Raw genomic sequence first — 125079 nt, 5'->3', positions numbered from 1 at the left:
TTGGCTCAAACATGCTTATAACAGAAAACAATGGGCAGTTAGTGTGATTTAAAAAAAAAAAACTTCTACAATGCTTTGCAAAAGTTTAGACATCCCAGTCAAATTTTGTTGAATGTCTAAGTGAAAATAAGTGCAGATCCTCTACAGAGAGCACTTCTGCACATGTTAATGGTTATTTGTTAAAATTAACTTATTGAGAAAAAATTAAAACATAAAATGTAGCCTGTGCAAAAGCTAAGGCCTGTTTTATATTTCATGTTTTATTTTTATCCAGTATATTCAAATCAGTATATACTCTGTGCAGAGTAAGTATGTTCCCTGTAGATAATTCACTTAGGAAATCAACCAAACATGTCATTTTACTGGGGGGGGGGATGTTCAACCTATGCAACTGTATTTGCATATTTTTGGACGTTTTCTCTGGAACTTCAAGACAATTTGAGGACTGATGTTAATATCGTTAATTTGCATATTGTTGCTGTCCAAAGAAAAACAAGTATCTACAAAATACTAACTTTTCAGGGGCAAAAACACTCTTACCTTTCAATGTAAATCAGTGTAGAGATTTTTTATTCCAAGTGATTTTAGAGCATTTCTATTAAAGGACAACTGTTGTGTTGACATGATATAGAAGATTGACAGAGACTATGGAACCATGATAGAGCAGACTTTATGAGACTAAATAATAAAGCCATAAAATACTGAATCTAACATAATCTAGCAAGTTTGGGCCTGAGTAGAGCATTCCCTTCCTTACATTCTCAGGCACACAGATTGTAGAGTACAGCTGTAAGAAGGGCAGAGTACACAGGCTCTTCAGTGTCAACAACATCTCACATACTCTGCATAGTCCAGTGCCACCCAGAACCAGACAGCCATTGCTGCCACCACAATAAGCAGCTGTGTCACTCACTAAGACGCGAGCTGGGACAGCATGTCTACAATCCAATTCCCATCACTCTGTCAACACAGTGTCTGCCTACACATGAGAGGATTGTGGGTTGTTGTTTTTTTTTTGTTTTTGTTTTTTTTTGCAAGTGATTCATCTCTTACAAATGTAAATGGATGCGAATGTTAGTTTTAATAAAGATGTATTCCTCTCCTCTGTAAGAAATGAACAACCACTACACAGTGGGGTAGCAGATGCTTCAGATCTACACTATGTAGTCAAGAAACTCAGTGAGTCTTCTTCATTATGGAAGTGTAACCATTCTTTCATTTGGTAGGTTGAATGTGGAACTATCAGAAAATGAGGAACTCTCTTAATCTTTATAGCTCCTAGGACACTTGTTAGCACTGCATCAGAAGTAGTGTGTTTATCATGTTACAGTGCAGTAGTCATAGGACAGTTGTGATGCTGTTTGGACCTATAGGCGTGAAACATTTTCGTTTTTATATCTTTTTTATTGACAGTGCTTTAAAAGCCACTGCTTGAAATGCTGTAGTATGAAAATGGCATGGAGGATTCTTATTGAATTAAGTGGAGTATGGCGCACTCATGTGGCCAGAACACAAGAATGCTGTCCCTCAGTCTTTTGCAGAATGAAAGGAAAGCATTAGTGTTGCTTTCAAAACAAGTTAAATACAAACAGCTTCTCTTTGGTGTTGACACAAGGACAGCTACTATAAATGAGTATTTCAAAGGCATGTTTGCAAATTAAATCTTTATGAATCGGTTTAGTCTCTAGTTTTGTTTGCTTTTGTTCAACTCTGTTTACAAAAAAGTTGTAATATTAAATGTAAATAAAAATAGAATGTATATTGACAAATCATGTAAATCTGTGTTTAAATGAAATTAGTACAAAGACAACATATCAAATGTTGAAACAGTCTGATAAATTCTGGTGTTTGTTGAAAAATATACACTATATATACATTTTGAATTAAACCATTCAGCATTAATGGTACCTTCACAGATGTGGAAGCCCTTCATGCCATGTGCACAGATGCTGACTTTTGAACTGCACGCTGATAACAAGCAGGGTGATCCTTCTCTTCCTTTGCCTGGAGGACACAGTGCCCATGATTTACAAATAGAAATTCAAATTTTGATTTGTCAGACCACAGGACACTTTTCCATTTCAGCTCACTCCAATGTAAATGAGCTCAGGCCAAGATAAGGTGGCAGTGTTTCTGGATCCTATTTGTACATGGTTTCATCTTTGCATGGTAGTGTTTATCTTGTATTTGTGGATGCAACAACAAACTGTGTTCACAGATTGTGGTTTATAAAAGTGTTTCTGAGCCCAAGCAATGATTTCCACCATCTGTTTTTAATGCAGCGCTACTGTACCTGAGGGCCCGAAGATCACAGCCAGCCAACACTGGTTTTTGGCCTTGTCTCCTGCATACAGAGATTTCTCTGAATCTTTTAATGATATTATGTACTGTAGATGATGAAACCCCAAAGTTCTTTGATATTTTATGTTGATAAATGTTATTCTTGAATTGTTGCACTATTTGCCCATGCTGTCTTTCACTTTTTGTGTTGAACCACTTGTCCTCATCTTTACTTCTGAAAGACTCAGCCTCTCTGAGATGCTCTTTTTATACCCAGTCGTGTTACTGACCTGTTGCCAATTAACCACCAGGTGTGTTTTTAGCATTACACAACTTTATCAGTCTTTTTGCCCCTGTCCCAACTGTCAGTTTCAACATTTGATATGTCCTTTTTGTTCCATTAAATATATGATTTAAATAAATTAGCATATCAGTGTACATAGTACATCTTTCTCAGCCAAAAGTTGTATTTCTATTGCTTATGATACTCACTTTTGCTTTTCTGTATCTGATCACTCAATTTCTGTAGTCTATACCAGTGAACCCACATCTGTCCTTATACAACATTAACATCAGTCTCTATTTTAAAAAAATAAATAAATAAATAGTGGGTATGTGGGGCAATTTAAAATTTTAGCTGTAGAAACTCATGTAGCAGTTTCTCCTATTTTCATTCATTCTAAGCATAATTCATTATTACTAATTCCTAGACATCAGCATTACATTGAAACATGTGGCTTGAATTTAAGAGAGGCAAAAAGTCCATGATTAAAAATGCAATTGTATGTAATAAGAAGAATAACATTGACATTAATTAGCAGTTATGCTACATATTTAAGATATAGGCACGGTATGCTAATGCCAAAGAAAAAAAGGTTTATTGGCATAACTGTTTCTTGTGAGGACTAATGAAAAATTATTTACATGCAAAAGAAAAAAAAGCTTGAAAAACAACGTCAGTAATAATTCATTAGTTGGCTACCTTTGTTCCTGTAACCATATAAAAAAGACAATCCTAAGGTTAGACTTTCATATTCTAATTAGTTTAAATTAAAGTTAAATTACAGAAAAGTAGTTACATTTTTTTGCTTTTATATTTACCATAATATAGATTTTTTTTGTTTGCATTCTGTGACTTTTATTTTGAAGATGACGAAAAGCAGTTTCTACCAGCTTCACTACTTTAGTGCGCGCACACGTTAGCATATACAAGCTAACTACGCATTAATGACGTTTTAGTAAAGCAGGTATTTATGAACTATACGGTTTACGGTATTAATGGTCTAATGTCGTACAGTGAGGAATAAGTTATTATTCCTGGTAATGAGCTTTAAAACAGTAAAGAAGCGTTATGGTAGCCTGCTGGCGCTAGCTAACTGATGGCATCATTCAAATAGCTACTGAGAGATTTCATATTAGCTTGTTGATTGTTAGCACTGGTAGATTGTACTCTGTTTTTTAAGCTCGCTGGTTGTAAACTCTAAATTAATTAGATAAACAAACGCTTTCAGGTTGTGAAATTACTGGAGACCTAATGGAGAAGGACGCGCGAGTTAAGAAAACCGCTGCGCCATCAGTGTCTCAAATCAATGCAGAATATGTGACCCAGGTAAGAACTTTAACTACATGAATAACGTTACATGAATTGATATATAATCTAATAAGCAGTTTCTTACTAGAACCAAGTTGCTAGCTAACCGTTAATATCTCTGTAATTGGTAGCTATAACCTTACGAGGCTCAAGTTAACTTCCTATTAGCCAGCTTGTTGTTCGAACTTTCCCGTTCCACCTTAAACGTTGCAGCAACTACACTGTATTTCTAAAGTATTTGCTCGTCTGCCTTCACACGCGTATGAACTTGAGTGACATCCCATTCTTAATCCATAGGGTTTGATTTGATATCGAACCACCTTTTGCAGCTATAACAGCTTCAACTCTTCTGGGAAGGCTTTCCACAAGGGTTAGGAGTGTGTTTATGGGAATTTTTGACCATTCTTCCAGAAGCGCATTTGTGAGGTCAGACACTGATGTTGGACGAGAAGGCCTGGCTCGCAGTCTCCGCTCCAATTCATCCCAGAGGTGTTCTATCGGGTTGAGGTCAGGACTCTGTGTAGGCCAAGTGCTTCCAACAGCAAACTCGCTCATCCATGTCTTTATGGACCTTGCTTTGTGCACTGGTGCTCAGTCATGTTGGAACAGGAAGGGGCCGTCCCCAAACTTTTCCCACAAAGTTGGGAGCATGAAATTGTCCAAAATGTCTAGGTATGCTGACAGTGCACTCAGACAAACAGTGCAAGTACTGTTCTTCTGGCAACCGCCAAACCCAGACTCGTACGTCGGATTGCGAGATGGAGACGCGTGATTCGTCACTCCAGTGAACACGTCTCCACTGCTCTAGAGTCCAGTGGCGGTGCTTTACACCACTGCATTCGATGCTTTGAATTGCGCATGGTGATGTAAGGCTTGGATGCAGCTGCTTGGCCATAGAAACCCATTCCATGAAGCTCTTTGCACACTGTTCTTGAGCTAATCTGAAGGCCACATGAAGTTTGGAGGTCTGTAGCGATTGACTTTGCAGAAAGTTGGTGACCTCTGTACAGTATGCACCTCAGCATCCACTGACCCCACTCTGTCATTTTACGCGGCCTACTGCTTCATGGCTGTGAGTTGCTGTCGTTCCCAGTCGCTTCCACTTTGTTATAATAACACTGACAGTTGACTGTGGAATATTTAGTAGTGAGGAAATTTTACAATTGGACTTGTTGTACAAGTGGCATTGTATCACAGTACCATGCTGGAATTCACTGAGCTCCTCAGAGCAACCCATTCTTTCACACATGTTTGTAGAAGCAGTCTGCATGCCTAGGTGTTTGGTTATATACACCTGTGGCCAAGGAAGTGATTGGAACAGCTGAAGTCAATGATTTGCATGGGTGAGTGAAGACTTTTGGCTCTGGTGCCAGAATGTAACTGCTGCATAGTTTAAGGTGGAGTGGGAAAACTTTGTTAAGGGCATTATCTGTGTGCTCACATCTACGACTTTGCGTAGATTAATAAAGGTAAAAAAGTGTTTACCTCCTGATATTCACAGGCCGAGACCTAATGATAAAGAGGTAGAACTACTAACTGTATTGACTATTTACACGCATGATGTTTTTAACTAAGGTGCCTAATTGGAATGAAAATGTTGCAGTGCGTCGTGCTGTTAAGAAGGTTATGCTGTTTATGACAATGCTGGAACTATGCTGATTGTGTACTCTCCTGTTTTCTGTTCTTTTCTTTAGCTCTCGGTTAAATATTGGGCCCCCCTTGCCAAGAATAAGCTGCCATTTGATTACAAGGTGTGGATGAGATTTGATTATGTATTACTGTGTTGTGTATCTCTATTATGTAGCAGTTTGGAATTATTTTTGGAAATATTGCTTTGTAATTAATGTGCTGCAAATCCCATTGCTGCATTATTGAGATGTACCTACCTTACTGTTTCACTTTAGCTTTAATATTGTGCTGTAGAGATTACTTTTACAGTGCTATGTATGTTATGATAATTATAGTCTCTGGATATCTGCTACCATTTGTATATCCTATAAGGAATGCTGTATATTAGGCTTTCTGCTATTTACAGTTGCCTTCACACATTACACTTATCTTTCCCTCAGGTCATTGAAGATGTATATCAGAATGAAATTCTCAAATCAAAGTAAGTTTACTGGAATGAACTTTGCACTTAAGATAGGTTTTTATTCATTTTAAAAGTGTATTTATTCTTTCTGTCTGTTATAGCTCTTGTTGTTATTCTTTTTTAAATGTTTTATTGACCCTGCACCTCTTTTTCTAGATTTGCGATCAGAAAAATCATGTTGTTGGAATTTAGGTAAGTCATTTTGTTTTAAAAGAGATATTATGTTAAAAGCATTATTGTCTTTGTTTGTGAATTTGTGTTTTTTTTTTGTCTTGTAGCCAGTATCTCGAGAATTACTTGTGGGTTAATTACAGCCCTGAGGTGTCTAGTAACAGCTATCTGATGTCAATTTGCTGTATGGTCAATGAGAAGTTCAGAGAGAATGTGCCTGCTTGGGAGGTGAGTGCCTAAATGAAGGATATGGTGGTTTGTAGTGCAGTCATCTTCTGCATGATGTTTGAACTGCTGTGTATATAATGGGCAATCTGTCTTTATCTCTCATCAGGTTTTTAAGAAAGAGCCCCGTCACTTCCCTTACTTCTTTAAGTGCATCATGGATGCATGTCTGACAGGAGAAGAGCTTGGTCTGACGCTACGGGAACAGACAGTTTTGTTGCTCTTCCTTGATCACTGTTTTAACAGCCTGGTTAGTTTCAGTAGCTTTAGAAGCCTTTATAGTGTCCTGGTGTCTTTTGCATTTCTTAGTGTTCAACAGTGTTGTGTTTCTCAGTCTTGGTCCAAGAGTTCCACTGCCCTTTATCTAGCATTCCTCTGGATCCCAACACACCTTATGCATGAGATCAGCTACTTAACAAGCCCTTCTTGAGCTGAAGTGGGTGTATTAGAGCAGGGAAAATGCAGAAGTGTGCAGGACAGTGGTGCTCCAGGACCAGCATTTAAACAAATGGTGTACATCAGTAGCTACATTGTACAGTGTCTAGGTGTTTTTGATTTATCCACTAGATGGCACCGCTGTGCTACTTTTTAGTGGTCTCAGTCAACCAGGTAGTGTAACATGTCATGTGTAGTACCTGCTTTGACCAAACCAAGAGAGCTTTTATGTGTGTTGCATAGTGTAATGAGCTTTTATGCCATTACTGGTCAGCATATAACTGATTGTGAATGATGAGGGGTTTGTTTCTTATCTGATAGTGTTGGATGTGTTTCTTGTAGGAGGTGGATCTGATTCGAGAGCAAGTCCAGCAACTCATCTCTCTGCCTATGTGGATGTGCCTCCTGCCGGTGCGCACTGCAGCACAACAGTCGCACACACATGCTGTCGTATGCTTTTCTGGCGGATGTTTTGTTTACTTTCTAAATTTTTACAATAAAGACACTGTCAGTTTGTTCTACGTAAAGTATTTGTTATTTTCACTTATAAAATTTGAAAATAAGACTGTTTACTGTCTAGAGCTGTGAACATACAAGATATTTTATGCATATTTATGTCATCATGTTTCCTCTGACAGTCTTCTGACTGGTAGCATGGACAGTGGTCATGGAATCAAGTACTGAATTTCAAAACTGTCCAGTAAACTTACATTCACAAATTAGAATGCACAATGTATTTTGTAAACCTATAAAATTAAGAAATAAACAGTTAGGGTTCAAAGAATTTCATTTTAGTTCAGTTCAGTGTCCCCGGAAGCCTTGTTTTTTGTGATAGTGTTTGCTCTAATTTCAGTGGCTTATATTTTTAGATTTAACTTGAATTTTGAAACTTTGCAGTCAAGACTCCAGCAAGAGCTGAAAAAAGTCCCCAAGCTGCAGAAGTTCTGGAACCTCATAAAAAAGAATTATGAGAAAATGAACCCAAAGGATGCAGAGCAGTAAGGATCCTCTCTTTTCCTCAAGTTCAGTCTGTTTTACTTGAAGCAGTCCAATGGTTGTGTGATGTGTAAACTTATCAAAAACCTTAACTTTGGCAGAGCCAGAAGGGAACGAACTTTCCTCTGTTCACTCATAAAGAAATTCCTTGCTGTACTGATGTCCATCCCACCATCAGGTAAGCTTTTTGACTCATGCTTGCTTTTGACAGAATGCTTTATTTTGGTCATGATGGCAGCAGATGCTTTGCTCCATTTTTTTTTTTTTTTTTTTTTTTTTTTTTCCCCTCATGACCCAGTTTGCCCAACCATTCTTGGAAGTGACAGCAAACGTTTTTATTTAGTTTATTTAGGGAAAACGCTAGTTGTTTGTATTCCCTGTTGTGTAACGTGAACAGATTAGCATGAGTTATCAAATTTAAGTTTCCATCCAATTTAAGTGAGTTATGAATTTTGGTAAAGTGGTTTAAGTGGCCTGCCTTATATGTTGGCATGTTAAAATTTTGAAACAGTTTCATAATAAAGTGATTATAATTTGTTATCATGATATTTGGATTTACAGTATCAAAATTGCAGAAGATATCAACAAGCAAGTATGTGTTTAAACAGAAAGAAGTATGTGTCTAATTGTGTGTTGATTAGATATCAGTTGTACCAGTATTTTTGCCCTTTTTTGTTTTTACAGGAGTTTATATGGGTCATTCTGTCAAACTGGTTTAAAGTCAGGGTTCAAAACACATTTTGGACTTTATCTGACTTGGGCATTAGACTAAAAGTCTTGTTTTTAATGACTATATATTAACAGTCTTTTAGTAATACATATGTTTTCATTTTGCCATTACAAACAAACGTAATGCAAACTTAAACAGACTTTACCAAATGATTTGGTAGTGACTGTCGTAGCTAATTTTGCATATAGTTTAAAAACGCTAGCCAGTATATGACTAGTAAACACTGCTTTGTATAGTTGTATACACAAAAATCGCAACATATTTCAATAAAACACAAAAATGTTAACTTGAATGCAGACACGCAAATCGGAGGAGCGTTGTGTTCCGGTGGGCTAGCTTTGGTTAGCATTAGCCTTAGCTTTTTGGCTATGTTGCCGAAATGTCACCCATTGTGACCCCACTGTGAGGGCTCTGATGCCAGTGTCGAGGGGGTGCTGACTCTCCCTAAGGCACCCGGAGCTGCTAGCAGTGAATTATGCTGTTTGTCCCTTAATAAACCCTGTATGCACGCCTCTAGCTGGTTCACCTTATCCACCAGAGATCTAACTAGCTGGCACTTAGCACAAACACAGCCACTATCATTATCGCTAGAGGTGGAAAAGGGGATTAAACTAAACAGGCCACATTCTGAACAGGCAAAACAACCAGCAGTAGCCATAATATTGCAGGTACGCTTTTGATTGATTTAGGAACTTACACCAGAAACATTGCTGCAGTGACATCAGCTTCAGATTTCGAGGTCTGTGCTTTTGCACTCTCCTCTTCATCCCCATGTTTTGGGGTTTGGGGATCAGGTCAGGTGACTGAGGTGACCATGATGAAACCTTGATTCTGTTCCTGTAACATCTAGCAAACCATCATCTGTGCTGCAAAGACTCTGTCCCATTTAGTCTAGATTTAGGCTTAATTATGTCTTGAAAAAGGACTAAATATATACCAATAAAGGAGCAACATGGTATTTAGTCCATACCATGCAGCTCTACTGTGATTGTTTTCTGTTGCAGTAAATCCTGTAAAACTTCTGTTGACTTCACCACAGTTTCACCTCAGACTTCATTGCAGAGGGGAGTTCCTTTTTAAATCACTCTCCATTTGTCTTTTGTGTGCTTTTTCCTTCCTCTGATCTGACCCACCTTTTGAAAGAGCGGCTCATGCAGCTGGCCCTCGCCCACGGCACCCGTCCTATTCCGCTAATTCAGGCCGACGCGGCCTGCCCCCCTCTGCCCACCTGCGCCGGGATGAGCAGTGTGACATGCGAGGGGCCGTCTGACTGTGGGCTCCAGCTGCTAATCTTTCCTGTCACTCGCTGTCTCCATGCACTGCATGGGAGTGGCTAGCTCTGGGCAGCACATTGTTTTTGTTACTTACTCTTCAGACTTCTGTGGTCCCTACAGCGTGCTTTGGCCACCCAGCCATTCCCTGTGTTATTTAGTGTGTGTGATGTCTGCTGATGTTTTCTTTTTTCTGTTCCAGGCCCTGTTGATATGGATAAGGTGCACTACTGTGAGAGATTTGTTGAGCTCATGATTGACCTGGAGGTGAGATGACTGTTATATGGACAGGCTGGTGGAACTGTTGTAGTAGTTCCATTAATGTTATAACTGGTTCATGGCGTCCAGGTGTGATTCAGTTGATGATAAGAAGTAGTGTTTGTCAGTGGTTCAGTGGTGTCACTAGGGTTGTCGCGACCCCAGAAATTTCTTGATAATAAAATCATTCTATGGCAAAAAATAAAGGCCCTGTGTTTGAGTGTGCACAGAAAAAAAAAATATTATTTTTGTATCTGGTTAAAAAAAATTGTATCTGGTGTCTTTTTTTTTTTTTTTAGTCAAGACACACAGGATTTTGTCAAATAAGTAATAAATAATTTGAACATGACCTTTCAGTTTGTTCTGAAGGGAGGATTAAGGGTGTCTTGACACTTGACAGGTTTGCTTAGATTAAAATGGACCCTGGTGTGGTTGCTGTTAGACAGAACATGAAATGAGACTGAGGTGTGGTTAGTTTGAAATACGTAAAACAAACCGTAGACAACCAGACATGTTAAACACAAACAATCTTTTTTTTTTTTTTTTTTTTTCTTTCTTTGGGTCTTGCAGCAGGTGAATTTCTGATGCTGTTTTGACATGTTGGTTAGCATCATTTCTTTATGAGCTCTGAGTCAGTAATTATAGAAGGAATTGTTTGTTTTAATCATGGCTGATGTTTGAAACATTATAAGCTACAGAGCCATCACCACACATGTTAAAAATATATATGAAATATATTGTGTTCTCACAATTGGACATTTAAGTGTATGTTTTCTGTAACAGTCCTTGTGTCAGAAATGGATGATTTTTGAATAGTCAGATTGTGACCTTTGTTGATGAACCATTGTTCTTGGTTGTTTACTGTGTTCAGCTTCAAGCCTGGAGTTTGAAAAGTCTGCTCTAAAGAAGAGAGGAGTTGTCATATTGATTCTTCAGTGCTGTGCTAACTTGATTTGAGTTACATAAACACTGCAAATCAGGTTATAGTGTGTTTTGCCATGAGTGAGAATAGGTGTACTCCCATCATAACTAGTTTTGCAATGAGTATTTTTAGCATCTTAATTGTGTTAGTCTTTATATGGGGTTGCAAAGAATGATTTAAAATAATGAGGCCTCTCTAAGTGCCTGTTTTTTTTTTTTTTGTTTGTTTTTTTTTTTTTTTTGGCAGGCTCTTCTCCCAACCCGCCGCTGGTTCAACACTGTGCTGGATAACTCTCACCTGGTGGTCAACTGCCACCTGTCCAGTCTCACACAGAGAGATAAAGAGGGTCACCTCTTCTGTCAGGTTGAAACCCATGGAAAATTTCCTGTTTCTGCATAGTTTTGGGCTACTCATTTCAGTCTTGTTTGCTGCTAAACAAGAATGACCCAATAATGACGTAGTTGTTCATGCTATGTTTTTGGGAGATTCTGCTCAGATGTGCTTTATCAGTGTTTGTTTTCATGTAGCTGCTGGATATGTTGAAGTTCTATACTGGCTTTGAGATCAATGACCAAACTGGAAATGCCCTCACAGAGAAGGAGATGACTAATATCCATTATGACAGGATTACTTCCCTACAGGTAAATTTTCTGTTGTGGGCTGTTTGTTAAAAATCTGTGCACCTGATCTGTTTAAGTTAGCGATTGATGGATTGAATTCTTGGAAAAATGTTTGACTTAAGCTGAAATTGAGGGCACATTGGACCAAAAAACAAAAATGTTTTTAAATAGCTTTTTTTAAATTATTGCTTATTATTTAAATGTGTTGCTACTTATTTATATTTTGAATTTGAATTAAATGTAATTGAGAAATGACAAGGTAATGCAAAGAAGTGCTTTTATTATTGAAAAGTCAGTTCTTTTAGTAGGGCATTGTTCTAAGTTACTGAGTTTTGCTTGTAAGAAGTCATGAAATTATGTCATTTGAATGTTTTCATACGTAACTGGTGCCACTTTTCAACTTGGCTTGCACCCTTACCTGTGATATTGATGAAATTCTGTATCCTCCTGCATTTTGAATTTGATTCATTTGGCCCTCCATCTGTCGTGTAGTCCTTAATCAGGTGTAGAGGGAGCAACATGGAAGCCTTAATAAACCCCAGCACTGCACTGAGAGACATGAGGCCAGATAGGATATGTGGACAGCTGTTGTGTTGATAAATTCAGTTAGCAGAATGGTGGACTGTGATAGTTTATGCTCCCTTCTCCTGCTTCAAAACACATCAAGCAGAGGGATGCTCTCAGGTGCAGAGCTTGTTTAGGGATGATCTTGGGCATCACTGTGCCATGTGGAGTTTATTAGTATAAACCCATGCTTTTCTTGTGCGTGTTTAGAATGTCACATAAATTGGTGATTCTTTTTTCAGAGAGCTGCTTTTGCACACTTCCCTGAGCTCCAGGACTTTGCCCTTTCTAATGTAGCAGCAGTGGACACTCGAGAGTCCCTCACCAAACAATTTGGTCATCTCAGGTAAGAGGATGCAGTCTGATTACTTCAACTAGTCATAAACATTTAGATGATCGCCCTTTTAATTGGAGGGTTCTAGAAGGAAATTAGATTTTTCCTGTGTGTTCATATCACATTTTATATATCACCTAGCAGTTGTCTCACCTAGCAGTGTGCCAGCAGCTTTGATTTCTGTATCACCTAAGGCAGAAATGTGGCATCCATATTATGAATAGTCTCATCTGTAACATGCACTACCATCTTTAGTCAGTCTTTCCAAGATTTTGTTCTTTGTAGATATCAGTGCAAATTAGTTCCTTGCATGTTTTTTGAAAATTTGCTAATATTCCCAGTAACAGTAGTTGTCTAGAATGGCATCACTTAAAAGGGGCAGTTTTAAACTCTTAGTGTATAAAATGTTGTGTTAAGCAGTGGGAAAATGGTCTTATTTACCATATGCTATCATAGCAAATACGTTTCTGTTCCTCTTAAAAAGTAAAAACCATGTTTAGGAATGTAGTATGTGATTAGGATTAAGGTCAGTCTGGAAAGGTTGGATTTTTGAATCAGTATTCCCTCTGACCCTGGGCACTGAAGGAGATTCTGATTTCTGAGTGAATGTGCGTCATGTTATTAAATTTTATTAAAGGGTCAATCAACTGTGCCATAGTCAGACTTGCATCCATTTACTGAACTACTAAGCAAAAGAACTGTCGTCCTTGAACCTGGGCTCATTGGAAGATGTGCCTCGTTAATTTAATCTATGCTCAACAATAAACTCCTTCAACGGCTGTGTTTGTCATGTTAACACGGCCACATTGAGAAACCCGACCATCTTTTAAAGTGTGTGTTAGAGAGGGAGAGAGAGGGGGAGAGAGAGATCCGTGTTGGGCAGTCTTCTCCATTGAGTGCTCTTTGCTTTTGTACACATTGCTGAGGGTGGCACAGAGGACACGCTTCATGGGTGCTGATTCCTCAGTTCTTCTGTTGTGTGTTTAAAAGAGAATAAAGCTCTTTTTGCACAAAACTCTTCTGCTCATACTGAGTGTTCATCCCCTTTGCCTGTCAGTTTTAGGGAGTTAAGAGTTGATCAGAGCATGCTTTATTAAAGTTAACTTTGCTAGTAAGATTAAACAGCATGCACATACTGTCTTTATGGATGAATTTAGTCCCTTCTCTAGCTTTTATGTATTGCTATGTATTTGTATTCCAGTGGATAAATCATTCACACAATTCACTCAGTAGCATCTTCGTCTGTGAAGCTGGAAGGCTTGAACAACTCCACATGTGCTGATCAAATTTAACAAGGCGCTTTTCCTTCACAGTCCTTTAAAGCTGTTTTTTTCCCCTTGGGCCAGTGCAGCCCTGCTAAATGGCTCACAGTACAGCATTATCTCAGACACAAGTCCTGCCTTCTCTCTTTTTGCTCTCCAAATGTTAAGCAAAAACTTGCTGAGAAGTTTACTAAAGCAGAGCTGTGGGCAACTACTCAGACACTCAAATGCTTCTCAGACAAAGCTTCAAATACTGTTGGTCATTACTGGTTAGCTCAGTGTCCTGGAAAGTTACTTAGTGTAGCATCACCCTGTGTTAAAGGGTGGTCTGGCCTCAGAACAGATAAAGACTGGCTCTTGGCTGTTTTAACTGTTTTACACACTTCTGTCCATTTTTTAGACATCTGTGTCAAACAGTATGAGACATGCAATGATTTAGGCATGTAGTTTGCATGATACTAACTGGTAGCTATAAGCTTTCATTTCTTGTTAGCTATATTAATTTTACAGCTCCCATAAAGAACTAAAGAAGCAAGAAGCAAACTTCAGAAACCAAGCATGTCTTGGCTGATTAACTGCATTTTGGTGTAAATGTATTATTTTTGGCCAAACCATCACATTAAGAGATTGGAAATGCGAAAAAGGACAGGTAAGGTTTATATTATGACTAGTAGTATAGTTATCAGTGTACAGTGGATGTTACCTATGTATGTTCTTGAGAAATGTACTAATAATTACACAGGGTGTGGTCATCTGCAATAGCTGACTCAGCATTCCTCATAGGTAATGAGACTAATGACCGTATGTGACAGTTATGATACCTGTGATACCTGAACCACCGTGGCACTGTCTCACTTTTTTTTTTTAAATCCAAGCTTATTTATGTTAGCTTCTGTGCTGATTTTGCTGAAGGGCACTAACAGATTGCCTTATGGAGATGGCTTACATGTACGATGGTGTGAGCACTCTCTTAACACAATATCTGCCTACATTCTGTCTTCCTGCAGTCCCAGTACCCTCCACCGAGTGGCATCGTACCTGTGCCTTTTGCCTGAGCTTCCAGAAGGAAAGGACACATCCTATGACAAAGAGATACTCTTGGAGCTTTTGGTAGGTTTTAAAGCAAAACACATCCCCCGTTTTAGTTACCAAACTAGGCACAGAAAAATGCTGATTTGTCCATTTTTAAAAACATCATCTCAGCAATCAAGCTGAGTTAATACACTGCCATGTTTAGCTTGGCATACTGAAAGCCATTAATTTATGAAGTTGACCTTGAAATGCAGATTAAGCTCTCTTTGTTGGCTCCTCATTTTTGAAATCCAATTAGTTTCTCGTTCTTGGCTGAATTGGACGGTAAGTGCTCTGTGTAGAGATGGCTGGAGGTTCCAAGCAGGCCTTTTCTGATTGCCCCATTAACTTCCTCATGGCAGTCACATAAGATGCCCTCTCATAACGGTCATCAATAGAGCACCTCTGTCTTGCTTTGCCTGTAATTACACTCTCCAGCTCTTCTCCAAAGGTTCAGGAGAGACTCAACCATAATTAACTCACAACATTGTTGGAACCAATGTCAGTCCACTAATTTAAGTGGCCTTGGTTGCCCACAGCAACTGAAATCTCAGTAGATTAGGCCTTCGTTATATTCATGTGCTGCAAGCAACAGTGGAGCCAGAGCAGGTCACACATGAGATAAAGCACTTAATTAAGCTTTGAAAGGATAAGCTTCCCACCACACTCCCTGATTAATTCATTTTATTTTTTAGAAAAGAAGTGTAACAGGGGAACAACTACCTTGCAAGTCTTCAGTGGTGAAGTTATGCAATATTTTTATAGTGGAGAGTGTTTCAGATTGCAATAAACTTTCGTTTTTTTTTTAAATACAAAATATTAACACAATGGATTTGCACTCACAGGCTCCTTTATTAGAAACACATACATCCATCTTGCTGGTGTACTTCAAGACACAGTAGCTGCTTTCCAAAGCCTAGGCTGCAGCTGAGGAAGACTGCTTTTTTCAGTCGCTACATCATAGCAGGCTGTGAAGTGAAGTGAAGTGAAGGACCCTTTGTATATAGCCTAGAATTGCAGCCTACATTCTGAGTAGGGGTGCAGGAGGAAAAAACAATTCTTAGATGCATCGCGATGTGGACGTAAACGATTCTGAATCGATTCATAATGTAATGTTGACGGAACGAAAAGGGCACAACTTAGAAGTGGGTAAATGCAGCGCCAGGACAGTCTGTGGCGGCACATAACAAAAGCATAACTGGATGAGCGAGAAATCCGACAGGCAGCCTCTGCATTAAAAGCTAGTTTAGAAAAAAAAGAAGAAAAAAAAAAAAAAAGCTAGTTTAGGTTAGGAGCCACAACCCAAATTTTGAGAGGAGCCATTATGTCCTTTCAACAAAAATCAGACCACCTTGGGAGCCATAACAATTAATGCCCAATATGTCTCAGTGTGTGATAATGTCCTAGTATAGGCTAAAAAATTATGAACAAAAACACAGACTTACTTTGCTCTGCTTTAAGCTTTAGCTCAGCTATAACGGCTTTTCTCCTGTCTCTGCCAGAAAACGTTTCCTCAGAAGTAGAGCAACTTATTGTAAAATGTCTCTCATCGTTTGGCTGCTACAAGGCTGAAGTTGCTTCTTACTCTCCAGCTTCTTGTTCATATTTTTCTGTTCCACCTTAAATTCTGACTGAAGCGCTGAATGTAAATGCAGCACCAATTAAGGTGGAATGGGAAAATTCGAAAGAGAAGCGACTTCAGCTTCACGACTTTTTAGTGTTTGACAGTCTCTCATTGCAGATTTAACACACTTTTATCACACTAAATAAAGTCATTTCCCTCTGACACGTTAACAAATGACACACACAGGCCTACAAAATCAAAGATTACAGTATAATTTTGGGGAAGAATGGGATGCTTGGAGATCCCTGTATTTGCTCACATATTTCGGCTGTACATGAGAGCTTTCTTGTTATTTGTTGCTGTTGCTGCTGTTTTAGCACTATGTGAGTGATATGATTTGAAGTGGAGGAGCCTGCTACCTGGGTTTCTTTACCCAGCACTCAGCAGGCACAGCTTCACACTTCCTCCTTTCTCACTTTTCTCTCACACACTTTATCTCCCAGACTGCAGGAACACTCCCACCTCACAAAGACACAAAGCGTTGACTTTTCTGACAGAGATAGAACATACTGTTTCTGTTTGCCATAGAAATTAATCTCTTCCAGTCTCTACTTGTAAAAGTGGTGGAATCAAAATTCAAAATTATATTACTGCTGCGATCCTCTGTCTCTTCCAAGGGTCTCTTTTATATGCCATCTGTAGTGGAAACCACTGACAATATCTATGATCAATGATCAATGGTAACATTTTTAGTAGTTGGGATTGTTGGAGCCTTTTTTGTTAAATTTTTTTCAGTGTGTCATATTTTAAAAACAAAAAAATACATATTGAATGTAAAGCTTAGAATTTTGTTTCATGACATTTTAACCCATGAATGTTAAGCAGTGTAATTGTAACTGAACCTCAGAGTTGCACCAAACCTAAAAATATGCATATCTTCACAACCCTAATATTTATTGTTGTAACTTATTAAACTACAAAGCAGTAGGCACAGTGTGTTTGCCCATGAAACTCGCCATTAAGCTGCCTTTTAGGACACAACTTGGTGGTTTCTAGTTGTAGGTCAGACATTAATTTAAAATAGCCATGCTGATATGAGTGAATCTGTTCTTCAGTGAACAGCTGGTATCTCTGGAAAAAGTGAAGTGTAATGCCGTGCACAGGCCTGTAATGGTTTCCAGTGTGTAGCTGATAATGGACATGATGTAATATTGTGCTGTGACCTGATTCTGCACATCTCTAACTGTGACTGTCACAGACCTGTGTTGTGTTGAGAGAGGATCAGCATGGGACAGGTCTTCTGGGAACAGGTCTTTCATTAACCCAATTCCTCTCTCTCTCTCTCTCTCTCTCTCTCTCTCTCTCTCTCTCTCTCTCTCTCTCTCTCTCTCTCTCTCTCTCTCTCTCTCTCTCTCTCTCTCTCTCTCTCTCTCTCTCTCTCTCTCTGCACAGGTGTCTCGCCATGAGCGGAGAATCTCTCAGATCGAGCAACTTAACCAGATGCCTCTTTATCCAACCGAGAAGATTATCTGGGATGAGAACATTGTCCCTACTGAGTACTATTCAGGCGAAGGTCAGCCTTGCTCTTCAGCTCTGTTCTGTTGTCTGTTTCTGTTCACATCATACAATTATACTTATGTAGCAACAACTGGCAACTTATTCCCATAGATGAACATCAGTGCATGCATGAATGAAGTTGTAAAAAGGTACTATTATCTGATGACAGAGAATCCAGACTGGTTATTGTAGAAACATACTTGTTAGAATTTTAGACAGAATAATTTCTTTTGATAAAGAAAATTAAACTTTTAAGCTCATGGAGCTAAACAAAAAAATTTTCAGTAAAAAAAAAAATAGAGGTAACAGTTTGCTCAGTCTGATTCGTGACAATGGCTTCATACATGTATTCTTTTGTATTTTAAACAACATTAGAATGAAGAAAAATAATAGCTATAATTTTTATTGTGCTATATATACACACTAGAGCTAGAAGGCAAGAGGAAAGGGGTGTTGATTGGTACTGATCATTGGCAAACTTTGGGTATCAAACAATACAGTTGCTTTAGACAAAAATGTACAGAATGTCTACTCTCTCTGATTCTTTGATCATAATGTGCATTGTCACAGTTTTGCATTGTGTGATCACAATGTCCTGATGCATTGTTACACCTATAACGTGAAGGAATGTAAATATAATGTGCTTTATGTGCAGGTTGTTTAGCTCTCCCAAAGCTCAATCTGCAGTTCCTGACTCTTCATGATTACTTGTTGAGAAACTTTAACCTTTTCCGTCTGGAGTCTACTTATGAGATCAGACAGGATATAGAAGATATTGTATTACGAATGAAGCCATGGTAAGTCATCAGTAAGCAAAATGTTTTTATTTAACTTCTTAAATATTCTCTTCATTTGGGGCGGCACGGTGGCGTGGTGGGTAGCGCTGTCGCCTCACAGCGAGGAGGGCCTGGGTTCGATTCCCCGGCCGGGCGGCCAGGGTCCTCTCTGTGTGGAGTTTGCATGTTCTCCCCGTGTCTGCGTGGGTTTCCTCCGGGTTCTCCGGTTTCCTCCCACAGTCCAAAGACATGCAGTCAGGCCAATTGGACATGCTAAAATTGCCCCTAGGTGTGAGTGTGTGAGTGGCTGTCTGTGTCTGTCTGTCTGCCCTGCGATGGACTGGCGACCTGTCCAGGGTGTATCCTGCCTTCCGCCCGATGACTGCTGGGATAGGCTACAGCACCCCCCCGCGACCCTTACGGAGAAGCGGCTTAGAAAATGGATGGATGGATGGAATATTCTCTTCATTTGGTTAAATTACAATGTATTTTTACAAAGGAGCCCAGCAACTTTCTTGTATTTTGTTTTTTCACTGAGGTCCACTAATGACAGTTTGTTTATGTACAGAAAACTGTCATAAATTATTGCTACTTGACCATTTTCCGACTTCTCTTTGTCCCTTAGAATTAAACAGGCTTTTTTGGTCACTGTGTTTTGAAGACTCAGATATGTAAATGAGCTCTGATTGACTGCTCTGTATTGTGCCTCATTCAAAAAAGTCATGTGGGTCGAAACAATCATCAACTTCAGCGTGAATAGACGAAGCTAAACTACTATAGGCTAAATTGATGGATAGATGTAAATGTGTTAGTTACGAAAATGGTGAAATGAAAAATTTATGTATGGACCTGAGACTGAAAGGTACATTGGTTATCCACAGTATAGGCCCTTTAAACTTGTTTTTTTTTTTTTTTTTTTTTTTTTTTTGGTCGTCTGATAGGGTTTTGATTTTTTTGTCGTCTGATTGGGGGATTTGGATATTAGAGATTTTTTGCATAAGGCTGGTCCTTGTCTATTGCAGGCAGTCAGAGTATGGTGGCGTGGTATTTGGTGGATGGGCCAGAATGGCACAGACCATTGTGTCCTTTTCCATCGTTGAGGTAGCCAAGCCAAACATTGGCGAAAACTGGCCTGCTCGAGTCCGTGCTGACGTTACTGTGAACCTCAATGTACAAGACCACATAAAATCTGAGTGGGAAGGTGAGTGTGTTTGTTTTCTTTCTGCTTCCATCACTCTTTGACTCACGTACAGCCACACATGTGCACTCATTCGCTTCATCAATCATGAAATGGTTTCCAGCAAGCCGGTAAGTCCATTGTGTCCTGTTAAATCCTTCCAAGCTTCTTTCATTCAGTATACCACATCTTTGACCTTGCTCTGTTTCCTGTTGTTTCTGACATTAATTATTTGTTGTTCACATCATAGTGTTACTCATGCTCTAGTCATCATGTGTCAGAGCTTCTTGTACAGTCTGTAATGTCTGTAGAGTTAATACAGATCCAATTCTAACACAGTTGGGACAGTAGGTAAAATGCAAATATAAACAGAAAGCAGTGATTTTATAAATCTACGTTGATCTATATTTAAATGGAAATCGTGTGAAGACGACATATATTTTTTTATCTTATTGACTTATCAAATTGCTTTTTTGTAAGTATGCAGTCATTCTGAAATTGATACCCGCAAAACATTCCAAAAAGGCTAGGATGGGGCAGTGTAAGTCTAGGAACATTTGTGAAATTAGTAGTGGGCAATATGGCAAATATATATCAAAATAAATTGAGCAGTATTTAGTATTTAGTATGTCAGTAGTTAGTATGTCTCGCTATATAATTTTGACATCTGATAAGTTGGAACAGACAAAAGAATCGGTATTGCCACATTAAAAAAAATTAACTAAAAAAAAAAAACGTATCTCAATTTTTGTAATGTTTTTACTGTTTTGCTTAATTTTGAAAAACCCTTTACATCGTTTTAAAATTTCATGCTGAATGGACCAAATTGTCTTTTAAGAGAGTTTTTTCCTTCTCCTGTAAAGTTACCATTTTGGAGATATGAAGTTTCCGGCCATGACGATAAGTACTTTGGTTCAACATTTCACATACTGCACTGCACTAACTACAGTTAAAGAGGGCTAGTTATGCCCTGTTTGTTGAAAGTTTGTTAGGTACTGATAATAACCACAATGCACTCAGAAAAATATATGGTAGCATATTGTGGCAACATTTAGCACAATAGTGGTAAATATTGTAAATGAAATGTTCAAGAAACATCTTAAACAGGTGATGCAATTATGTTGAGGTATAAAAGCAGCATGAATGGCCTAGTCCTTTATAAGGAAGGATGGGTCAAAGTTCACCCCTTGGAATGAATCAGCAAAAATCTAATAGTTTAAAAAATAATGTTTCTCAACCAGGTATTGCAACGATTGTAGATATTTGACCATCTACAGTGCATACCATCATCAAAACATTCAGGGAATCTGGAGAAATCTCCATGCATAAAGGGCAAGGCTGAAAACCACAATGAATTTTTAATGCAGTGCCCTCAGATGGCACTGCGTCATAAAGCGGAATGTTTTTGTGCTTGGGAACACTGTCAAACTATTGCCAATAAACACCGTCCACCATCTAAAAATCCAAGTTCCTCTGTGCACAGTGGAAATGCTTCTCTGGCCTTGAGCTCATTTGAAATTGACTGATGCACAGTTGGAACGTGTGCTGTGGTCTATCGAGTCAGCCTTTCATGTAATTTATGGAGTAATAGGCATTGTGTTCTCTAGGTCAAAGTAAAAAAACGATCATCCAAATTGTTACCAGCATAAAATTCAGAAGCCAGGGCCTACTCTAGACTAAATCTTTTGTCAGGGACGTCAGTGCTGATTTCAGCATGACAACACCAAGACACATTTTGCATGTGTACAAAAGCATGGCTGCAAAATCAAAGCGCTGATGTCTCCCACTGGAAATGTGTAGCACACTAATAAGCTGAGAAAATGATAATAAAGGCCCCTCATGTTGCATGGCTGACCACATTTATAACACAAGAATTGCAAAAAAAAAAAACCTTAAAAACTGGATCATTTTGTGTCTTCTGTCCCCAGTCATTAAGTGTTGTAAAAGGAACGATGTAGCACACTGGTAAACATGCTCATGTCCCAACTTTTTTGTAACATGTTACAGGCATTAAATTTGGAATAAGCATACAAAAAACACTGACGTTCATATGCATATAGTAAAACATGAAATATCATGTTTTTGTCTATGGTTATTTTAGCCATTCAGCTTACTGGTAAAGCTGTGAGCAGGAAAGGCTCCTTAGTGTTGTAAGGGATGTGTGAAAGCACAGTAGCCAGAACAATAAAAAAAAAAAAAAAATTTTTTTTGTGCATTACTGAGCCAAATGCTCCAAACTATGCATTAGATATTTGTCAGATTTTACCAGTGATTTCAAGTAAGTTTTTGAAACAGTAATTTGGTCTTCAGTTTTGAGTTTTTAAGTCTCTACGCTTTCAAAGAGATAGGAGCCAGAGGACGTATTGCAGAAACTTAAGTCTGAAATGTTATCTGTTTAGTCATCATGACAACTTCAGTTAAGTCTCAGTTTAGGACAGAAGCGATTACAGAACATCAATTCTTAAGTTCATAGTCTTATCCCTTATCTCCATATAGGAAAACAGTATTACAAAAATGTCCTAATTAGACCAAATTTCCATGAATTATGTCCTAACTTTCAGACAACCCCAGAGGTGTATTCATTTCAGTTTTAACTGTCTGTTTCTATTGTTTTATACAGTGACAGGCAACATAGTTCACTATAACTAGCTTAATTATGTTTAATTTATCTACACTGAAAATGGTGCATTGACTTATGAGGTGCTTTTTCTATTAGTGTATCGTATAATGACAGCTAGCTTTCTCACTAACTAACTTGATTATTTTGATTACATGTTTGCGTTTCAGCTGTGCACACAATCAGTTGCTTGGTGACATACATGAAAGTTGATTGTTGATTTTGATCTAGTAAGTTAATATTTCCTTACTTGAGAAGATTAGATCTGTAAGATAAGCTTCCTAAATAAATATAAGATTTGCTTTTGTAATATGAGTTTGTGAAAAATCTTATCTTGCCCTGGCAGATCTTAAGAGCAAAATTTCTGTAATACAGTTCCTGGTCTTAGTTGCCTGGAAATAACTGTCCAGCGTCATTGCCAACATGGCCGCCGAGTGGCCACACCTTCCTATAAGGATTTTGGTATGCATCAGTGTGATAAATGCAGGTTGTGCAGAGAGGGGAATAATGTGAGGGTTGTTGAGTAAAATATACTGAAGTGAATTAGTATGCAAATGGTCTTGTCCTGTGGGACAGCCTACTAAGGGCTGTCTTGCTCTGCATTAATGAATAAATTTGCTTTGAGTATTAATCAGGCTCCCAGCCCTCATTACATTAAACAATATAGCTCTGAGTTTTCTGTCCCGAGGTGTGCTTTGGCAGCACAATGCAACATCTCCTTGCTTTTCCCCTTCTACACTTTTCTTTAAGATTGTGCTCTGTCTTCCTTTTTTGTCTTGGAGGTGAGAATTGTAGCGTGATGGTGAGTGGGAGCCTTCCTCCCTCCCTCTTTCAGGCTGTATAATTAGAGGCTTCATGTTTAAAAGATCAGCATGTGCTGACGGGGCTCTTTCTCCTTTCTGTTACTCTCACTCTCCTCCTATCCTCATCTCCAGGGCTGCGGAAGCACGATGTTTGCTTTCTGATCACGGTACGGCCCACCCTGGCCTATGGCACGCGCTTTGACCGGCGCCAGCCTTTCGTGGAACAGACAGGCCTCGTGTACGTGAGGGGCTGCGAGGTGCAAGGCATGCTGGATGATAAAGGCCGAGTTATTGAGGAAGGTAGGCCTGTGTGTGTGTGTGTGTGTTTGTATGTGTGTGTACACTGTGTGTTTTCACAAGAAAAACATGGTGTGGTTTTAACGTAACTTTATTCTTTCATGAGTTATTTTCAAGTTTCTGACCACTTATAAAATGTGTTCAAAGTGCTGCCCATTGTGTTGGATTGTCAATACAACCCTCTTCTCCCACTCTTCACACAATGATAGCAACACTGCAGAAGAAATGCTAGCACAGGCTTCCAGTATCCGTAGTTTCAGGTGCTGCACATCTTGTATCTTCACAGCATAGACAATTGCCTTCAGATGACCCCAAAGATAAAAGTCTAAGGGGGTCAGATCGGGAGACCTTGGGGGGCATTCAACTGGCCCACGACGACCAATCCACTTTGGAAGCTGGCACGTTCCCTGAGTTTTTCCAGCAAGATGGTGCACCACCACATTATGGGTGTCAGGTCCAAGGATTCCTAGATGAATAGTTTCCTGGAAAGTGGATTGGACTTAGTTATCTTTGGGGTCATCTGAAGGCAATTGTCTATGCTGTGAAGATACGAGATGTGCAGTACATTTGGAATATACCCAGTGATGGAGTGGTCACTGATGAAAATATGACACCTGCTGCTGCACTGATTTCAAGAGTGTATTGTGCACAAGAGCAGTTAGTTTTTGTGCCTGCATCAGTTTGTGAATCGTTTTTTTTTTTTTTTTTGCTTTAGACACGAAGCCAAGTAGCCTATCCAGTACCCATCATCCTCCCAGACCATTTTATTGCTCTGTTGTCAGGCTCACCTGTGCTCATCTTGTTTTAAGTGTTTAGTCCTGTCGTCTGAGCATGTGTCTGTACCCATAACCGCTCTGTCTCCTCTCCCACTCATCTTATTAAAAATGCAAGCTCTGTTGTCTTAAGAAGGGGCTGCTGAAACAACCAGACACTGATTAATGTTTCAGATGCCTACAGGGGTCGGGCATGCTTCAGCAAAACTCCTCCTATTGCATGCAGCAGAAGAAAATAGACACTCCTGCTAATGGTGGCTGATTCAGAGCTGTGTAGTGTCCCTTGAAGAGGCATTTAAAGGAAGAGATTTCTAAGAGATTTGTTACAACCACAGAATTTATAAATGGCTTAACTAGCAGCACATCAGAAAAAAGCACTTTTTCCCTCAGTCACAAAATTCATAGGTTTACATAATTGCCTACCTGTAACCTAGACTAGTTACAGCCATAGCAACACTTGAAAAAGCAAAAATAGGTGTTCAGTTTCCCAGAACAGAAGCACTTTTGCCAACATAATGAGTGGTTGAGAGAACCAAGGAGGCTCAGAAGGATAAACAGTGGAGGGAGAGGCAGAGCAACTTACACACAGGAGGGACGATCTGAATGAAACCAACTGGGCTGTTGAAGCTTGAGCAAAATTTTTCACCTCTGATTCCAACTCCTCACCAAATCTGTCTTGACGTGCCTGGGCAAGCCCACAAATGTTACACGTAACGGGTTTCTCACCACTGTGGGAATCAGACCTAATCCTGTTCCATGGCTGTCAGGCATCAGTAGAATATGTTGCATGCATATAGCTGTGCTGAGGTGGGCAGTAGTAATCCATCCCCAGGATTAAAGTGCTGAGCCGTTTGGGGCTCAGGAGACAGAATACCAAAATGGAAATATCTAATAAGGTTGCCCTCTAGGATCACAGCTTTTATAGCAAGAGTAAAGTAACTTCTCTGATCTCAGTGCCTGTATACCTCCCCACTTTAGTTAGGCCATACTTTTGACCTGTATTAAAATTATAGTAGTTGCATAACGTGCTGTGAGTATTTACACACATAACTTGCTCATAGAGCAAACTCCATTTTTATTCATGTATGCCTCAAGAATGTTGTCTGTGCTTGGCCCAAGGTCCTGATCCAAAGCCTAAGCTAAAAGGTGACGCAAGAACGTTTAGAGTATGGCTGGACCCTAATCAATATCAGCAGGACATGACCACCACCGTCCAGAATGGTGCTGAGGACCCCTACGAGACCTTTAACATTATCATGAGACGGAAGCCCAAGGAAAATAATTTCAAGGTCAGTCAAAACGTCTGACTTGTTGTTTGTTTATGAAGTTTTGTCAGCATGAGGAGCCAATAAATATTTCTGTTGTCACTATATTCATCTCATTTACAAAGACATACACTGAGAATTAAGCCAAAGGCATGTACGTTGATCGATATGGTAAGTAAATAAATTTTCTCTCCTGTTGATGTAGCTCAAACTTTTAGCAGAAAGCCGTTAAAGGATCTGACGTTCATTGAAACGAAATGCATGGCTCATTAGGTTATCACAACAATAGCAGTGCTGTTAGCCTTGCAGTTCTATTGAGTGCAGATGTATCTAAAGTGTGCTAACATTTTTTTACTAACACTTATTGAAATAGTTTTGTGCACTGTCTGTCCCATCCAGGCTGTGCTGGAGACTATTCGTAATTTGATGAACACCGAGTGTGTTGTCCCTGATTGGCTGCATGACATCATTCTGGGATACGGTGATCCGGGGAGTGCCCATTACTCCAAGATGCCCAATCAGATCTCATCTCTGGACTTCAACGATACATTCCTGTCCATTGATCACTTGAAATCCTGTTTCCCGGGTTACACAGTAAAGATCATTGAGGAAGATCCAGCTCGACAAGTCCCTCCATTCAGGTCAGGGCCATGCTTTAGTCTGACTCCTACTTAGGTATTCAAAATTGTTAGCCTGAATCCCTGTTTAAATATTTAAAATAGCTAAACCGTGTTCTGTTAAAATTTAAATTGATTTAATCTGACATTGCTTTAAATGTGTGCATTTTCTCTGTACAGAATTAAATTCCCCGTACAGAATACAAAGGGCAAGAAGCGGAAAGCAGATGAGGAAGAGGAGCAGAAGGAGAAGGATCTCACACTGCTTGTTGAGCCCCATGTGATTCAGAACAGAGGACCTTATCCGTATAACCAGCCTAAACGGTGAGGAGAAATTATGACCCTTTGGTATAAACATAGCATGGAGTCGAGGCCACAACCACCAGTCAGGTTTCATCTCTTACCAGAGTGCCTGTAGCTACCTAGTAAGAAACACACCTGCCTTTTGTTGATCCCCAACGTAAACAGCTGTGTTTTGGCCTCCAACGCTTCTTCTAGTTTGGGATTTTTGCAGCATTTGGAGCAACTCTGAGACTTTAGAAACCAGGTGTTCATTTACAAAATGCCATTTATGGCATTTGGCAGACGGTTTTATCCAGAGTGACTTACAGTTTGATTATTTTACAGAGGTAGGCCAAGGTGGTGTTACGAGTCTTGCCCAATGACTCTTATTGGTATAGTGTAGGGTGCTTACTCTTGTGGGGGATTGAACCCCAGTCTACAGTGTGTTAACCACTACACTATACCAACCTACACTATACCAAGTTTGTTCTAGCTAAAAAAACAAATGTGTATTAGTTAAAGATTTGCCTCATTAGGTGCAAGGCCGTTTCACGAACTTGCCTCAGTCACTTATACTGCTTTGATCAGCACCAGTTACAAACAGAATGTCAAGAGCTTTTTGTTATTGCAGTCGGATCATCAAACAAATTTAAATAGTGCTCTTCTTGATGTAATATTGATATTACTGTGCTCCTCCCAGCTGTTCTTTGATATTGAAATTAATTAATGCAAGAAAGCATTAGTTTGACTCTTTCAAAGCACCTTCTGATCCTGTTATTGTTGTATATTTGAATAGGAACACCATCCAGTTTACCCCAACTCAGATCGAGGCTATTCGTGCAGGCATGCAGCCTGGTCTCACCATGGTAAGAGCACTATTTTATCTTTCATTTCTCAGTTATCAGTAACTTTCAGAGTTATGATGTATGAGCTGTATATTTACTTTCACTTAAGAGTGATATTTATCGCAAGTTCATTGTGCTCATGCAGGTCATGCAGCATATGCAAAAATGGCCTGTACACAGTAAACAGACCAATAGGCTTTATGAAATTTGGTACAATTTCCCAGGGTATTTGAGAGCAGCACATCTGTTACCTCTTCAGTTTGTGGTGCTGTCTGTCCAGGTTGATTTGATTACAGGATATTCAGGATATTTTTCGCAGGCATTGCTATCATTCATGTAAATATGGCTGAAATGGGGGTGAAATATGGCTGTGGGAGGCTTTGAGTAAAGTAGCTGAGGTGTCCTTGCCACCCTTACACTGTCTGCATAGCTGCTGATTGAGAGAGATCCTCACACTGCTGATTGGTTGCTGGCAGGGGCTGTTGGCTATTATTTATTGTGTGGCTGTCTCGGAAAGAATATGGCAGGATGGATATCAATAGAGTCGTAAAACAAGTGAGCGTACGTGCCTGTCATTCTCCATCTCGGTTGATTGCTGGTATGTGTGGACTTGGTTCACAGCCAAGTCATGGGTTCCCCCTTCAATATTAGTCTTTCCTGTTTTAACTGATCTTGAAGGCAAGATTTTATTTTATTTTTTTCTGATACATAGGCCACTGATAAAATGCTTTGTGAGATTAATGGGAATCCTTACAAGCTCACTGTTGCATCATTGTTGTTTATGAAAGATACAGTTAGTACAATAAAAGATGTAGCAGACTTATTTGTAATGAGAGCTGGCTAATGCTATGGTTATTTCTTTCCCAATTCATGTTTGGCAAATACATTATTAGTGACTATCCTATATATACTATCCACTATCAGGACATTATAAAATAATTTAATTTAAATAGCATCTTATAAAATTGACAAAATTCCTGCAGTCTTAGAGTACTATGCCTACTATAACCATAGATGGAACCGAACACCACATGAGCGGCTTTGTATGCCAAGCAGCTGTAAAAATGCTCATGGCAGAATCTGTATTGACAGTTTTTGGTGTTAAGAACATGCCAACAGAGCTACTTATCTGCACGGCTGAGCTGCTTCTTTCAGTAATCACTTGTCTCCCGCTGCGTGGTCACTTACAGTCTAAGGTAATGTTATTGAGAGAGTAGAAAGAACTGCCAGACTCTCGGTTGTGATGATAGCCATTAACCTTGATTTAGCTTTTAGCATAGCAGGCCGCTAGCTGGGCCTTTGTATCCACTAGCCCCAACAGTAGTGCTTCTAGTTGTTCTAGTTCTACTTGTGGCCCGTCGCTTCAACCAAGCCAGAAAAAATACTGAAAGTTTCATATACTGACAAACAACATTCAGCGTTCACAGCATTTTAACTGTTTTACACAATAAAGATTTTTTTTACATTTGCTTAAGTTGTGAAACATGGTTCTTATTGCAAATTATATAATAGTAAATGCTAAATATATACTGTAAATAGACAAAAAAAAGTTTCTTAAGCATTTAAGAAATATTATCCAATGAGAAAATGCCATCTAGCTAAGCTGAATGTGTTATTTGTAATGCAGAACACCAAAATAAAATGCTTTAAAAATATAATTGTATAAATATGAGGACTTCTAGATGAGTCACGTTAAATAGAATTCTTGTTTGTGAAGGATCAGTTATTGGATATTCAGAAAGGAACATCAGACCATTGTTATACCTATGCCATTTGTTTAGATGATTGCTGTACCAGCAAAGATTTCGGTCTGATATGCATCCACAGTGAAGTGTTATCAGTGGAAACACTTGTGTGTCAAATGAATATTATAGAGTACTTTAAAGTATACACATACGATAAAAATCTGCATTTGAGGTTGGCATTCATTCATAAACGATTTTCGACTAATCATTGTAGTCCTAGTCACGTTTTCCTGATCTAGCGTGACACCTACTTACTTACTTACACCTACTTTTTATGGCATTTTAAGTTTCGAGCCTCTCTGTATTCGTTTTCACAAAAGCTCCATTTATCCAAATTTTCTAGCGTTTTGCCTTTGAGTCTGTTTCAGGCTGTGTGACCTCACATGCCAAACATTGAAGCTCTTCGAGAGGCTGTTCCTGAAACAGAGAGAAAGAATAAGAGAAGAGAACAAGCACGGCTCTGAGCAAACAATCTGACAGGTTGAGCTCTAGCTTGTCTGAAGCACTGTGTCCTGTCGAGATGGGTCTTTCTGTATTAGTTATCTAACCGTTCTTCTTTATTTCTTCTGTTTCGACCCTTTCTCTAGGTCGTGGGCCCTCCAGGTACAGGCAAAACGGATGTAGCTGTGCAGATCATCTCCAACCTGTACCACAACTTCCCAGAGCAGAGGACTCTCATTGTGACGCATTCCAATCAGGTAGAGCCTGCCGCTGCCTGAGGGAGCTTAGCATCTTGTTACAGCTCCACACTCTTGCACCCCCTCTAAACTGTCTTAGCCATAATCACCACGTGATTGGATTTGAAATGGCATTCGGAGAAATGTGATCATTTCATGCCCTGAAATGTTCGGTTAAGCCTGTGTTGCTGGGGGAATTCTTAAATCTTGGCCACAATGGCCATCAATCAGACTGAAAATATTGCAGCACACTCAGACACACAAAATTAACTTCCTTCTATAGCACTGAAGTGTATCTTCTTTTTGTATATCAAATCACAGATTACAGTTTATCCTGAGGCAGAGGGTTCATGTTTATATCTACATGCATTGTGAACAACCCTCAAATAGTTAGCATGTCTAAACTCAACTTATGTATGTATGCTCTCAGGGAGAAAAAAAATGTGGTGTGGTACCATAAAGAGTATGTCTTCAGTACATTTAGTTCAGAAACGTAATCATACTATATATTTCGTTGTAAATATATTTCTTGAAGTTGCATTGAGTCCATAAATTTTTTTCTTGTCTCCAGATTTTCATTTCTATTTTAAAATGCTAGTTTAGGAAAAGATACATATGTTATCAAACCTGTAGCGGAGAGGCTACTATGTATTCTAATTTATCTTGATACTGAATATGAACAGAGCTAATAAATCTAATTTCTAATGCCTGTCATAGAAACCATACAATAGATCCTTCTTTCTGCTTCTGTTCAAACTGTTTGAACTAAATGGACCGATCATTGTTTTTGGGGTTGATGCGGATCAGTTTTCAGAGCTGATACCAATTAGGGCTGGACTGTTACGGCCTATTCACACAAGTACGATTTTTTGGATGAAAAGACGGATGTGATTTTAGCGGAGTGGGACCTACACACACAGTCTGAGATGTTTTTCTGTCCAGACACTCTGAAAACTTTTTTGCTTTTAAACACTGCAACAAAGTTGTGCAAACACTGTGTACATTACATATTACTAAAAAAGATAACACCGTGACTTCCACCGCCTCTAACAAGAACTAGCTGAAGCTGCATGACAAGCGATTCTGCAGGTATTTCCGGAGGTTAGTGAGGGAATTTGAGGCTGTACTTCTGCTTTTTGCTCATCTCATAAAAAAAGGATCGAATGATCTATGGTTAAATACAGTTGCAAAGAGTTTCAGCTCTTGTCCACCACAGATTGTCTCATTAATCTCAGAATTTTGTTCATTTACGCAGTGTCACAGTGTCAGTTTTGGACTCTGTGTGGAACACAGCGTTAATATATCGTCGCTGTCCAAAGCAAAAAGAGTATCTCCAAAATGGTAACTTTACAGGAGAGGGCAAAAATGTTCTTTACTTTTCAATGTACAACTCCAATTCCAATGAAGTTGGGACGTTGTGTAAAACATAAATAAAAACAGAATACGATGATTTGCAAATCCTTTTCAACCTATATTCAATTGAATACACTACAAAGACAAGATATTTAATGTTCAAACGGATAAACTTTTGATAAAAATGATAAACTCATTTTGAATTTGATGCCTGCAACACGTTCCAATGAAGTTGGGACACTGGCAACAAAAGACTGGAAAAGTTGAGGAATGTTAAAAAAAAAACACCTGTTTGGAACATTCCACAGGTGAGTTAAGTAGAAACAGGTGAGTGTCATGATTGGGTATAAAGTGAGCATCCCTGAAAGGGAGCATCCACTTTGTGAACAACTGTGTGAGCAAATAGTCGAACAGTTTAAGAACAATGTTTCTCAATGTGCAATTGCAAAGAATTTAGGGATTTCATCATCTACAGTCCATATTATCATCAAAAGATTCAGAGAATCTGGAGAAATCTCTGCAAGTAAGCAGCAAGGCAGAAAACCAACGTTGAATGCCCGTGACCTTCGATCCCTCAGGCGGCACTGCATTAAAAACCGACACCATTCTGTAACGGATATTACCACATGGGCTCAGGAACACTTCAGAAAACCACTGTCAGTGAACACAGTTCGTCGCTCCATCTATAAGTGCAAGTTAAAACTCTGCCATGCAAAGCGAAAGTCACATATCAACAACACCCAGAAACGCTGCCGGCTTCTCTGGGCCCGAGCTCATCTGAGATGGACTGACGCAAAGTGGAAACGTGTCCTGTGGTCTGACGAGTCCACATTTCAAATTGTTTCTGGAAATCATGCACGTTGTGTCCTCCGGGCCAAAGAGGAAAAAGACTGTTGATTGTTAGCGCAAAGTTCAAAGACCAGCATCTCTGATGGTGTGGGGGTGTGTTGATGCCCATGGCATGGGTAACTCGCACATCTGTGAAGGCATCATTAATGCTGATAGGTACATACAGGTTTTGGAGCAACATATGCTGCCATCCAAGCAACGTCTTTTTCCCTGCTTATTTCAGCAAGGCAATGCCAAGCCACATTCTGCATGCGTTACAACAGCATGGATTTGTAGTAAAAGAGTGCGGGTACTAGACTGGCCTGCCTGCAGTCCAGACTTGTCTCCCATTGAAAATGTGTGGCACATTATGAAGCGCAAAATATGACAACGGAGACCCCGGACTGTTGAGCAACTGAAGTTGTACATCAAGCAAGAATGGGAAAGAATTCTACCTACAAAGCTTCAACAATTAGTGTCCTCAGTTCCCAAACGCTTATTGAGTGTTTTTAAAAGGAACGGTGAGGTAACACAGTGGTAAACATGCCCCTGTCCCAACTTCTTTGGAACGTGTTTGTGTTGCAGATTAAAAAAACAACAAAAATGGAGATGCATGTTTTTCTTTGGACAGCGATGATATGTATATTCATTTTCAAAACTTGAATTGCGTGTTTTTGTCATATGTAAAAATCAGAAACTGAATAGTCCTATAGTCAAAATGTAAAAGGTCTGTGTTTCCATCTAGCCTTTGAATGAGGAACTGCAACAGTAATACTTAGCATTTGAAATATGGCTCAAATGTTTTACATCACTGATCAGCTCTTACGATTGGCTAAGTTAGAGAAACTGGCTGATCACATGCTTGGGCTGAAAATCGGCTGATACCAATAAGTAGCCAAATGATTCTGCCATAGAGCGCCACAGGAAGTCATTCTTACCTGTGGCCATCAAACTCTATAACTCTATAATTCCTCCCTCATTGTGTGATTCACAAAACTCAATACCAAACTGTTCATATGTGCAATAATAATTGTGTGTGCAATAACTCAGAGGGACACTAACGTAATTTAAATAATTTAAATAATTGAACTGCTTTATACCAGGTTTATAAGAAAATATGTTTCATATTTACTATTACATTCACCGCCACTTTACTATATTCATAAGTACTTAAATCTCATGTACATACTGCAAATTTCTCTATATTGTCTTAAATTATTATTAAAGTGTTTTACATAAATGGCTGCAACTGTAACAACTGCTTTTTCCCCCTGGGATCAATAAAGGAATCTGAATCTGAATGCATCGGCGCTGCCTGGAACAGGACAAGAATAAATTGTGCTTTTTAAAATTTTTATTGCAAAGTCATTTGTAAAGTCTTAGATTTTGAATCTTTGTTGTAAGCCTATTTAGGCTTTGTTTTGTCTGTCAAAATTTTCAGCCGTTTTTCGCTGTAATTTTGATGCATTTCTGACTGTTTATATGTACATCTTGCCCAGGCGTTGAACCAACTGTTTGAGAAGATTATGGCCCTTGACATTGATGAGCGGCACTTACTGAGACTGGGGCATGGAGAGGAGGAGCTAGAGACCGAGAAGGATTTCAGCAGGTGAGCGTAAGAGTGTATGAATGGTCAAAGCTGCCAAACCTAAGGGGTCAGTCATTGCCTTCTTCTTGATCCCATATGATTGTTGTTTTCTGTTTGGTCCTCTAGGCTAAGACAAGCCAGCACTGCTTCTAGCTGGAGATTGTTTTCATATGAATTTCAAAAAAGTTTGACTCAAATTGTCCATCATGTGGGTGAATGTCCTTCGGACTGATCCTAGCATTATTTGTGCAGGACGGCATTTGTACCCTTGTTCAGCCACATCAGGCTTTTAATTGAAAGCAGTGGGTTCTGATGGTGCAGGATCAGCAGTGATGAATGTGTTTGACTGCATCTGCTCTAGAGGGGCATGATTGCATTATGCAGATATCAGGAGGCCCAGGCAGGCGCCATGGACAAGAGCTAACAATATTTAAATTCCACTGGGTTTCCAGCCCAATGGTAAGAGGGAGGAGAAGGCAGAGAATTTAATTAATGCCGTAGAAGATGAAAAATGAAAAACCCTCTGTAAGCAGTGAAGGAAGTTTATGGCGCCATCAAAACATTCATCCCTTGTCCATAAATGTTTTTTTTAAATCTGTTATTAAATATCTGAAACAACTATAAAAAAACAATTTTTTTTTTAAGTGCTATTAATTGCAGGAGGCCCAGATTGTTTTTAGAGTTTAGCAGGGAACCAAAGTGCTTGGTGCACTCTGTTAATATCCACACCTTTAGTATTTTTTTCATCTTCTTGGGTGGGGTGGCTTGTCCTGATGCCATCTATTAATAATCTGTTTGTGTTCAGAGGTGCGGATGGGTTTATCAAGGTTTTTAAATCTGTTTTTCTTATTTGTGCTGAAACGTCAGGTTACCTATATTACATGTAGGTAAAATATGTTTAAAAATCAATTTGTTGCATTAAATATTTATTGTTGTTTTTTTTAACTATTGTGTGAATGTAGTCAAACAGTTTCAGGCTACTTTTTTCTATGTTGCACAATTGGAGTTTTTCCTTCCGTAATTTGTGTTCCCGATTTTTGATGTGAGCACATGCCTGATGCTTGTCATGCCCTGAGCTGTATTGAGGGTGCTGAATGATTAATAAAGCAGCCAGTGCATCCACAGGCTGTGAGATCACACATTTGGCTTCACTTTTGTCATGCTGCCGAGCACTGACATTCCCTTCCGGTGCTGTGTAGCTTCTGATTAACCCTCCCGTCAGGCTCTCTTTGGGGGCTCTTATGAGCTGAAGGCCTGGTATGAGAGCACAGGAAAACACAAACACATGAGCTCAGCTGTGTTCTGCCTTCCTGACAAACTCCATATTATGAAACTAGGAGTTTTAGACATTTTTGACCCTAGTTAGTGCTGCAGGATTGGTTTTGCAAAGATTTGCACCACCCTTTAAAAACTTGACATCGTTAATTGAAGTAAAGAACAAGAAACAAGGGACTGTCATCATTAACGCGTTAATAATGCATTACAGTGGAGAACTGCTACTGTGGCTGACCTTTTGACCTGTCCATAGTAGTGCCAGCCCAGCTGCTTGTGTGCTGTATGTTGCTATAATAGAGTCTATGGTCATAGCCTCTCATTTAAATATGCTTCTTAAATGGCTTTTAAAGCAACACCTGGACCCGTTAGAATCGTTGTTCTGCAGGGCACTGCAGATTGAATAGGCTGTCATTCTTCTGTGCCAGCATGCCTTTCCATCCCTAACTGCATGACATGTTTGTACCTCAGGTATGGGAGAGTGAACTACGTGCTGGCCCGAAGGTTGGAGCTGCTTAGAGAGGTGGCTCGCCTGCAGGAGAGCCTTGATGTCCCAGGAGATGTGTCCTACACCTGTGAAACTGCTGGCCATTTCTATCTCTACCAGGTGCTGCTGCAGCAACTGATTAACTTTTTTTTAGTTCTCCTCACCAAGCCCAATTTCCAAATGTGTTATACATCCAGTGATGTGTGTCATTAAGAAATGGCAGTTAAGGGGAATTGCCTTGTGGATGTCCAGACCTAGTAAGATCTAGAAAATCAAGAAAATTCTCAGATAGAACTGCTTGTATCTTGCCTGATCAGCAAAGCAAAATTTGCATATGACAGCCTGTGGTAACATTTAGCTGACCAGTGCGTGGTTTTGCGCCATTGTGCGGTGCAGCATTGATTGCATGATCTCCATGGAAAAATAATCAGAAAGAAAACATTACCTGCAGCATAATCACAAAAGTGAACATCTGTAAATTTCTCTCTCTAACAGGTACTGCTGCGCCTTCTTTTTAGATCTGTGCTCCTCACCAAGTCCGAATCCCTCCTGTTTACTTGCCCTGTGCAATTACTGTACACACACAATTGAGTGAAAAGATCAGACAGAAGCTTTTTTTTCCAGATTTCATCAACAACACTGCCTAAAATAGAGCGACTCCTTGCAGGGCTTAAACAAAGTCGGCAAGCTGTCACACTGAGAGGCAGGAGAGAAGCATAGCCCGGCATGGGTGAATACACAAGAAGAATGAGAGGATTTTGAGGGGAGTCTTGTCTGTGCAAGGAGTCTTAAAGATGAGCAGTGAACAGGGGAGCAAAGCTGAGGGGATGAGAATAGCAGGCACACTCTGTCAGACACAGGCACTGTCATTCTTTATGGAGCCCGGTGGCTCTGCCAGCTCAGGTTTCAGACACCTAAGTCAGTGCACTCATGTTCTTTAGACAGGGATTTTATTTATTTATTTATTTATTTATTTAATGTCCTCTTCTCCTCAATTTTCATAGATCTGTTGTCTCTCCTCACTGCCTTCTCAGGGCTTTATCATTCAGGCTCTATATACTACACTGCTTTGGGGTGAGGAGCTCTAAGCAGTGATACAGCTAGCAGTAATACATGGACAGTAGTCATTAAGATGTGTATCACCCTGTGATGAGGGTCTTTGCTGATATTTGGTGGTTTAGTAGTTATTAAGTAGTGCAGATGGAAGCCTCAAGCAGTGAAGCAGCTCTTCATCTCTCTCTGTCTCTTTTTTTTTTTTTTTTATGCAGGTCATGTCTCGCTGGGAGGAGTACATGAGCAAGGTCAAGCCCAAACCAGGCCGAGAGGTGAACCCACAGGAAGTGGCTTCGCACTTCCCTTTCCATAAGTACTTTTCTAATGCTCCCCAGCCTGTGTTTAAGGGCCAGACCTATGAGGAGGACATGGACATAGCAGAGGGCTGCTACCGCCACGTCCGCAAGATCTTCACCCAGCTGGAAGTAAGTGTTTGTGCCCTTAGGGTTAGACCCTGAGCAGCTCATGCTCTTCATATGTCACAATACAAGAATTTTAGTAATTGATGCCAGTATCAGTGAAATTAGACAGTTCTCAAATACCTTATTTGACACCACAACAAACAAAGATTCCTTTAAATAGGTAACAATTTAACATGCCAGTTTGCCCCATTGATCTATTGCGATTTACTCCTAATAGAAAGTTCTGGAAATGTCCAATGTTTTCCATGTTTTCATTTGGCAAACTTAAAAAAGGCTAGTAAAATCAGCCCAAACGTTTTGGGCTGTAAAAGAAAGTTTGGCTGTAAAGAAAGAAATTGGCCTTAAAAATTCATAATTCATCCCTTGATACGGCAACTTGATACCGTGAAAGGAAAATCGAGAATTCAATAGTCTGCTCAATGACTGAAAGAAGAGGTCTAATTCGTGAACACACACATATATACACTTTTCCTGACCATGGAAATTTTGGCATTGACTTGGTACCTGTTCTTATGACATCTCTAGTTTGCTCATGGATACCTGAATACACATATGAGAGCTCATAGCCTGTTGATAAAATGCACTCTTTAGAGTAATTAGTATGCCATTCATGTGAATCATATATTTTTTTTTTTTTTTTTTTTTTTATTATTATATATAATTCCACAGCAGTTGCCCTGCAGACACCAAATATTCAGCTTATCACTGTGAACTAAGGAATGACTGGTTGGATAATATTTGTCTCTGAAGCAGTTGTTGGTCAGCTTCCTTTATATTTGTCTGCATTCTTATTAACACATAAGTATTGGTACAATTCACGTTCTAATATCATTTAATCTAATTTATGTACAGTTGGATATTCCGTTAGTGCAGTCTGAATATGACAAGGTTGCAGTGCTCCGTCTGCATGGAATGATCTGCAGAAACATTTGAAATTCTAGCAATTTATCTCCTTGACCAATTTTAAGATAATTGTTAAGGAATTATATCTGTTTTTTTATTTTTAATTTAATTTTGTTAGTCATGGTGGTTTGGTGATGTGTTTATTTGTTGATGTTGGTTTGTGTGTGTGCGCTTCCATCTTGGTCAGGGCACACTCGTAAAATTTAAAGTAAGATTTTTAATCTCAGTGTGATTGCCCTGGTTAAATTTAAGTTAAAATTAATATTAATAAAATAAAAAAATTGTAGCCTCAGAGTACATCAGAATTCAGTAGAATTTTTCATGTTAAAATAGGTCAAATTTTCTACTAGGAAGGATACCACTGGGCTCTACTACCGGAGATTGGATTTTGAACTTTTGGTTTTTGAACACCTTTTTCACTTCTCATGAGTTTTCATATCTGTGAATAGAAATACGCCACAATTATATCAACTGTCTTTTTTTCCACACACTCATTTCTTAAAAGTAATTTTTTTGAGTAATACTAGGGGTGTGGGAAAAACTAGATTTTTAGATGCATCGCGATGCGGACGTGAACGATTCTGAATTGATTCATAAATGGCAAAAATTGAATTTCCAAATAATTATTTAATTTATAATGTAATGTTGACGGAACGTAAAAGGTGGAACTTGGAAGTGGGTAAGTGCAGCACCCAGACTCTGGGTCTGTCTCTGGCGGCACATAACGAAAACACACATGGATGAGCGAGAAATCAGACCGGCTCCCTCTGCATTCAAAGCCAGGTTAGGAGTCACAACCCAAATGTTTAGAAGAGACATTTTGTCCTTTCAACAAGGCAAACCAACTTAGGAGCCACAATATTTAATGTCCAGTATGTCTCAGTGTGTGCTGATTTCCTAGTATAGGCTAAAAATATAAACGAGAACACGGACTTACTTTGCTCAGCTTTAAGCTTTTCTCTCAGAAGTAGAGCAGCTTCTTCCAAGAAGTCTCTCATCGTTCGGCTGTTTTTATGAAGCTGAAGTCACTTCTTACTCTCCAGCTTCTTTGAATTTTCCTGTTACACCTTAAATTCTGCCTGCAACACTGAATGTAGCTGTCAGAGACGGTCTCTCATTGCAGATTTAATGTATCAGAAAACCAACTGCGCTGTTTATATATGCGAATAAGTCCATTTGTCTGCAAATGTTTGTGTTAATCTGTCTTTTTGTAGTCACTGGTGAGGCAAGACTTTGTTGCTATGTGACCTTCAGTCCGATAGTCAGTCATTGAGAACCAGTGCTTTCACGCTATGTTGCACACTTTGGAGCCAAGATTCATCATCCAGTCTCGAAAATATTTTACTGACACAGCGACCCTCCCAACTCTCTACAAAGAGACCAAAACCAAAGTTATAAAATTACTAAAGTAAACAGGTAGGATGGTTGTAACGTGTCATGTCAGCAGCGTCTCAATGAATGAAAGCATTTTAGTTCACGTGCCACATTACTTCCATTTGATTTATTAATAAAATATATTTTAGATATTTAAAGCAAAGTATTTGTAATGATCTATAATACATTTACTTTATCAAGCATTACAGATACTTTGCTTTAAAACTGCCAAGTCCTCAGACATTAGAAAAATAGAAATCCTGTATAGAAGAAAGATGCATCAAGATGCATCGATAATCGTTTTATAATTGCATCACAGCCCTCTGAATCATAATCAAATCATGAGGTGCCTAAAGATTCCCACCCCTAAGTAATATTATAAAATAATTTGCAATAACAAGAAAAAAGTATTGAACAAGTGATTAAAAATAATGTTGAAATACACATAAATATATAACATTTACATTTTCAGCATTTACCAGATGCTCTTATCCAGAGCGACTTACAAAAGTAAGTTTGCCACTTTCTCTTGCTAAAGGCTGTGATAGTTCATGCTGGCTGTGTTTCAAATGTCCACTTGTGTAGATATCAGCAAAGCAGGGGGTTTTCTCTTCATATTTTTCTGATCATACCCCCATCACTTTCATTTTTTTATCCATCTCTCCCTGACACCAGCATGTCTGTCATTCTGCCTTTAGCATGATGATGAGTGGCATGTCATTCTCCTCTCTGCTATCCTTGGTAGTGCCAGTGTGCCTCCCACCTAGCTCGCTCTCCAAATTCCTCTCTCACTCCCCAGTGCCCAAGGCCATCTCTGTTTTTATACAGAGATAACAATGTCATTATCAATTTATGGAATGACTGGCTTCAGAAAGCAATAACAGAGTTATTGGTTTAGACTCTGTGCACGCATGTTTTGGCTTGATTTCCTGATGATTTGGTCTTCATATCAGAGTATTGCACTGGTCTGTCACACTTCTCCATTCAAGATATAACAGCAGTCTTATCTTTTCCTCAAGATATGCTTTTCCATCAAGGCAAAATGAAAGCAAGTTCATGCTGCCAGTTACGTTTTTCTCCCTTTGATAAGGCAGCGGCTGACAATAAGACGCTGCTGTAATAGACGCAAGACTCTTGTATTTCAAAGACATGCTGCAGCGGCACTGTTTCAATGTTTTGTCTCTTGTTTTTTTTTTTTTTTTCCCCTGTGTTCTAACCCTAGGCACAAGAAGCAGCTTAGCTGCTGTTCACCCTAGAGGGATGAGGCAGGGTTAAAAATATCCTCATCAATATTGCATGTTCTGATTGGTTTAATATTAATGTTAAAATAGTAACGTATAAAATATTTATAACCCGGTGGCCTGAGAGCTGCCTCGGCCCTAACCGGCAACATAGCATCTGGATATAGCCCACTGGTTAGCCCCTCACTTGCAACCCTTTTTACATGACACAATTTGCTCCAGGCTTTGACCAGCAGAGCTCTGATACTGGTGGCAACAACTCCTCTTACCCATGTTTAAGGTACTTTCTGTATCAGCCACTGTAAGAAAATCTGCTCTGTGCTTCAACCCAAGCTACTTCTTTTAAACTAGCAACAACATAGACCCCTAAATTGAGATTTAAGCTTTAGAGAACCCATATTATAGAAACCAGGAAAATTTTCCTTGCCTTTTTAAGGTAAGAGTTTGATATTAACATTGATAAAGTTTCAAAACATACTGTTCACTACCCAGTCCATACAGTCCAAATATAGAGACAGAGATGCAAATCAGTCTGAATTCACTGTTTCTGTAATGTTCAAAAAACAACCAATACATTTACATGTCCATCCATTCAGCCTACAGCAGTTTAGCTCTGTCCATTCACACTAAGGTTATAAAGAGTATTTCAGCTCAGATTGGTACATGGCAGCTAATCAGAACAGAGGTCATTCACGTATCGGTCTGAAAGGCACAATAGCAAAAAGAGCATGTTTAATTATAAAGAGATTCTAAAGATATTAAGATTGGAAAACGGTCATGTACAGTGTTGCACTGCGACCCAGAAGGATAAGTGGGTTAGAAAGTGTGTGCGTGCGTGTGCGTGTGTTTTAGCACCATACAGATTTACTGTAATTGAGGGGTAAGAAATAAAATGCATCAGTATAATGGCCTCTTGCTGTTTTCTTTCCCACAGGAGTTCAGGGCCTTTGAACTGCTGCGCAGTGGTCTGGACAGATCTAAATACCTGCTAGTTAAGGAGGCCAAGATCATTGCCATGACCTGCACACATGCTGCTCTTAAGAGGCATGACCTTGTGGAACTGGGCTTCAAGGTAATCTTTCAAGCAAGAGTAAAAGACTGATATCAGCTCATGCATGAACAATTGTCCCATCTTATGTTTGTTCTTTGTTCTAGTATGACAACATCCTGATGGAGGAAGCAGCACAGATCCTGGAGATTGAAACCTTTATTCCTCTACTACTTCAGGTACAGTTGTCTTTCATGTTTAGCCTTCAACTGAAAGCCTCTTTCAACCAGTCACATGCTTAAGGTTTGGCAGTGCATTCCCTGTGACCACCAGAAGAATTGTGTAGTAGAATAGAAACTGTTTTGTGCCTGGGGACACTGAGATATTTGAATCATCGTTGCTCAGAAAACATCCTTGCTAACTGACTGTATACTAGCTTGGGAAGCGTACTGCCATCAATCCGCCAGGTTCTTGCAAATGTCAGTTTATTATAGAGATGTGCACTGGTACTAGCACAAACAAAAAAAATACCTCAAACAGATTCATGTTTGATTTACATTTATTATTCTAAAATAATTTTTGTTCATGGTGCTAGAGTATTGGAAGTTTTTTGAATGAACAAACATTAGAGCTAACAAGTACAGTGGTAGATATGATACCTTTTTGGCTTCGACACAAGGTTTTTTCTCCTCAGTGAATGATGAGCCAACATCTTAGTTTGTTGAGGTAACTGAGAGCAGAGAAATATCTGTTCATTGTTTGTGATCCTAACCAACACCAGCTAGTGTTGTTACAACCACTCTACCTTTCCCAGTATGTTCTTAAAATACATCATTAGCAGCATGCTGACATTAAGGCACTTTTTCATTGTCGCAAAATAAATTATAGTTATTTAATCTTGCAAAAAACTGTTGCACTTTACTGTTTTGTTAAAACATAAGAATACTACATTGTTGCTCTGTATATTTACTTCCATCAGTTGTCTGAGTAGCACTCCTACCATGCGACCAAAGTGATGCCTTCATATAGACTACCTTTAGATCATTTTTGGATTGCACTAATACTTTTTCAGTTGATAGCTGGAGTATTGATCAACTGGATGCTACCTGTTGTATCCTTGGTGTTTACTATAAATATGACAGAAGTAGTAGTATTCCCTAGCTAGTGTTCCTAGCTACGGCATTTCACCCATTTTTACATTTTTTCTTTCAGTTCAGTTGTTGAAATTGTAAACAGTGTCATTCTGAGTGGTTTGGTCATTATGAAATAGTAGAGAAACATAACAACAACTGCTTCTTTACTGTGGTGGTTATAGGAACCAGGGGTCACAATGTTTTTAACACAATGTTTACTATCCAAAACTGCTTCTGTTTCACTCAGTACATCACATTTGCTTATTTGGTTATCAACACTGAAAGAGAAATCTCCTAAACTCTGTTGAAGCAAGGTTACTAAATGAATGTAATGCAACAAAGCAGTGAGTAAACACAGATGTGCTTGTGGATGCCTCTGAGAGGGTTTGAAACGTGAGTCAGCCTGTAACAACTTTGCTTTCAGAAAGAGGGGGTTGTGAGTGTGTGGTTGGAGCATACAGCTACTCTCAGAGGGAGACTTGTTTGTTGAGAAGCAGCAGGCTTGGAAGGTGTTAACACCCACTCAGACTGCTCTGTGTTGTTGCTACCATGCTCACCTCTCCTCTTGCTCCTCTTGTCTTAGACAAGCACTACAGAAACAAAGCCTTTGGTTTAATATTGCCCAACAAACATAAAAAATGAAAAGCAGTATAGCCACTGAACTAGCAGGTAGTTTTGTAATAGGACAGTAGGGGTTGATCTGTAGGGTGCCAGTGGGTTGCAGATCTATGACTATACAATATGAACTCCAAAAAAGGCAATAAAATGTAGGTTAAATTCACTATTCATGTACTTTATCACATGACATACCTAGCCACACTGCTGCACAGGTCAGCTGCATGTGTTAGATTTCACTAGAACTGCACGCTCAGTTGCCTGTGAAGTTGCTGATGCAACTAGTAGCATTTTCAATGTAAAAATATTCAAGCATTGAATGTGTAGTAGATTGAACAATAACATGGCTGTTAACCTAACATATTTCAGAAACCATCACTTAAATTGATCAACATGTAGGCATTTCTGAATTAACTGGGTAACTTTATAGTTAGCTGAATGAAAGAATGCCTTCGAAAGATAATTGGTTATGAACTATAATTAAATTCATCTCAAAGCATGATTGCATCTTCCTAAGACAAGATGAGTATTTAGAGATTTAAGGATTTTTACTACTCAGTTTCTTGACGGGTTATGGTGTAGGGTTTGGTTTAGTATCCTTGGATCAAGTTAGTCAAGGAAAATAACTAATGTTGAAAATAAAATTCAGTAATCAGTAATTTGACACAGTGGAATCTAATCATTGTACTACACAATTGTCTTCCTGGCTTTTTATAGAAAAAAAATTGTGTGGATTTTTTTTTTCTTTCAAATTCTGAAGTGTACTAGACTGGTACTTCTTCCTTCGGCTGCTCCCTTTACGGGTCGCCACAGCGGATCATCTGCCTCCATCTTGCCCTATCCGCTGCCTCCTCTACTTTTACACCAACCATCTCCATGTGCACCTTCACTACATCCATAAACCTTCTCTGAGGTCTACCTCTTCTCCTTCTACCCGGCAGCTCCATCTCCAACATTCTTTGACCAATATATCCACTATTCCTCCTCAACACATGTCCAAATCATCTCAACCTGGCCTCTCTGGCTTTATCTCCAAACTGCTCCACCTTCACTGTCCCTCTGATCTGCTCATTTCTAATCTTGTCCATCCTTGTCACTCTCAATGAAAATCTCAGCATCTTCATCTCCGCCACCTCCAGCTCAGCCTCCTGTCTTTTAGACAGAGCCATAGTCTCCAAACCATTCATCATAGCAGGATGCACTGCTGTCTTGTAAACCTTCCCTTTCACTCTTGCTGCTATCCTTCTGTCACACATCAGCCCTGACACCCGTCTCCACCCACTCCATCCTGCCTGCACCCTCTTCGTCACCCCTTTTCTACACTGTCAATTGCTCCGGATGGTTGACCCAAGATATTTGAAGTCATCCACCTTTACGACCTCTACTCCTTCACCTTTCCACCTGCTTCCCTCTCATTCACACACATGTATTCCGTCTTGTCTCTACTGACCTCCATTCCTCTCCTCTCCAGTGCAAACCTCCACCTCTCCAGATTCTCTTCCTCCTGCTCTCTACTCTCACCACAGATTACAATGTCATCTGCAAACATCATGGTCCATGGAGCCTCCTGCCTGACCTCATCTGTCAACCTTTCCATCACCATTGCAAACAAGAAGGGGCTCAAAGCTGATCCCTGATATAACCCTACATTCACCTTGAAACCATTTGTCACTCCAACTGCACACCTCATCTCACTATCCTCATACATGTCCTGCACCACCCTAACATACTTTTCAGCTACACCTGACTTCCTCATACAGTACCACAGTTCCTCTCTTGGCACCCTATCATATGCCTTCTCTAGATCCACAAAGACACAATGTAGCTCCTTCTGACCTTCTCTGTACTTCTCTACCAACACTCTCAACGCAAAAATTGCATCTGTGGTACTCTTTCTGGGCGTGAAACCAAACTGCTGCTCACTGATCTGAACCTCTCGCCCTAGCCTTGCTTCAACACCATGGTGTGGCTCATCAACTTTATACCTCTGTAGTTACTGCAGCTCTGCACATCACCCTTGTTTTTAAAAATGGGGACCAACTGCCTTTCCATTCTTCATCCTTTTTAAAGCTGCCCTCACTTCCACCTTACTAATTCTCTGCACTTCCTGATCCACTATGTCTCCCCCGTTGTCCTCCTCTCTCTCTCTCTCTCGTTTTCCTCATTCATTAGTTCTTCAAAGTACTCCTTCCATCTACTCAACACTCTCTGTTCACTCACTAGTACATTGCCCTCTATATCCTTTATCAGCCTAACCTGCTGTACATCCTTTCCAGCTCTATCTCTCTGTTTAGCCAAACGATACAAGTCCTATACTCCTTCTTTACTGTCCAGCCTCTCATACAGCTCATCATAGGCCTGAGCCTTTGCCTTTGCTATTCACCATTCTTTTCGCTATGCGACTAGCCTCACAGTACTCCTGCCTACTTCCTTCATCTCTCTGGTTATCCCACTTTTTCTTAGCTGCCTTCTTCTTCTGAATACTCTCCTGGACTTCCTCATTTGACCACCAACTTTCCTTGTCTTCTTTCCTCTGACCAGACGAAACACCCAACACATTCTTGCCAGTTTCTCTCACCACCTTAGCTGTAGTTTCCTGCAACCATCCTCCTTCAGCTTCCACCATCTAATCTTTTGCTCTGTCTTCACTCTCTTCCTCTTCTTTGTTTCTAATCTCATTCTACAGACAACCACCCTATGCTGCCTTGCTACACTTTCCCCTGGCACCACTTTACAATCTCCAATCTCCTTTAGGTGGCATCTCCTGCTAAGGATATTATCCACCTGTGTGCACCTCCCTCCACTCTTGTATGTCACCCTGTGTTTTTCCCTCTTCTGAAAATACGTGTTCACTACAGCAATTTCCATTCTCTTTGCAAAATCTACAACCATCTGACCTTCCGCATTTCTGTCTTTCACACCATACATACCCAGCACCTCTTCATCCCCTCTGTTCCCTTCACCAACATGTCCATTGAAGTCTGCACCAATCACCAATCTCTCCTCTCTAGGGACACCATCTACCACTTCATCCATCTTACTCCAAAATTCCTCTTTCTCCTCTAACTGACAACCAACCTGTGGTGCATATGAACTGACCACATTCAAAATTACACCATCAACCTCCAACTTCAGGCTCATGATCCTGTCTGACACTCTCTTTACATCCAGAACACTTTTCACAAGCTGTTCCTTTAGGATTATCCCTATTCCATTTCTCTTCCTCTCTACACCATGATAGAACAGTTTGAATCCACCTCCAATGTTCCTGGCTTTGCTTCCTTTCCATCTTGTCTCCTGGACCCACAGAATATCTACCTTCCTTCTCTCCATCATGTCTGTAAGCTCTCTGCCTTTACCAGTCATTGTCCCTATGTGCAGAGTCCCTACTCTAACCTCCACACTCCTGCCTTTCCTTCTCTCTCGCTGCCTTCTAACCCGCCTTCCTGTTCTCCTCTTTGATGGTCTTTGACCTACAGTAGTCCAATTTCCACCGGCACCCTGCTGGTCAACAGCACCGGAGGCGGTCATTGTTAACCCAGGCCTCGGCCGATCCGGTATGGCAATAATATTTGTGATCCGCATGATAGTTTTGGCACAAGTTTTACGCCAGATGCCCTTCCTGACGCAACCCTCACCATTTATCCGGGCTTGGGACCAGCCCCAGAAGTACACAAATTACACCCCTAATGGCTGGTTTAAGTGTACTAGACTGGTACATGATATTTAAAATGCAACACTGTCATGCTTGTGTTGTGTTCTCTATTGCACCTCCATCATTCACCTGAAGTGAATGCTGCAATGTAGTTTTAGTACAGTAACGTTAACATTTACAATGAAAAATTTAACCCTTATTTAACCCTTTCTAAACACATTGTAACAGATGCATCTGGCCTAATAATGGTAATATGGTCTAAAAGCCTTCAAACAGTAGTTTGACATTGCACTTCTCCCTGTCTTCCTTGTGACAGAACCCAGAGGATGGCTACAGTCGGCTGAAACGCTGGATCATGATTGGTGATCACCACCAGCTACCTCCAGTCATCAAAAACATGGCTTTCCAGAAATACTCCAATATGGAGCAGTCTCTCTTCACCCGCTTTGTGCGTTTGGGTGTTCCTACTGTGGATCTGGATGCTCAGGGTAGAGCTCGAGCCAGGTGTGGATGTTCATCAATAAAATTGCCTTTTTATGATTTACTATGTCCCTGCTGATGGCTGCAGATTTTATTATATTTAATGTGTGTGGCCTTTATTTATTACTTTCATTTCTGAAGCTCCCTGTGACAAAATTAAATGATAACGAGGCCTAACTCAGTAGCCTTGTGCTGTGTGTTGCAGTCTGTGCAATCTGTATAACTGGCGATACAAGCAGTTGGGGAATCTACCTCATGTGCAGAGTCAGCCTGAGTTCCAGTCACCCAATCCAGGCCTGACCTATGACTTTCAGCTCATCAATGTGGAGGACTTCAATGGTGTTGGCGAATCTGAACCCAACCCCTACTTCTACCAGGTCAGTGTGGGCCCATCATTGATATCTGTTTAATCTTTTAATGCCTTAATCTCCTCTTCTCTTTGAGTAATATGATACAAAAATCCTGTTTCCACAGGTTTTTTTGATGTGTAAAGAACATGATGTAACAAAAACAAAAACCTTTCGTCATTACTCTGATAAAACAAATCAATAATAAGATATTAGCAGAGTAAATTCTGTTTTGAATGTGTATACATGCTCTAAGAAAACACATTGGGACTTGTTTAAGCTCCAACTTTACACACCGAAATGTTTTAGTAAATGTAAAATGGACATGCTTCAACCTCTGTGCCAGTTTTAATGCGTTAAAGTGGACATTTCTAAAGTCCCTTAATATATCAGTGACAATATGTTTGGTCAGAATGGCTCAAGTATTAGGCATGTAATAATAGAGCATATCATGATGTATTGATTTTGTTGTATCAAAGCTATGTTAGCTTGTGGTTAGAGCTTTAGATGGGTACATTATAAAGTACAGCTTTGGTTGCAAATATTGCACTTTTATGATATTGAATGTTAATAAAATGGAAATGGAAATATTACTGTTTTAAAGTGAGCCACATTTTAAGCACTCCTTATTTGTGCTTTGTCAAAAAATGTATTGGCAGATACTTGCTCAGAAAAACATTCTCCTTAGACAGTTTAGATGAGTCCAGTATTTCAAACCGGTAGGTGACTTATTTATTTTACTACAGTAAAGCAGAATTAGAAATGGTTATCTATTGACATTGATATCAGCACCGACAGATACTCAACGAGCACTTTATTAGGAACACTTGTACACCTACTTATTTATATAATTTTCTGATTAGCCAGTTGTGTGGCAGTAGTACAGTGCATAGAAACATGTAGGTTTGGGCCAGCAGCTTCAGATAATATTCATCAACTATCAGAATGGGGGAAAAAATGATTTTGACTGCACTCCACTTCTGTCAGCCACAAACAGAAAGCTGAGGTTTCAGTACCAAAGGCTCACCAAAACTGGACGGTTAAGGACTGGAGAAATGCAGCCTGGAAGAATGATTCTCAGTTTTTGCTGATGCACACAGGTGGTAAGGTTAGCATTTGGCACCAACAGAATGAATCCATGGACTCAACCTGCCTTGTGTCAACAGTCCAGGCTGGTGGACGTGGAGTAATCGTGTGAGGAATGCTTTCTTGGCACACTTGGGGCCCACTAATACCAATCAACCATCATTTGAATGTCGCAGCCTTTTTAAGTATTGTTACTGGCCATGTGCATCCCTGAATGGCCACAATTTAGCCATCTTCTATTGTCTATTAATTGTCTTCTATTTCCTGCATGATAATTCACCATGTCACAAAGCAACAGTTGTCTCAAAATGGTTACATTAACATGGCAATGTTAATAATCACCGATTCTGAACCCAGTAGAACATTGTTGGGTTGTGGTAGAACCACAGATTCGCACCCTAAAAATCTGCAGAAATTACATGATGCTCTCATGTCATCATTGACTTGAAAGTTTTCAACATCCATAACACTAGGAATTGGGGCTGTTTTGAGAGCAAAGGGTGGCTCTTCCCAGTGTTCCTAATAAAGTGCTTAGTAAGTGCATGTGCATAAAATATTGGATATTGGCTGTCACCCAGTTTGCTTCCATTAGAACTCTGTGTCTGTCTGTGTATATGCTGAAAGGTCTCATTGTTCTTAAGTGGTGAGTGGCCATGTGCTTTAGTCATCATGTGGCATGAGCATCACATGAGTCTTGTTACATTTGCTTGATGCAGTTTTCAGGCATTTGGTAGGAGTTGCCTTCACGCACACATAAAGCTGTAATATCAGGAAGAACTGCTCACTTGAGGATAATAAAGAGCCACTGTTTGTACTGTCAATTCCTGCAGCAGCTGAACAAACGTTCATCAGCAGCCATGTAGGCCTCCGAGGACTGCTGCCACGGCAGTTTATTCCTAACTATCCAGCAGCTATTCCCATGCTCATTAGTTTTGCTTCATTAGTCAAAGTACATTTACACTAATATTCCACCTTGCTCACCTTAAGTGGCTCTAGGTTCAGCACTACATCTGTTGATATGAAGAACTGCCCCTCTCTCCTAATGTCACAGTTTAGACAGGGGTTTTGACTCCATTTAACCAAACCCAATGCGAAGGATCGATTTTCTCTCTGGCTGATAATTGGTGAGAGCGCTTAGTTACAGGGTTGTTAAAGACTGATGTTATTAGAGTGGGTGCTATTACTAAGAATATAGCCATTGTGCGTGTGAGGTTTTTGCCACTTTGAATTGGTTTGCGTTTGTGTTCAGGTCTCCATCTACAGAATGCACTGTTTAGTAATTAATGCTTCAAATTAAACCTTCTTCCCCTGAGAAAAAAGTGATACTCCTAGATTATCTCTGTCGTTCTTTGTTTCTTCACTATCAGCAACATGCCTGTCCACAGCCACTGCACTCATACTGAGGCTGTGGTTTGGGGCTGTGCTGTTGCTATGGTTACTAGTGTCTCTTTAGTTGCAGCACATTAGATCACATTTGTATGAAGATGTGAAAAAGAAGGCGATGTGGAGAGTTCCCCTGGAAGATTGACTGCTTTCCTGTTAGCATCATGAGTGTGCTTTATGTGCAAGTATGAGTGTAAGAGGGTATGGGAGTGGCAGTGAGTGAAAACTGCAAGTGCATAAAGGTAAAATGTCTGTAATGCTTAAGTGGACACACATTTGGTCCGCCCTCTCAGCAGTCACTGTGACCAGTGCACTTTTTCTTGCCCATTAATAAAGTGTGCACCTTTGACCTTGCAGTATTGTCTAACAATATAAAGAATCCCAGTGTAAGGCTCGGAGAAATTCATGAAACATGCTAATGCTGCCCTTTCATTTCCACCTAGTGTAAACGCCAACTAGGCCAAAGGGCATCTTGTGTTTTCTGTAATCTGTCACATTATGACAAAAAACCTGGGTCAACGAATTGTTCTCCATAGCGTTAGTGTGGTTCTAATAATGAATGCCATTGGCATCTGTGAGATGGTCGTATGGCATGTACAGGGCAGGAGACTGTGAGTAGTTCTGTTGGAGGCAGGAGGTGTGACAAAGGCATCATGAGTCATTTTTAAACCAGACTGTAATACTGCTTATTTTGTCAAGCTTCTGTAGTTGCTATGTTATGTTTTAGTAGTGTTCATCATGAAAGAGCTACTACTCACAAAGCATTCTAAATCGGAATTTGAATTTTCATTTTGAGCCTAAGCCTGCAAATTTCAATTCAAACTTAGGATTGTTTTGCCATTTTGCATATTACATTTTCATTTTAACTTTGATACTGATGTGGTCTACCTTTAAAACTAATTTAAGGTACACAATCGAAACTTTAGGATTAGGGACGCACCAAAATATTGGCCAACAATTTTTTTAGCTGAAAATAGTCAAAAGTAGCACAAAAGAAATTGAAATCTCCACAAAAGCAAAAGGTTAAATCTAAAATGACGACAAAATCTTTCCAAAAAAGCAGTCCACAGCTGTTGCCTTTAACTTGTATGCTTTTAGAATGAACTGATATAAAGTCAGTCTTCTTCTAAGCGCTTCTCCTTCTGGGTCGTGGGGGGGGGGGGTGGGGGGGCGGGGGGTGCTGGAGCCTATACCAGCTGTCATTGGGCAAAAGGTAGGATACACCCTGGACAGGTGATATATATATATATATATATATATATATATATATATATATATATATATATATATATATATATATATATATATATATATAGTCAGTGTAAATCACAAATAATACTAAAACTGTTGCTACCTTTATCTTTGGCCGTGGTCCACTCCAGAAGAAGAATATTTAATGTAATGCTGAGCATAGGATAACTGGGTATCAGGTACAGACCAGTTTTTCATGCTACTATTAAAACCCTTTTTGATGAAAACTTGGGAAATAATTCAACCATAGTTCTGATCTCCTAAAGGAATCTCAAAATTTAGACAGTGTTTATACTAAGTAGTTCCAGAAAGACACGGACATTGATAGAACAAATAAGTGTATTCTCCAGCAGAACCTGTCATGCATCTATTACAGTTTCATTGGACATTTTTGTTATATACTGAATTATGTAAAGTAGGTAAACTTGAAGTGTGTTAATATGAGAAGTTTTTAGATCCTCCCCATTTCTTTTGAATCATCTTGAAAGATGGAGCCCTTGTAAGTGTGCCCAAGATTCGGCACTGTACCACCTGGCATTTGGGAACACTGAAGCTGTTTTTTGTTTCCTCAAAAGTAGTAGCAGCGCTTTCTTCATTTAAATAGTGCTTGGTATGCTGAGAATCTATTCTTATACTATGAGTCTTCTGTTAGGAACTGTTTGCTGTTGAGAGGCCTGATTACTGTACCAAGAGGAAGACGATATCTGACAGAGAAAGAAAGAAAGAAAGAGATTCTCCACCATTGAGAAAACACTTGTACTTTTTAGGATGGTTTATCATTCTTTTTGTTTGTCAATGGGGAATGAAATCTATGTTTCTGTACTTGGTTCAGTGGCAGGTCGGTGAGCTTTAGAAAAGTCTAACTATTTTCTCACACATTTGCACATGAATACATGCACTCATACCCACATGATTTCACCCATACACCATTTCCATTGATGTATTGTATTGGTTCTTGTAATGGCTTCAGAGGCTGTAGCTGGGTTTAAATTGGCTTATGAGATTATACTCTTAGACCAGAGCTGGTGGACAGGAAAAAATTCAGATTAACACTGAAAATTTTATTTTTCACAAATACAACAATTTGTATTATATTGTACACAGTTATGTTTTTAAGCTTTAAAGGGAAACTCCAGCTAAAACAAAAAAATCTGATATTTGCTACATCTGTTCCAAGATATCTACTTAGATTCCACAGTGGTGCCACAGTATGGGAGGCAAATCCAGCAAAAAAAAAGAAATTAAGTGCAAACCTCTTTTTGCCATTTCTTTTACAGAGATCTGCTCAAATATTCTGCCAAAATTGAAAATTAATGAAATGTCTACATTTGCAATTAAATTTTTCACCTGAGCATGAGTCATTTGTGACAAAAAATTAAAATAAATTCAAAACATTTTTTAAACATTATTTATTTCAGGTATTATTTAATTTTAGTCATTCTGTTGTTTCATGGCTATATCTAAAATGAAAAAGCTAATAGAGAAAGGAAAATCCAAGCTTCGCTTTGGCTTTTCTTCATAAGATGCAGAATATGTGTCTCAACTAAAATCAAAATGCAATGTTTACGTTCTTATATTTTTCATAGCAATTGGCTGCATATCTGACAAAATTAAGATGAAAATGCAAAATGGATAAATCAACAGCAAAGTGACAGTTTGTCATTCAGTACTTCTGACGCACTTTGTGTCAGAATGAAAAAGCAAATGCAAACATCGACGCCACCTGCTGGAGATTTACATTTTGACTTTTCTTTTTAATTTTCAAACTGACCAACATGCAAATATGTGTTAATTAGCACTAATCAGACGCAGCCAGACCAAAAGGCCTCAGAGAAAAGGTATCAGACCGAAAGCAAGCCAGGTCGAGCATGTACTGGTTCGTATAACTTAGAAAAGTATTGTGTATCTTGATATAAATTCCATTATAAAATTTTACAGTTTTTTCTGAGGCCGTTTGGTCTGATGGTGAGATGTAAGCCATGATTGTGGTCATGTTCGAAAACTGAATGGCAAACTGTCACTTTGCTGCTAATTTATCAATTTTGCATTTTCATTTTAACTTTGTCAGATGAGCAGCGATTGCTATGAAGTTAGTTTTGACTCATAATTTTGACATTCTGCATTTCTTGAAGGATAGCCAAAGTGAAGCTTGGATTTTGTTTTCTCTATTAGTTTTTTCATTTTAAATATGGCCATGAAACGGCAGAATAATGGCTAAAATTAAATGACAAATAGCAGCTCAGCTTTAAATGTATTTTATTATGACTCGTGCTCATGTGAAAAATGAAATTGCAAATGTAGATATTTCATCTTCAATTTTGGCAGGATATTTGGGCAGATGTTTGGAAAAAGAAATGGCAAAAAGATTTGCATTTACATTTTATTGTTTTAATTTGAATTTCTTTTTTAGCTGAATTTTTTCTACAAACATTTGTGAAAGAATGAATCGCTGTCATCTCAGTGAATTCCAGCATGGTACCGTTATAGGATGCCACGTGTCCAAAAAGTCCAGTTGTGAAATTTCCTCACTACTAAATATTTCAAAGTCAAATGACAGTGGTATTATAACAAAGTGGAAGCGATTGGTAACGACAGTAACTCTAGTAGTAGGCCATGTAAAATGATGAAGTGGGGTCAGCGGATGCTTCAGACCTCCAAATTTCATGTAGCCTTCAGATTAGCTTAAGAACAGTGTAAAGAGAGCTTTGTGGAATGGATTTCCATGGCCTGCATCCAAGCCTTACATCACCAAGCACAATGCAAAGTGTCAAATGCAGTGGTGTAAAGCACCGCCACTGGACTCTAGAGCAGTGGAGACTCTGCTGGAGTGATGAGTCACGCTTCTCTGTCTGCAAATGATGGACGAGTCTGGGTTTGTTAGTTGTCAGGAGAGCGGTACTTGTCTTACTGTGTTGTGCTGAGTGTAAAGTTTGGTGGAGGGGGGATTATGGTGTGGGGTTTTGCTTCAGGAGTTGGGCTCGGCCCCTTAGTTCCAGTGAAAGGAACTCTTAATGCTTCAGCAGACCAAGAGATATTGGACAATTTCATGCTCCCAACTTTGTGCGAACAGTTTGGGGGTGGCTCCTTCCTGTTCCAACATGGCTGCACACCAGTGCACAAAGTAAGGCCCATAAAGACATGGGTGAGCAAGTTTGGTGTGGAAGAACTTGACTGGCCTGCACAGAGTCCTGACCTCAATAGAACACCTTTGGGATTCTCTGGGAGACAGCGAGCCAGGCCTTATCCTTATCCAAAATCAGTATCTGACTGAGAAGAGTTGAAGCTGTTATAGCTGCAAAGGGTGGGTTAACATCATATTAAACCCTATGGATTAAGAATGGGATGTGACTCAATTTCATACGTGTGTGAAGGCAGACCAGAGAATACTTTTGGCAATATAGTGAAGCTAAGAGAACCCTGAATATCTTACTGCAGCCAAATAACTAGTAACGTTTTATTTAATCACCATAACAATGGAGAATGGATTGCTCAAATGACAGAAGCATCTGGTCACATGTGGAGGACAACAAACTACAATTTAATAAGGACCTGGCTGTCTAGATACCTCAGTTTGGGTGTGTTTGTCTGGGATAAAGGGCCAGAGAAAAATAAAAAGGCATCAATTTTAAGCTGAATAAAGACAAAATGTACTGTATCTTGACATTAAGGCATGTGACTAAATTGACTTCTTTACCACCACCCCCCCCCCCCCTCCCCTTGACTTGTATTCCTTTTGATTCAAAGTTCACTAGGTTTGCGAGTTTGTCACATTTGTAGAATTGTATGGTTGTGCTGTTTCTTTTTAATGTCAACTTGCTAATGAATAATACAGACTCAGGATGGCATATGACCTGCTGTTTCTTTGCTGTGTGTTTGTGTAGAACCTGGCTGAAGCTGAATACTCCGTGGCCCTGTACATGTACATGAGGCTGCTGGGTTACCCAGCAGAGCGGATCAGCATCCTCACCACCTATAATGGCCAGAAGCACTTAATACGAGATGTCATCCATCAGCGCTGCGCCAACAACCCATTCTTCAGCCAGCCCAACAAAGTAAGCACAAGCTCTACCACTACTTTTCACTCCTTGACATGGTTGTGACATGCATGAACCATGCATTTTAGGTCTTGATTTCTTTAGCTGATACAAGTGTAGGCCTGAATCTGTTTTTTTCCCTATGACTGAGTTTATTGAGTTACACAGAGCACAGACTTTGGCATTTGCCTACATATCTGTCTGAATTAGATTGTGTGTGTGTGTGAGAGAGAGACAGGCAAGAGGAGGGGAGGAAGGGGGTGGGGTAATGTTGAGGCAGGGCAGCTACAGGGAGAGGCCTCTGTCCAATATCACATTGCCATGTGCTCTTAATTACACTTAGGAGAAAGCATTACTCCAGTCTTCATAGGGGCTATTCAGATAGAGCAAGTCTTGTTGAATACATAGACTCTGCTCTCTGTCCAGGTCGAGTGGTATGGACACAACTTGTTGTTGCTAGGATATAGACCTATTAATGTTAACAAAGGCAAACATTGCAAGAGCATATTTAACTAGCTGCCTGGCATACTAAAACACAAGTCATAAGTCAGCCCTAAAGCTAAAGTCCTTTGTCTTCTGGGTTTCCTTTAGAAATTATTGCTCTGGCCTTTCTGCTTCAGACAAACTGTGTAGATACAAGCAAAATTTGAAAGCAGGCTAAATTAAAGAGAGATCACAGTTAACACCTAATATTATTTTATTTTATTTTATTTAAAACGCCCATCTCTCATCTTTCTTTTTTTCAAATCAAAAGCGCTGCAATTTTAATTATAGCCTACATGTTTAAAGTGAGGAATTTTTTGGCTTATAACATGGAGCTTGTGAATTGTCCCACAGGACAGACCCAAATGATGCATACTTGATAACATGACCAAAAGTAACTGGCCATCTGGCACATTATGTTCAGTGCTGGAGCCTAAAGCCAGAAAAAATGTATGTGCTAGGCCTTCCTGGCTCAAAAATAAATGGTGTCTGGACTTTCATTCATAGAAATAATCACAATTTTAATTGGAGTCACAATTTTGGTCCAGAAAATTGCAAACAGTAGGTGCAAAAATATTAATGTATATAAATTATTATATGTGTAGCCAAACTGGTTAGATACCAATTGTAATTGAAATTGATGCCTAGAACACATGGGTTTCTGTGGACTGTTAGAACCACTTAGAGCTTCAAATTACATTGCAATCAGTGATCAGTGTCTCAAGCACAGCGTACCAATATGAGCCAATATAAATGGTTTTGCAGATAGAACTCAAATAATTTCCAGTTTTAAGATCTTGTTAGGTTTAGAAAACAGTATTGACATCAAGTGTTCATTTCAGTTTAACAGTTTCACCTAATAAAATGTTTCAGCTTTATTTCAGTGTGTAAATATGGTTCTTATTAAAAGTGAAGGGACATACCAGAATAAATATACCATTATTGGTCTACAAAATGGTTTTATTTGAATATGAATATGAATATATATATATATATATATATATATATATATATATATATATATATATATATATATATATATATATATATATATATATATATATATCTCACACACACACACACACACACACACACACACACACACACACACACACTGAAACGGTCAGTAATATTATTCACCATGATAAAAATGTTTGAGCATACTGCCCACTACTAGATAAGGTGTCTGCAAAGATCTCTATCAAAAACTGTACAGATTGACCTATTGACTTTGATTTGGTTAGTAACAGCAACAGATGAGGCAAAAGGAACATGACTTACATTTGCATAATTGTTGAACTCAATAAACCAATAATACTACAGCAATTACTGGTTTTCCTGTATTTAGGCTTTGGTTTCTGAACTTGTAACCTTTTGAACTGCATGTGAGTATGTATATTTGGGCCCAATCACATTTCACCCCTTGCTCCTACCAGGCTCCTACTTAGCCCTTAGCCCTCTTTTTTCCGCGTTTATGTCTAGGGTTAGGGTGTCCCGATTTTTGTTGACATAAAGGGCTACATCGCCCTTTTAACTGAGTTTTTTGGAGGCACACTCCAAACGGTGTGTTGTGAGGGGGAAAAAACAAGCGACCAAAGAAGCCCACAAATGTAAGTGTTTTCACTGTTAACAAATTACAACAACCATTGTTTTATCTTACTTTAATGTTGTTTCAATGCTTTATGGTCCTTTTCTTCATAACAAGCATAAAAAATTGCTAACACTGTGCTAACGTTTCCCATTCCACCTTAAATAGTCCAGCAGTGTTGATGCCTGAAGCGCCAGAATGTTACTGCTGCTCCATTTAAGGTGGAACGGGAAAATTCGAAAGAGCAGCTGGTGAATAGCTGACTTCAGCTGTACATCACCAAAGAATTAGGAGTGGGTGATAATGAATCATTTTCACATCCCCCCTCTTTGAAAGCATAAGATGCCCTAAGTTTACCTTAGGCCCAACAGTGAGTTTGCTGAACTTTACTGCTCTTCTGCTATGACTGCAGACTGGCATGGTCGCCTACAGAGCACCACTAGTAGTATGTTAATGAAGTAAGGTTTTTTTGTTTTATTTGAGGGTTGTCCCATTTCATAGGGGAAGATTTCAACCACTACCTGTTGTGACTCAGTTCCGAGGGGCAAGGTGACGCTTGAAAACAAAGGGTAGTGGTAAAAAATATGAAATGGGATTGGGCCACGCTCCATGACAAAATTGTCAAGCCATTGCAAAAGCAACTTATACAGTCATAACAATGACCATCAAATAAAATCTCTGTTGTGGTTTGGTCTCTCTCTCTTTCATTAGGCCTGTCTGTTCAGGAGATGAAGGTTTATTCATCTAGGTGACAGGTAGGGAGAGACAAAGGAGCAGGGGGAATGTGCTGAATAGCAGAAAGGTCACTCAGGCCTGTGCCTGGCCAGAGCACTGCTGACAGTTTGTCAAAACTGCTAAAACAAAACAAATGTCACTTCAGGAGGCTGCTGTGAGCGCTCTAATTAGAGGCAAGAGGAGAGACACTAACTTGCAAACATAATTCCACAGACTAGACTGTTAATAGACTGTGGACAAACACAAGCAGAGGGGGGAGCAGTGAGCACACTACATGCTGCTTCAGAGGGAACCAGCAACACACATACATATGCAGGTTTGCTCTGCTTGTGAAGAAATATGGAGATTAATTTTTGTCTTTTTTACCTTAGGGAGGAATGATTATTGTAAAATCTCCCAGGCATTTTTCCCTCATTCTCTCCAGCTCTTTAACTTGGTTAAGAGGTCTTTTGATGAAAGTAAAATCACATTAATGGGAACTGAATTTGAAATGATAGCTGACCTCCTCCCATTTGGGTGCAGGCTGAATTAGACTGATGCTGATAGAACTCTTTATAAAAGCGATGTGGTTAATCACTGGCTAGTTTGTATTCACAGTAAAGCGGAAGAAGGTGACGGGGTGGACTTTATCAGTTCTGCTCTGTCTCCCTCTGGACTTCTCTTCCTGCTTCTGAACTCAGTCTAGCACGCACAGCCGCCTCAGCCATGCACACACGCGCGCACACACACACACACACACACACACACACACACACACACACACACACACACGGCCACATCCTGTAGTATGGCAGGTATGAAGGGCAGACAGGGAATAGGGAGTGAGGCAGGAAGAAGGACACACCCTCTCAATGGATGAACAGCATGTGGTGATGAGGCTCTGCTCGTGTTCAACTACACTGTCGTACCCCAGAGTCTGCTAAAAAATTAGACATTCTGATTTGAGTATGCATGTCATAAATTAGGCAGGAAAAGGCAGAGAGGAGCAGACGTTTGTGCTCCCTGAGACCTGCCAATAAATATTTCACTTCAGTGACCATCTGCTGAGAGGCAGCGCCTGCCCCGGTCCTAGTCCCAGGCTGAAAGAGGCAGAAAGTGCTAATGAGACTGAGCTGCCTGTATTATCAATCTCTCACAAAGTAGCTTGTTGTCCAGTCCACCTGGAGTACCACACTACACAGCCCGCACAGAGAGATACTGAAAAAACACTCCAATGTTCATCACAAAATGAAGATGTTACTCTCCTGCAGAGTAGGACTGAAAAGTCATGTCACCAAAAGTTGTAAAAAGTATATAGGTCCTCAGTACAGTCACTAAAGGTCAGTTTCCTGGACAGGGATTAAGCCTAGTCCTGGACAGCATTCTCCATACAGATTCTCAATGTGAAGGAAAATGTAGTCTAGGACTAGGCTTAATTCCTGCCTGGGAAACTGACTCCAAGTGCTCTGAACGTCCTGAGCAATTCTCTCACGTCATAAATGAGTTTCTGTGGTTGTTTGGGTGAATCAAGTCATTCATGTCATCCGATAAATAAATATTTTGGTCATATTTATCCATGTCATAGTGATACACCAATTTGGCTGTAAAATGTTGTAAGTAGGGCTGTCACTATAAATTTTATTGGTAATTAGAGAATCTACTGATTGTTTTGACAATTATTCAAAGGTTTTAAATAAAAAACAAGCAATAAAAATGGGCTCAACATTAAGAAATCAGTCTTTTCAAAGATACACAAGGAAAATGGTTAAAATAAAACACGTAAATAGTTTTGTCTATGAAGATCTGTTTTCTACTGTAAGAGAGAACAGTAGTAGAAAATATGAACCAGCCATAACGCGCAACATGCAACCTCAAGTATTCTGTTGATTTTTATACAAGTTTTTACAAAATAGAGGAACAAAATAAATCAAAGAAGCCCTGAATTTATACTGAATATGCTTTAAAACTGACAGTACTTTCTGCCAAAAATTCCACAACATATCAGTTGTTACTATGCAATGATAACAATTCCCTATCCTGCCTTAGCAAAACAAACAAAGGCTATGGAAGGCGTATGGTGTATATATACCAAGTAATGGTAGTTTGAAATACAAATAAGCAGAAATTAAAATAAAAGGAAAGAAGGACTAATAACTAAAAATGAAATTCCTTAAGACTTGGCTATAATTTATGACTATGTTGACCTGGAGTCATATTTACTGATGACTGCACTCCACCTTTTTCTGTCAGCTAGTGTGGGTCTCCATTGCTTCTTAATGAACCCTCAGACCTGTTAATAGTAATGCTATTTAGAATTCTAAAAGGATATGCTAGTTTAAGGTCCTGTGATAACTGTATCAGCATTTTTTTTTTTTTTTTTTTTTTTTCTTTCTTACTGGTGTCTGGTAACAGATATAATCTACTTTGACTCCAGACCAGCATTGGACAGTTTTTGAACTGCTATTATCTTAAAGTCATCCATATATATAAACTTCTCATTTTGTATAAGCACAAATACAAAATGTTTGTGTGCATAAAGTTTGTTGTTACTTGCCAACCCATCAGTGGAGTATTACAGTGGTGGTGTGAAAAACATCAGCACGGTTTAAACTGCATCTTAGCCAATCAGATTGTAAGATCGGAACTACCTTGTGTATAACATGACACAATGATATCTATATTGTGCAGCCGTACTGCGGGATCTGTATGAGCTGAGGCTGAATGGTCTTCAACCTTAGGCCCCTTATGTCCGCTCTCACTCTCACAGCCCACCGGTGTGCCTATACTGATTTCATGACCTGTGCAGTTTTCCACAGTACCGTATATCATTACTGTGATAACATTAGTTGTTGTGATACATGCTTCATTAAGCATATTGCAGATATCGTCAGCCTTTAAATAACATTGACCAGCTGCATGTGCCTCCAGGAAACTGAATTAGTACTGTTTTATTGAATTTATTGCAGTGTAGAATGTGAAATCTTGATTACAAGTCATTGTAGTTTCTGATCACAGTTTTTAAATGTGGCTCATTTTTGCCATATTGCCCATTCCTACCATCAATTTCAAATAAATTGCAATGCAAAATCTGCAGAGAACTCTAACTGGAGCCTAAAAATAAACCACTCTGCCATTCTGCACCCACAAGTGGAGAAAAGGGGGGCAAAGCATTTTGGATGAAATTGCATGGCATATTTAGCCTGTCATATTTCTGAGGGCTGGGCCTCCAGGGTACAGCATGGCTGCTTGAGCCAGACTCTAGGGCTGCTGGTTCAGGAGAGGGGGTCATATGAGGCTGTCTTTGTGGGAGGAGACTGTGTACTGAATTGGCCTGTGTAGATGTACAGATCTCACTCATTCTGTTGTAAAACAACATGTTGTTGCTCCTGGTGCTGCACCTGTTCTGTTTAGCAACGGGGAGCTGTAAATAGATGTTTCTCTCTCTCCCTCTGTCCTCTCCCTTTGTCCACCAAACTGGCCCAACAGTGGCTTGTCTTTGTGGACCGGATGTGTGGGAATAGTTAAAGGATGAGATTTATTTAGAGACGTTGACTTGTTGTCAGGGGCCACTTTAATGGGGTAATACAGAGCCTCATTTCTCTCTTTATCAGGGCCTGTTCAGACAAGAGCAGTGCACTCTGTTACCTACACTGATTTTATCAGCCTGTAGTGGCTTATCTCTCTCCACTCACTCAGTGTTTTGTGTGTGTGTGTGTGTGTGTGTGTGTGTGTGTGTGTGTGTGTGGGGAGGGGAGGGGAGGGGAGGGGAGGGGGGGATGTTTTCTGGGCAGAAGTGTTCTAACAGTATAGGAAATTCCAAAGGAAAATATAAGCTGAATCTACCTTATCAGGTGTAGCAAAATGGTCCTGATGGGGTAAAGTGCTTTTCACAAAAGGTAGATTTAAATTTTTTTTCAACTGACGATCTTTTTTTTTTTATTACTATGGATGAAATGGGTGACCAATTAAAAGAATAATAAGTGAGTAGAGAAACATAGTGTGGAAGCTTCCAGTCAGGTGTACTGCATGATAAAATTAAGCAGTTAACATTATTTGCTCTGTGGCACGTATAAACATTTTGAGCAGCTCCAGTCATGAGGGACATTTTGCTGGCGTGGTTTGGGTCCACAGCGAAGGGTCACTGCAAATCAATAGGATGTTTTTCTTACTGATCACCTTTATCTTATAATGACACTTTTCTACCCTGAGGGGAGTCTCTTGAGGACGACAGTGCCGCCATCCACAGATCACACTGAATGGTCTGATGAGTATGAAAATTATATAAATCATATGCTTTAGCCTTCACAGTCACCAGACCTCAACTCAGTTGAACACATCAAAACACTAACTGAGGGAATATCTTTTGGAAGAATGAATTTCCATGTAATATAATGTTTGTTTTTCAATACATATATTTGCCAAGTTATGAAAACAAATGTGTATTTGCTAGTATGTGTCTGGGTGTGTTTTGAGTGAGAGCTTCTGCTGTCAGCATCACTCTACAGATTTGAGGTATGCAGTGTTTCAAATCAACTTTTAAGGGTTTTAATCAGCTTTTAAGGGTTACATGAATAGAGAATCAGTTCACCTGCCTGGTTTGCAGCTCTTTTAAGCGTGCAGATTGCAGGTCCCATCCGTTTCCCTAACTTGACCAAAAATACAGTGCTGGAGAGCCAATCATGAAGACTCAGGTAAGCTGCTAGGTAAATACCCTAATAAGCTTCTTCCCTGTCAGCGTGCTTTAGCACGATAACGACAACAACAAACCCCCAAAGCTGCAAACCCTAACAATTTTGGGATAGCATATGGTCTTAAACAGTTCAACTAAATCCTCCTTAAGGAGTGAAAAATATAGGCTGGCAAGTATAGCACACTGAGCCTGGAGGCGAGTGGCCTGTGTTTAACACTGTCATGTTCTCTCATAGGTGACAACAGTGGACAGGTTCCAGGGTCAGCAGAATGACTACATCATCCTCTCACTGGTCCGCACCAAAGCTGTGGGACACTTGAGGTAAGCGCTTTTGCAGGCAACCCCTGAGTGTTAGTGCTGTCAAACAATCCCCCCATTCAGAAACATTATGATTCTCCTTACTGAACTTCATTCAGAGACAGAAGTGCTATCGCTCAGCTTAAACGCAAGTCTTCATTTCAGAGTGAAGAAGGATAATATGGCTGCATAGTATCTCTGCTGTTTTGTCAAAGTGAAGCTAATGTATTGTACTTGGTTGTGGTGAAATATCGAACAAAACGAGGCTTCATGATCAAAGCAAAGTCTCAAAATGTATTTTATTGTAAGCTTTAATTTGTTTTCATAATTCCCTGTTTGTGTGTGTATGTGTGTCTGTATTTGGGTGTATGTTAATGCTTAGTTAATGCAAAGCCTTTTCATTTCCAGTTGTCTATGCAAAACTAATGACTCTTAGTTTAATACGCTGCATATTTAATAGGCAGCTAAAGACTGACATTTTTTTCTCTGGTAGAATTATCTGTGTGTTCTGATATATACGAGCTTGTTTACTGTGAGTGCTGACAGAGGCTCAGCCCAGCAAGCTGAAACTGCAGTCTGAAAATGGAGCTTTAGCCTAATGAATAAGTTATGACTTTGTATCTGTGCTCTACTCGCCTAATGTTCTTAAAAGCACAGAGGCCCTCTAGAAGACTACAAAAATCTTCAGAAACAAAGTGCTGAACTGATATAACGGCAAAACCCTCATCTTGCCCTTGACTGTCAGTTCCCTCAGCTTTACTTTTTCTATAAAGGTAGATGGCCTAATTCAATCCAGCCTCAGAATCATTTTCCTGCCCTGTTTCAATTGAATTGCATGACTGCAGCATTTGTCAGAGCATTATTTTTCATGGGCACTTGCATGTGTTTGGTGAGCCTATTGGCATGTAAATCAGTGAAGTTGTTATCCCCATGTAGACACTGCTCCTACTTCATTCATAATCTGCTGACCTTTTCTTCGCCAGCCTATGAATGATTGGAAAAGCAGTGATTCATGCTGAAGTGCTTTGGCAGCAGCATCCGCCCACAGACGCTGAGAAATTGTACACTTGTGCGTTAATGCTAGTGTTACATTTCACCATAGCAATTGCCTCCTACTGTGCTGATAACCTGGAAAGATACAAATAACTACAGGGGAAGCTGACTCTGCTCTGCAGTGGATCCTCTACAGACACAGGCACTCTAACATCGAAACCCAGTAAATAACATATTTTGCACCGAAAACAAATTCTGCCTAAGGCATTGAAAGCTTTTTATTGACAACGTTCTTGCTCTGTATGTTCTCAATTGGTGGAGAGCAGGAATTTTAATTGCTGTAATTGATTTTTTATGGAAGCTATTCCTATAGTTGCTTATTAAAACATCTCTCTCACATTCTCTCTCTCACTCACTTGCAAGTGCTCAAAGAATATCCCATCCTTTGTCAACTATACTCTTTGATATTCTTGTCTCTCATTATTGTGTAAAAGTCTTTTGTTTAAGAATATTATCTCAAACCATTTATCTTATCAAGTAATGTATTTGTGCTAGTAAAATAATCAAATATAATTAGAATAAATATAAATAAATGAAGTAGCAGAAACAATTCTTGATTTCCAAAAGTAGTGGATAGCCAAATTCAGTTTGATTCCAGATTTCTCCCTGAGGCCCCCAACCATTTCATGTATTTGTTCCATCAATGGCACCCCTGATTTACCTTAATGTCTTATTGCTTCCCCACACCAAATATTGGATGATGACTGCTAATAATACTTGGCTGCTACATTGTACAGAAAAAAGACAAATTATTAATGGCAGCTTCATTAAGTTTCATTAGTGTAAAAGGGTGTGTGTGTGTGTGTGTGTGTGTGTGTGTGTGTGTGTGAGACAGCATGTGGACATGAGCTTAACCAAGCACATGCATCTTTGTATGAGAGGTTGCAGGCCATGAACTGAACTGAGCAGTGAGCTCTTGCAGAGGAGTCTGGCATGTGATGATGAAGGGGTTAAAATTAGAACTCATTTTAGGAGGAGGTGCAGCCGTCTTATCAGAATTTTTAAATGAACCAGATTGGCTTCATTAATAGAGCTGTCCACAGGGACTGACAGACCAGCCTGTAAAACATCTTTTATCAAACAAGCACTTATCTCTGGGAAAGGCCTAGTATTCCCAACCATGGAAAAACTAACCCTTCTAAATCCTTTAATTCCAGTGGATACTCAGTACACTAACCAGCCTGTCGCTCCCCCCCCCCCCCCCCCCCCCCTCTCTCTCTCTCTCTCTCTCTCTCTCTCTCTCTCTCTCTCTCTCTCTCTCTCTCTCTCTCTCTCTCTCTCTCTCTCTCTCTCTCTCTCTCTCTCTCTCTCTCTCTCTCTCTCTCTCTCTCTCTCTCTCTTCTGGTTGCTGTTTTTCATACATGTTTAGAGATGTACGCCGTTTGGTGGTAGCAATGTCCAGAGCAAGACTAGGGCTCTACATCTTTGCTCGGGTCTCCCTGTTCCAGAACTGCTTTGAGCTAACACCGGCCTTTAACCAGTTGACTGCACGACCGCAGCAGCTGCATATTCGGCCTTATGAGTACTACACAATGGTGAGTTCTCATGCACACACGTCAAGTACTAGTCAAACTTTTGGACTGTTTTTCATAATTTTGACATTTCTTTTAAACATATGTGTCTAGTGAAGTTAAATTGAACAAGAGTTTCCAAAGGAGATATTAAAAGTAATTTTCAGCAGCCAGTAAGTGGTCAGTAAAGGTGGAACTTCAAGGCTGTTGGAAAAGCATGCTAAAAATGTGCAAATGTGGAAATCTGCATCAAGGCAAAGGAGGGCTACTTTGAAGAATTTAAAGGCAGAGTTTTGATTTCCTCAACTTTTTGTTCACTGTTTGGTATCTCATTGTGTTTTCCACCCTATTATTCTTTAATGTGAAAATTTATAAAAATGAAGAAAATGTGTCCAAACTTTTGACTAGTGCACATTCACTTGTGTAGATTAAGAGTGACAGTAATAAGGACAGTGACAAGTTGTCCAAGGGCAGTAAATTAAAGAGAGTTAATTAAGGGCAGTTCATTTCTTTTGTACAGTGTCATACAGACTAAACAAGAATTAAATTACCCTCACACTGAACTCAAATGTCAGTGTTGTTCACCCAGCCTTCCAAGTCCATCAGCAGCATGTATAAAGTACTCTTAACAATTCAGTCTTATAAAATGTCAAAAGGTGCAGACTGCTGTTGAACAGCACTCAGGCTAGTGTGAGACGGCCACTGTCTGGCCTCTTTGGAGTTGGGGGCATGTATAACAGCTCCACTTCTCCCCAGTGAGTTCTAGCAGAGGAGGCAAGGCCCTGGGGAATCGCCCTCTTAGGCACACACGTGTGGTCCCTTCATCTCTCCCATCAGGATATCCCCTCCCAGCTCGTTTAGCCTAGTCTAGTTGGCCAACTGCACTTGCTTGCCCTCGCCTAGGCATTAGACCCACTGGCACCATCACATTCTGCACCAGACATTGATGCACATTAAAATATTTACTACTGTATACTGCTTTTTTGTATTTGAAATCCTTTTCGAAAGATAAACATGCTATTTTTTCAAGTTCCCCATAGAGAAATGTCTAAATCCATGTTTTATCGATTTAACCATAAATGCTTTTTAATGGCCTCCATTCCAAATGGATGCCACCATGTTATGAGATTTGTTATGCGGAATCAGAAATGGTATAGACTCATGTACATTTTTCAGTCTTGCACAAAATCATAATGTGATTGACAGATTTCATTGGTGTATGTTTTTCTGTATAGATCAAGTGAATGCGTAGCCACTGTCCTTGATGTATTCCTCTGTTCCTCTCCTACAGTGTGAATTCAGTATCCTTTATCTAAAACAGTCATATCCAGTAGATAGACAGAGAGTGTTAAATTTCATGCCTCACACTGAATGCTAGGAAATTTATTCCTGCAAGAAAAAAATGAAATAAAAGCCTTTACTCACCATCTCTCTGTCTCTCCATACAGACGGAGTCACGCTCAGACCAGCCTGATCAAGTAATAAAGAATATGCCTGAGATGGCCAACCTGGTGTATAATATGTATATGCATATGATTCAGAACACCCAGCAGTACAGACAGGTGAGGATATTTTACTTTTCTCTGTCTCTGAACCAGATCACTCTGTTATTCATCTTAAAACCAGCCCCTTTTTGGAAAGGAAACTTCATGCATTCATATCTTGAATGTTTAATGGAGCTGGAAATGGGTCAAATGTAATAGAATTGTTTTAGCTCTCCACACTGAAATTTAACAAGCCATGAGTGAAACGTTTTATATGAGGAATAAATTGCAGCTAATGAAGGCCTGCTGTGCTGTAATGTGTAGAGAGCTCTTGCTCCTCCCTCCCCTTTCCTCTCAAACTCCCACAGTAGACTAAAAGGCAAAGGTTTAGAGCTGTTGTTGTTTTTCCACTTCCGAAATGCTCTGCCAGTGAATATCAGCAGTCTGTGTGCTGTCTGCACTCACTCATACGTTTCTTTCCCCCTTGTACAACTCTGCTGGAGTGGGGTGATGCCAAAAATGTGGTGTTATACACAATGTTTTCATAGTACAAGAAGAAAACATCAGCACAACAGTACTGTCAGATTTTTTTAAAGGCTATGAAAAGAATACTTATCTTTTTTTCAAACAAACATTTGCAAGAGCAGACAAACAGGAGAGAAAACTCAATTGGTAAAGACAGATCAATAAAATAGGCTAATGGTAAAATGTGCTGACATCTATTCAGCTACTAATGAGTACTATGCAGTTACTTTATACTGATTGTTGTTTACATCTTGTTCTTGAATCGTTCCCCATCTGTTCTTTTGTGATCAGTGATGTGTAAATGTTAATGTGTAGATAATATGATAACACAAAACACAGTGCTAATACCAGTAACATCAGTATTTCAGCAGACTGTACTGATCAGTGCTTGTGGGAAAACTGTGGATAAACTGACAAGACGCTAACTAACAAAAACAACAGCAAACTGGAATTTAGCCATGTGAGAGTGAGGGGGCTGTAACGGTGGATGAGTGGCAGCCACTGTAGCTTTTATTGGAAATAGGCAATGAAATGTGGAAGCGTGATGCGTGAGTGCAGCTCGAGCCCTCTCGAAACGTGCTTGGTGAGAGCGCAGTTTCTGTGTGCATAGCAGACACGCTGTTCTGTAGTAGTTTAAGCTCGTTCAGAGTATGTGCTCATACAGTGGAATGCCAGTAGCCCAACTATGCAGACAAACTTCCAGAAAGCAGGAAGAGTAAAATAACAAGTCGTTGTACAATTAATAAACGTTATACATGGTTGCTGGTCGTTTTCATTTGTTTTTGCTCGTTTAAAGTGCAGACATTTGCATCTCGCTATTTCCAAAGATTCCACCGCTCTAAACAAGCCGTTTACATTGAATCATGCAGCACAGAATTAATCTGATATACTCAATACATCCAACTACTGCTTGTTATCACATGAAATACATATTTGGTTGAACAGCAAAATTAATTTTTTCATTTTTACTGCATTGATTGCTCAGATGCTTACTGTAGTATTTTACTGTAATACATTTACAGTTCTATGTATTTGGCTAATGCAGTTTTTAGCCTGTATCTAGGTTTTCTCATTTTCATCCATATACTGAGAAGGCAAGTTCTGCTCTTGATGTGTGCCCTTTCAACACTGTCCGTGACTCATATATTTGTTTTATATTGAAGTGTGTAAATGTATTTGAATATGTTTTTTAATTTAAAATATTTGAGCCCCTTTTTAAAGCTCCATTTTTGTTACAAATGTCATTGACATTGAAAGCCATTTGTTATTTATCTCTTTATCTTAAAGATTACTTAAATGTTTACTATTGTAATACTATTTTGCAGCCTATATTGTCTAAAGCTCAGATCACTCAGTCGACCCCTATAGTGTTCACATTATTTTTCTAATAACCCTGTGGTTCATTTCATGTAAATGTTGCCTTCACATGATGAAAATATGTTATTGAAAGTAATATATACATTATGATGAAGCTTATTTTGCCTATTTAGCTTTAACTAAAAACACTGCTTCAGGATGTATTACTTTTTCTTGACAGCCCTATTTTTGATACATGCAGTTGTTCAGTATTCTGAGCATATTGCAAGTATTGTCAGTATGTCTAGAAGAGTGTCTCATGATGCAGTTCATCATAATATCAAAATGATAGCATCTCAACATATCGTACGTCTTTAAATGAATGAGTTTTTTCTCTGTTCATGTCTGTTTACGTGCAGCAGCAGCAGCTTTTGCCACCTCCTCGCCAGGTGATGCCAGCAGAGGAGTCCAATGTGGATATGAAAGAGGAGGAGGGGAAAGCAAACAGTCAGCCTGCTGGGGACAGCAAGGAAGGCCAGAGTGAAGATAAGGTTGAGGAGGAGGAGTCTCAGATGAAGACGGAGGAGGAGTCCAGAGTAGAGGAGCCACAGACAGAGGAGCATGCTAAAATGCCAGAACACCCAGGCAGAGATAGTGACAGTGGGGACAGTGAGGAGGAGCCCTAAAGAATACCACCTATCCTATCAGTGTTTGCTGGTCAGGGTCTATAGCACCATCCAATGGATGGGTGTTTTTTTCGGGTTTGTTTTTTCATTCAGTCTTGATTCTTTTACTTTTTTTTTTTTTTTTTTAATTAAATCTCAATTTGGTTTCTACTGATAACTGCTAAGAAAACGAGTGCTACAGAGCCATATGTTCCCTTTTGTGAGAAAACTTTTGTAACAATTGATGCCTCTTTTGTAATAAAATGAAAAAGTTGTTAAAGTAATTTGTATGGCTGATATCTTGTATGGCTGACATCACGCACCAAGGAAAAAACTACGGAATTCTATTTACAAAATGCTTATTCATAGTGCAGTTTGTTAATATGCAGGTGAAAGAAAAGGGGAAGAAAGGAGTTTTTAATCACATATATGACACCATATCACTGGATTAAACTTACTTGATAAGCCATATCTCTTAAACTCTTGGCTTCATCACATGATGAAATTGTGATCACATTATCAAATTTGTAGAATACAATCACATGTGAATGTGTGCATTGTGCAATTTACCCTGGACGTCCTCCTTCCCCATAATGCAGTACAGTTGGCTCTTAACCGTCTCTCTTCCCTGACTGCATATGCAGTACTCCTAGGAAATTAGCTATAACCAGGAGGAATTTGTTTTTGTGGTTACTTGGGCAAAGACAGATAGCCATCTCCACGCAGACTGAGAGACACAGCCTGGAATCTCAAAGATACCGGGATTATTTACTCTGAAAACAGTTCATTTTTTGAAGCTTTTTATTCGACTTCGAAAGGATCTCTTAGTAGGTTTGTGCTTTTTCTTCCTTCTTGGACTTTGGTTCTTTGTTCCATTCTGTTAACTGTTTCACATTTACTTTGAGTTAAAATGTATCCAGGTGTCCTTAAACCCTTAAGCTTTTAATGGTTTATAATGAGTAGTTTATATAGATACTGGTCTATTTTTATTGAGTGCTCCGTCTGGGGTTTCACAATACATGACTTTATCAGAAGAAAAAACTAAACAAAGATTTTAGTTTATGTTAATGGTGTGGACTTCCTTAGTTAAGTAGTTGTTCCTCTTTTTTTCAAAAAAAAAAAAAAAACAACATGCCACTGCATGTCACGAGTTTGACAGCACGACTCTCAACACAGCTGCTGCAAATGAGAACCAGGAAATTTTGCAACAATATGTCAGCTGTTAATCATACACAGTTTACTTTTTCATTCAAACAGAGCTAGACTCAACTTCTGTTGTGCCTCTGACAGATGTTCAAAAGTTGACATCACTGCTTAAACTCCAAAGTATCACCACATTTTGATTTTAAACTGATGCATAAGTGCAAAAAATATGTTGTCATTACAGTGCAAACGTTATACATTTTTTTATTGATTGGTTGGTTGATTGTTGTTAAACTCAAATATATAGAAATTTTGCTGAAAAATGTAGGCTAAGTTTACTTCCTGTAGAGGATGATTTTCACTTGGAAAATAAAATGTGCTAAAACTTTTACATGCAATTGTATGTAATAAACCCTCATTTGTGGAGGACTGTTTGAGGCACAGTTTGATTCTGGATAAAAACATGCTCCATAGAATTACCTGAAATCTTTCACATAAGGCCTGGGCAGCAGCAGTTCGTTGTTACATGAACTCAGGTCAGCCATGGGACCCTCATAATCTATTCCATTCACACGACAGTAAGTAGCTCTCTTAACCATTCCCACAGAGATCTGTATTTTCTGCTTGTGTACAACATGCCTCAGCCACTCCAGTGGGCCTTAGAATGATTGGCCGTGTATCAAATTGAGGCTGAAAATAAAATAGTCATAGGCATTGCCCAACTAGCAGCATATAATTCTCTGATTGTTATGGAGCGGTTAAGACCAGACATACTTTGTTACATTTCAACCAGATTAAGAGGCTGCAGAATAGGAGCGGGTTTTGCTTCAGCAGGTTGCCAGACACACAGCACAATGGACTTTCCGAAGTTGTGCTGTTCTTCTGTTTTATCCATATGAGTAGCTCATGCCGAAAAATGCAGTTTGAACAAGTAGCAGAACAGAAACTGACAAATGACTTAAAAAAAAATCTTACAAATGTAAAACCATTAGAAGGGATCTGTGGAAGCAAAACAAGTACTATCTCTAGGACTTAGCAACCCCAACAATGCACTAGTCAGGCATGCATGGTTAGCATTCCAAGAAGAACAAAACAATATTGCGGCTACCTTGATAGGAACCGGTGCACAGTCATGTTGGAACAGGAAAGGGCCTTCCCCCAAACTTTTGCCACAAAGTTGCAAGCATACACTTGCCTAAAATGTATTTGTATGCTGTAGCACTAACATTAGCCTTCATTGCAACTAAGGGGCCCAAACCCTGAACTACAGCCCCAGACCATCATCCCTCCTCCACCAAACTTTACCATTGGCAATGCATTTTGATCTTAGGCCTATTTGCTGCTGCTCTGTCATGCAGTTCTGCTCCCGACAAGCAGTTCTTATGCTCTTTTGCTGATGTTTTGAATCCTTTAGTGAGTGGTTCAACAAAGGATAAGTGCTGTGCACTTTAGCACTCTCTGTCTCATTCTGTGAGTTTGTTTGGTTTACTACTTTGGGGCTAAGCTGTTGTTGCTCCTAGACACTTTCACAATAGCACTTGTTGACAGGGGCAAATAAGATAAATTAAGATGCCTTTATTGTCATTGCACAGTGTACAACAAAATTGAGCAGCAATCCAACGGCACTTTCTACATCCAAAAACAATTAAACATAAGGCTAAAATATCTAAACATAAGGCTAAAATATATAAAGTGCAGGTTAAAGGAAAAAGTATCAAAAATCTTAAATATATAGAGAAAGGACTATAAATTTACACTGCTCAAAAAAATAAAGGGAACATTTAAACAACACAATATAACTCCAAGTAAATCAAACTTCTGTGAAATCAAACTGTCCACTTAGGAAGCAACACTGATTGACAATCAATTTCACAGCTGTTGTGCAAATGGAATAGACAACAGGTGGAAATGATTGGCAATTAGCAAGACACACTCAATAAAGGATTGGTTCTGCAGGTGGGGACCACAGACCACTTCTCAGTACCTTTCTGCTTTCTGGCTGATGTTTTGGTCACTTTTGAATGTTGGTGGTGCTTTCACACTCGTGGTAGCATGAGATGGACTCTACAACCCACACAAGTGGCTCAGGTAGTGCAGCTCATCCAGGATGGCACATCAATGTGAGCTGTGGCAAGAAGGTTTGCTGTGTCTGTCAGCGTAGTGTCCAGAGGCTGGAGGCGCTACCAGGAGACAGGCCAGTACACCAGGAGACGTGGAGTAGGCCGTAGGAGGGCAACAACCCAGCAGCAGGACCGCTACCTCTGCCTTTGTGCAAGGAGGAACAGGAGGAGCACTGCCAGAACCCTGCAAAATGACCTCCAGCAGGCCACAAATGTGCATGTGTCTGCATAAACGGTTAGAAACCGACTCCATGAGGATGGTATGAGGGCCCAACGCCCAAAGATGGGGGTTGTGCTCACAGCCCAACACCATGCAGGACGCTTGGCATTTGCCAGAAAACACCAGGATTGGCAAATTCGCCCTGTGCTCCTCACAGATGAAAGCAGGTTCACACTGAGCACATGTGACAGACGTGACAGAGTCTGGAGATGCCGTGGAGAGCGATCTGCTGCCTACAACATCCTTCAGCATGACCGGTTTGGCAGTGGGTCAGTAATGGTGTGGGGTGGCATTTCTTTGGAGGGCCGCACGGCAGTAGTCTGACTGCCATTAGGTACCGAGATGAGATCCTCAGACCCCTTGTGAGAACATATGCTGGTGCGGTTGGCCCTGGGTCCCTCCTAATGCAGGACAATGCTAGACTTCATGTGGCTGGAGTGTGTCAGCAGTTCCTGCAAGATGAAGGCATTGAAGCTATGGACTGGCCCGCCCGTTCCCCAGACCTGAATCCGATTGAACGCATCTGGGACATCATGTCTCGCTCCATCCACCAACGTCACGTTGCACCACAGACTGTCCAGGAGTTGGCGGATGCTTTAGTCCAGGTCTGGGAGGAGATCCCTCAGGAGACCATCTGCCACCTCATCAGGAGCATGCCCAGACGTTGTATGGAGGTCATACAGGCACGTGGAGGCCACACACAACACTGAGCCTCATTTTGACTTGTTTTAAGGACATCACATCAAAGTCGGATCAGCCTGTAGTGTGTTTTTCCACTTTAATTTTGTGAGTGACTCCAAATCCAGGCCTCCATTGGTTAATAAATTTGATTTCCATTGATTTGTGTGATTTTTGTTGTCAGCACATTCAACTTTGTACAGAACAAAGTATCCAATGAGAATTTCATTGAGATCTAGGATGTGTTATTTGAGTGTTCCCTTTATTTTTTTGAGCAGTGTATATTATAAAGACAATAGACAAGTTGGGTACAGTTAGTTATTGCTCATTTCTGGATAGCTTATGATATTGCACATCTTAAGAAATTTTGCACAGAAAGAATACAGATTATAGATCACACCCTCGAGAACAATGAATAATAAATAGAACAGAGGTGGGGTGGAACACTGGAAGATCTAGCAGCACAGAAATTTCTGACTGACTTGTGGCCTATGACAGTGCCAAGTCACTGAGCTCTTCAGTATGACCCTTTCTACTGCCAATATTTGTAAATAGAGACAGTAGGATTATGCTTAATTTTGTCCACTTGTTAACAATGAATGTGGCTGAAACACCATTTCAAGAATTAAGAAAGGTATCCACATATTTTTAGCTGTATAGTGTATCTAAGAGCTTGTGTGCTACTAATAGTAAACATTACCGCCTGAAATGATGTTTAGTGTATGCTGTTGGAGAACACATCAATATAACAGTTTCTATTCTTTGTTATCTAGAATGGCAAACTGTGGCTCCTGTTTCTGGGCCATAATCTGGCTGATTGTGTTGCTGGTCATTGGCTGGCCTCTCAGTATCTTCCTGGGTGGGCTGTACGGCCTCATCGCCCCTCTCACTGCCTGTCTTGGATTGGACCGACTGGCAGATCTCCTACTGGAGGGGGCTAATCTGGGACGGACCTGCGCCCAGAACATGAGACATGGCAAGCCCCTGTGCTGAGAGCCTAGCCATCTCATTCACCTGAGAGACATGCCTGTAAAGAGCATTTTTACTGTTTTTCTATGTGAAACTATTAGAATTGCCCAAAGTCTATGTTAGTATGTAATGAGAACTGAGGAAACTTAACAGCAGTAATTGTTAATTGCTTGTCTTGTTATGCTATGTATGTGACTTATATTTGATGTATAAACTGATGCTTGTTATTTTCATCTGAACAACCACCCAGATGGTTCAAGGAATGTCAGATGGTTTTAATGCCACAATGACATTATTGAGCCATAATGAAGACCAAAAAGCGACACAATCAATAAAAACAAAGTTGTCAGTATAGATCCTTATGATTGTGCTGTCTTGAACGTACTGTGAACTATGGCATGTTAACAGATTCAAGCTTACATTTTGAAAAATCTTGTTATCTGTCTGGAGTCTAGGTAATTAGGTAATCCTTTTGGAGTCCAGGAAATGTCCAGAAACCAAGTGGACATTTTGATTACTGCTACATTTCCTTTATTACTCCAAATGATTTTAAATATACTGCCCTGTTTTCTTGATTTCTTTGAGGTGACGTGTTGAAGTTATATTTTGTCCTTTGAAAAGTTCATAGAAAAAGTGAGTTCTCACAAAGTGTCATCTTCCATTTCAGATGTTAGAGGATATCTGAGCAAATTTCAGTTCAAATGAGATGCTGGAGAGCAGAGCAAGATGAAAGAAGTTAGAAACTTTCTAGGCTGACCTTAGTTTTTTGATGATGGCTGTTCTGTTGGTGCAAACGGAATAAACAGAATCTCTATGGATGTTGACAAGAGTTTGAATTCAGAATTGAGACATTCAGTGCCCTGTACTGAAGTTTTGTCTTGCTCTGAAGCTTTACTCACTCCTGCCCTCTGCAGGCTGAGGGCAAAAATCTGCCCAGAGGGAGGGCATTAGAGTCCCAGAGGAGATTTAAAGGAATGATTCAGCAAAAATTCTAATATGCAGAATTCCCTGCCCTTACCTTGAAGATAGTCCATTTGCAAAGATGTGTGAGATCTGAAGTGTGTCCTCAGTTAGCATTGGAGCTATGGAGTATAATATTCTAAAAGTCCATATCATGTAGTGACTAACTGGATTTTTTGGTGGGCCATTCCTTTAATATCTCAACAGTCTTACTCCTACAGCCCTTGAACTGAAAGAAGACACTCTATTTCACTTCATCCTCATTTCATTATACAGCAGAACAGAAGTTTCCTTGGCACACTTTTGCAAGTGAACACAAAATGAATAAATTGGTTCACTTTGGTAATAAAATTAAAGGGCCCATAGGACAGAAAACTAAGAGTTCTTCTCTTCATTTGAAATCAGCTTGATGCAGTTTGTAAACACTTTTGGCCAGTCCATACAGTCCATACTGTCCATACATGGAAAGTAAGGTGCAAAATAGCCTGTTTTAAATTCATTGTTTTTTGTGATGTCACAAAAACCAAAACATTTGCATAAATCTGCTGATTTAGCCTACAGCAGTTCAGCTCCAGGTTTTTTGATCACATAAAACTACAAAAGTGTTATACCTGGACTTCAAATGAATACAATCATTTATTCTTAATGAATAAAACACAAGACAAATATGGGCCACTTAAGGTTTTCAATGTTTGAAGTGTTCTGTGGCTCTTCTACTGCTGGTTAAGACTGCTCAGCTATTTTTTAACTGAACCCAAAAAACAGTAATGCTCATGTCTTGGTATGATAGACACATTGCTATATCATCCATTTTGAGAACATTTATGGCTTTGTAGCTTCCAAATCCCCGTTTAGACTCATCCAGGATATCCTTGAAAAAGTGTGCAGTGAAGCTAAGGATAGCTTGACGTTTGTAGATTAAACCATTCAAATTTGATTCATGAATATTTCATGATAGTTTCAAAGAGCTGTTTAACCTCATTTTCTCCGTCTCGCTGTTGACTGATGTATCGAGTAACAATAATTCCTTCAACTGAAACACTAAGCCCTAATCCTTGAGGAAAATTTGTGGCTGTTTCCCAAAACTTGAAGTGTAATATTTATGGGACTGTCTTATGAGGCCTAGTTAGATTGCACAGCTCTCTAACAAATGCTCTGAGGGGAAGACTGTACTGGCCAAAATTACCCAAATTTAATTTCTTTCTTTTTTCCCTGATTCCTTGGCACCGGAGCCGTCCTGACAGAGGGCAGTGTGGAGAGGGCACAGCATGATGTGGAAGAGGTATGCGTGACAGGGGCTGAGATTGGACCCAGACCGTAAATATTTCATTTGAGTATGAGATGAAGGGTGGAAAAAGTTCCGTCTGCCTTGCTGGGCTAATATGAAGGGGACTGACTGAGAGGGTATGGAATGTGCAGCATCCAATTAACCCCATACTGTTTTTCTAATTTGGCCCTCACACTCCAGCCTGGGAGAGGACCCTCCTGTACTGCTGGCTCAGGAAATCTCAGGACACATTGCATCTCAGTAGCAAAGGGGGGTTTGAGGGTTATTAGTACACACCTGAGTCAATATACTCAATTCAAATGTGATCTGTTTCCTGTGTGCATATGTGTGTATGCATGTATAAATAATGCATAAATAAATGTTCCTACCCATGTCAGTGATAATGACAGCAATACATTTAATTAATATAGAACATTTTGTACATTTAAATGCAGTCGTGTTTTACAAAGAAAGAAACAAATTACAAAAAATAATAATAGTAATAATAAACGCAAACATTTGGAAAAGATGCATTTTTTGATATGTACTAAAATAAATAACAAATAAATAAAGATAAGAATAATGAGTAAAACAAGGCATTGTAGTTCAGCAAAAGCATTACAAAATAAATGTACTCATAAACTACATTCATGCTCATACCTCCTATTACAGAGCCCTGAGAATCTTTCCTATCTTTAACATTAAACAAACACTATGAATATTGGTATAAATTTGTTATTACTTCCTTTATGACACACCATGAATGTCCTACAAATTGGAGTGTCATGCTGTGGCTTCTCTGCACTGCAATTCTGTTTGTTTATTGTATTCATTTCATGTTCTGTTGACATAAATTACATTAGATAAGTACAAATAAACCCTTTTGTGGAGTCTGTCTAGTGTGCTTACAACTGCCTGAATCTTCAAAGAAACCCATATGCCCTGATATGATAACTACACAGTAACACAACATACTGTGCAATTATTGATTGAATTCATATTTGGATTGCTAAGATTAGCAGATAGTGATGCCTGTCCTCTGTGCGCATTGACCTAGAAAGGGCATGGTGCTTTGTCAAAAAGATCAAAATGTAACCCTAATATTTGTACATTATTGATTATCTCTTGATTATCTGCTGAAAGGCTGGGCGCATGTATGCATGTTCAAAAGCACTATGAGTAAAATCTATATACAACACATCATAGCAGTCAGTAGAATAACTGACACTTGAATGTGTTGGATACTGACCAACACAAACTGCACTTTTATTTTTGAACCCTTATTTATTTTTCTTTTTATAAAAGCCATGTATTTCCAAAATGGCAACTTTATAAAAGATAAAACATTCTTAACTATAATTGTTAAGTAACAAGATTTTTTTCCAAGAAAATTTAGGCCATTTCCATTGGTCCATTTGTTCATGTTTACACAGTAAAATAAATATTTGAAAGCTATAAGAGTGAAAAATAGAAGTCTGGACTGGCTGACGGCCCATGGACATTTAAAACAGTTCCCAATCGCTGGTGACCCCATATTTTTGTGTTTTGCTTTATTTAACACAGCTGATCCAACTCATTAACTAATTAACATGCCCCTTGGGGTGTATAAAATAAAGTTAGAAATAAAGGTACTGCACTGTCACTGGGGCGGAACCCTTAGGGGTCCATCTCAGTACCTTTAGTCAGGGAACATAATTGTATCATAATCCATTGAAATTATATTTTTATTTTTTTATAAGTTACCCTGTCTTGTCTCCAGGCTTTTTATTTTACTGTTCTAATTTAAAACATTAGGTTATGAAAAGGTACAAATATGTACTTCTCACCTGGAAAAGCTTATTTAAGGTACAAAGTTGGACCTTTGAGGATACATTTACATTGTTTGTACCTTGATGAATGAAAAATGTACAAAGTACCTTTATTTTTAACAGTATAGAGTAGAGAAAATGCAGACATGTGTAGAGCATGGCCACAAAACTTAAGGCACATGGTCACTGGCCATTAAACGTAAGGCACATATAACAGTGACTGGATGTTTATGGCTGGACTATCAGACTGACTGTTGTGTGAATAGATTGGAAACAACTGAACATAAATATATAAAATGTGTGGTGCCCCTGGCCTATGAGTGCCCCTGGGCAGTCTCCCAGGTCACATGTATGGTAGGTCCAGCTATGAGCATGGGGTCACCAGGAATGGAATTGAGCACCCTTGATTTAAAGGGTTATGCACAAAAATGTCCATTAGCTAGCAGTGAGTCAAGAGGATTTGACTCCTGTGGTTGCTTTGATGTGGCAAACAAAACAAACATCAAGATAGCAATTATTTGTCAGCCAATATTATTGTCTTATCTACAGCTGTACTCTCAGTAACCATAAGCTTTTTCTGCAGAGATGGTTTGTCTTCATCTGTACTGAGTCTAATAACATGCAAAGAAAAGAACTAAAGCTTGTGCAAACTATACTGCTTCAAACAGAAGTACTCAAACATTGCTGTCAAAAGCCATGTATTTCCAAAATGCCAACTTTACAGAAGATAAAAACATTCTTAACTATGATTGTTATGTAACAAGATTTTTTCCGCAAGTACATTTGGGTCATTTCTGTTGGTCCATTTGTCCATGTTTACACAGTGTAAATGGCTGCTGGCATTTTCAAATTGTGTAATTGAAGAGAAAAAATCAATATGACACCAACAAAATGCTTATTCCCAATAACAGCAAGTCTTAATGGTATTTGCAATTGTAACAGCTTGAACTTCAGTGTTTGGAGAATAGCTGAGTAGCTTTCATGAATGAAAGATTTCAACACAAGATTTTGATATAGTGAATGTGAGGTAAGTCAATGGCATGAATGGATAACATTTGATTTCAGCACTGAGCCACTTTGTAAGATTCTGCACACAAGCAGAAGAGCCACAGTCTGCCATTAAAGGGATTTTTAGCAACTAAATAAGGAGAGGTCAGAAGGGCACAACCATGGCCCTCTACCAAGCCTTTCTGCTAGTGCTTATCTGGTGAGTTCCTCAAGTTCATTAGTTGTGGTGACAGGAGCACTAATACGCTTAAGATTCTGACTGCAACTGTGCATGTACTGCTGACCCAAGTCGTAGTTTGTGCAGTGTTTGCTCACATTTCTGAAAACAAACTACAAACTTCTTTTCTGATTCAACTTAGGAAACAGAAAAACAGAAAAAGACTAACAAAAAACATGTTTGACATGCAAAGTTTAATTGTTACTAACACTTTGTAAAGTTAACTGAGCAACTTCAATCAGTCTTTTTTAACTTCAGTTTTTAGTAGATCACATTTCTACATAGTAATGCAATTATTTTTCATTTTCTGGCCAAATAAGATCTCCATCTGACATGTGTCACAATGAGAAGACCTTACTATGGGCTCGTGAACCTGGCTCAGTCAAAGCTGGCACATTTCCCTCCATCATCACTAGGCAGGTCTTTCTCCTTCATGGTTTATTTCTAAGAACTGTTCATGGATCACACATTCACACACATTTGTATCTATCATACATGTCAGAAATGACTTTTATCTGTTCAGAGTGTCTGTATTTTAGAGTGTCATTTTCAGTAAGACTCCTACATTGACAATGAGGCTCAGAGCCAGGATATCTTGACCCTGAAAAACCCAACCGACCGTGGTATCATTACCACCAACTGTGATGACATGGAGAAGATCCGGAACCATATTCTCAGTGAGCTTTGTGTGGCTTCTCAGAATGTCCCACCCTGCTCACTAGGGACTCCTTCAACCTGCAGGCCAAAAAGAGTGTTATTCCAGCCAGGTATGTTGTTTTCAGGCAGCTCTCTCTGTTTATGCCTCAGGTTAGACCACAGGTTAGGTTGGAATTAGGCTGCATTTATGATGTGTTTATTTTATATACACACACACACACACCGGCCACTTTATTAAATACACCTTGCTAGTGAAAGGTTGGACCCCCTTTTGCCTTCAGAACTGCCTTAATTCTTCATGGCATACTTTCAACAAGGTGTTGGAAACATTGCTCAGAGATTTTGGTTGGTTATTTGAGTCACTCTTGCCTTTCTATCATCTCAAACCAGTCTGTCCATTCTCCTCTGACCTCTCATATCAACAAGGCATTTTTGTCCACACAACTGCCGTTCACTGGATATTTTCTCTTTTTCAGACCATTCTCTGTAAACCCTAGAGATGGTTGTGCATGAAAATCTCAGTAGCTCAGCAGTTTCTGAAATACTCAGACCAGCCTGTCTGGCACCAACAACCACGCCAAATTCAAAGTACCTAATAAAGTGGCCGGTGATTGTATATCATATCAGACTGAGCCAGGTCCACCATGACCTCACAATCCTTATTTGGATGAGTGAAGACTGAGTACAACTACTCATTTGTAACCACAGGCAATCTTTACATTCTCTGATTCTGACTACTTCATGCTTGGATCCAGACATATTGTGCACCTAAATTTAATCTAATGCAATGTTTCTAGCTGAACGTGAGATTGAAGCTGTGCTCCATGATTTTGAGAATAAGATGGGCAGTGCTGCTGCCTCTTCCTTCTTCTTAGAGAAGAATTACAGGCTGCCTGATGACCTAGAGACTCTCTTTAATTGATAATCATACTAAAAATGTGCTTATATAGTTTTGCCTGCGTGGATTCAGCTCCAAGGACCATCATCAACAGCTTCTATTCTCCTTAGTTTAACCTTTTAAACTTTATATTCGACTCGATATTAAGTCTTATTATTTCATAACCACAAATTATTAGGTTATTAGGTATTATTATTATTAAAAATGAAAATATGTAAGTCATGTAAGTATGAAAGAGTGGAGCTCTGCAAGCCCGAAACTACCCCATGGTTCCTTGGAAATGTAACAGTAAATATGATGATATTTGATATGAGTCATTTCCTCTAGCCAGACATAGAATCTGCTAGAACTTTTGAAACAACTTACAACACCCTTGTGAAATGTAACTTTAATATCTGTAAGGACACTGTAACTGTGCCCTGTCTGTGGAACTACAATGTATTCTGGAATTTGTGACCATATTCAAAAGTAATTCGAAAGTACAATTTCAACTTCCAGCACAATGAAAATCAGAATAAACTACTCTATGCTATTTTATTCTTTTCTACTCTGGGCTATTGTATTCTTCTCTATTGTGTTTGATTGCACTCTTTTCCAGTCTACCCTATTCTATTCTATTCTGATCTACCCTATTCTAAACTTTTCTATGCTATCCTGGGTTACTCTATTGTCTTTAATTCTGTTCTATTATATTCTACTCTGTTCTGTCATGGGCTGCTCTGTTCTGGGCTGCTATATTCTATACCACTGTGTTCTACTCTATTGTAGACAACCTTATTCTATTATGGGATATTTTTTCCTATTTTATTCTATTCTGCTCTATTTTATTCTATTAATGGCTGTTATGTTCTTCCCAATTGTGTTCAATTGTACTCATTCCTATTCTATTCTATTCTATTCTATTCTATTCTATTCTATTCTAGGCTAGTGTCTTCTGGGCTACTCTATTCTACACCATCGTGTTCTATTCTATTGTAGTCTACCCTATTGTATTCTTTTATGGGACACTCTATTCTGCTTTTTCTATTCTGGGCTACTCTATTCAACACTACTGTGTTCTATTTCATTCTATTCTACACCCTATTATTTTCCATTCTGAGCTACCCTCTTCTATTCTCTTCTAGGCTACTCTTTTCTGTTTTAATCTGGGTTACTGTATTCTAAACTGGGCTATCTATTCTAAACATTTGTATGAGCTTTTGGATCTGTTTGGATTGGTGACTCTCTGTCTACCTAGCAGCAGATGTGAATCAGCAAGCAGGAATATGAAAGTCCAGTCCCTCCATCATTCACTGAAAATGCTTCTAAACACCATCAAGAATTTTCACCTCCAATGCTCATTAATTATCACTTACAAACTAGTCGGTCCTGGACATCAGAGTTACATGTAGAAACCCAAAAACAAACAGGATCCCGGGCTTATACTGTGTTTTGCCTCTGAATCTCACTCTGTTAAATCAGGAGTGATGTGTTGAAATGAAGAGATTTGAAGTAGTGTCTGCCCTCAGTTATATAAGAGTAAATACATACACCATAAAAATATTCTAACTCTAGTTATCCATTGATATAATACAGCCAAAGTCGCTGAAGTGATGACAGTTCCCTGCTAAGTCTAATGTGCTGGCATAAGCCATCTTATGACAAATGCACCCTCAGTCATTCATAGAGGGGGGAAAACAATGTCACATGAGCAGTTGCCTTAATACCCACCCTTAATACTGTCCTCGAAGTGATAAGGGAATCACGCAGAAATGGTGTGATTTGCATCTAAGTTGATCTGCCCATGAAGCTGAACTTAAAACCAGAATCACAGATTAAGGCTCTACAGGGGTCCATAGCATGACTCAGGGATAACTCTCGGACCTCCCATACTACAGTACGGACAAAAGGTCTTCAGATGCATGTCCACTCCGTCAGGCCTGATCTTGGGATTACACTAATACCTTCAAACCGATCTCAAATCACATTAGCTGATATACTTATCTGTACCTTGAAATAGTCCAATGCCAATTCATTTGGCCATGATCTACCAGCAGTGGTGGACGTGGATATACACGAGCGGTCGGAACAAAGGGCGGGAGAGTGTGTGTCTGTGTGTGTGTGTGGTGTGGGGGGGGCGGGTTGCAGAGGGGACAGAGATCACGTTTCTATTTTTGAACACGGTAAAGCGATCAGCATCCTCACATGCATCCCGCGCCGAGTGGCTCGCAGCATCCAGCGCGTTATCATTCCCGCTCCCGGAGAAAAGCCCACTGGAGTCCGCGAGGAAGGGGATTCCTGGAGCCAAGGACTTTCTTTATGACACGCGCGGCCGCGCTTGCAACAAGTATGTGACTTCTGGAGGGAGAAAAGAGCACATCCTGTCTCTTAAACCAATAAGAGCGCAGAGCCCAGCCCCTCTACGTAGCCCACACCCTTGAGTTTATTTAGTTTCAGCACCAGTGAGCAAAACTCTGCTGCCGAGTTATTCCAGCCTTTCCCTCTCGCGCGCGCACGGGGCTCAGCGATGGAGCTCCTTTTCTCCCCTCCGTCAAAGGTTACCACCAAATCTACGCGATATCGCTAAGAAGAAATTTATTTTTCAAGATATTTTTGGCAGCCCTCCACGAACCTGTCTGCGCGTGACGCAGGAGGAGACTACTTAAAGGGGGATTAGCTCTAGCAAAGACATTAAATCCAGCCCTCCCGGCAGCCAGACACCGCGCGACCTATCAACCTGATCTGAAGATCGAAAATAGGAGGGCTCATATTAATCAGCACTTCGGACTCCAAGAAGAGCAGAAGTGGGATCGGCGAGAGATCCTCTGGCATTGTGCGCTGTGGCGGCGCAGGAGGGGGAGAAGGCTTGGTGATCAATGCGTTTGGCAGATAAAATCGGGCCCTCTGGAGAGTAGACGAGGGAGATACTACCGGGTTTTTTGTTTTTTCCCGTGGAAGTCGTGCAGAGGGCTGGGTGCGCGCTCTCGTCTCCGGATGAACAGAAATGGGGGAATGGACCATACTAGAGAGGCTCCTGGAGGCTGCTGTCCAGCAGCACTCTACTATGATAGGAAGGTAAGATGAATTCGAATTTATTTGTGTGTGAACGTAAATATTTTATTTAGTGCTAGATTTGTGTGGAAGCGGTGCAGCGCGGCAGTTGAGTCTCTTTTGCAGGCGTGCGCCAAGATTGGCAGTAAATAACAAGAAACAATAAAGAAAAGCAAACAAAATCTGTACTAAAGCACACGTGAATGTGTCGTTAATGGGATCGATCATGTGCTTTCGGTCGTTATTTGAGTTGCACGGGTTTATAAGCAAAAGAAAGCGTCCGTGAGCGCCAGGCGCTCCACTTTCAGCACTGGACAGCTCCCCGTCCTCAGCTCTGTTTCAAAGCGCTGCTCTTTGCCAAACGCCTCAGATTGAATGCGAGACAGTGGCCGAACCCTGATACACTTCTTTTCTCCTTTGCTTCCAGGATCCTACTAACTGTGGTGGTGATCTTCCGGATCCTAATCGTAGCCATAGTTGGAGAGACAGTTTATGATGATGAGCAAACCATGTTCATCTGTAACGCCTTACAGCCGGGCTGTAACCAGGCGTGCTACGACAAGGCTTTCCCCATCTCGCACATCAGGTACTGGGTGTTCCAGATCATAATGGTCTGCACCCCGAGCCTGTGCTTCATCACCTACTCGGTCCACCAGTCCGCCAAGCAGCGGGAGAGACGCTACTCCACCGTCTTCCTCACGGTGGACAGCAAGGACCAAGACTCGATGAAGCACGACGACAGCAAGAAGATCAAGAACACCATCGTGAACGGAGTACTGCAGAACACGGAGAACTCCACCAAAGAAGCCGAGCCCGACTGCCTGGAGGTCAAAGAGATCCCCAACGCGACCATGAGGACTGCCAAGTCCAAAATGAGGCGGCAGGAGGGCATCTCGAGGTTTTACATCATCCAGGTGGTTTTCAGAAACGCCCTGGAGATCGGTTTCCTGGTGGGCCAGTATTTCTTGTACGGGTTCAACGTGCCCGCCGTGTACGAGTGCGACCGCTACCCGTGCATCAAGGAGGTCGAGTGCTACGTGTCCAGACCTACGGAGAAGACGGTCTTCCTCGTGTTCATGTTCGCCGTCAGCGGCTTCTGCGTGGTGCTCAACCTTGCCGAACTCAACCACCTGGGATGGAGGAAGATCAAAACGGCCGTGAGGGGCGTGCAGGCCCGGAGGAAGTCCATCTACGAGATCAGGAACAAGGACTTGCCCCGCATGAGCGTGCCTAATTTCGGCCGCACTCAGTCCAGTGACTCTGCCTATGTGTAGGTGAGGGGAGAGAGAGAGAGAGAGAGAGAGAGAGAGAGAGAAAGAAGAGGAAAAGAGAGAGGGAGAGAGAGCGTAGTGAAAAAGTAAGTTCCCCAAGAGGGGTCCCAAAGATCCAACATCGGCACAGACGGAGCTCATTCGCCACCGACGAGCGGGTGAGATTTGGGTTTGTTTAGGCTTTTTTTCAGGATGGCTGAAGCGGGTTGGCAAGCGATGTCTTTTTCTTGCACTGGTGCAACTCTCTCGACCACCTCACTGAAGCGCAGCCCGCTCACCGGGGTCGCGTATTTACTCTACAGTGGGCTGCTCAGTTGTACTTGAACAGAGTAAATACGTTTTGCACTAAAAAAAAGAGAAACAGTAATAAAAGTCAACACCGGGAGCCAAACGCGCCTGTTATCGGTGTTTTTAACGTTTTTCCGCCGATTTTCTTTTTGGACACCATCCTATTTAGCCATATGTTACGCACAGCGGTTGAAAGGAGAAGCTTTAGTGCAGATTCATCCAGCCTCGAAAAATATATGGAGTAGGCTGTGGATTAAACTAGGTTTTAAGAAATGAAAAAAGACGGATGGATTCAGGTATTAAGGAGCATCAGGTAATAAAGGATATTATTTTACCTGCTGATTTTCAGTCTAAGTGAGAGAGGAAACTGTAAATAATCTTATTATAATGAAATTGAAGAAAATATTTATCAGTCATTCAGGGAAGACTGTACAAAGCTCTGTCCCTTATGACCTGATGTCTAATAATACCTGAGCCCACCCTGTATGATAGACTTTTTTTGGTTGCCTGTGTTGCACCATTGACCTTAACGTAAGTCTTCATTTCATGGCTGTAGTGAACTTGTGAGCTGATTCCAGACTGGATCTGCTGCACATGTCTGCAAAATTTCCTTAATTTAAAAAAACACACACACCAAAGCGCCCACGGCTTTCATTCGTGAAGTGTTGTTTTTTTCTCTCTTTTGCTTTCATGTCATTTAAGTGCCATACTTGTACATAAAAAAATATATAGATATATACATATAGATATAAGAAGAATCTATAATAATAATAATGATGATGATAAGAATTCTATGCGTCATGAAAGAGGATTCCTTGCTTGGATTGTGCTGAAAAATATCCACCCAGGTTTGCTTTAACTGTATTCGTTGTGATTTCAATGCAAAAGATGCAAAAGGATATAACTGCATTTTTTTCCTTTTCTCTCTTTTAACTTTGCATATGACCGGAATAAAGACAACGTGCTGGTCTGATTTTTGTACACTGCTCAGTACTCTTTATTCACCAGATTCAAGGAGCTCAATAACGATGGCACAAATATCTTTTGTAACAGACAAAATCAAATCATGGACAGTGAGAACCTGCTCTGGTGCTACAGTACTGTTTTTTCCACTGTGTGCAAGCCAAGCTAATGAGAACACAAGCTATTTTCTTCAGATTAAGAGTGAAATGGAGGCACACTGTCAAAAAAATATCAAAGCAAATAAAGCAAAGATGCAGGGCTTTTGTGTGGATGTGAGAAAGCACCTCATATGCTCTCTGTGACCTGGCGAGCGAGCTGTCCCTTTAAGGCCTTGGCTATGAAAGAATATGTGCTGCATTAACTGTCATGTTTTTGTCAGTGTATCTTTCATGTATTTAAATAATGTACGTTTCCATTTATTCCAAACATGGTCCAGAAATATGTGCACACATTTTTTAGCATAGCTTTTTTGCTTTGTTTTTTAGTTTCATGACTTTTTTCCTCTATCAATTCTAATTCTAAGGTCATGTAAAGAGCTGCATGTTTAAGAGAGAATATTAGAAAGTATCTGGATACTTTTAAGGGAAAGATGTCAGTCATATCAATCATATTTGCCTTGGGAGTTGGTCATTTCCCCCTCTTTCTGTTCCTGCTTCTGTCCATCACTTGAAAAAGACTGCAGAAAGGAGTGTCTCTAGCTTTTGGGCTTTTGGGTAGGGTTGTGTGCTCTTCTTCAAGGTCAGAAGAGAGAGAGAGAAAGAGAGAGAGAGAGGAAAAACTAGCGTAAAAGTGCTGAACAGTGTAGCCGCGCTGTGGATGGTGGCGTGGGGACTGACCATCCAGGATGATGCGGAGGTGGCTTACTGCAGCACCTGCCAGGATGACTCTGCAAAGCAGGACTGAAGGCGGAGGAGCCGGAGCCTGTCACATCAATCTTGGGCTCAGAGGGACCTTCACTGTTTCCAAAACTCAATCACAAACCATCTACAAGGAAAAAAAATCAAGAAAAAGAAAAAACAAAGAAGTGCAACGTCCCTGCTTTGGCTGGCCGGACTGTGCAATGCAATAGCCCCTTGTTTTCTCTCCTCCACGTCTGTCTTATGACCAACATTCCAAGACTGTATTTATCTGGAATCTGTGAATCTGTGAGATTCATGCAGGACATCCATGATAAACTGTGCAGAAAGCCGAAGGACCTCTAAATAGAAGGCACTTTCTACTGAGTGTCATAACTTAAAGGAACATCATAGCAGAAAGATTGTGAATGTTTATGAGATCCAAAAGAAAAAAGCTTTAATAAAAAAAAAAAACAAAAACAAAAAACAAAAAAACAACAACTCCTCTTCTGAATGTGAAAATATCTGTACATGACTCAAGTACTGAGGTCTCTCTCTCTCTCTCTCTCGCTCTATCTCTCTCTCTTGCTCTTTCTCTCTCTCGCTCTCTCTCACTCTCTCTGCAGTATTCTTTTCCATGGCTACATCTAAATGACAGATGTATTGGGTTATGTATGGATGGCATTTATGCATGCTGTGATGCATTTTACATCATGTGTTGGGAGGCTTGGTTACATTTGGTTAAAATGATTTTGTGGTATGTTCTACTGTTCTACTGCACCCGTGAAGGATGGGGCCGAATTCTATTTATCTATTCATGAAATGGTGCACAAAGCAGAATGCTCGGCACTGCCGAGAGGGCAGGAGCACCCCCCCCTTAACAACAACCCCCACAGAAATGGACATTTACTGACTGAAATCATTGGTTCGCTTTGCTCTTTCCAAGAGTGGGACTTCAACTGATTTTTGAAAATTCATTCAAGGCATTCAGAGTGGCTCAATATATAATAGTCCATTGTAAAGAAACTCAGGTTTTCTTTAGAGTGGTGGTGATGGGAACCAATCACAAAGCCATTTATTTACTATCGAAATGAAGCTACACCTGTCTTCTGCACTTTTGTAGAAAAAAAAAAAAGATTTTGTTAGGTAATATTTTATCTTACAATGCCCTGAGTGAATTAAAAAAATACATTTTAGACACAAAGCTTTTCATAAAATCCTCATAAAACAGCATCTCAGGCATCAGGCAGCACATTTGTTACCATTTCATGTCAGCTTTTTGAGGCATTAAATGCTCTAAATGTCTGGTTTCTGTCACCATCACAGTGAACAATTCTCTCTGTAAGTTGATCTAGAATGGAACATTTCATAGCGAACCAATCTTGATGACTTTTTTTACATCTTAATAATTGGTGGAGTTCCCCTTAAAGACAAATAGATAGCATGCATGTATGCTGTTATTTTTTTAGAATAGAAACTAAATTCTCAGGAGTTCCTTCAATTTTATCTTAAAAAACAAACAAGAGAGAATTTAAGAGGCTAAACTGCTTCCTTAATTGCAGACACCTTCTACTGGGCAACTGAGTAATAAGTTAAAAGCTCATCATTTGAAAAAAGCATCAAATAAGAAAGTGTATGGTGCTGAGTGTGAGCTGTGTAGGTTTCCCTTTTTGATCTAAAGGGCCTTACACACACATAAAGCACTGTATAGCATTAAACTGTCCCTTTTCTAACCAGCCAAGCCTCCAGTCCTTTACATTTTTAACCGAGTGTAGCTACATCTGTATAAATGTAAAGTGAATGAATTTCAGTTGATGAAGTGCAGTGAATTAAATCCGATTTCTCACACAGCAGAACATATATAACAGAGCTGATGTGTCATTTCCTTAACTGTGCTCTTCTGTTCATGTACAAAAGATTTATTTTCCCACAGTGACTACAGTGTCCTTAAAGGGGGGTGAATCTCTGCAATGCACCAAATACATCCACTGTTTTCCGACTTCACCAATAACTTCACTCTTATGCTAAATGTCTTGGAAATTTAAATGTTTATTACAGTGTTATATCTTCACTTTTAAATTTTCATTTCTTATGCAAAGTGGACAATTTTATTGTTAGAATTTGCTCATAGTAGCATAAGTAATGAGCGTTCAAAGATAAAATACTGACATAACAGATTCCATTCATTAATAATTCAGTAATGCAATGCAAAACACTGGACTAGAAAAATATGCACTGCTATTTTTTTGTACATGACAATAAAAATCTAGCATTTAATTATTAATTATAAACATACATAAAGATTATTTTTAGAATTTTAGACATTTAATTATTTTATCTTAAAGATAATCATGTACTGGATATTTAAATGCTGTTTAACAATACCCCAGGTTTTGTATTTAATACATACATTTAATACATTTAATACAGGGCTTGTAAGACTTAAATGTAAAGACTTACATGTGCAGTAAGTAAAGAATTCCATTAAATTGGAATTTTGATGTTTTACATCTTTTTTTCACTTTATATTACACTGAAAACATCATGTGGTCAGTTATTATCATAATGTATTATAGGGAAACATCATTTATACATATTTATACATATTTTTAAAACTCTATATCAGTTCTAAAATGACTAAATTATTGGCATTTGTTCTAACATCTGCAATACATTTGTGGGATTAGACCTGCTATCTGCTGATGTCTGTTATCTTTCTGACACACTGTTTTCATGTCAAGTCAGATGCATGTAATAATATTCCATTTTTATTACTGGGGCAATTACAAACTCCTTAACACCAACAAAGACCTGCTATGGTCAGACAAAAATAACAGATATGCAGTTTTTGGTGCTGTGTGTTTTATTGGTGCTACAGATAAAGCAGATTAAAAAGAATAACAGCAGTTAATTCATGTATAGCTGTGCAACTGTAATAATATATAATAAAACTTTGAATCAAAATGTGATTAAAACATGCAAACTGGTTAAACTTCCTCTTAACTGACAGCATTACAAAGTGATGGCTGCACATTAGTTTGCAGTCAAAATGGTAACTACAATTATTATATAAACGTAGCCTGTGCATTGTACTGCAACATTATTGAATATCAGAGGCGTGTTGTTTTACACACTCTGTCCTAAAACCACCTCTCTTATTTCCCCTCACTGTACAACTCAGTCAAAGCTGAGGCCTGCTGAGAGACAGAGTTTTAATTCTGCTTCTGCAGAGATTATAGCATGAAAGGATGCAAACAGAAGAAAGCACACAAAGCTTTGTGATCTGTTGCGCCAGAAGCTATAAAATTAGTATGTTTACTATGCAGTCACACCAGAAGCTCTAGCTCTACACAAATGACAGAGGAAAATGAGAATGCCATGTCTCTCTCTCTGAGCCTGTGAGTGACAGTCTCCTGCAGTCTGCTTCCACACGCATGGGGAATCATGGTCATCTTGATACAATTCTCCTCATTATGAACTAAACTCACTTCATGAATCATAAATGGTATGTTTTTCCGGAGAAGGAAGAACTTTATGCCGTGAATTGCAGCCAGTGTCATCTCAGTACACCTAATCTGTCCTCTAAAAACTGCCGTATTGTGATAACACACACACACCAGGATGGCGGGATTTAGATGATTTTTGACTGTCAATCTGTATTAGAAAGGAAAGAGGTGTGAGCAGATTAATTTTGGAAAGTAAATTTAATATCACCTCCGGATTATGGAAATTCCAAGATTAAGATTATATTCATTACTGAGGCAACACAGAATCCTGTCTGTGGTGAACCAAAATCAAAACAATCATCCCCCATAATGCCATAATGATGATGATGATTAAAAATGATATCAAATCAGACTCCTACTATGAGAGGATGTACAAATAATACTTTTGTTTACCTTCCAAAACTGATTCAGGGTGGCCTGCAGTTCTGCTGTGCACAGGACACAGGAAACAACCAAAATTACCGGCTTCTAAAATCCATCACCAAATCTCTTTTTGGTGTGACAGGTTTTCATCTCCATGAGGTGATGAAGGAGAAAGCAATGTCAGAAGGTTGTTTTCTCAATCTTTTTAGTCTCAGTAGTTGCCTGTTTTCAGGAAACTGTTTTCAATAAACAAAGGATGGAAATTTAGAAATATAAAGGATTACACATAAAGTACATGCTGTTTCCTTCATATTCATTCTTAGTTTATCAAGATAACAGCTGTAAATTTGTAAAATGTGAAGAGTTCAGTTACTTCCAGTTCTTTAAACCATCAGTTGAGCTGCAGCTGAACTACTATATATATAATATTTCTATGTATCTGCTGAATTTAATATGTTGGAAAAATAAAACATAATAAATATGCTTTAGCATTTGCAAAAGACTCATTTTATATATTTTGTTTTCATCATATAAGTAATTGTGCAGTAAAATGTGCAGGAGTGTGTTCTCCACAGAAGATGTTTTACTATTTTTGTTTAGAAATCATTTTGACAGGGGTGCCAAAACTTTTGCATACAAGATTGTAACCTCTGTGTTTATTAACATAGCGCAACATGGTTTGAGTAAATGCCTGCATCAGTAGCTTATGATTAATTGTTTACGTGGTTTTTGGCTAAATTAAAAGTCAGCAGACATGTTATTTTCTATTGGTTGATTTCAATACTTGTCAATATTTCAACAATATTTCAATAACTGAAGTTATTTCAAAATGTAAAAATAACTCCTCTAATGCTTCTATCTGTTTGGCATGCGGTCGTGATCTATAGTGAAAGTGTGTAACACTTCATAATTGAGAGATACATACTGAAAGCAGGAGGAGCCATGTTATTGAGACATTACACTGCAAACTAATGTCAAACAGGCAGCCCCCAATTAGACTGCCTGAGATCAAGACCTTGACGAAATGAATTTAAATCAATTACTTCCTTTGATGACATCTGTAATTTGTGGCTTGCCTGCCCTACCACCCCTTCCCCCACCATCTCTCTCTCTCTCTCTCTCTGTTATCCCAGCTGGCAGGTGGGGCAGACACCCCTGGCTGGCTAACCAATTGTTCTTGATAAATGTATACGCCACGCACCATTTGGCAGCCAATAAAAATCGCCGGACGACAAGCCTTAATCAGCAACAAAGGTGCTCCCTGTCCGCCAGGATTAGGGCCAACCCAGCAGAAATAGAAGGAGGGAGAGAGAGAGAGAGAGAGAGAGAGAGAGAGAGAGAGAGAGAGAGAGAGAGAGAGAGAGAGAGAGAGAGAGAGAGAGAGAGAGAGAGAGAGAGAGCACACTAGGGTGAGATTGCAGTATAAACAACCATAGAACACTGCAGAAGGGAGCCAGTGTAAGCAGCCCATTACAGACTTAACCCACAGCCATTTCTCTCTTGATTGATGTGGTCTGCACATATTCCCCCAGTGGAGCTTGTCTTGATTGAAGTTTTTTCATTTTTTAATCCAAATATGGTGCTGTTTTCTGTCTGTGTACTATTTTGAACAAGAGCAGCCATCTCCCTCACTCCGTCTCGACTAGTGTGAGGCTCTCTCAAATGTGAGGGACTCTCGCGTGATTCTTGTAAAGCTCACTAGCAAACCAATTAGATCACACTTCACAGATGGGGCTTTCGGGTTTTCATTGCTGACATATTCTCACTCTCACTCTGGCGTGTGTGCTGTAAATAGAGGCATCCATGTGTTTCTGGTCTGCTGATGCAAATGAGGAACACAAACAAATAAGCTTAGTGTACCAGTGTTGTGCACTTTGATGCATTAGTGTACTTATTCTATTGGTTTATTATATCACTATATAAAATATAAAAATGTTCATACCAATGCTGGAGAAAGTTAATAGAAAATAAAGAGTTCTTAACAAAGGCAATAAAGATAAAGGAAGATTAGAGAATACACAAATTAAATTAAACTAAAGCATATTCACATCTGAAAATGCTCATATCTACTGTAATTCAGATGTTTAGAACAACCAGAGCTGCAGTAGATCTGCCTGAAAAGCATACATAATAAGGATGGTTAAAGAGGAAAAATTCTCCAGGTGGGGATTTGCAGAAGGTGGTAGCACTTGGGGTTCACCAGTTCTCCAAAAAAGATATAAAAAGAAAGGTGGTCATGCAGAAAAGAACCACATGCCCACTCTTAAGTATGCTGGTGGATCTGTGATGTTTTGGGGCTGTTTATACCAAAGGCCCTGGGAATGGCATTTGTTTTCTTAGCATAAATTTACTTCACTTTAATTTTTTTTCCATATTTCAATTGCGATTGAGCTAAAAAAACACTGATTTTTTCATTACCTTTTTTTATCCATATTTACCAAGGGTGTTAGTAATTGTAGAGCTAACTCTATGTGGAGAACCTTTTTTTTTTTACAAATATACAAATATAGCACATTTTGTTTACAAATAAAACACATTATAAAACACAAATTAAATTAAATTGATTTGCCTTTGTGAATTAAAATGTGCTATACCAACAAACGTGCACTGCTTTGCTTTGCCTGTGGTATTGCATATTAATAGTGCAGCAATAATAGTTCTATTCTGTATTGCTATACTGACATGTAGATAGTAAATGTCCCTAAGAATATAAGCTTTTCCAGAATTTTGCTCAAAATAAAACCATTATGCAAAACAAATGCAATACACAGGAAGGTTTGTGTACTTATCTTAAGTTACAGCATGCAACATATAGACCACTGTAGACTACACTGTGCAGGATAGCAGTGTACACTGAACAGCATGTCATTTTTCCATCCAAACAGAGATCCAAGCTGCACAACCTAACGTTACAATATATCAACCATAGGAAAAACAGAGCAAAAACATTTCTGGTGCAAAACATTAAGCTGTATTTCCACATTGGTCCCTGTTAGGCATCTTTAAACACTTCAGCTGAGGCTGGAGTTTAAGTCTTAGTTAGAGGACACAAATTTGTGGCTTCACACCATAAACTCAGCTTGCCAGAAGATGCCTTAACACTGTAAGCCTCTTGAAATTTGCCTGCAATGATCAAAAAACTCCACATTAATCCACTTAAGTATGCTAATATCTATGTGTGGTCTAAAGGCGGATTATGTCTTCTCACATTTGAGCAGTAGACATGTGTTGGAAAAAAAAAAAACAGGTGCTGGATGCTGACATATTTGATCACTGTTAGGTTAAATATTTGCCTAATGTGACAACTTTTAAAGTCAATCAGAATGGCCATTTAGAATACTGCATACTACATATTGTCATATCACAACAAAATTTATTTGAAATTTTTTGAAATTGTAACTTTGCAGGAAACCAAAAAACAATCTTAACTTCAGTGTTAATGAAAGCCAATTTTATTCTGTCATTCTGGATTATTTCTATAACTGTTTGTCATAAACTTTTCACATAATACAAACGGCAGCTGGCATTTTCAAATGGTGTAAAACCTCCGTTCTATTTTAGATCAATAGCTTCCAGTTCTTAGTAAAATGCTGACAATTCAGTATCAGCCAAAATGTACTATGAGAGAAGATGCTGTGAGGGCAGGAGGCCAAAGTGACCAGGTGGATGTTGATGCTGAGGGATCCTGTGAGCACTAGCCTAATGGTACTCTGGGACGCACATGCCACTTGCCAGCAGATGGACAATACCTGCTGAATGGCCGTTTATTTTTCCTATAACCTGATTTATGGTCACAGGGCCCAAAATCAAACAACCAAATTGCTGCATTAAATATTAATAAACCAGATTCAATGTACAAGAGCCATGTGCCAATAAATCAGTACCGGAGAAAAAGAATAGTCCAATGCACTACTGAGGGATGCTGCATAATGCATTGAATTTTGCAATGTGTAGATTTCACATAAATTAAACGTAAAACATTAAACGTAATTGTCAGTCTATCAGTCAGGTTTCTATGATGATCTTTTCTCAGTAATGATCATGTCAGTGACTGCTTGTCCTGTAATAATGCATCACAAAGAGATCATGGCACACTAACACTCAGATGAGGGCACTCAGACTGAGGCTGGTTCGGGAATTCTCTCGTGCTGAATGTGTCCCAACTGGATGCAAGCTGGTCTCCCTCCAAAGACGGCTTTGGAGTCACATGACTGGCAGGAACAGCTGCGGAGCTAGTGGTGCCAGAGCAGAATGAGGGATGTCCTCTGTACCGCAGCAGGGCTGTGTGGGCTGAGCGCGGAGGTGTGAGGTCAGATCCGTGTGTGCTGATGGCAGAGCGCTTGGTGTGCATTTGTGTGTTTTAGCTGTAACTGAAGCGTGTTGGTCAGTCATTTAAAAAATGAACTGTCCACAAAAAAATACAACCTAACATTCATGTATAAGGACAATTCTACCAAATTAGTTCACAACGTGATCACACAATAAAAAATGAAATAAAAAACTAATAGAAGAAAAAAAATGTTCAGACCTTATATATTCACAATGATTATGTTACGATCTATTCAAACCCAAGGCATACATTGGATTAGTAATAAGCCTAATATAAAATCATCATTTATAGGGGTGGCAGACCCAAACCCTGACCCCTACACTGAACTGTGTGGAAGAACATTTTGTAACATTGGCTGTGCATCTTCTGATGAATCTGAAGATTGCAATGACTATTTTAAATAAATTACTAGGTAGTATAAAACTATGGTAATATAAAACTTGCCTTACTTTAATTTTGGCCTCCTTGTATCCATTATCATATGGCTTACTTTATGTCACTTAATGCTATATTGTACTACAAGCAATTCTGTTATATGTTAGACTAGATTTGTTACACAATCAGTTTGAATTCATTTGTAGTTTCTTCTGATATTAAATCCAACATTTGGATTTCATACTTGCCTGATATCAATACGAATACCATGAGAAATTATCCAAAATGACTCTCTTTACATTAACTTCAAACCCCAGTTAAGATTTTTCTTTTACTTTTATGAAATGTAACTGGAACTCTTATCTAGAGTGACTTTAATCATGGAGGTTAGGAGTCTAGCCCAAGGCCTGTTATTTGTAACATGTGGTGCACTTGTCTACAGAGGGAACCAAACCTCAGTCTGCTGCAGGGAAAGCTGCAGTGTTACTAACAACACTGTATCTCCTGAAGAATGACTGTTTTGGAAGACAAGATTTTGTTCTAACAGAGGGGCTTTCTTCATTCATATAAGCAAAACATTCATTTTATGATATTATCAAATACAAATGACATGTTCTCAATTCTGCCCATTACTTTTCTTTAAGTTCACAAACCACTCTTCACTTCTAAACAGTAACAAGTACTTTATGACCTGCCAGGTCATTGGGGGAGATGAACTGCCCATGCTTCATGGAAACAATTACAGTCTGCCATGACTGCATAATTAATGTCCAAGGACATCATGGACACACAAGGTCAATCAGTGCAAGGCAATGAGGGACATGACCAAGAACCAAAGCCATGTGAGCCCAAATGCATCTGTCCTCTCAACATAGCCATATGTCCCCAAAACAGTACCTGCATCTAATCAGGATTGAAAATAAATAAATAAATGAGGCTTAAGTCTTCTTGTATCCCGCAATAAGTATTTGATATGGTATTGAAGCATGGAGTGGCCCAAGGGACAGAATAAGGCTTCCCATCATCTCTTCCCCGTGTATTGAATTCCATTTTAGCGCATGATTCATGTGCCGTCGGCCCTTTCGTCCCCATCATGCAGCCTCAACGCAATTTATACGGGAAGCATTTGTGTGGAAGGGCTATCAATCGTCTCCACCGAAAGTGGGCTATAGCACCACTGCACAGCACTCTGCAGAAGTTGTGTTATACAGTAATGCTGGCTATTCTCTGATTGCCCGGGCCAGGCCCCTTTTTAATTATGTTTTTCATTCACACAGAGATTAATCCTGCCCAGCCGTCCCCTGGGAGGAGTGTTACACATCTGTGGTAGCCTGCACCATCACTGCAAGGGGCTTGCAGGATTTCAGCCTTCTTTCCCTTCTTCTCTTTCTCTCTATCTCTTTTATATCATCAAACGTCAGTGCTGTGAATGAACCAACATATTTTATCAAGGAACTTTTTTCCAATACTTAATTAGTATGTACATGTAACAAAATGCATGTTTCCACAATGCAGTGAATAATGTGGAACAGTCAACACAATATAAGTGCCTGATGTTTATTCCAAATAATATGAGAAGATATTTTAAAGGCTGCAAGAAAAAAAAGAGACTGATGTGCAAAAGGAGGAAAAGAAGAAAGCATCAGTATTCAATAAAGCAATCAAAACACATAGAGAAAGAGAGAGATAGAGAGAGAGAGAGAGAGAGGGAGAGAGAGAGGTAATAACAGAAAATGAGGGGCGAATGAAAGAGAATGAAGAAGAAAAAGAGAATTGTTCATTAATAAACAGCATCTTTTGTGTATGTTTTTTCACAAATTATATGACAGTATAAGTCAATTATATGTGAATTCATTTGTCATTTCTAAGTACAATATACACTATATTGGCAAAAGTATTCAATCATCTGCCTTCACACACACATGAAATTGAGTGAGATTCCATTCTTAATCCATAGGGTTTAATATGATGTCGGCCCAACCTTTGCAGCTATAACAGCTTCAACTCTTCTGGAAGGGCTTTCCACAAGGTTTAGGAGTGTGCTCATGGGAATTTTTGACCATTGTTCCAGAAGCACATTTGTGAGGTCAGGCACTGATGTTGGATGAGAAGGCCTGGCTTGAAGTCTCCGCTCTAATTCATCCCAAAGGTATTCTATTGGGTTGAGGTCAGGACTCTGTGTAGGCCAGTCAAGTTCTTCCACACCAAACTCGCTCATCTGTGTCTTTATGGACCTTGATTTGCCTGCTGGTGCACAGTCATACTGAAACAGGAAGGGGCCATCCTCAAACTTTTCCCACAAAGTTGGGAGCATGAAATTGTCCAAAATGTCTTGGTTTGCTGAAGCATTAAGAGTTCCTTTCACTAAAACTAAGGGGCTGAGGCCAACTCCTGAAAAACAACCCCACATCATAATCCCCCCTCCACCAAACTTTACACTTGGCCCAATGCAGTCAGACACATGCTATTCTCCTGGCAACCACCAAACCCAGAGTCATCCATCGGATTGCCAGACAAAGAAGTGTGAATCTTTGCTCCAGAGAACACATCTCCACTGCTCTAGAGTCCAGTGGTGGTGTTTTACACCACTGCATTCAATGCTTTGTCTTGCAGTTGGTGATAAAAGTCTTGGATGCAGCTGCTTGGCCATGGAAACCCATTCCATGAAGTTATCTAAGCACTGTTCTTGAGCTGATCTGAAGGCCACATGAAGTTTGGAGGTCTGTAGTGATTGACTCTGCAGAAAGTTGGCAAACTCTGCGCACTATGCGCCTGAGCATCCTCTGAACCCACTCTGTCATTTTACATGACTTACCACTTCGTGGCTGAGTTGCTGTCATTCCCAATCGCTTCCACTTTGTTATAATACCACTGACGGTTGACCATGGAATATTTAGTAGTGAGGAAATTTCACGACTGGACTTGTTGTATAGGTGGCATCCTATCACATTACCACACTGGAATTCACTGAGCTCCTCAGAGCGACCCATTCTTTCAGAAATGTTTGTAGAAGCAGTCTGCAGGCCTAGGTGCTTGGTTATATACACCTGTGGCCATGGAAGTTTACATTTACATTTACATTTATGGCATTTTGCTGACGCTCTTATCCAGAGCGACTTACAACTTGATCATTTTACACAGGTGGGAGCCAAGGTGGTGTTAGGAGTCTTGCCCAAGGACCCTTATTGGTATAGTGTAGGGTGTGAAGTGATTGGAAGAATTCAGTGATTTGGATGGGTGAGTGAATACTTTTGGAAAGACAGTGTATAGATATATGTATTTGCATGTGTTGCATGTATTTTTATTACCACACTTAATTAAGCACTACTTTAATCACTTTGACAACAGTAGCTGAACACAATTCATGCCAATAAAGCTATTTAAAGTTTAAATTGAGAGAGAAGATAGAGAGAATCAGGAAAAGCCAGAGAGAAGAGAGAGAGAACAAGAAAGAACCAGAGAGAATCAAAGAGAGAGAGAGAGAGAGAGAGAGAGAGAGAGAGAGAGAGAGAGAGAGCGAGAGAGATTGGCAGCGAGAACAGTGATAAAGTTAAGAAGGTTTAGCTTGAGGGACTGTGGGTTCATATGTAAGTGGGTGCCTTTAGCACGTCCCCTGCGCCAGAAATGATCTCATCTTTGCTATCTTCATATTCAGAAGTGACCTCATCTGGGGAGGATTACAAAATGGCCTACATTCACACAGCAACTTGCAATGAGAAGCTACAAGATGCTCCTCGTGGTTGATAATCCATGAAATGTTTGCTGCAGGGAAAGAGTCGAGACACACGAACCGTAAAAGCCTGGCTGATGTTCAAATGCATAATTCAGAGTATCCAACAAAGTGCCAGGTCTGGTCTGATCAAGTCAGAAAGTCTAGCCTGAAAAGACCTGGGCTAGTAAATTCAGCCTTATTCATACAATTGTAAATGAAGAAAATAACTCTATTTCTATTTCTTAGGTACATATCACAAGTTCACCTCTCTTGATCTCTGTTTTAGCTTACTTGTTACTTTAACTTATTAATGCTCAGCGTGTTCACCCATACATTGATGTAAGAACACATCAGCACATCTGTCAAAATAGCTCGCATGACCCAACAGCATGCACTTTTTTGTCCATGTCATATTCCTATAGCACACTACATTGCCCCCACCCCGTGCTCCTGTCTCCTGCTCTTCATCTGAGTCATGGCATGTGTCTCTGGCTGTCTGCTGGCCTGTTCTGCCCCTCTTAGCCCACACAGCACAAGAGCTGTGGGAAATTCCTGCCGCAGAGCTGACTGCTCACTGTCAACTTTCCCCCACATCATCACATTCAGAGTCAAAACCCAAATGCCTGAGCCACAGCACTGGGACTTCATATCCGCAGATTCACCTCACAAGCCCTCTGCTGGGTATCAGTGCAAGAATGTGAAGGAAAACATACAAAATCTCCTAGAAGAGAGGGTGAGACTTGAATGTGTCCAGAGAGAAAATCCATATTTGCAGTTAACAGTTATCTTTCAATCTATACATAGAGGAAACACACACACACACACACATTTTCTAAGCCGCTTATCCATCATGGTCACGGAGGGGTGCTGGAGCCTATCCCAGCGGTCCATGCAGGAAACAATGTTTTAATAATGTAATTATTGAAATAATACACGTTTCAATTATATAATGTATCAAATGACCAGGTCTGTACAACTTCACAAGTTTCAAATAATTAGTAACCTGTTTCTGAAATGTCTGAGAAAACTGTATAACATCAAAAATTAAGTTGTAATAATGGATTAGTATGTGGAACGTCTCATACATATTGCATCTTTTTTTCAGTATTAATATTATTACATTAATAATATACAATAATATGTTATATAATATCATTATTATTCATATATTTTATGAGTTCAGACCATGCCTTCAACATGTGGTGGTAGTATGAGGGAGGATTGATAGAGGGAGCGGGGAGAACTCTGAGAACTTGGGCTGGAGTTCTGGGCAGCTTCTGCCTGTAGCTAGAAGGCCAGATCCCCTCATAACTGTAGTAGGGCTGATATAGGACAGAGGAAAAGGGAGGACATGGGGTGGCAGTGGGGACTGTGAACACTTCATCACAGGAACAGAAGGTGAGGATGTGAATTTATAGGTCATTAGATTGATAGAAGGAGGGGTTTCAGCCATGCTCCTCCCCCAGACTCTTCACCCCCCCTCTCTGCAGATATATGTGGCTCAGCCCAACAGTTCATTTTATGCCCAACCAGCAGAAACATCTCAAAGCACATTCACTCCATCAAAACATCAACATTGCTGTTTACTTTGTCATTCAGAGTACAATCACACCAGAAACGTGAACTACTCTTCATATTAAGATAGTCACCCTTTAATGTAAATCTATGAAGTAGTAAACTTATTTGCTCTGTAGTTTTGTTTTGTATTGTAGTATGATTTTATGGTTAACTATGTAAACAACATGGTGAAAAGAGAACAGGTTAGAAGATGATTTTAAGTGTTTCTGAGGTTTGAATTGACGTAAAATATCGGTTTTGCTCATTTACATTGAAACTTCATTTTGCATAATTTATCGAAAGCATTTATTTAGATTGAATAAAACAGTAAAATTGCTTGTTACCTCAGTAAATATTTCTTTGAACTGATGAGCCATTTTTTATAGTGCATGAAAAAGAAAGCATCAGAAAAACAAAATATGTCTTTATTGGAAGTTATACAACTATAAATAATAGAAACAACAAAAATAACCATTTTACATTATACACCAAGGAAAAAAAATGAAGTGATATGGTAAATGCTTAGTGTACCTCTTCTGCATCATTTAGCCACATATTCTCATCCACATCACACCTAATGTCAACCATTAGCAGTTTGAGTTACAGAATGCATATTGAATTCAAGCAAGGAAAACAACTGTTCATGCTTTGGTCCAGAGTGCTGTTGTAATATCTGTGTGAAAACAGAACTCAGTACAGAATGTATAGAAATACTATATATGTATACTATAAGTATAGAAATATACAAGAATATTTTGTTCACACCTCAGAACCTCAGTCTTAAAAGCTGTTTGTATTTTCTGCCTCTCATAATCCAAGTCATCCCAACACATTAAATTATGTTTATCTATTGTTCTAAAAACACCAGCATCTTCTTTCTTATATAAGTATGTCTTGATCCTCAGTAGTGTGCCTGGTGTCATTATTGTGGTGTAGAATGAATTTACTGTCCCCTTGTTTATGCAAGTGATTTATCCTTTACATACTCTCTTATATGTCCTGAAACAATGAATAAAGTGTACTTAATGGCTCATCGTTTTGACTGGAAACTAATTATATGAAGGGTGGTCTTTCACGTGTGCACAGTGCTGTACATTGTATCTGCATTATTAACATAAGTATTTGAAAGGACTATTATGACAAGTGTTTCCAAACTTTTGAATGGTGCTCTTTGTCTTCCTCTGTCACATAATTCATTTCCATTCAGACCCTCATGGGAAGGCCCTGGCCTGGGGAGTCTTGCTGTTTTGTTTACCATATGTAGAGCACAGGATTCTGCCAATACCATGTTCAGAAAACGTGTTTGTTGCTGTGTTGCACATTGCTCTTTAACACTCAGAGAACGAGCAGGTGTGAAAGCTGGCTGTAAAGCTATTTACTACCTAACATCTGCTCCTGCCTTTTAAACACCTTGCAATTCAGCAGCTACAGACGACGAACCCAAAAGCACTCAATTTTTTAACACTTCCCAGACTGACACATATGAGCGGCATAAATGGTGTAATTTCTCCTCTAGGGTTTATCTCTGACTTGCTGTCTTCAAAGACTAATGGTCAGTCATGTGCTGTACGGCATGCACGTTTTATAGTACTCATGAATTCATCTGGCCTAAGCACTATCAACGGCTTACAAGAAGAATAGGGCAAGGCATTCGTTCCATGGAGGAATTTTTTGCCATATGTAAGCTGCTTTGGCTTGACGTTGACTGCTCAATTTGGCAGGAGATGGAAGTGGTAGAAGCATGTAGACGTTTTTTCCATATAAAAGTCCATTAGCAAGAGAGTTCGTGCTGACAGAGCTGCAGTGACAGCTGTCTAGTAAACCAGCACAAGGCATCAATGAAAAGCAGGACAACCTGCAAAGGAAAGGTACTATATCCTTTTCATCATATCTCAGAGCAGCCTCCTACATGTCTCTCCAATTTGCTCTGTCTTCATCAAAATCGAACTCAGCTGTGAACTATGTCTTTTCCCTCCAAATGTCTGATAGGCATTTAGCTAGCGGGCTTGCAGAAGTAAAGTTCTGCACACCTATCAGGTTAATTTGCAAATAGACAGTAAATTAGACTGCTGGACTGAAAACAACTGTCAGAGACTGTCATTAGAAGTTGGTGGACTCTGGAATGGCACCATGCCACAGCCTTAATGAAGCATGGTTGAGTGAGTGATGGGGGCAGATGCCCAGAAGTAAAGAAGAGGACTTTTTTTTTAACTGCAAAGACATACAACAGAGAATTTCTAATTGGAAATGTTGGGGGTTTAACTATGCTATTAAAGACAACTACAATATCTACAGTATCTATCCTTATTGCTACAGTAACAGTCTCTACTCTTCTGGGAAGGCTTTACCCTAGGTGCTGGAACATTGCTGTGAATATTTGATTGCATTCAGACACAAGAGCATTAGTGAGGTCAGGTACTGATGTTAAATTATTCTAACTCATCCCAAAAGTATTAGATGGAGCTTCATCCCTCCTGAGAATGAGGTTCCGTTGCTTCACAGCACAGTGCTGGGGGTCTTTATACTGCTCGGGCCAATGCTTTGGGCATGGTGACCCTAAGCTTATATGTGGCTGCTCTATTGGCAGTGTGTTTTTATTGAGATTATGCAAGCTGCATGAATGCAATTGGTGCATCTGAAATGAGCTAAATTAATTAAATTAGGAGTCGGAATACTTTTAAACACATCGCTAAACCAAGAATCAGCCACACTTATAACGATTTATTATCAAAAAATTATTCTATTAACAATGTGGGTTTATTACTTTTGGAAATAATCATGGGATTTTTACCCAATTGTGTCTGAAATGCATCATTTTTTTTGCCAATCCCATTCACTAACTATGTCTCCCCCAAGCTGGGAGATTAGCACATGCTTCGTCTGAGACACGTGAAGCCAGCTATCGCATATTTTGAAACTGGCACTAATGCAACATCATTGGAAAGCTCTTAACGCTTGGAGGAGAACACTAACTGCCAATACTATTACATTAGCTGACAGAGAGTTGCCTTAGCTAGCATTACACTGACTGATGGGGGAGAGTGAGGATCATCCTACACACTCAAAGTGAGCAAGGCCTTGACTCCCACTCACAGATGGCTGTGGCATCACTGGAAATTGAACTCACAATCGTCCAATGATATTGTTGCTTAAACTGCTTTTGTCACTCATGAACTTGCATCACAGCTCTGAAAATGTTTGCATGGATCTCTACAGACATATTTATTACTAGAAAGCTTATCTAGTTTAGGCCAACTGATCACTACAAAACTACACATGCATTCACAAAGCTTTTCTTATGAGCTGAACTCTTGACCCTTTGCATACTGCAGAGCCTCTTGCTGTAAGGGAAATTTTGTGCAGGATGCAATCTGCTCCAGCCAAAGATTAAAGCAGATGAAGATAGGATCACATTTCTATTGCACACTGCAGGCCTTAGCTGTTTTTTTCCATCAGCAAACATGATTTGTTTGCTCTGCTGTAGTCATCTTCCACCTAAATCCCTCTACAAGTATGGAGACGGGCAGTTGTACACTCTGCGCTAGGCATGCTGGGATGGAAAGGACCAACAGAGTTGTATTTGCTAGATCTCAAGATTCAGGGTCATTGTGACTCAGCATTTGGTTTTATTTTGCTATATTCTCTGAGTGTAATTATGCAAGTATATGTGCAATTACATATATATTCACATTACAAGCTATATTCACATCTTTCTGCAAAACAAGACTGCATACACAACTTTTTATCAAACTCAAGCCATAATAAAATATCTCCTAATTTAATCACAAACACAACTGTGAGTACTGAAAGTTTAGAATCCACATTTTAAGCATAATTTACCTGCTTGTTCTATCAAACTACACAGTCACACTGCTTGTCTCATCACTGGTGATAACTGCTATTTAGTGTTGATGACTTTAAGACCACTGGGGGACATTTCCAACCTGATCATTTTTCCCTAATGCCACATTTAGTATTCTCAACAGCACAGGCCTTGTTGAACTTTAATTTCAGACTCTTATTCACTATCACACTTTCCCAAGCAATTAACACAAAAAATCACAGTAAAACAATATAATCATGAGTTTTGCAATGAACACATCTGCGAAGGACTTCTGCTGAATTTTCATTGATTGTAAAAATTGCATTCCTTACAAATGGGCACAGTAGAGATTCAATTAAATTGATCTTATGAATAATTCTGGTTAAATTCTAGGACTGGAGAAAGCATATCTTCAGGGGAATTAAACACACTTAGATCACTGTAAAAGCCCTCATTTTATTCTACTCAGGGAATTACACACAAAAGGTGCTTGGAGAAATTCTAAGAACAATCCCAAACAAGCCTGAAATCCATTAAACTGCTGAGTTAATGAAACTTTGTTTGAGTTATTGTGGTGCACAGTAATATTTAACTGCTAATGCATTACTCACCTGCTGCTGTGCTCCATTACTGCACAAAGCTCAGATTCCCCCAGCACACTAGCTCACTCAAAACCTAGAGCAAAATAACCTCCATAACTGTTCATCATAATTTATTGACTGTTGTTTGTCTAGGATTGTGCTGGGGGAAGTGTTACAAAGCTAATTATGCCACTGCTAATCATGCCACAGCCTACTTTTGTTATGTGGTGATTAACGCTGTCTAGTGGAGACATGAGTGGTAACAAAATTTGATGGATAACATCCAAACTAGCACAGAAATGCAATGCTTCTTCATAAAACAAGCTAAAAGGAACATGAGAAGACAGTGGTGAAACTAGAAGATGCTGTTTCAGCTTTTAACTGTTGGAAATGGAGCCTGTGTTGACATTTAAAGGGACAAATATTCTTCATATTAATGAAGGCGGAAACCACACAGACTGAAAATGCAGTGGTGAACAGCTAGCAACAACGTGCTAGATGTCAAATAAAGTTCTTTTGTAATGTACTAGCCACGTTTAGTACAAGTAGCATGTTCACACTGAGAAATGGAGTAAAATAGAGGTCTGTTAATACACAGATATAATGAAACTGCTGGCTCATACTGTATATACACCAAACAAGCTGCTATACTGCAGAAATGTGAAATGAGATGTTTTTTCCTTTAAGGCCATTGGCGGTTGTCTCTATGGAGGCAATTCAGATACAATTCAACTAGAGTTACACAAAGTATTGAAAGTTCAACAATTTTCACTTTTACAGATTGGCAAACAATTCAATACTCTAGTTTTTAACACTTTCAATGCTTTGTTTTTTTATTTAAATAAGCTGAAAACAGGTTGACATTGTATCTGACCTGTACTTGAAGTGTTTTGTATTGAGAAGAAAAAAAACATTACTTATGCTGCAAAACACAAAGTTCTGTGTTCAGTGCAATAAACATTTAGTGTCCAGACAGTGGTGAGTATCTTTAAGTCGATGCTAGTTCTTTGCAGTTCAGCTCATCAAAGAACACATCAAATTAGATTTTAAAATGCATCCTTGAGATATTCTGTGAACATATACAGAACTTGAGGATTTACTATTCATTGATGCTGTTTTTAATTTTAATTTTTGTTTTATGTGTAAATTTACCATAAATTACAGGGTACTGAGTTGCATTACTTTTACAGTTATTTTGTAAAAATAAACTAGATCACTGTATTTTAATTGCAGTTTAAAGGCTATTGCACACCAGACACACTGCAATACCCAAAAATCCAATTGTTTCAAATGAAGGTACACACACCAGCGCTACATCCCAAGTCAACATGCCAGTGCTCGGTGACTCCAAGCACAGTTAAGTTTCTCAGCGTGTCACAACATGCCACTCAGCACTTTACTATTAGTACATTCAATTAAACCCACATCAAGACCACAGAAAGCAACAGTAGATCACATGTGGCTTGAAATTTACACAAAGGTAGTTGGTATTTTAGATAAACAGACGAATGTTAATGGTCAGTTAACTCAGCTAAATATACTATCCTAGTCTTTTTCCACCCATCATTCAGCTCAAAAAGAGCAGGTTTGTGAAGATGTAGTGAAGTGATGCCATGCATGATGAATGATGTTGAAATCTACATGTGTTTAAAAATAAACATGAATTTCATGATAATCAGCACTTTCACTGCATGCATTCTACAGCAGCACTGGTGCTATGTGATGTGATGCAGTGCAGCATGTTCAGTATGCACTGGCCTTAAGTGTACAGTAGAATACAAGTACATCATAGTAATTTTGTAGCCCAGGTGACTGTAAAGTAGTAGTATACAGTTTTATACTGGCTGTTGATATAGTACAGTACACTACTATGAATGTAATGTAATTAGAACTAATTGTATCATAATTTTACAAAGTACAAAAGCTAGTGAAGTACTTAGTGCAATGTAAGGCATTGTATCTTAATTCAAACTCAAGTATTCAAAGCTGGTGGCCATATAGCTGCCAGATCTCTTCACCAGGTATCTGACAGTGAAAGCTACCAAGCACATGGCTAAATATTAGCAATACCAGGCTGAGATCAGGTACAGCCAGCCTGTAATGAGAATTCTGAGAATTTGCATAATTGATGTATAAAATAAAACCTGTGTTTAGGACTAAGCCTCACTGTACACATAAGGGTTGTCTACCATATTTGCCTGTGTGTATGTGGCTGTTAGTAAATTGAGGCTACAACTTTAAATGACAGCCGGTAGCTATAATCCAATATTCCCACATCCTCTCATCAATATCCATAATATGACAGTAACTGTTTCAATTATCTTTCTCAAGGTTAAAAATAGTGTTACAGCCTTGTGAGAGATGCTACAATGTGGTACTCAAATATCCTTAGCCAACTCCTCCACTAATGTCATTCCACACCTTCTATATAACTGACAGTTTATCCTTATTACCTTTGAAACTAAACAAATTAAAGAAACAAATTAAAGAATTGTACACCATGCCTCGACATGACCTTCAGGAAAGCAGGAGAAGGTTTCCTTCAGGACAATTATGGGTGTGCCACATACTCATACTGGCTGTATGAACACATTTAGAATCTTGTAATATCTTTAGAATCTTAATCATTACTCACACTTATATATAACAGATTCTGTGACAGAGTGAGGTGATACATCTTTTTAAAGCACTATTGTTTATATAGTTATTTTATGCACTACCTCAACAAAATGTTGTCTACAGCAAAATTTAATCACAGATTGATGAATCAGGCAGTACAGCACAGGCACATAGATTAATCATATGAGAATAAGTATGAATGCATAAGTGAGTGGTAGCGCCTTCCACATGCAGCAGATTCTGCGGCATAGTGCTGGATGTACCTGAGGTGACTGCAGCACACACTCCTGTGGAGAGACTCCGCCTCAGCTCGGCTCATCTGGGCCTCAGTGGGAGTCTGGCTGCCAGTCATACTGCAGAGAGGCGATGTGACAGGGAGAGGAGAGGGGAGGGTAATATAGAGGAGATGAAGAGAAGTGCTGGGAAGATAAATAGGAGAGAGAAGAGTACAATAAATTAGGGAAAGAACAAAAGTATAGTATGAGAAGGAAAATTAAGTGGAGAAAAAAAAGTGCACAGAACAAGGGGGAGGGGCTGGCTAAAGGCACTTTTCAAGCTAACCTCTATCTTTCTCATCTGCATCATACCAACAATTACCACTAAACATAATGCACATATATGATGCAAATTCACAACCATCATATTCTAATAGGACAAGACAGGACAAAACAGACTGTCAAACCCAAGTTTTTCTTATGTATTTTTTTTTCTCAAATTTTTGAAAACTTGAGCAACACAATTGGGGCTGCTACACCTACATTAGGTGCACAGTGTGAAAAAATCAGGGCCATTGTTTTTAAAGAAAGTTGACTGACATCTGACTCTCTGCACTACTCTCAGCACTAGTCTCTCTGAGTGCCATAGCATTTTCCTCTTATTTCCTATATTTTCAATGGATTATTGTACAGTTATATATTTCTACTAACTAAAGGTATTGATATGTAAGCTTGAGGGTACCACCCCAGTGATAAGAGGGGCACTGCCCCAGTACCTTTATTTCTGTTTTCAAAAAGCCATCCTGAAACACACCTTTTACTTTCCAGTGGAATGGGTGGTGCTAAACTGCTGTGGGCTGAATAAGTGGAAGTATGTAAATAAGATGACATCATAAAAACAACAAATTAAAACAGGCTGTTTTAGCAACTTAATTTTCTAAATTAAGTTTGAAATGTAATTATGGAAATTAAGTATGGACTGGGGAGTGAAGAATATGCTTTGCAACTTTTATATTGCTTACATTATATATTAAACTCTTTTATTAAAAATAGAACATTGTTTTCCATGAAATGGGTCCTCTAAATTAAAACCCGACCAAGACTACAAAATCCAAAGTATATTGTTATATAAAGGCACTTTATGTAATGTTTTAAAACAAAAAAACCTAGAGATGAGATGGAATGTGTGGAATCAGTACAACTTAGAAAATATCATTTCAGTGCATTCTGCTACAGTTATGTTCTCTGACTAAAGGTTGAGGGTACCACCCCGGTGACAAGAGGCGTTTTGCCCCAGTGACAGTTTACAACCTTTATTTCTGAGAGTGCAGGTAAGGTAATGTGTCTCTAAATTAAGATATACAGACACATGCTAAAGGTCTGTTACTTTAGCTGGTATAGCTGTGCTTTGTACTTTCTGATGTGCAGTGCTATGTGATATGTGACACTGTGCCTGTGAAAACCTTGTGTATGGTAATGTATTATGACAAATCCAGAGATAAAAAATCCCATCTCTGAAATAATAGATTATACAGATTTCTATCTTAACTGATAATTCTGTTTTTAAAAATATCTATTTTGTATTGACATTTACTGACAAAATTTAGCATCTGTCCAATGGCTTCTATGAGTGCCATGTTTCTATGTTTCAATTCTTTCTGTTCTTTTCTAAGCGAAGAGAAAAAAAGAAATTATGATCTGTGGTAACAGACAGCATACCACAGATGTGGCAGATAAAGATTAGGTTGAAAAATGCTGGAGTATTCTTTTAAGAGTAATGGGCTACATATTCCCTGAATGCACTGCCCTCTCCATCTGGCCTACTCTCTCTTTCAGCTGCAGGGTCTCTCTTTTCCACACTCATCTGATTGCTCAGGTTTTACTGCAAGATTTCCACCATCATCTCATCTCCACCAGCAGGTTTAAGGTTTAGTAACTGCAAGAGGAGAGGAGTGTTGCATCATCTCACAAGGGGAAAAGCTTTACTCTGGATGGGTCCTCAGTGTCTCTTTTAACTGGTTACATGGAATGCAAAGTGCACAGGATTACACACAACCTCAAAACAGCAACATCTGTTTAAATGTATGCTTCTCACTGTCCCCTAACAAAACCAAATCAGATATCCGCTCATTTATACAATGCAACAAATCACCACAGTACCATTTATCTTTATTGATTGAGCCACTGGCTTGTTTCATTTGGGCCAACTAATTATACTTCAAACTGTGCACGGAGGCTGCACTGGGGGGTTTTGAACACTTATTATAAAACAGAAACTCTAGCTTTACTGGAACAGTAGCTGCTGTGTCACAGTCTGATTAGAAATCCACATAAAAATACTTTTCTTCTTTATTCTGTCTTTCTTTGCTTGTTTAATTATGCCTGGCTATTGGATTTCCACTGTACATTTTGGCTAGCATGCCTTCATTTTTTCTGCTTGAAAATCATGGCCCATTTATCCTAGCCCAATAATTATCAAAGCCTCGGTGAGCAGAGTGATAGATAGAGCTTTGTTTTAGCCTCACCAGTGCTGACACACATAATTCTCCCAGTAGTTTACCCACCGCCTCTCATTACCCACTCAAATCACCACTGTTTACGAGCGCTGGCTGTCACACTAATCGACACTATAATGTTTAGTGTGATAAGCAGAAAAAAACAGAGCTGCTGCCTCTGTGTGAGTGATGAGGGAGGGGGGGAGGGGGGGGGGGGTCTGTTTGAGTGTAAGGTTAGCCCCTTTTTGGATGGAGAGCTATACTCTATTCACTCAATGACCTCAATTCATTGGTATCTTCAGTGCTTCAGACCTTGGATAGTGGAAAATGCTGTACATACTGTATACTGGTGGTTGCCTACCCTGGAGAGTTAGGTTTCATGAAGAGTTTAGCACCAACCTGTATCCAATAAGCTGCCCTACCCCTTACTTAACTCTAATACATCAGATCCAGCCAATGAGGGACTTGATTGGCTGGACGTGATTGATTAGCTGGAGCAGGTGCGGCAAATTTTGGCTGTAACTAGGCTCTATAGGAAGGTAGGTCTCCAGGACCAGGAAGCCCACTGCTGTAAGCTATCAAAGTAGCCTATAATAGAATGTTACAGACCCCAGAAGACTGATTGCTGACCTCACATTTAACTATGTAGATACTATAACAACTGACTGTATACCATGCACATATAAATGCTCATAAAAAAAAGTCTTACCTTATACAGAACTAGATATAACCCAGTGTGACTGCTTGAAGACTGCAAGACTGCAGGGTTGTCAATAGCAATGAACTTTGCCTCAGCTCGGCTAGCCTCAAACTTTCAATAGAAATGCTTAATTAGCTTAATTACACAAATCAGCTAGCTAAGCGGTCTCTGTAACCATTTTTGAGAAATCAGTGTAGAATACAAGCTGTCTGAATGATTATTTTGTCTGGATTAATTGTTGTGTACTGCCCTTCTTTTTGTTGTTGCTAGCTGTGTAGCCCTTAACCTGTTCATTAGTAGGTTAGCAGAATAAAGTAAAATGTTTGAGAAGGAGTATGGAGAAATGGTGAGGGATAAGTAGAAAAAGGCATGTTAAAAAATAAATATTGAATTGGATGGTAGATGTTGTCTCACTGTGGATGTGCTCAAAGATTCCACTGTCACTGCAATTTTTGTCAAATGTTCAGTCAGATTGTGTTTTATAAGAGATTCTATTTATAATATTTACATTTGTAGGTAAACCAGTAGTATGAACATCACTCTTTCTTTAATACTGAGGAAATATTATTTAAGTAACATGGGAACATAGAGCTTGTTCCTGAAAAAAGTCAAAAGGTCAACATAAGAATCTGGGAATACATGAGCCTGGGAATATAGGGCTAATTAATACAATAAATTTCAGGGACCATTCAGAATGACTCACATGCTCTCAGGACCTTATAGAAGAAAACAGTTCCAGACTATATGGTCAAGAAAATGCAGATGTATCAAGAGATGCAGGATTAGAGATGGGGACCACTGCCCAGATGCTTCATTTAGTCCAAGGTGCTGATCAGTGATGGGGAGGCTGACTGTAGCTTTGGGGTAGGGCTTGTGTCGGAGCTGAGATTGATACGCTTTGAAGGCCCCTCCTCACAGCACAAGCGCATGGCCATGCTGAGCCTCACATGTGACGCCCTCAGCCTTGCCTGTCAATCTCAAGCTGTTTACACGGATGCAGACGGCCACTGTGGTGACATGATGCACTGTCTGCAATATACAGCATCTGAACTCAACTCTGGTTACTGAGAAACCTGTGCTGGAGATGCAAAGCAAACTGTATTGCTTGTGTCTACCTTTACATATTGCCTGTCATTTATTCTATAGCCTTTCACAGTAAGAGCCCAGTGACTACACTAGTGTCCATTTTAATCTGTCAGTGGAGAATCTAATGAGAATGCATCACATTATCAACAAATGTCCAACATTAGACAGTACGACAACATGATTTGAAACTGGATGAAATTTCCAGTACTGATGCAAATCCAGCAGTAGGACAAGGCCAGGTGGATGACGGAGATTATTGTATCCTCAGTGGAGTGGTTTTGAAGGTAGCAATAGTGATGGAAAGCCCAGTGTAGGTGGATTAAAGTCCTTGACCAAATGCTTGAGACACCTCATGACAACTCCTGTAAGTGCAACAGGGCAGTAGTCATTAAAGCATGTAACTGGGGACTACTTTGGCCCTGGGATGGTGTTGGCTTATTTGAAGAAGGTGGGGACCAGGGAGATATTGAAGATCAGTAAGCTGGTGGGAGCAAATGCAAATACATACATCTATACACTATATTTCCAAAAGTATTCAATCACCCATCCAAATAATTGAATTCAGCTGTTCCAATCACTTCCATTGTCACAGATGTATATAACCAAGCACCTAGGCATGCAGACTGCTTCTACAAACATTTGTGAAAGAGTGGGTCACTCTCAGGAGGTCAGTGAATTCCAGCATGGTACCGTGACAGGATGCGACCTGTGCAACAAGCCCAGTCGTGAAATTTCCTCACTACTAAATATTCCACAGTCAACTGACAGTGGTATTATAATGAAGTGGAAGTGGTTGGGAAAGACAGCAACTCAGCTACAAAGTAGTAGGCCACGTAAAATGACAGAGCAGGGTCAGTGGATGCTCAGGCACATAGTGCGTAGAGGTTGCCAACTATCTGCAGAGTCAATCGCTACTGACCTCCAATCTTCATGTGGCCTTCAGATTAGCTCAAGAGCAGCGTAGAGAACTTCATGACCAAGTAGCTGCATCCAAGCCTTACATCACCATGCGCAATGCAAAATGTTGAATGCAGTGATGAAAAGCACCACCACTGGACTCTAGAGCAGTGGAGATGTGTTCTCTGGAGTGACAAATCACACTTCCCCGTCTGGCAATCCAATGGATGAGTCTGGCTTGGCAGTTACCAGGAGCATAGTACTTGTCTGACTGCACTGTGCCAAGTGTAAAGTTTGGTGGAGGGGGGGTTTTGGTGTGGGGTTGATTTTCAGGAGTTGGGCTCGGCCCCTTAGTTCCAGTGAAAGGAACTCTTAATGCCTCAGCAGACCAAGACATTTTGGACAATTTCACACTCTCAACTTTGTGGGAACAATTTGAGGATGGCCCCTTTTTGTTCGAACATGACTGAGCACCAGTGCACAAAGCAAGGTCCATAAAGACATGGATGAGTGAGTTTGGTGTGGAAGAACTTGACTGGCCTACACAGAGGCTTCCCAGAAGAGTTGAAGCTGTTATAGCTGCAAAGGGTGGGCCGACATCACATTAAACCCTATGGATAAAGAATGGAATGTCATTCAACTTCATATGCGTGTGAAGGGAGATGAGCAAATACTTCTGGCAATATAGTGTATTGTTAAAGAAACAGTTAAAAGGCATATAATCAATCAGCCAAAATATGTTTGGAGTCAAACTTTGGTTTTTTAGTTTAGAACTGGAGCTAACAAGCTAAAGTTGTTAATAAACAGTAACAAGTTAATAGTCACACAAGTAGCTCAAATCATAACTGTAAAAATACATCACTACAATACAATACAATACAAATGTCTCTCAACCAGCTCAATCCACATAACCAGCATATATATATATAATTTACCACAAGTATTACCACATTTTTATGTGATGTATTTTTGTGTGATACATTTTGGTGATGTATTTTTACAGTTTATATATATATATATATATATATATATATATATATATATATATATAATTAGAGTATGTTTATTTATTTTTGGAATGCTTAAATGCATGTGTACCATGTAATCAATCTGTCAACAGAAATTAAACCTGCATGAGAGAGGCACTTATTTATAGCTGACACCAATTACTCACACTAATAAAGTCATTACATTTGCATTGCATTTAAACTTTCTGATTGTGTTTACACTGAGAGTCACATTCAAGCAGAAAACCATAAAGCAGTGCCTTTACATCGCAATGTCTAATGTAGAAATCTGTTTTTTCTTTTTTTTAAAATATCATATTATGGTCCTTGCATGTTCATTATAATATGTTAGCGCCAAACTAGCGGGTTAGCTCGGTGCTATATTGGAGTTTGATGTCAGCTCAATTGACATAGATATTTTACGCTTGCAACAGGCATGTAAGTAACATTCTTTACATTGTATGACTCCATTTTTTTAAGTAACCCCTTCCTTAAAAACTTTAATTTGAAGTCTGTATTGTATCATTTTAACATTAGCCTGTTAGATGCTTAGCTAGAATATATATTGCTATAAAGAGAGTGTAAACTAGTTGAAGAGAATGTTGGCAGCAACAAGCAATGTTCAATTGGCAGTTCATCATCTGGTTACTTTTAATTGGCATAGATTTTAAGGTTAACAGCTCTAAATCATGAACATTATGAAGCCATTCACATTTCTGCTAAAGCTCTGTGCTTTTAAACTTGTAACATTGCTGTCCTTGCTGTACTTGAATCTTCACTCAGCTGTAGCAATAGCCACAAACTGTACATTGTCCCAGAGACACTAAATGGGACAAAAAGTATAACATAACATAACATAACTCTTTAACTTCACTAAAAACAGTAACGAATGACACATGTTGCCTAACCATATATGTCAGCTATAATCTTCAAACACAGTAGTCACATAGAAAGGTAGATTAGTGAAAATATTATTTTTGAGAGTGTGCAGTGTTTGTGTTATCATATATTGTTTCTGGATACAAAAAACACAGAATATTTCTATCTAATTAGAACGCATATTTGGGTCAAAAATCTAAATACTCTGCCTGTTTTAAATATAATAAAACATGCTGAATGTGTGAAAAAAAAAATTAATAAACATGGGAATACAAAATAAATGGGATACACTATGTGTTGTTTTTAATAAGATTATTTTGAGAGTGTTGCTTCTACAATGTCTAACACTGTCATGTTTATGAATAAGAAACTAGATTCAAGACTGCCTTTATTTGTCTTGCAGTTATCAACACAGGCAATGCTAATGACACACGCTAAATTTATGAAGACTATAAAGAACACAAGAGAGTGATATGACCTGGTTGGTAATCCAATACTGAAAACTGAGTTGTGGTAATGCACTCTCACATCCTGTGGCACAGTGCTGAGCTAGCCATTCCCTTAAGGAGCCCCATCTCTCCCCTCTTTCCACCCTCCCTTCAATGTCACCTTGTGATGATCATTTGCTTCATGAGATCCATCGTCTTGAAAACTATTCAGAGGGAAAAAAAACCCTAGAAGGAAATGCACACTTTGTAGAAACACATGTAGTGGAGCCCCGCACACAACCTGATCCCCACTCATACAGGACATGATAATACAGGATGTACAGTATCGGAGTGTCTGAGTGTTTATGTGTGAAAGGGAAGAGGGGAGTGTGACCCGGTTGGCCTGGGGTGCTTAAGCAGGGGGTTTTACAGGCAGGCTCCATTCTTTGCTAAACTAAAAATAGAGGCAAAGCCTTTGCGGGGGTTAATCTCTGCCAGGATTAGTGACTGCTGCTCCATGGTTGCAGCACCACCAGTCACCTCAGTCTAGAAGTAGACAAGCAGCATGCTAGCGTGACAGCACTGCATGAATGACCATTCCCATTCATCCACAAGCTTCCCCAGTGCGCATGGGCTTAGTATGGCAGTGCACAGTATCTGCGTTGCCCTTGGGTCAGTTGGGTTGCCAACTCCATCTGACAGGATTCCAGGACACTTGGGGGAGGGGTGCTTTACTGCTATTATGTACATAGCTTTTAATCTGGCACTTGTCATTAAGTGTACAGGAAATCTCTTTTGTGGGGGTTCCTCCTTAGCTTTTCCATCACAGTCTCCTCTATGGCACATCCAAGTCTGCTCTTGCCTGCAAACCATTCTGAGATACAAGCAGGTGGCAGTAGATGGTAGTAGCTTGGTCAAAACCAATCAGAGACTAACCAGTCAGAAGCTAACCAGTCGAAAGGTCATAGGCTAACTAGCCATAGGCTAACCAACCATAGGATAGTGCATCATAGGCTAACCAATCAGAGGATAACCAATCATAAGCTAACAAGTCATAGGCTACTCAGTAAAGGCTAACACATCATAGTAACTAATCATATGCTATGCATGGAAATGATTTTTTGTGTTTACAGCTTCTTATCAAAGATGAAACACAAACAATAATATATTTTACTCTGCTTTTATGCCCATAAATTACATGTTAAAAATATAACAAAACCATTAAAAATCTCATGTTCAAGCAGGCTTGGATATTTTCCTTTATGGTTGGCAACACAAGATAGAAAAGATTGACAGCGATGCATTTGTGCATAATCTACAGGTGTAAAAAGCACCAGAAATATCCGCCACTCTTAGATTCTAACAGAGACCACAAGAAGTGAAAAGATGCCTTATTCATGAGCACATCCTCAACCATGATCAATTACACAGCCTTTCCCCACACACACAAAGAGAGAGAGAGAGAGAGAGAGAGAGAGAGAGGAGAGAATCGACCTTTCCTCCTTTCCTATCTGCTGATTTTGCAGAGGCGGAGCTTTTCCTCTTTAATCATTCATGTGCAGTTAGATGATTTTCTTCCACTTGCTGTTTGGCCCTGCATAGTCTCATGACAAGTAAGAGAGACATTAAGCGTTATTGAGATATCTCTTGGTCAGCAAGTTCAATTTCTCGGAGCGTTTTAGCCATAGCCTATGGGAGCTTTACTGTACATGCTTCATGACGTTTTTTCCAAATGTCGGTATTTACAACTGCTCATAATTCTAGCATTAAGTAGGCAAATGTATCCCATAAAGCAGGGCTCTAGAGAAATGAAGAACATGCAGTTAGAAGGGGGTTTGCCTGAAAGATAGACTGCTGATTTGTTTCTCATCACTCTCTGCATGTCTGTGGTAAACGTCTGATAATGAAAGTGCTATGCAGTGTCATGTCTCGAATGTGAAGCGTGTAGAAGGTGTTTAGAATGTGTATTATCCTCAGCCACACTGCAGCCCTAATGAAAGCCTGCTGGCTGCTGAGCTGGACCCATTACAACGCAGCTATGCGGATGCTGGAGCGCCAGCAATGCAGCTTTATACACGGCTATGCTTGCTTCCTTTTAATATGATGAAAGAAAAGGAATGCAGTTTTTGGTAGACTAGTGTTCTGAGTATAAAATGCATTTTAGTCCTTCAACAGTTGAATATTTATACAATGTTTTAAACATTAAATTGGAAATTGGTTTCTCTGGGATGAAGGAGGACTGAGAAGAAATACAAATTAGTGTACACATTGCCAATCACACTAGCTTGTAGTATTAGCTTGTCAACCGTAAGAGCCAGAAAACATTAAAATATGAATGAAAGTTTATGGGATGGAAAGTGATGGTTGAAAAAGAAGGAGGTGAAAAGTAGATGAATACTTACAGTACACAGAATCTGCACAGCAAGTGTCTTGAATTAGCTTGAAAATAGTAGCCATTTCTTAATAGCCCTGTCTTTTCTGACAGAAAAAGGCTTGCTTACAGCAAAAAGCAGCGATATGTGAAAAGAATGGAATGAACAAGTGTTGTATAATGTTTATGGACATTGTGTTAGGACTGGAGTGCAAGAACAGAAATGTTAAAATACTGTTTTATATTCTATTTCTGATTCCCCCACTGAGTCACATTACTAGCAGTGTGATGTGTACACTTACTTATCCATGTTTTGTTCAAATGAATCTGTGAGGGAGATCAATTGAATCCCACTCACCTCATCCTGATCACTTCATCAGGACAGCAATAACCAGCCTATCTAACTATCATCTTATGATACTACACAAAGCTCACTCCCACACCTACAGTCCCTCCCCCACACAGACACTGTACGACAGCAGGCCTCAGGCGGCACAGGATGAGTCAGACGCCCCTCTCGTGCAGCCCAGCTGTGCTGCCCCACTGCCAGCCAGTGCTGCCCTCCCTTCCACTGTCCAGCTCATTCAGGCCGTTGCTATGACACTGCGGGCTGCCATTGAGGCTGACAGTATGTGCGGGTGTGGATGCATAATGAGGCGGCGAATCAAAGGCCAGGCCTTGTCCGCAGCACCACTGCCCCTACCAGCGGCTCGGCTGGATCACACCATCACACCCCACGCTCCACTCTTCCTCACTGCAAGCTCCACTCCACACTCCCTCACGTCACTGCTGAAGTGTCTGATGGCTAATATGAGATGTGTATGTGTGTGTGTGTGGGCGTGAGGATGTGCTCTGAGCTGAAGGACAACACTCAGTCACTCAGTGGGTCAGCCATCAACACACAGCAGAACCTCGCTGCCACATGGCATTTAAAACCGCAGGAGCAATGACGCATTCTCTAATTGAACTGTAAAATGATGGCTTGCAGTGATTTCTACATGCAAAAGAAAGATGATGTTCATCCATCAAAAGCTTTTTTTTCTTCAGGGTCTATTTTTACCGGCTCGTTTGTAGCCGTTAGTTTAATTTTCATTTCTCTTTTCTCTTTCATAACAATCTACTAAAGTGCTATACAGTGTTTAAAAGACTCACACATTAATTAATATAATTGGACAATAGAGCTAGATTAATAGTAGCTTAAAAATTAAACATTAAAATATCAAATGGGTCACTGCTATAACACAATATACATGAAATCACATGGAAAGATCTACTGTAGTTTCTTTTACAGTTCCCCAAGTTACAGACATTAACTAGGTAAATTAGTGCCATGAACTCAGCAGTTTTTTGTTATTCAAGTTTTCTGGTTATTGAGTAATCAAAGTCATTCCGAGTGGTTTGATGTGAAATGATTCACTGTAGGAAAATTTACCATCTCTGTTTCATTACAGTGGTTTTGACAGAAACCAAGGGTCATGTCTCCAAATATAGCTATTTTAATTAACTATCCAAAATGATCATTGTCTTCTGAGGTTTTACATATAATGTAATTATTATTTTGCCTTACGACGTCCTGCATGAACATACCATTAATGGATGTCAAAAACACATTTTAGAGCAAAAGCTTATCTCAAAACCATAATAAAATAACGTCTTAAGCATCAGGCAACATATCTGTAACCATTATGTGCAAAAAATATTTGAGAGGTAGCTTTTAGAGGCATTAAACACTTGAGACATTTGGTCCCTATCGGAATTTTGAGTCAGTAGTTTTTTTGACGAATGCCACATTTCACATTTAACCACAGTGAATAATTATGTTTAGACCTTAATTATGCAGAAATTTTGGAAAAAAGTGGTGGAATTCCCTTTTAACTCAATTATGCTGAGGTGCATAACAGGGTCTAGATATTAACTGTGTGTGGTTAAGGTGCTATATGTCTATTTTGTGTAAAATCATAGTAAGTAACCAGGCAGTATAGCTAAATGACTAATATTAAGATGATGATAATTTTCTGTAATGCCACATTTTTAGGCACAATAATAAAGCCCAAGTACCAGATAGCTATATGGAGTAACAAGCAATTGAAAAAACACTTAACAATGTGGAAAAAAGCATTAATTCTAGCTAGTTTAATGTGTTCTTACCATTACTGCTTAAATGTTTGACATTACAGTATTTAGTGAAAGTATGTTAACACTTGCTTAAATATAAATATAAATAAATATCCAACTATGAGCTATCCAGAACCAGTTAGACATTTCAGTGTAACTTAGGACTGTCTTTGTTTCTTTTGGTAAATAAAGTTTTACGGATAGTAATTGTGTAAAATACCCTGATTGAGATTCTCTGTGCAAACATTCAGGCAAAACAGACCATTTAATCACTAATGAATTCATGGCTGACTTGACTGAACACACGGACAAGTGACTCACGAATAAGGGCTATAGCGTCACTCACTTGACTGTCTCTTCCTGTGTTCTAAAGGGAATGACGGAGGGGAAAATCATCCTACAGAGTCTATGCCTGGGCTGCATCTTGGGGGTTAAGGGAAAGAAGTCAGACTGACCCCTCCTGTTCTCATTTCTAGCTGCCTGCAGCAAATCAAAGCACGTTAATCTAACAGTGTTCACCAGAAGAGTTCAATCCCCAGTACCTTACATCAATCACTGTCCTGATCTGCTCATACTGCACCTCCACCAGTCAGGAGCCTTCTCCCACTAGCCCCACCCACGCACGGCCTGCACCTCAAACAGAGAGAGGCTGTCCTGCATACTAACAAGCTCAGCCCCTCCTTTCTTCTTTCTTGTTTTTTCCTCCACCTGCTTACGCTGTGATTCCTAATCCTGGTTGTAGAGGACTCTTATCCAATGCATATTGATGTTTCCCTGCTCTAGCATACCTCATTGAACTAAAGAAGGGAAAAATTAACATTAAACACTTAAAAAAAAAGAAAAAGTAAACTAGCAAAAAAATACTACACTTAGAATTCGTCCTCAATAGCCACATTTAAATGCAGTGTAATAATCCATTAATAATCCGACTAATAGCTTAATCAGAATAGAATATGTCCACGGACTGGCCTAGTCCAATTGAGGTATCTGGAATACAATTTCTATCCAATTAATGACCATGAAAATGCCTGTATCCGATTACATTTCCAACTGGAAAGTTTAAATATGTTCCATGTCTTTCGTGTCATGGCAAGAGTTTATAATTACATGGTGGGAGCCAGAAACTGGTCTGCAGAGGAGACGAAGTTTATGCTTTTAACTTTAAAAGATGACGGTGGGATTGGTGTCCAGCTTATGTGTATCAGAACATGCCGTCTTCCTCTCGCGTCTTCTTTAAAAAGTACACGTGAAGTACATTTTCCTAAATCTGCCATGATCTTAAAGTAATTAATTACACCAGCATGCAAACTGAAAACTCAGGTAAACATATCTCTGCTCATCTCATGCTGACTGGACGTGATGCTTGTCGTCATGGTAAGGTCAACACTAAGTGATACTCTATGAATGCGTGTAAGCATGGATCGAATTACTTGTAGTGGGCATGTAAACAGAGATTTGTTGAGGAGAGTGAGCATGTAGACATCTCAGTTTTATTCTATAATTGGAATGTATTCAATCAGATAGGCAAAATCTTTGCATGTAAACATAGCCAATGTCTACAACAACAGGACTCTTGTCTTTTAGGTCATAGACGCTTTGGGTTGCTATTGTATCAGCTCGGCTTCCACAGTTTGCACAATTTGTAAGCTGCTTTAGATAAAAAACATCTGCTAAATTATGATTGTCTATGTAAACAGTGGTGTAATTACCAGTAACACTGCAATGCTGGCAATAAAAAAGTTTATAAAACTGTCTTACACCACAGGACCCCAATAGACCTCTGACATCCTGTGGCACTCTGGAGATGGCATTATGCCCATACTAGGAACTCTGTGTCTAAGTAGTTTTGCTCTATCCTAAGCTTTTTTGAAAAGCACAGATTGTGATTAACTAAAATGTTATAAAGCTGGGGATATTTTTCCCCAAAATAGCTGGATCTTCTAAATTTTAAGGTTGTTAAAGAGTCAAAATATGAATCATACTACTAGCAAGCTATCACTCACTATGCCCACTGAAATTACATCATATGAAAGAAAGTCTACTATTAAACTTAATTACTATTATATAACTGTACTATAATACTATTCACAAAAGCTTGTTGGGTTGTGCCAGATGTTTTGGTGAGGTTGTCAGCTTATAATGTTAATTCAATGTACAGTTCTGTCTGCATGTAGCAAAACCTGATCAGATCAGGCCACATTTCAGCTTATTTTTGATCAAAACCGGAGTTCTCTGTGCCAAACAAGTAACGGACCAACAACGTTTTTATCAGTAAAAAGTGCAGAAGCCAGCATCTGTCATTTTTTTTGGGGTGCATTAAACACCACAGCATTGATGACTTCATATCTGTGAAGACACCATTGATGTGGGGTGTATATTGAGATTTTAGAGGGATGTATGCTGCCATCAAGACAACGTCTTTTCCTGGGAAGTCCCTGCTTCTTTCAAGAAGACAATGTCAGGCCTCATTCTGCATGTGTTACAACAGTGTGGCTTCATAAACACAGAGTGTGTGTGCTTGACTAGCCTGCCTGCAGTCCAGAACTGTCTTCTGTTGAAAATGTATGGTGCATCATGAAGGGGAGAATCACACAACAACAACCATGGACTATTGAGCAGCTATAACAAGCCAGAATGGGCAAATATTCCACCTGCAAAACTGCAACAATTAGCATAGTTAAAAAGGAAGGTGATGTAACACAGTGGTAAACATGCCTCTATCCCAACTTCTTTTGAGTGTGTTGCAGGCATCAGATTCTAAATTTGTTTACACTTATGAAGTATAGTTTATATGGCCAGTGAAAAACAGCCATTAGTCAGTTAAATAAAGGTTCAAGAGAATTAACATATCAAAAATTCTTTCTTTTTATCACATCATACAAAAATCCCAACTTTTATAGAAATGGTGTTTGTAATTTTATTAACACACTCTGTCAACATACATCTGTGCTACAAATGAAACTGGAATTTCAGCACAAACCATTTATCAACAATTCAGCCCAAAGTAGCAGAAATGCAAACAACACAATTTACTTGCAGTAAATATAATGTAACTATAATGCTGATGTAACACTGCAGTAAAACTCACCCTGCTGTACAGGCTGTACTTTTGTATGGTTAGCTCTCACTGTAATTAATGACATACTTCAAAATTGAGCTAATTACAGGCAGCAAGAAGAGGAATAAAATAATATTCATGTGAATTCTGCGACTTATAGACACAATAAATAAAAAAAAAACATTTGTGATCTAAAAAGTTACTTGCATGCCATAAAAAGTTTTCACATTCGATCTTGAGAAAGTCTGATTTGACAGTCTGATTACTGTCAAAATTTGCAGTTTGTTACAGAAACAAGAGAATGGGACTAAAAACATGTGCTTGAACCTGTATGAAAAATATCCACCTCACATTTAAGCTTGCGTTAGTTTGAGCTGTGCTCTCTCCTCCTCCTGGACAAGTGCTGAGAACCCCTATGGTAAAGTAATGAGTGGAGGGCGACAAACATGCATTTCCATTCATGTTCGCGTGCAAAATGCACTGCTTCTCCACATGACGATGCCCATGCCATCTGGAGGAAGACGCTGAAGGAGACATTTTCGCTCATTTTATGTGCATGTGTGCTGAGGCTAAGTGTGTGCTCAGCTATGCCTGTCTGTCAGAGGCTCATTACCAGGATGTGCCTGACTGAGACAGATCTGGCTCCTCTGTGGACGAGCACACACAGGCACGCATGTGTACACACACACACACACAACCAATATTCACACATACAAAGACACACACACGGATGCATGCACACAAACACTCACTCCAAACATACCCAGCATCCAGCAGTGAAGGGAAATGTGAGAGAGAGATTCCAAACTCACACGTCAGGAAGATTATTAAACACACATGCATGCACACACAGACACACATGGCCATGCCAGTCTGTGGCTGGAGCTGCACTGCATTTCCTCATCGTGCCGTGCCCGGCCAATTCACTTGACGCTGTCTGTTTGTGCAGCTCTTGGGCAGAGCATGGCTGCTGGCAGAGTCACTCCACAGCTCATCAACTGCTGCTCTGTCAT

General features: G+C 39.5%; 2 protein-coding genes across 4 annotated transcripts; both read left to right on the top strand.

Annotated features, from left to right (window-relative positions):
* Window positions 1–3439: 3439 nt before the first annotated feature.
* aqr (aquarius intron-binding spliceosomal factor) lies at window positions 3440–69900 on the top strand. 3 transcript variants are annotated; one of them, XM_037541916.1, is made up of 36 exons: window positions 3440–3527; window positions 3792–3889; window positions 5566–5622; window positions 5941–5981; window positions 6120–6155; window positions 6242–6362; window positions 6469–6609; window positions 7137–7205; window positions 7692–7792; window positions 7892–7968; window positions 9994–10058; window positions 11218–11334; window positions 11499–11612; window positions 12398–12501; window positions 14759–14861; window positions 17839–17959; window positions 18599–18740; window positions 19742–19920; window positions 23449–23616; window positions 25506–25675; window positions 26051–26292; window positions 26449–26592; window positions 27347–27416; window positions 29728–29838; window positions 33498–33607; window positions 35330–35465; window positions 36614–36823; window positions 41273–41410; window positions 41494–41565; window positions 47046–47233; window positions 47415–47586; window positions 55158–55328; window positions 63021–63106; window positions 65505–65670; window positions 67095–67208; window positions 69374–69900. In XM_037541916.1, the coding sequence occupies exons 2-36, from the start codon at window positions 3815–3817 to the stop codon at window positions 69635–69637; spliced, it is 4395 nt and encodes a 1464-aa protein (XP_037397813.1). In that variant the 5' UTR covers window positions 3440–3527; window positions 3792–3814; the 3' UTR covers window positions 69638–69900. The 3 variants fall into 3 exon arrangements, with proteins under 3 accessions (XP_037397813.1, XP_037397811.1, XP_037397812.1); XM_037541914.1 differs by having other exon boundaries at window positions 69371–69637; XM_037541915.1 differs by lacking the exon at window positions 3440–3527 and having other exon boundaries at window positions 3815–3889; window positions 69371–69900.
* Window positions 69901–83761: 13861 nt separating this feature from the next.
* Window positions 83762–89809, top strand: LOC108423534 (gap junction delta-2 protein). The gene is made up of 2 exons (XM_017690911.2): window positions 83762–84615; window positions 85019–89809. Exons 1-2 carry the CDS (start codon window positions 84545–84547, stop codon window positions 85863–85865), a joined length of 918 nt encoding a protein of 305 aa, XP_017546400.1. The 5' UTR covers window positions 83762–84544; the 3' UTR covers window positions 85866–89809.
* Window positions 89810–125079: the final 35270 nt, after the last annotated feature.

This window comes from Pygocentrus nattereri, chromosome 10 (genome assembly GCF_015220715.1).
Source record: "Pygocentrus nattereri isolate fPygNat1 chromosome 10, fPygNat1.pri, whole genome shotgun sequence".
Lineage (NCBI taxonomy): Eukaryota > Metazoa > Chordata > Actinopteri > Characiformes > Serrasalmidae > Pygocentrus > Pygocentrus nattereri.
Note: the sequence above shows the minus strand (reverse complement) of the source record. Positions and strands in the feature narration are given on the sequence as shown.

Coding starts and splice junctions, on each gene's coding strand:
- aqr (XM_037541915.1), top strand. CDS start 3,815: ATGGAGAAGGACGCGCGAGTTAAGAAAACCGCTGCGCCATCAGTGTCT. Junction 7,206..7,691: donor TGTGGATGTGCCTCCTGCCG/GTGCGCACTGCA, acceptor GAAACTTTGCAG/TCAAGACTCCAGCAAGAGCT. Junction 17,960..18,598: donor TGAGTACTATTCAGGCGAAG/GTCAGCCTTGCT, acceptor CTTTATGTGCAG/GTTGTTTAGCTCTCCCAAAG.
- LOC108423534 (XM_017690911.2), top strand. CDS start 84,545: ATGGGGGAATGGACCATACTAGAGAGGCTCCTGGAGGCTGCTGTCCAG. Junction 84,616..85,018: donor CACTCTACTATGATAGGAAG/GTAAGATGAATT, acceptor CTTTGCTTCCAG/GATCCTACTAACTGTGGTGG.